The 125,774-nt window shown below is 32.7% G+C and overlaps 12 protein-coding genes and 1 pseudogene across 14 annotated transcripts; 7 read left to right on the top strand and 6 right to left on the bottom strand.

Moving 5' to 3' along the window:
- Positions 1–4,475: 4,475 nt before the first annotated feature.
- Positions 4,476–6,573, top strand: LOC106415901 (traB domain-containing protein). Its single transcript, XM_013856712.3, has 7 exons — positions 4,476–5,023; positions 5,091–5,206; positions 5,285–5,373; positions 5,448–5,522; positions 5,603–5,710; positions 5,782–5,883; positions 6,036–6,573. The coding sequence occupies exons 1-7, from the start codon at positions 4,551–4,553 to the stop codon at positions 6,336–6,338; spliced, it is 1,266 nt and encodes a 421-aa protein (XP_013712166.1). The 5' UTR covers positions 4,476–4,550; the 3' UTR covers positions 6,339–6,573.
- A 10,243-nt stretch (positions 6,574–16,816) lies between these two features.
- Positions 16,817–20,729, top strand: LOC106414652 (protein DETOXIFICATION 50-like). Its single transcript, XM_013855269.3, has one exon. It carries the CDS (start codon positions 19,034–19,036, stop codon positions 20,558–20,560), a length of 1,527 nt encoding a protein of 508 aa, XP_013710723.2. The 5' UTR covers positions 16,817–19,033; the 3' UTR covers positions 20,561–20,729.
- Positions 20,730–40,771: 20,042 nt separating this feature from the next.
- Positions 40,772–42,775, bottom strand: LOC106415704 (BAG family molecular chaperone regulator 1-like). 2 transcript variants are annotated; one of them, XM_048754244.1, is made up of 5 exons: positions 42,510–42,775; positions 42,178–42,453; positions 41,641–41,897; positions 41,416–41,562; positions 40,772–41,317 (listed from the first exon to the last, which is right to left on the bottom strand). In XM_048754244.1, the coding sequence occupies exons 2-5, from the start codon at positions 42,398–42,400 to the stop codon at positions 40,958–40,960; spliced, it is 987 nt and encodes a 328-aa protein (XP_048610201.1). In that variant the 5' UTR covers positions 42,401–42,453; positions 42,510–42,775; the 3' UTR covers positions 40,772–40,957. The 2 variants fall into 2 exon arrangements, with proteins under 2 accessions (XP_048610201.1, XP_048610208.1); XM_048754251.1 differs by having other exon boundaries at positions 42,178–42,443.
- Positions 42,776–45,692: 2,917 nt separating this feature from the next.
- Positions 45,693–48,235, top strand: LOC106414218. Its single transcript, XM_013854907.3, has 6 exons — positions 45,693–46,069; positions 46,709–46,816; positions 47,107–47,176; positions 47,292–47,512; positions 47,666–47,779; positions 48,024–48,235. Exons 2-6 carry the CDS (start codon positions 46,724–46,726, stop codon positions 48,054–48,056), a joined length of 531 nt encoding a protein of 176 aa, XP_013710361.2. The 5' UTR covers positions 45,693–46,069; positions 46,709–46,723; the 3' UTR covers positions 48,057–48,235.
- Positions 48,236–63,373: 15,138 nt separating this feature from the next.
- On the bottom strand, positions 63,374–64,946 carry LOC106414575 (transmembrane ascorbate ferrireductase 1-like). The gene is made up of 4 exons (XM_013855207.3): positions 64,358–64,946; positions 64,148–64,196; positions 63,860–64,059; positions 63,374–63,777 (listed from the first exon to the last, which is right to left on the bottom strand). Exons 1-4 carry the CDS (start codon positions 64,499–64,501, stop codon positions 63,469–63,471), a joined length of 702 nt encoding a protein of 233 aa, XP_013710661.2. The 5' UTR covers positions 64,502–64,946; the 3' UTR covers positions 63,374–63,468.
- A 258-nt stretch (positions 64,947–65,204) lies between these two features.
- Positions 65,205–67,172, bottom strand: LOC106411894 (putative FBD-associated F-box protein At5g56700). The gene is made up of 4 exons (XM_013852749.3): positions 66,906–67,172; positions 65,939–66,827; positions 65,712–65,849; positions 65,205–65,649 (listed from the first exon to the last, which is right to left on the bottom strand). The coding sequence occupies exons 2-4, from the start codon at positions 66,800–66,802 to the stop codon at positions 65,455–65,457; spliced, it is 1,197 nt and encodes a 398-aa protein (XP_013708203.2). The 5' UTR covers positions 66,803–66,827; positions 66,906–67,172; the 3' UTR covers positions 65,205–65,454.
- Positions 67,173–71,893: 4,721 nt separating this feature from the next.
- LOC106415769 (putative leucine-rich repeat-containing protein DDB_G0290503) lies at positions 71,894–75,460 on the top strand. Its single transcript, XM_048754230.1, has 8 exons — positions 71,894–72,164; positions 72,293–72,493; positions 72,608–72,730; positions 72,826–72,863; positions 72,937–73,030; positions 73,107–74,827; positions 74,901–75,156; positions 75,341–75,460. The coding sequence occupies exons 1-7, from the start codon at positions 72,093–72,095 to the stop codon at positions 75,121–75,123; spliced, it is 2,472 nt and encodes an 823-aa protein (XP_048610187.1). The 5' UTR covers positions 71,894–72,092; the 3' UTR covers positions 75,124–75,156; positions 75,341–75,460.
- Positions 75,461–79,547: 4,087 nt separating this feature from the next.
- Positions 79,548–82,083, top strand: LOC106412087 (low-temperature-induced 65 kDa protein). Its single transcript, XM_013852977.3, has 5 exons — positions 79,548–79,781; positions 79,988–80,164; positions 80,254–80,706; positions 80,836–81,789; positions 81,891–82,083. Exons 1-5 carry the CDS (start codon positions 79,706–79,708, stop codon positions 81,959–81,961), a joined length of 1,731 nt encoding a protein of 576 aa, XP_013708431.2. The 5' UTR covers positions 79,548–79,705; the 3' UTR covers positions 81,962–82,083.
- An 11,035-nt stretch (positions 82,084–93,118) lies between these two features.
- On the top strand, positions 93,119–95,601 carry LOC106415107 (low-temperature-induced 65 kDa protein). 2 transcript variants are annotated; one of them, XM_013855729.3, is made up of 5 exons: positions 93,119–93,416; positions 93,493–93,681; positions 93,787–94,182; positions 94,254–95,261; positions 95,363–95,601. In XM_013855729.3, the coding sequence occupies exons 1-5, from the start codon at positions 93,350–93,352 to the stop codon at positions 95,449–95,451; spliced, it is 1,749 nt and encodes a 582-aa protein (XP_013711183.2). In that variant the 5' UTR covers positions 93,119–93,349; the 3' UTR covers positions 95,452–95,601. The 2 variants fall into 2 exon arrangements, with proteins under 2 accessions (XP_013711183.2, XP_013711184.2); XM_013855730.3 differs by having other exon boundaries at positions 93,155–93,416; positions 94,263–95,261.
- Positions 95,602–99,519: 3,918 nt separating this feature from the next.
- Positions 99,520–103,023, top strand: LOC106413969 (exocyst complex component EXO70A1-like). Its single transcript, XM_048754222.1, has 11 exons — positions 99,520–99,834; positions 99,979–100,074; positions 100,313–100,521; positions 100,619–100,849; positions 101,011–101,149; positions 101,260–101,472; positions 101,551–101,756; positions 101,825–102,022; positions 102,118–102,217; positions 102,296–102,525; positions 102,684–103,023. The coding sequence occupies exons 1-11, from the start codon at positions 99,571–99,573 to the stop codon at positions 102,799–102,801; spliced, it is 2,004 nt and encodes a 667-aa protein (XP_048610179.1). The 5' UTR covers positions 99,520–99,570; the 3' UTR covers positions 102,802–103,023.
- Positions 103,024–104,151: 1,128 nt separating this feature from the next.
- LOC106414538 (actin-depolymerizing factor 12) lies at positions 104,152–105,466 on the bottom strand. Its single transcript, XM_013855178.3, has 3 exons — positions 105,321–105,466; positions 104,873–105,132; positions 104,152–104,560 (listed from the first exon to the last, which is right to left on the bottom strand). The coding sequence occupies exons 1-3, from the start codon at positions 105,321–105,323 to the stop codon at positions 104,410–104,412; spliced, it is 414 nt and encodes a 137-aa protein (XP_013710632.2). The 5' UTR covers positions 105,324–105,466; the 3' UTR covers positions 104,152–104,409.
- Positions 105,467–105,667: 201 nt separating this feature from the next.
- On the bottom strand, positions 105,668–108,378 carry LOC106413146 (annotated as a pseudogene).
- On the bottom strand, positions 108,291–109,654 carry LOC106412321. Its single transcript, XM_013853237.3, has 3 exons — positions 109,480–109,654; positions 108,836–109,165; positions 108,291–108,758 (listed from the first exon to the last, which is right to left on the bottom strand). The coding sequence occupies exons 1-3, from the start codon at positions 109,544–109,546 to the stop codon at positions 108,523–108,525; spliced, it is 633 nt and encodes a 210-aa protein (XP_013708691.2). The 5' UTR covers positions 109,547–109,654; the 3' UTR covers positions 108,291–108,522.
- Between the last annotated feature and the right edge of the window lie 16,120 nt (positions 109,655–125,774).

The raw sequence follows: 125,774 nt of genomic DNA, 5'->3' as shown, positions 1-125,774 counted from the left end.
AATATTTCCAAACTGTATTTAAATACAGTAAAGAATTTGGAACATTAAACAAATCAGAACATTTTGTAGTTGGAACACAGTGAATGATGCTCTTCCGTAGGCGTATCCATTCTTAATGAGTTGTACCAAAAGCTATTCATTTCCACTTTTGCCAACGATCTCAAAATAACTTTAGAGCGAGGCTGCCAATAGAACACGTACTCTGCGCGATTACATTTTAAACTAATCAACACCAATCATCCTCCTCCTTGGAATTATTAATTTAATCCAATACTATAAGGTGAACCAAAAGAGGGAAAGAAAAAAAGAGATTAAAAGTCAAAATATATTACTCCTTAATGGGGGCAATGGTGAGCACTTAAGGAAGCCAGCCAAGCTTGGTCAGACGAGGAGCCTATGAAATTAATATCCCACACGATGAGATTCACGGTAGGACGCTCTGATAGGCTTGATTTCATATTCTTTATTTTTTAATAACTACAGCCCACAAAATCACTCAAAATGAAATGAGCTACTGTATCTCCTATTTGTAAACAACATGTATTTTTTTCTTTTAAATTTAATTCTTTCCGAAAGGGCATTGTTACAGAGAAATTTGGGTTGGAAGTAGAACTGAGAATTAAAATCATTATCCGTGGACCCGGTCTGTTTGATCCGCCGCAGGGCGGATGCAGCGAGTGATTTAAAAAAAATTAATTCGCGGGTATAAGTCAACCAAATTTAAACCGCTGATACTCGCCAATCCACAATTTTTTTTAAAAAAAAAAGAAACAAAAACTATTTTAATAATTATTGAAATATAAATACATCATTATTATTAATTTAATTAAAAAAATTAAAAAAATAAATTTTATTATTATTAATATTGTCCGCGTGTTTAGCAGATCACCTGCGGGTTTAAGCGGGGCGTATGCGGATTTTTTATTTTCTTTTTGTGGGTCAAGTGTTTTTTTTTTAAAATTCACTCAATCCGCGGATTTGCAGGGCAAGCGGGGCGGGATTGACTCGCAACCCAACAATACCTGGAAGCAAGCAAAATTCGATACAACATTGAAATTGATAGCTTTAACTAATCGGATACACAACACCAGACACTTTCGTCTTCACCATCTCATCTAAATTAATCCGCTTGAAGCATCCAACTCTCCTCCTCGCCGAATCCTACGCTCCATGAAGCTCAAAGAGGAATGAGGATGAAGAACCCATACCTGACACCTACAGCGAGACACCGAGGGCTTCCTCCAAATACACACACATCCAACAGCCAGTAAAGATATCACACAGCCGCAACAAAGAGACACAGTAACCTCATCGCAATAAAAAAACAACAACCGAGAAAGCTGCAAAAAACGGGCACAAGAAGACCGATGTACTAGAACCAGCTTAAGCTCGAAGACCTGCAAAGAAATGTGCTAAACTCTGAATGGAGTCACCGAGGAGAGCAATATGACCTCATACCACGACATACCACAACAAGTATCGTCATACGCCGTCATCGAGAACCGAGAAACAGTAACCTTTTGCTTCCACACGTTATAACGATTCAACCACCAAATAAACATGAGCAAAACAACAATGAAGCCGTCAACAAGCTTCAAAATAAGAGACTGGATGTAACACCACGAAGAGGCAAGACAAAATGGATGGGAGATCGCCAGTGCTAGATCGAAGAAACCATAGACAACAACAAACAAACCGTAATGTGGCGAGACTCCACACACCAACACCGCTAGATACGATACACGCCAGACGACTAAACATGTCTTCAAGTAGCGGACTCTATGAGGCAACCATGGTATCTATTAGAACAGGGTATGACTCACCATGACACCGAGACTAAGCAACCACACACGTCTCCAGACATCGCGCTAGCAGAAGTAAAGGGAGCAGATCCAGGACCTACAAACCAGAACCGCTGACAGCTTGGAGCCACATCCATGCGCAATCAAAAGCAAAATTTATCTTATGAAAACCCAAAAACCGAGCCCCGCCGTAAGACACCACATTTCCTCCCGTTGAGGCTCCAAAAACCAACAAAGATCAAGCCGGAGTCGCGCTTCCTCGCGAGCAGAGGCTCAACCAAACAAACCTTCAGAGTCAGAGCAACGAGCAAGGCAGAGGAAAGAGATGACCACGAAGGAACCAAATTCAAACCGAGGATAGAGGAGAGAGGAGGACAGCATCGCATGCGCAACTCACGCGCGTGCCGGATGCTGGAGATAACTTAGATATGCTTATGAAGTGGAGAGAGTTAAGAGAGGAATACTCTTTTTGTATAATTTTTTTAACATGTATCTTGATTTTTTGATATATGTTATCCATTCCATTTTTTAGATGTTCAAATATGGTGGTACTTGGTTTTTTCCTACTGTTTTCTGTTGGTCGAATCCGCCTGTAGGTGTATCAGATTGGAAGGTTTTTGCAACTAGACTATATGTATCATATAAGTTGTGCATATCTAGAGATCTTATAAAACTATAGAGCAACTTCTTGTTATAAAAAGGCAGGCCCCTACTGCTGTTGTATTGGCAAGTGACGATATATCTATTGGACTTGGACATAAAGAAATAAACGCCTCCATAGAAACTGCTCACGATCGGTTGCTACTCTCCTTCAGCAGATTGACTGACAAGTAAAAGAAAGGATTCTAAGCTTGAGATACATCATATTTCAATGTAGGATCATCTTTCTAACACTCTCCCTCGAGATAATGGTGTATATAACAGTTAATATCGACAAACTTCATCGTACTCCCTCCCAGCTAATGTTCTTTTTATCTATTTCGGCGGAATTGAACCTTATTGGGCCATCAATTAATGGATTGGTCGTGCCACTTTTTGGGCCGGATAATGGGACCGGGTGTGAACCTTCTCTGATATCATATTTAGTTTCTTGAACTTTTAACTTAAAACCAATTGGCGGTAATTGGATTGACCTAAGTTCCTTATATATTACTTGTTTGCTTCCCCCCGGTCATTACCGGGTACCCTTCCACAGTCTTAAGTCAGTTTTGTATTCCATTATGGAATCTTCTCTCCAACAGAGAAACATTTGATACAAGAAATAAAGTAAAGACTAGATGATGTGGCATAGTTGTTGGTCAGTATCACTAAGAAGAAATCATAAGGGCATCTGCATCAGTGAACCCATGGAAGGGGTTCACAAAGTATTTTTTTATTATTTTTTTTCTGTTTGATTTTTGTTTTTAAAAAATAATAATAATTAATCGGATCAATCGTGGGCCGTCACGTGCCGTGGGACCTGCGCTACAGTGATGACCCGGGTTCAGTGCAGTGACCTCGCAGGAGACAGGTTCACTTCTTTTGTTTATTTTAATATTTTTTTTTCGAAAACTGTGTGAATTCCCCATGAAATTCAGTGCCGGCTTATTAGGGGGGACAAGCGGTGCGACTGCCCCGGGTCAAAGCCCGTATCCCCCCGTATAATACTAATTAAGGGGCCTAATTTTTTATAAATCTATATTTTGATATATAAAAAATTATAAATATAATAAATAAAATTGAAAAGGGTCCAAATTATTTGTTATGTAGATAGTTTTATTTTCATTACAAAATATTACTGATTAAATTTTAAAAATATTTTCAACATTATCTATATATAAATTTTAGAGAGTAAAAAAAAAATATTTCGCCCTAGAGCCCATAACACTATTGAGCCGGCTCTGATGAAGTTTACTGATGCAGATGCTCTAAGAAGCTACATGGTAGAAGATGAGTGAATCATGACGTTCAGCGGGAGAAACAATACAAGTGCATAACGTTACAGAGAAAGAGATTCAATCAGAAAATATCATAAAGTTCTTTAGTTTCTTCTTCTAAGAGTTTCTTGATACTCTCTAATGGAGTTTTTCTCATTCTTGCTCTAGATTTATTTTTGATCTATATTATACTCATTTGAGATTGGAACATGTATCCATTGGTTTGATTCGGTTGTTCTTTAATTTAATGAGCTACAAAAATATGGCAACAAAAGAGTACTGTTGGTCAGGCCCAGCCCGTCACTATTTGGCGTATAAGGAGGTCGAGGTGAATATTTCATCTCGCCATGTCCATGACCAACCGGTCCAACAACCCTAAGGAAAAAGACTCTTTTTATCCCAAATAATTGTATTGTCCTGATTCCTGAACCGATACAATAGTAACAATACTAAGACCGATGACGTGAAAGAATGTAAAGGCGAGAAGCATTGATGTGATAAGCAGAAAATGTGCGAGTGAATGTGGTTGTACTGATATGTAAAAATATATCATATAGTTTCTTTAAAATTTAAATCCTATTTATCAAGTGAGAAAAGGAAAGAGTTTAGAAAGACAGACAAAGCTAATGACAAAACTCTCATTCAAGAATCGACTTGAGTTTGATCTTTAGACAAACAACACATCAAAAACCAGAACATTAAAACATGATAAAATAGGAATATAATTAAATACTAGAGTTTTTGAATATTGACTAATGCTTCCTCCATGTTTGTGATTCATAGATGAGTGGCCATTAACGTGCATCCTCTGTATACCACAAAAACCACCCACATGAAATCAAAACCAATCATCAAAAGATTCAATAATTCTTCACACAAACACGATAAAAAAAAATCAAGAAATCTCAATCTTGATCATCCGATGAAACTCCTTTCGAATCCACTGACCTTCCCCTTCTTCACTTCAGAGCCCCTCGCTTCAAAGCCTTTCTTCAAACCCATCAAAGCCTCCGTCCAGGCTCCTCCCCCAGACTTCGACTTCCGCAACAGCCTCGCGTCGGACTCACGCGCCGCGATCGCCAGCACTTTCCCGGAGCTGCTCGACCTCGCAGATAACGGGACGTTGGTTCTTGTCCAGAAGCAGAGCTTCGGCCCAACTCCACCCTGGCGCAAGGAGTTCGTGGAGCCTGAGTCGATTTGGCTCGTCGGCACTTCCCATATCTCCCAGGAGTCTGCGACCCATGTCGAACGCGTGGTACGCACGGTGAAGCCAGATAATGTCGCTGTCGAGCTCTGCCGTAGCAGGAAAGTCTTTTTTTTATTATGTTCCAGGTTTGAGATTTTTGTCGTATCTGACAGTAACACGTTGCAGAGCTGGGATTATGTACACTTCTGGTGTCGGAGAGGAAGACCAGAACTTAAAGTCTGGAGCCTTGTCATTGTCCGGAACAGGCTTTCTTGGTGCTGTTGGTCGGAGTTTAGACTTAGGTAAACTAATAAAAGCTTCTTCAACTTCAACGTTGATGAAATGATTGGTTCTTTGGTGTTGGGATGATTTGATCATAGGAGGCCAAACTGCTTTGGCTTTGCGACTTCTCTTGGCGGTTTTCTCTTCCAAGTTATCTTCCGTCGCTGACCGGCCTTTCGGTGATGAGGTATTTGTCTTTGTCTTTGAGAACCCACCAAGGGAACTTTTTGAGACTGTTCTTTGATCAAACTTTGCTTGCAGTTTCGAGCTGCTCGGAAAGCGTCTGAGGAAGTTGGTGCGCAGCTGGTTCTTGGAGATCGACCTATCGAAATAACAGTAATTCTATGCGGATCTTTATAGTAAAAGGATCGTTTTCTTTTAGTTACACTTGGGGACATAACTCTGTAACGTTGTAGCTTCAAAGGGCCTGGGACTCTTTGAAATGGGGAGAGAAGATTAATCTGGTGATGGGTGTTACTCGGGCAATCACGTCGTCATCCAGTGTATCCGCAGCAGAGATTAAGGTTCTGTTCTCTTTCCATAAAATGTCGACAATATTAAGTTGTAATAAGCGGTTGTATATTCATTGCAACAGGAACAAGAGACCGATGAAAGCAATGGAAGTTTGCAGCTTTATGAACGGCTAAGTTTCTCATACCCATCTCTCCTACAGCCACTAATACACGAAAGAGACACTGTAAGTTTAAACACCAAAAAAAAACAAAAAAAAGTTTAAACACCAAACCGGAGGGAACCCAAATTTTCTAGCCGGACCAAACTGAGAAACGGAATGCTGATGCTAAGTATTGAGACTGCTTAAATGTTTTTGACAATTTTGGTATATGGCAGTATATTGCTTGGTCGTTGAAGAGGAGTAAGGCGGTGAATGGGTGTAAAACGGTGGTGGGTGTGATCGGAAAAGGACACATGAATGGTGTGATCTACGCGTTGGTATCGGACTCTGGTGATCTCCGGTTTAGGGATTTGGTGGGAAGAGGAGATTCTTCTGATGGTGGTGGTACTACTACATCTACCGGCTGGATTCAAATGGCTTTGAAGAGCCTCGCAAGAGATACAATTTTAGGGCTCTTGTTGTGGGAGTTATATGATCAGTATCTCAAGTTTATGATGATGACCCAAAACCCTTCATGATTGAGAGCCATCCCCAATCCAAAAACTGTATAATGAATCTTAAAAGTGATTGTAGATAATTGATTCTTTCCTATTAGACTTTATATGTCAACTACAAAGACCTTGCAAGTACAACTACAAAAAGTATCGTTTATTCTTAAATAATTTTTGTAAATGTTGTATTAGTTTAGTGTTCTCATCTAATATTTTTTGTACATGTCAAAGACAAAAAGTACAGTAAATGTTTTTTTTTTAATTCAGTTTTGTATTGAAATGTTGTATTAATTTAGTGTTTTGACGTCAATATTTGCTATACATCAAATTTATTTTAGTTATAAATAAACTTAATTAGCTCTAGGCATTTCAAGGACTTTAGTTCCTTGCCTTTCCCATTCCGAATTTCCAGTCTAGTTCCAAATCCAATTATTTTCATTTGAGATCATTTATTTTATTCAAACAGAAACCTAAGGAATACGATAAACGAACAATATAAGATAAAATATCTGAAGCATCCGTTTAAACATTACAAATCAAAATTATATGTAATTTTCAAAAAAAAATTGAACTTATTGGGAATTACTAATCCATGAAAAAATCTTTAGGTAAAAATTTGATCGTTCGGGTTAGAGAAGGATATCGATCGCTTACTTCTAGTTTCCGGCTTTCAGGGCAGATGATTCCTCTCGTCTTTAGGTACAAAATGAAAAAAATTCAGATAAATATATAAATATTCATATATCTCACAATATAGTTGAATCTTCCTAAATATAAGAGAAAGATGAAGCATTCTAATATATGTTAGAATCTTCTTCCCATTTTACTTGTGTCCATGCTCGGCATAATACATCCTCCATGGTTATGCACTAGTTCTTTGTCAGCTCTTTGTATAGGTCCACATCATGAAGCATGCCTCTTTTGTGGTGCAGATGGTTGTCAAGGTGTTTCATCCGGGGATGTATACTTTTTCCTTGCTGAAGTGTGTTGAGTAGTTACGCAAAGGTTCATCTTGATGTTGTAGGATCTTGTATAGATCGTCATCCGTTTTTTCTATGATTTTTCTGCTCAAAACTGATCGGTTAGGGTTGCGAAGGAGTGTATCGATCCATCAGGCAAGTTGATGTACCACCAGTGGCGGAGGTAGTTAAGGGTGAGGTGGGTCATATGACCCATGTGAAATCAAGGAATTTTTTTTTTGCTTGTGTTTTTACTGAAAAAACTGAGAAAATATAATAAAATAGGCTTATTGACCCATTTAAAATATATGTTCACTCTAAAACTGACCCTTATAAACATTTTGGCTGGCTCCGCCACTGTGTACCACTGTAGGTCGAGTCCGGTCAGTTTCGAGTCAAAAAACCTTTCACATGGTGGCTTCCTTGAGTTATTTATATATAGTTACAATAAGCATATGTTGCTTATGATGGGCCATTTGATTATCTGGATCACTAGTTCCGTCGTACATTCTGATATTTGGGAAGGAGAACTTCATCGGCATCTCGATCAGGATGATATCATCCACGGAAGGAGTATCCGCATAGGAATAAGGAGCACTTCTCCTGATCGGGGGAATGACACATGGAAGCCTTTCTATCAGTCATTAGACTGCTTTGAATGTCTTGGAGAAGGCTTCTTCCATGTAAGTCGTTTCTTGATTTCTTTGCAGAGTGTCTGCTTCCTGCATATCCGTGTATTTGTCCATGTTGGAATCATCATCATCTTCAGTCGGGTTTCCTCGGTTAATGTCAGCAGTATTGCCCCTTCAGTCGAATCGTGTTGTGTCCCTCAACTAGAGTATCCAAGGGCTGCATAAGCCAAATGTGGATTCGAAACTTGCATCATTTCTTTCTTACATTGTTAAGTGTTGAGGGCTGAGTTTTCCTCTCGGAGAACTAGGTTCTCGCCTTCGAGATATGATAGCTCATGGATGCTCTGCTCAAACAGTTTGGATTATTCTTCCATCTTTTATTTCAGGATTTGAATCTATGAGATGATTACTGAATTATCCGTAGGGGTGTTGCTATTTTTGGGCTGCATTCATCTCGTTTTTTTTTTGCATAGCTTTTTGCTGGGCTCGTAAGTCAATTTTGGCCGAGGTGGCTAAAGAGTGCTTTAAATTATATTATCCCGTGACATCGCGGGAAGTCATCTAGTACGAAAGTAGATACGAGAATATTAGAGTAGATACGGGAATATCAGAGATGATCTTCCAATGCCCACCCTTCAATTAGCCTCACCATATATTTAGGATATGAATGGTGACCAGGGAACGGCGAGGAATAATGTATTCCTTAACGTTCCTAAAAAAAATCACCATTCACAAGGAATAATAATTTCCTCTCATTCCCTTTCATTCTTTTTTTTGTAGAGAATTAAAGAACAAAATTGTTCATTGATAAAATTGATAAGGAACAACCATTCCTTTTCATTCATGCTATTTTATTCCCGAACATTCCTTTTTTATTCGTTCCTCTTGTTTCTCGAATGGTCACCAGTCAGACCCTTAAGGTATGAATGGTGACCAGGAAACGGCGAGGAATAATGCATTCTCTAACGTTCCTACAAAAAATCACCATTCACAAGGAATAATAATTCCCTCTTATTCCCTTTCATTCTTTTTTTTGGGTAGAAAACTAAAGAACAAAATTATTCCTCCTTAAATTTGATAAGAAACAACTATTCATTTTCATTCCTACTATTTTATTCCCGTACATTCATTTTTTATTTGTTCATCTTGTTTCCCAAATGATCACCAGTTAGACTCTTAATATAATTAGTACTAGAACAGTCAGTCACCTAGTTTATACGGGTTCTAGATGTCCGAGACCCTTGCATAATGTGCAATCTGTCAAAAGACTACCATACTAAAAAGACTAACTACAACTCATTCTTATGTAATAATGTATATGTTATTTGATCTTTCTATATAGATATTTCGATTGTGACAAAAAAAAAAAAATATATATATATATAGATATTTCGATCGACATAATACGAAATAGAGTTACGTATAAATGGTAAAATATTTTGTTGGAATATCCCGTTTTTAGGTATTCAAAGGGCACTGTCTCTTAAAACAAACAAGGTAAACTCACTTGGGACACTTCAAAAGATTCCATGTATTATTATTTTTTTGTACTTACTTCTTACGAAATCGCTGTCTTCAGTAAAGACTCACTTGTATGTTTTTGGGTTTTTTTTTTTGGAAAAGACGACTCACTTATATATTTCATTTCTTAGATAACTATTATTTTTCTTTTTTTTTTTGGTAAATTAAATAAAATTTATTTTTTTGGTTTTTTTCACTATTATTTTTATTCTTAGATAACTATTATTGTTTGCATTATGCTTGTGTCGCCAATTATGTATTATTTCGATAATCAATAGTTACGAATTTTCATTCGCTAGTTTTAGCCATTCTTATTCATTAAAGTTATACACGACATTGTGGTATATATTATTGTTATAAGAGAGATTGTAAATAATTGAAAATCATGTTCTTTTGTACAAAAATATATAGAATAATTTTAGGAAAATATGCAGTACTTAAGTATAACAAGTATAACATCAAGAAATGTAAAGTGAACGACAATTTGTAGGAAAATGGGAACATCTGGTTTTAGTATTAGAGACTTTAGATTTACAATAATCATAACATATAAAACGTATAGAAACTTCGAACAAAAAAATATAAATACTAGGGTTGTGCATTTTATCAGTCAAATTTGATTCGATCCGTTATTTATTTCGAGTCGAATAAAAAATCTGGATATCCATAAACTACTGAGTAAGACAAATACTAAAAACCAATATCGGTTAAAACAAAACAAATCATAAATACTAAAAAAAAATAAAAGTGGATATCCGCTCAGCTCAGGTAGATATAGAAATACATATCTATAGTCTAAATATAGAGTTTTAAATATATAAACGTGTATAATTATTAGCTTTTTTTTGATGAAATGTTTAATTTATTGATCAGAGCAAAAGAATGTATATGTACAAAATAATATTCAGGACTTCATACTACTTCAATCTAGTGTACTAAACTGTAGAAGAATTAAGGCATGTGAGCTTCAACCCAGCGGCACATCAGACCCTGCAGCTTTTGTAGTCAGACCTGTTCAGTCTGTTTTGAACCTTCGAAGTCATTTAATTCTTGGACTTGGATTTACATCTCAACAATTTTTAGTATGAATTTAATTTTCTCTCACTGTGCTTTCTTTCATGTGTCTTTTGATTTAGTAAAACAAAATATATTTCAGAATCAATCGTCCAATTTGGTTTGAGCCAAGTTTACAAAACAGTAGCATATGCAGTTAGTTCACTTTTTCATGTATCTTTTAATTTACTAAAACAAACGTACAATCTGATGTAAAGAGATTAAGAAGAGTGCTTAGTGTTTATTAAACAAAAAAAGAAGTTCGAATTGAACGTGGATAGATCCTTAGAAGTGAACAATAGGTTATTACTTATATATCTTTATATAATCCAAGAAGGAATTATGAAGCATCTTTTGTTTCCACGTGGCAGCTAACTAGGAGAGGGAAAGATTTGGTTAGGAAACACAATGCCAAGAATCACTCGATATTTGAGTAATTAAGTACAACTCAAAATTTGTAATTAGTTTGCTAATCAATTGATTAGCGTTAGGGGGTACACATTTCTCTTAATGAAGAGCCACTTTTATGGTTCGTCAAATTGCTATTCTATTATTGAAATTTCCTCGTGTTTACATAGTATTTGACATTAATGGAAGTTAACATTCCCTAAATAAAAATGAATATGTACGAGGGAGGATCAATTAACATATATTAGATTGATTAACATAAATTAATCTTATGTTTTATATAGTGGTCCATCGAACGGTCGAAATTTTAAATTTTCAAATTCAATATATATTTAGGTAATACATTTAAAAGAAATTAGTTATATTTTCAAAACATCTAGACCGTGTAATTGAAAAAGTGGAACGTTTTAGAGTATTCATACATAGTAGAAATCTAAAGTATTTGATAATGCCAGGCTGCCATCAATAATTTGAAGTTTATGAGATAAGAACAGATAACTATATTGATTATTGTACGACCATGAAACAAACAAATATAAGATCAATGTAATCACAACCAAAATAGCTTCGCTTGTTAGCTAATTATTTGGCTGTGTTTCATAATCGTAGGTCGAGGGGACAGAAGCTCCTAAATTTGGTCTCTATAAGCTAAAAATGCATGTAACTACATTACTTTTTCTTTTTGTAAAAATTATGATAATATATTGACTATAGAGCGGCTTCAAAAGGCCAGACCAAAATATTAAATTCAATATTAGCTACTCCCTCCGTTCTACAAAAATAAACGTTTTAGTATTTTCACACATATTAAGAAAACACATTAAACTACTATAATAAATGTATTATTTTTTGTAATTTTTAATCCTTTAACCGATACTAATTCAATAAAATCAATTAATTTTCTTGAAATTTATAATTTTTTTTATAAAAACACACAAACAATACATCGTAAAACAAACTTTTTTCTAAAAAAATATATCTTAATGAAACAGATGGAATATTTAATATTTGCGTTAAGGGAGGCGACAAAGTAAACTATAGCACGGTACATGAAAAGCTACGCGACCAATACTACATTAATATAATCTTGACTTATGTGTTCAAGACTCTTACGGCTAATGGATTTATATATTATTTCTAATTTATTATTATATATATTATTAATATTCATATAATATTTCTAAAAGGATTTATATAATATTTATTTTTAAATACAAATGTAAATTCAAACGCAAGATCATATTACAAAAAGTTGGATTTGTGAAATAAAAAAAAACATTGGATTGTGGGAATTGCTTGCCGGTGGTTAAATACCCACCTATGAACCAATATGGTGAGAACAGAATATTATATGGTGGTACGAGTTTCATACGTACGGTGGTAATAATTCCATATATATTATCTACTATTGTTTTATGTGATGGGTAACTAACTAAAGTGAGGATGAAAAAGAGGGAATATCAAGTTAGGCGTAAACATTAATACAAGTGCGAGGTACTGTAAAGAGTGAGTGAAATAGTGGTTACTTATTACTAGTCTAAAAATTACTAGAAAAAGAGAGTGTCTCATTTGTTGAAACATGATAGTCTAGAAAACGCAACTTCAACACATTACTATCGATCATTTGCAAATGCTAGCAGCAGGGGCGGATGCAGAGTTATTATTAGATGGGGGCACAACATTTTATTTCATTACGTCTAGTTGTAGGATTATGGAGCATTTCTTAAATTAAAAGTAATTACTGTAGGAAAATAAAATTTAGTTGGGGGCACGTGACCCCATTCCTCATCACTTGCGTCCGCCACTGGCTAGCAGTGAACGGAGGCTTACTTTTCCATCTTACAAGGATCTTGTGATAGGTACATCAACTCTTAACTTGTTATCACCGATCCATTTTCATGTTCATGAAACATATAATGTCATCGAATCGGCAAATATCTTTATTAAATTTTGAAGAAAGAAGAAAGTAATCAAATTTCGCAGGGTTTTATTTTAAATCAACTGGCTGATTAGATACATGAGTCGACATATTTATCTGATTTTAAGTTGGGAATATCTTAAAATTAAAGGCAAATTTTTTTTTTGAGAAGAAAAGAATTGAAAAGGGGAGACTGTACATTTACCTGCTTTAAACTTGAACAAAGTATTGTTTTTTTGTGTGTCAATAATACAGTATTGTTTAATTCCAATTTGCCGACTTATTTAGATTACACTGAGTTAACAAAAGAAATTGAATATTAAAATGAGAAATGTGATTAGGGGAATGTGGACCGTTGGATGTGAAAGTCTTCAAAGTGTGATGAATCCCCCCTTGGCTTCCACTCCTATCTTTGTTGCTTTTATTCCAACAAGAAGCGCTTCCTTCTTTTGACTTTCACAAACTTCCAAACTCTTTTCGGCTATAAGAAAATACTTTTGTTTAATCTCTTTTTAGATTCTATAATTAATATTCTCTCTGTTTTAAGAGGTTTTATTGTTTCAAAACATAAGATTTATTAAAGTGTTTTGAGATTTTAAAGTTAACTTTGATTTTATTAAAAAATGTTCATCCAATAAAATTATACGTTTTTTATAATTGGTTGAATGATTTTAAAATTATATCTTTAAAAATATTATTTAAAAAAATGTAAAGTTTTTAATATTTGTGCAATACACCAAAACATCAAGTATTATAAAACCGAAGATATATATTAGGATCCACGATAGTGATGATTATCTGATGGACAACTATATAACAGTGTATCACTTGTGATATGATTACCAAGGTTTACAATTAAAATTTCATTAAAATATTGTTCTAGTTGGAGTGGATAGATTGAAAAATGTGAAACGAGATGTTGATTTTGATTTTACCTCCAGGAATCCGATGAATTTAGTTGATACTCGTTGACACGTCATTGATTGTAATTCAAATGACACGTTATCCAACTGTGTATCAAACATGCTGATGATTCGTTTTTACTTCAAATGACTAAGTGTTCAGAGGAGATATAAAGGTATTAAATAAATTCTATATTATCTCCCTCACAGAGATTTTTTTCTTGGTGCTATACACAATTTACGCAAGGTCAAAATTTAAGATTTGTAGTCAACAGATTTTCTGTGACTAATCTTGATACTATTAGATTGTGCAATTGAGTGATTATCGTTAACAAAGCAATAGGCTCTCTTACAATTATATAGGAGAGAATTATGGAATCATAATATACAGAGTAAACGGAGATTAATGATGAAAATATACAATCATAGATGCTAATATACTATATATATATATATTCTTATATGCCCCTTCAAGACGGACCCCGTAGACGAGGCCGATCTTGATCCAAAATTTTTAGTTTTTTTTTTCTTCTGAGAAGCTTAATTAGTGTGTCTCAAGCTGATCCGCCGATGATACGTCAAAACTTGCACGCGTCCAGCTTATACGTGATTTCGAAAAAAGTGATTGTCAAGGGCTAGATGCTTCATCCTAGAGTAGAACATTGGATTTGCAGCTAGATATGTTGTGTCTATGTTTTTGCAGTATATTTTTGGTGTTGATGACAATGTGATACTCAGTGAGCAACGAAGTAAGCCAACACACTTATGTTGTTGTGGAAGCAATAGACAGGTACACAGCCTTTGTAGATGAGCGAGCAAAGGTTATATGTTTCTTCGAAAACCAAGCTATTGGTTGCTTTCCATAGTAGTAGATATATGCCCCCATCAAAGTGTAGTTGTCTCGATTCCCTGCCCAATCTGCGTATGTGAATCCATGAAGAGAATGCATATGTGAATGCATGAAGAGAATGTGTGTTGTTTACCAGAAGAAGTATCCATGTTGTCATTGTGCCTGATAAGTATTGCAGGATATGTTGAATGCCATGTCAGTGTTCATCGGCGGGTATGTGCATGAACCGAGACATTTTGTTGATAGTATAAAATGACCCGTTAAAAACAGATATTGTAAGCCACCTATAGTGGCTCTGTATTGAGTTGGCTCTTGTAGCTCCACCATGAGTTAAAGAATCATATCTCACTTCGAAATGCCTTAATTGATCATATATAAGATCATTAGGGGGGTAATTATAATAAATAATTATGTAATTTATTTAAATTTAGTGATTTTGTTTGTTTGTTTGTTTGTTTTACATACAATGTTTTACTATAATATTTTATTTATTAATTTTCTTTATAACACTTTTGTTGTATTTGTAAAGAAATTGTAAAAGATTTGTGTTCTTAGTTAAGTTTTGTTAAAGATAAGAACTTATTATGTAAAATATAAAAATATTAAGGTTTAATATAAGATTTTGCTTTCGAGAAAAACACCCTCAAACTTTATATTTATAGCTTGGTCAAATCTTAAAATAAGAGGTCTTTCGAGATGCTCTAAGTAACCAAGAAAAAAATTGGACCTTTGGTGTTGTTTTTTCAGTTTTAATTTCTATTTCTTTTTGATCAATCACTTTTCATTTGTATAAACATTTACTTTTCGCTTCTATGGATCACTTGGTAAGGGATTGTGGAGCTTTAACTTAATCGCGTTTGATCCCTGAATAGTTGATTGTCAACCGTCTATTTCGTTGACTGCTCGGGATGTTAGATCCATTTTCTTGTGGCTTCTTTTAGTTAAAGCTTGTTCTTGAATGGTGACGCTCGTGTTTCCTTGGCAGAACGTGTCTTAGAGCTCATATCTCATCTAAAATAATTGGATCATCAACGCTTTTTCGCTTATTCTTGTTTCAGTTATCGTCCGGCTACGCATCTTTAATGATTGCTTGTTTGCTCCAAAAGATTTTGTGATCAATTGATGGTTTGCTTAGGTTTAGTTATATATCTGTTCTTGGTTTAACTTTGTCTCTGAAGGGTATTGTTCACCTTGTCGGCATATGACTGTGGAAGGTTGTGTATTTCTATCGGCATAGCGTAACTTTCTTTTTATTTGATATTAATCCAACAGATGAAAAAAATACAGGTACTTTTGTTTTGATTTCTAATTTGATCCATTGGTGATACTTCCTCTGTTTCCGAAAGTAAGAGTTTCTAAATTGTTTACGTTTATTAAGAATTTAATAAATATTTATAATTTAATTTTTTTTGTACTTTATTATACATTTTCCAGTAACTTTTTACCAATGAAATTTAATCAATTCAAATATTTTTATTTAATATTTTTTAAAAAGTATAAAAAAGTACCTTAAACATATATTAGAAAATATATTTTTATGGAAGAAATAAAAAATCTAAAACAGTTTACTTTCGAGAACGGATAGAATACTTATCTTGATCAGAGCAACACGTGTGATTCAGTGATTCTTTGATACTGACTCGAGTACAAGAACTTTCGGAGGAAGATCTTTACCGAAAGGAGTATTTGACTTTAGTAACTACAGAAGATGACAAAATAAATTAGAAAATAAAAGAAGACAAAATAAATGACAAAAAGGTACTGCAGAAAAACTTGCACGACGAGTGGCCACCGTCAACAACTCGACATGATAACGATGAACGCTAACCTTTTCCATCCAAAAGTAAAAATACGATAGTATAATGCTGCATATAGTATTATTTATTTACTTTACAAATTGTCTTGCAAAATGTGTATACAGATTCTAATTAGAAAAAAAAACACGGACCACATAGTTTTATCATAGAAATACCTTATATGTTCATAATTTGAAAATATTTTGTATTTATTGATTTTTCAAAACTAATTACTTCAACGTACTTAAAAATTTATCCTTATTTGAATTCTAATTTTCATATTTAGTACACGTATTCATATTTAAATAAGTTAATATTAACATTGATATATATATATATATATATATATATAAGTGTTTGTTAGGTATTTGGAACTTATATATAGAAGTTTCTTAAAATGTATCATTAAATATTTTTTAAATTTTCAAGTTTGTTTACTATGTTTATAAAAAATTACGATATAGTATTTTCTTATTTCCAATTTGTCCTTCAAAATGCTTGTACATACTTTTAATTAAAAACGCAGACTAAATACTTTTATCATAGAAAATATGTTAGTTGTTAATAATTTTAGAATACCATATATTTATTTCTTTTCTAAAACTGATTATTTAATGTAATTATAAATTTAAATATTTCATTGAAATTTAAAATTTTTATATTATATTATAATATATATATATAGATATATTTATTTAAATAAATTATTATTGACATTGAGATAAATATAAGTGTTGATTAAATACATAAAAGTTTCTTAAACTTTCATTAAATAAGTTTCAAATTTGCTTGCTTATAAATTTTTATAAACTACTACATTTATAATCACACAAGCATGGTCAAGTGGTAAAACGGATTTGAAAATATGCTAAACAGTCCCAATTCAAAACCTACCATTTCAAATTTATCTGCTTGTGACCACCTAGTGCGAGTAACGATCTGCTTGATGTTGATAAACAAACTTCCAAAAATTAGTTAGTTGGACTTAGGTCCGCTGGATATTTCCGAGTTATAAAGAAAAAAAACTGATATTCTTTTAACGACTCTAAGCTTTCCATATTTATTTTATAATTTTGATCATTTTAGTTAATCTATCTTATTTATCTTCTATTTTAGAAGCCTATTATGTGATCCATTATATATAGGTTTATTTATAGTACAATTTTTCGTTTAACTCTATATAAAAATAAAATATATTAGAAAAGAAGACTAAACAATACCAAAAACTAGAAAGCATACGTAAATTATACATATTATCTTATAACATATATTCCCTAAAAGTATCCATTATTCAGTTCTCTTTGTCCGATATATTTTCATAGAAGATTTAAAATGATAAAAAAATACATTACCATAAATTCATGAACAGACCTAGACATAATTAATTACAAATAGACCGCATGAGTTATTATTATGTACAAAAGGTTTAAATAAAAAGTCAAAAAATAATTTATGTTCGACAGGTTAGTTTAAATAATTTCTTCATGAATCTTTATTGAAAAAAATAACTGAATAGTTCTATAATAAATTAAAATTAAAAAAAAATCTGAATTTTAATTTTTTTTGTCAATTAGTTGTTAGAAAAAGTTAAGTAAATACAAATCTTGAAGGTATTTTACGTTAAAAATATATCTTCTAATAATAGTTTTAGTCCAATAACTAATTTTTTTGTCTATTACGATTACTTTGGTAAAATTGGATAACATCAGTATTCAAGATTTGACATGTATAAAACTATAAATTTAGTTCTTATTTATTTACAGGAAATGTAGTAATATGTTTGTTTTTTTCAAAGTACAAGTTCTCTGCTTTTGGTCGCAAAAATAATTTCTATTTTTTGCCTCTAGTGTTGAAAACTATTTTGCTGGTCAATGTCCAACCAGCCTGATGTAGCGGAAGTTTCTAGAATAAAAGTAGATCCTAAAAATAACCAGAAACTAGAATTTATGAATACTATTCACAGTGCTTAATCAAAAACTCTTACGGTTGAGAATATTCTTTTCAGTGGTTTATAGAAACTTTTTTAGGAAAACTCCTTTTATTAATCAATCAAAATTTTAATACGAACTTTATCTTAAACGGCTATATATAAGAAAACAATAAAATACTAAAACAATAAAGATAATTATCTAAAATAATTAATAAAATAAATGATAAGATATTATCTACATCACAGCCAATTCCACTTTGGATATTAAACTAACTTGCATCTTTTATTGATCAGAATTTTCTTTGTACTGTATCCCTCTCCCTGTGTTTCCAGCAAAAACAAAATCTTTATCATGCTAAAACTTACTCACTAAATTACAACAAGTACGAAGAACTAAACAAAGAAAAACTACGGAACTAACAATTTATGTGAAAAAATGTTGTTAATTATTCGCAGACCCATCTGGCAACTTCTCCTTGACTCTAATTCAACGTGTGGGGCACACTGCGTGTAAACTTAAGACTTTGAAAAGTTAAAACAAACATAATAATATTATAAACATGAATTGATTGCAAAAACAGAGAAGGAGAAGTTTCTATCGAATAGGTTCTTTCACTGACCACCACCTCTCCCTATATAAACCCAATGCCCCTAACCAACCATCCTCACACCTGAATAAAATTTTCTCTCTTACTTTATCTCTCTATATTTTCTTCTCTCTCACAGACATTAATAAAATATAGACAAAACAGAATGTGTCAACTAAATCGTGTCAGAAATGAAGTTACAATACCTTTACTCCCAAAAATATCTCATCAGGAGAAACTGCATGTACTTCCAAATTACACTACTCCCCTTTCCCTCTTCGCAAATGAAGCAATCTTAATAGCAAGAATCTCTCTCCCACTGGTCTTCACAGGTCTCCTCCTTTACTTTCGCTCTTTCGTCTCTCTATTTTTCCTCGGCGGCCTCGGTGACCACACACTCGCCGGCGGCTCCCTAGCCCTCGCATTCGCCAACATAACCGGTTACTCTTTCTTCTCCGGTTTAACCATGGGAGTTGAATCAATCTGCTCCCAAGCCTTCGGCGCAAAACGTTATAACCTCGTCATGGCTACGATCAAGCGAGGAATCGCTCTCCTCCTCTTCACATCTCTCCCAGTTTTCCTTCTCTGGATCAACATCGACAAGGTCTTGAAAAAGTTGAAACAGGACGAGGAGCTTGTGTCCGAAGCTCACACCTTCCTGCTTTACTCTGTCCCTGATCTCATCGCTCAATCTTTCTTACACCCATTAAGAGTTTATCTCAGGACACAGTCAAAGACTCTTCCTCTATCAATCTGCACGGCGGTCGCGAGTGTTCTCCACTTGCCCATCACGTTCCTACTCGTGTCCTATCTCGGTTTGGGTATTAAAGGTATCGCCTTAAGTGGGGTTGTCTCAAACATCAACCTTGTCGTCTTTCTCTTCATCTATATCGCTTTCTTGGAAGACAAGCTAAGTAAAGATGAGGAAGGTGAGGTTTCAGAGGAGTCGTGTGGAGATAGTGTGAGAGAATGGAAGAAACTTCTCGGTCTGGCCATACCGAGTTGTGTATCGGTTTGTCTCGAGTGGTGGTGCTATGAGATCATGATCGTGCTTTGTGGGTTACTTGTAAACCCTAAAGCAACCATTGCTTCAATGGGAATTCTCATTCAAATAACTTCTCTTGTTTACATTTTCCCTAACTCGTTGAGCTTTGGAGTCTCCACTCGTGTGGGAAACGAGCTGGGTTCGAACCAGCCACAGAGAGCGAGAAGAGCAGCCATTGTTGGGCTCGGTCTCAGTATCGCTCTAGGGTTTACGGCTTTCGCGTTCACCGTGTCAGTCAGAAACATGTGGGCTAGGCTTTTCACTGATGATGAGGAAATCATTAAGTTAACTTTAATGGTTCTACCAATTGTTGGCCTTTGCGAGCTTGGAAACTGCCCTCAGACGACGGGGTGCGGCGTTCTAAGAGGGTCAGCGAGGCCGAGGATCGGAGCCAACATTAACATGGCGGCGTTTTATGTGGTTGGGATGCCAATGGGAATGGTTATGACGTTTTGGTTTGGGTTTGGATTCAAGGGACTTTGGCTTGGAATGCTCGCGGCGCAGATAGTGTGTGTGAGTGGTATGATGGTGGCGACGTGTAGGACTAATTGGGAGGTGGAGGCGGCAAGGGCTAGGGAGCTCACAGCGGTGGATGGTGGAAGAGGCGGCGACGACAAAGACGTGGAGGTTGGGAAGGTTGATTATTAGGGAGGAATGAGTCAAGTGAGGTCTTTGGAGTGATAGAAAGCCTGCTTTGTTTCATGACTTTTTTTAGGATTAGTTGATAATTTTTTTTTCTTTAACTGGAAAGATAAACATCTGTTATTTGCTCTGGCTACATTCGATTAACATAATACGAAATAGAGATTCGTATCCACTAATAACAGTAAAATAATTTGTAGGAATATCCCCTTTTTAAGCATTCAAAGGGCACTGTCTCTACAAAACAACCAAAGTAAACTCACTTAAGACACTTGAAAAGGTTTCATGTATTCGATAAACAATAATTTCGAAAGATTCATTTGGTATATATCATTTGATATAAGAAAAAATGGAGCTAAGCGAAGTAAAACGAGAATTTTTAAAAAGAAATGGGGCACGTGAATTTTAGTATAACGACTTTATAACTTCAAATTGTGTTTACTGTTTTCGTTTACTCTATGTGATCTGGTATTAACTACATCTATCTAAATTTATTTGATTTTTGTGATCAAAATGGTTGATTACTTTCTAAATAATTTTCCAGTCTAAAACAAAATCCAGTCTATTCAAAAATTTAATTCTAATTTGACTGCCTAAATTTGATTAAATCATTTATTACAAATGGATCTGAGTTCGATGCTCAACTTTGATCCGAACTATCAAAATTTTCATTCTGGTTTGAATCCTCGATTTGTGTTGTAAATTTGTAATGATCTTAATTCCTACACCCGAATTTACCCCGCACTAACTTTTATTGTGTATTCAATTCTCTCTGACATGGTAACGTTAATGCATTGTTTCATGCGTCTTTTGATTTAGTTAAACAAAAAATGTACATTTCAAAACTAATCCTCCAGTTTGGAGCCAATTTTACAAAATAATATATAGTCAATTCAGTTTTCATGTAAGTCTTAATTTATTAAATCAAACGTACACTGTGACGTCAACAAAAGTGCTCAAACTGAACGTGGATAAAGAACCTTCGAAGTGAACTATGTCAACAAATATGCTAAAAAAGTGAACATAGTTTATTAATAAAATGTTACAAAAAAAGAGTTTATTATTATTAATTTTTTTAATCTATGTATATATAATCCAGGAAGGAATGATGCACCATCTTGTCTCAACGTGGCAGCTTACGAGGAATGGGAAAGATTTGGTTAGGAAACACAATGCCAAGAATCACTCACTATTTGAGTAATTAAGTACGACTCCAATATTTGTAATTAGTTTCCTAATTAATTGATTAGCGATAAGGGGTGCGTACTTCTCCTAATGAAGAGCCATTTTTTTGCTCCGTTAGATTCAGTGTTTTTAAAACCGGACCCGAAGATAAACCAGAAATTTTTTTAGGTCACGGTTCAATATAGTTTAAACGGATCAAACATGGTTCAATAATCTAGTTTAATATACTTTTAGCATATAAATTAAAAAGTAATGTTAGTAAATATGATACATAATTAAAATATAAATAACTTTTAAACATAAAACATTATAAATATAAATTAGTTTTATGTTCATATAGATGATTTATAGATTTTTGATAGTTTTAATAATTTAATAACTTTAAAATTCAATCCGATTACATGATCGGTTCATGGTTGAACCAATTATTAGATCCAACTCGGTTATATACCTGGTTCATGGTTGAATCCAATCTAACCATTGGATCGGTCTAGTTTTAAAAACACTGGTCAGATTGCTATTTTATTACTCGCTCCCTTCGTTATTATACACAAATTTGCACATAAATTAAGAAAAATGATGCAATTTCTATTTTAACCTTCTCAATTACTGTTTAGTGTTAAAATTGAATTTGTATCATTATCAATTGTAAAGATAAAAAAGTCATATTTTATCATTATTTGCTTGGAATTCTGTAAATGTCAAATAAATTGATACCAAAAACTTTTAAACGTTAAATATTACCGAAAATATTACAAAATAGAAGAAGTATTGAAAGTTGGCTCGTGTTCACAGAATATTTAACATTAATGCACGTCAGCTAAATCATTATGGAAACTAATATTCCCTCTATTTCAATTTAATTGTCGTTGTAAAGTAAAATTTTTGTTTCAAAATTAATGTCATTTATAATTTTAATGCAAAATTTATGAGGAATATTTTACTGTTTATTTTTTAGTTAGTTGAAATATGGTTAGGTGTATAGGTAATAGTGTTTTTATTTTGTAATTATGAAAAATAAATATTTTCTTAATCTATGTGCATAAACTTAAAACGACAACTAAAATGAAACGAAGTAAGCATTCTCTAAATAAAAATGAATACAACATCCGCTTCAAAATAAATCAAGTTTTAGAATTTTTTACATATAATAATAAATTATATTATATCCGTTTTAAAATGTTATTGTTTTAAAACATTTACGCATATAAAAAAACATCTTAAATTTTGATTATAAATATATTATTTTGTGATTAATTATTTACCATAGTTTTAGCCAATCACAATACAACAATCGCAATTATTTGTTTGAAGTTTACAATTTATAATTATTACTTAATAAAGATGCAATGAAAATTTGAAATATATATATATTTTTCTAAAACAGATTTTTTTTTCGAAAAGAGGGAGTATTTAGTTTCAGTTATAAATACTTATTATTTTGTGATTATATATTTCTAATAATTCTAAACCAATAAGAATTTAATAAATATAGTGATTTTTTTTAAGTTTGCAATTAATCATATTATTATGACTAGCGACCGTCCACTGAAATTCTGGACATAATCCGTTGGGGAGACCACCAAAGACATCTATGGGAGCTGGTGATTACCGCATGTTATTCCATCAGTGATCACACTAGCTTGGACATGGACTTCTCTGCATTAGGTCCAAAGGTCCCTCAAGATAATCACCACAAAAGAGTTATTATTTTTTGAGAACTTATTTCTTAAATATTTATTTTTCAAATTTGTAAAAAATTAAAGCATCTAGCTTCTCTAAGAAAGTTTTTAAGAGTATTCATACATTATACATAGCATAGACACCTTCTAAACTATTTGATGGTGCCAGCAATAATTTAAAGTGTAAGAGATAATTAAAAACTGATGACTACATTAATTATTATACGACCATGAGTATAAACTAATAAAATAGCAATGTAATCACATGCATTTGTACCTTATAGTGACCAAATTCAGGAGATTCTGTCTCGTCCACCTGCGATTATGAAACACACCCAAAATAATTAGTTAACTAGCCGAAGCCAAAAAAAATAAAATTTAATTAATCAAGAATTCAAATAACATATTGACTATAGAGCGGCCTCAAAAGGTCAGGCCAAATTTTATAGTATTAGGTATTTAATATTTGCGTAGTCTTGGAGCAATGGAGGCGACAAGGTAAACTAGAGCATGGTGCATGGAAAACTACGCGACCCAGAGTACACGAATACTCTAAATTAGTAGTAAAACAATGAATTGTCTTCTGAAAATTATTTGTTGTGCAATTGGTAACATAGTATGTACGTAATATAACTCATGATGACAAGACTGAAAGTCTACGAGGAACGCCTAAGATTATAAAACAATTTTTCTTATTATTTTAGAAATTTCTTAAAACTAAAATTTTTAATGTTTCTCTTTTAGATTTTATGGAACACCAAACACTTTTCCATTAAATCTATATTTATAGTGAAAGAGAATTCGCTAACACAAACATAATCTAAATAATAAAAAAAAATTATTATTATTTTAAATTTTCTTTTCGTGTATTTGACTTATTAAACACTTATTAATAAGTTAACTTGATCTGCAAGTCTTGAAATTATCCAACAAAATTTCTCGAAAAAATTCTTAGTTTTACACAATGGTAAACAAATACCCGGATGAAAAACTAGTAATAAAGTGTAATTTTTGGATTTAGCAGTTTTTCATTCTAAAACGCGTTTTGAATATATTCATTCTAAAAAGTTAAAAGAAATGTCGTCAATGATTGCGTATGGTTCTTCATCCACATGGAATTATTTTAATATTTTTACTCATGTCCTTTTTCGGATACAAACACAACATCCAAAATAAAAATACTATAACAAGGTCAAGTCAGCTTAGTTGCTGTTGATGTAAAACATTTAAACTTTTCTAAGTAAAAAAGAACCTAGCCCGTAAAACATACGGATTCAAAAAGAGCTCAATAGCCGGATATATGATGTTAAGAAAAGCTACACGATTTGCCCCTTTACAGATATTAGGTCAATGGAGTATTAAGCTCACCAATATACGATTGCAAACGATCGCAACCATCGATATAATTTAACCAACTTTGGAGCAGTATTGAACAAACTTGAAAATCCTTGATGATGAAAGAGTAACGAGTGTGTTGAGAGCAAAACAAAATGTCTGAGTGACCCTAAATGCATGACTGAGTAATATATACATGGGGTTGTGATGATTATTTGCTAACTTGAGGATGAAATGAATTTTGTGACTAGTGGTACGAGGTCCATTTGATGCAAATTGTCTTAATTAGATCTACTTTTGAGGCTTTTGCTTTTGATGAAGGGGTGTTACTGAAAAGACGCGTGCTAGTTGTATAATATTGTAATCCCAATATAAAAGAAATCTTATTTTGATCTTCTAAATGATCATATCACCATTTGTATTCTAATCAAATACAGAACCATAAATGCATATAATATACACAATTCCTTGGACTACGCACGTTTCCTCGTATACCATCACTCCGTTTACTAATATTAAAGAGCCTATAAGCTTCATATCCCTCGTTAGATTTCTCGAATTATTGAAGTCAAAGCTTAAATAATCATAATGCCCAATAGCATTTAACTCAATGAAGAATAATTTATTAAACGCAGAGTTGAGAAGATAGAAAGTGGTGCGGTGGGCTTGAAGGAGACATGACAGCGGAACAAAGAAAAAGGCTTTTGCTGTTCTTGCCATCGCTTAGTCTTTTGGTTAGCTTCAACAGTCGCTATTAATTCTATTTTAGTTCACGTCCTACCGAAATGCCCAAGAGCCGTACCTACATACGCATACGATGATATTTGTACACGTGTAGAATCTTATATATTAATGTTCATTTTTTTAACAACTCTTATAAATTAATGTTAATGTGTCATGATTCTTGATTCATTTGGAGAGACATATTCCTTGTAATTAAGCCCAAATGATTAATGTATAGTCTTATATAGAAGTGTTATTAACCAATAGCTGAAGTCTACTATGCAAATTCTCGATATTTTATAGAATTGGGTTTCTAACAATTGATTGTCACAATCTGATAAAGACATTGCAAGTTACAGGGTCTATAAGATGCATCTTCATATTACTTCGATATTTTACAGTGACCCTTAATTGTGTTGCTATTGTGATGAAGACATTTCAAGTTAAAGGGCCATGTCACTAGTTTTACAATTTTTAATTTGTTTCCCAACTTATTTTTTTGTGCAAAATTTGTTTCCCAACTTAGAATTTAAAAGTATTAATATTTTTCAAAGGACGTATGAATCACGTACTGTGCATGCGGTGACCCAATGCCACATGCATTTGAATTTTTTGTTTGGACGTTAAAACATGTTTGACATCTTCAAATATAGGTAAATTATTGAAGTTATTAACTAGTCTTTGCATATATATAATGAAGGTAACATTGCAAGTGTTTGTTAAATTCATATATAGAGCCAATTCGTACCAAAAAAAATAATACTCCCTCCGTTTTTAATTATAAATAGTTTTACTTAAAAGCACAAATATTTAGAAAATTGTTATTTAAAAAAATATATCATTTAATCAATTAATTCAACCAATTATAAAAAGCTTAACATTATTTTATTGGTCACACAATATCTAATAAATAAAAAATGTGCATTGAAACATGTAAATTACTTATATTGTGAAAGAAACTCTTTTTCCTAAAACTACATACATTTAGAAACAGAGTGAGTATATATTTCTTGAGTGGATAACCAAGTGGTGGTAGTCTATTGGTAATTTCTTGAGGTTTGGTGTGTGTCCACATCACTCATGGATACGATTTCTCCAGGAAACTAAATTATCACTACATGGCTAGAATGGACTTGGTCTACGGTCCAAATGATTTACATGGTGGATCATAATAGACGATCGGTTCACCCCAAAGTAGTAATGTCAGTCAAAGTTTAAAGATTCTCTAGTTTTTTTCCCCGATAGTACATAATGATATGCAAGAAGACGAAGAGAGTAACAATGAAGATGAGAGCAAAGAGAAATATAAAAAAGGGAAAAAGAGAGTTTATGGCACTGGTAGGCCTCGAACCGGAATTAAAGATGTTGTTTTATAGAATATAGCGAAAGAAATTCTTTAGAGAGAGATAGACTGTTCATTTTCTCGGCTATCGCTTGTCCAGTAATTTACTACTCATTATTCAAAATTAACGATATATTTGAAAGAGTAGTTGTTATAAAATGTAGTGATGCTTGTTTTGTTTTGTTTTATCGACAGAAACTTATTGATTTTAGGGTGAATTTGTAGAATGAACATATTGAGAAAAATATTAAGCAAGTGACCATGTAATAAAATAAGGTGTTTGATGTGATAAGATAGAGATAAAGAGAAAATTATTCTATTGGGACAAATGGAATAGTATATTATAATTATTAACAAAACATTGTTTTGAATATACATTAAATCATGTGTACTATTCTATTTTAATATGATTAAGATATAATATAGTATAACTTTCCATCCAACAGTTTTTAAAAATTAGTTTTTAAAAAATTTCAAGTTATAACGTGTGTATAAAAATCAGTATGTTTTATAAAGATAATTATTTAGTTGAATTATATATTATACAAAACATATATATCAAATAAAATTGGGAAGGTAAAAAAAAAGAAAAGAAATAAAAAGATGGGAAATGCATGTATGATCAAACGGTTGTGGTTGATCAAGAATAGTTAATGTAATGTTATACACAATAGACAGAATACTCTAGCCTATAGATTGTTACGTGTACAAACTTAATTTATGTGTTTGTTATGTATATGTGCTTTTATTTCCCTTGATTTTAAACGAAAGATTTGCTGCCCTTTATAATAAAAAAAGAAACAAAAATTAAGTCTAAAGCAAAATTTAATTCCTTTTTTTACATATTTGAATATGATACTCTGTTAATTGGATCAAACTATACCGTAAAATATAATTAAATATCTAGACCTAGACTAGTTCGACGAGCACATCCAAGTTCCAACATATGACGAATGAAAAAGAGGAGTAATAAATATATATTTATCGATTTCTGTAATCCTTGACCAGATACTTAGAGACTTTTCTCGCGATCTCCCATATCGCCCCAAAATCAATATATGTATTCCTCCTCTTTGATATATATTGTTTTTCTTACATATTCCAACTTATATACATGTACACATATTTGATATAAAATTCCTCTTAACCAAGTAGAATTGATGTTATAATAATGTAAAAATACAGATAACTTTTTTTTCGGGACAGATAACTTTATATAGCTGCTAATAGTGTCACGCACCATGGTCCACCCCCTCCCCCTCCCCCCGCCCGGTCTACAGCCCATGGGGTTGGCTATGAAAGTCGTTGTACATATCTTTAGCGAAATCAAAAGTTTTTTTTTTTTTTTTTGGTAAAATAAAAGGTGTTTTTACCTCTTTACCAACGTTGAGTTGGTCTAGTGGTAAAGGAGTTGCGGCTGTAACTTCCGCCACTTGGGTTCAACTCACGGTGGGAGCGAAATCAAAGATATATAGTTTCAAAAGTTGTACATTTCTTTAGCGAAATCAAAAGTTTCAACTACATTTCTTTTGTTGCGAGCACACTTTCTTACGCAGTTACACAGTGTAACTTTAAACAAAGATATATAAATATATTTTAACTAAATTTGATTTTATTTATGTAAAACTAAATTTATTTTGCAAATTTCCATACAAAATAATAAAATCGATTAAATAGTTACATTTAATTTTAGTTTTACTTTTTTGAAAAAATTACCTTATATACAATATTTTTGTCCACAAACTCTAAATGTGTTCGAGTCGACCCTGGTTACACTTACATTTTTGGATATTGACCTGATCAAATCTTAAAGACAATATCTTATAACCAAATGCTTATTGAATGCTTATATGTCTCCCCGCACTATATATGGAGAAATGGCAAAACAATAAGTACGGCTGGGCAAATAAACCGAACCCGAAATCCCGAACCAAATCCGATCCGATAAAAATGAATCCGAACCGATCCGAACCCGACGTAAATACCGAATATGTCTTGTTTTGTGGTATTTTGGATTATGGGTATTATCCGAACCGAACCCGAATCTAAATGGATATCTGATAGAACCCGAAACATTCAAAACCTCGAAAAGATCTTGTACCAAACATGATCTCAATTCTTAATATGTATCCAAAATACACTAAGAAATATTGAATATCTAAAATATTTATCTATTACATGAAGGTTGGTGGTTCTATTACATGAAGGTTGATGGTTAAAGATGACCGTTGAATCTTGAAGTATTTAGATTTTGATTTTATTTTTGTTAAACAATGTTTCTCATTTCATGAGAACTTGGTTTTCTTTTTATGCTTTTATTTATTTGGTTTTCTTTTTATCAGTAAATATGTTTATTTTTCGTTTGATTTTGAATAATCACGGTTGATGTTCCTTATTTTTTAATCGATTTTACTTAAGTTTTTGTTACAAAATAGGTACACATCAGGTATTTTAAAACTGAAAAACTGATTTTACTCATGTTTTGGTTATAAAATAGGTAAAAATCAGGTACATTTAAACCAAAACCGATTGGGACCCGAACCCGAAAGTATATTGGGTTATATCGATTTTTTGAAGATTTACTAACCCCGACCCGAACCCGATAGAACCCGAACCGGTCCCGAACCGAACTTTCATATAATCCGAATGGGGCTGATTTTGATAAACCCGAAAAACCGAAACCCGATTGGATAAAACCGAAACCCGATTGGGACCCCGAATGCCCATGCCTAACAATAAGTACTACTATTTCCGTTCTCAGAAATAGGGTTTTCTAAACAAAATTGTTTAACAAAAAAAGTTTCAAGATTTTTAAGTTACTTTTATTAATTGATGTTAGTTAATTGTATACTTTTAGGAAACATTAATCAAAAATATTTAAACTGCTTAAATTTTATAGGTTGATGGTTATTGAAAATTGCGCAATAGAGATAATCAGTGCATTTCCAACTCTATTCTATTTTTTAGTTTAAAATTGAATAAAATATAATATGAAATTAAAAAAAATGCTCTAATTCTATTCTATTTTCACTTAATAATAAAGTAAAAGATGGATTTATTCTATAGATGGTGTATTTTTTCGTTTGTTTATTACTCCATTATGCACTAAAAATAATATAGGACTAAATCATTTTTATTTTATATTTTATTTTATTTCATATTGAAAAAAAATTGATTTTTACGTTGGAGATGCTCTATTAGTTAACCATAGAGATTAGTTATATATTTTTAATAAGCATGAAAATTCTATAAGAACCTACTTTTAATATTTTAGAGCGAGCAGTATTTTAGAAATAGCAAAACGTCAGTCAATCTTTTTGTATTGGAAAATAAAGCACATCTTCAGATCGGAACTTGAAATATATTTAGATCTTCCTAGAGTTTAAATGAGTGTACGAAACAAGAATATCTACTTCGGAACTTGAACTATGCTCTGCACGTACTGCAGGTTGATCAAGTGGAAGAGTTAACTTTTATGCTTGAAATATATTTAGACCTTCCTCTGAGTTCCCCTATATATTAATAGAAAAACATTTAAAAAGTTATAATATATAATTTGTATTAATTAAAAAGTTATAACATATAGTTTGTATTAATTAAAAACTTAAAAAAAAATTAAATATAAAAGTATTTTAGTTCCTATATTTAACAAAAACTAGAGTTTAACCTGCACGTTCATACGAGTATTTTTTCATTGTACAAATGTATAGTTTTAATATTATCAAAAACTTTTCAAATATATGACTTTGTGTAATCTTTAATCTTATTTTTAGTTTTTTTTAATTACATTAGTAATATATAGTGATCTGTTTATATATTTTAATTTTGTATTAGTTGTTATTATGTTTTCGAGTTCATAATATAGAATAACTAAATAGAGAATCTTCTTCAAATAACGTTTTGCGAAGATATCTAGTCGTGGATATAAAAGTTCAACATATATTAATAATGTTACATTTTGTATAAAATATTACATAGTTCACAATTTTGACCCGTTTTTATGGTGAATGATAATTTATTTAAATAAAAACATTTTTAAAAATAAAATAAGATAATATAATTTTATCATATATAATTCATATAATGCTTCTATTTTAATATAATATAAATTATTAAATTTATAAATAATCTTAGTATTTTGGTTTATAATATTTTTTAATTAAGATTAAATTATGATAATTTATTGATAATTCTGAAATTAATTAATGTATTATTGAAAGAAATATATTTAAAATTCTTAGTAAGATTTTGTTAGACTTTATCAACAAATTTTGTTATAATTTAAAATAAAATTAAAATTTATTTAAAAGTTACCTGGAAGGCATTAAGCTTTTAAAAAGAAGTTTTCTCACTCAGACATTGTTCATGTATCCCGGACGAAAAATATACGGGGCGTATATCTTAGCACACAGTGCTAGAAAACAACTGTCTTTCGTCGTTCAAATGGATGCGGAGTTACCAATTTAGTTTATAGAGTCAACATGAGTCTGTAAATGTTTGTTGCCGAAAAAAATTGAAATTTATAGTTAAATTGATTCATTATTAAGAATTTATAGAAATGTTACATATTTGATTGGTTATTATAAATAATTAAGTATGTGTAATTAATTAAATAGTTTTATTATGACTTGTCAAAAGGACAAAAATAGTGACTCTATTTTAATAGTATTTATCGATAATAATTTAAGAAAAAAATCAATCTGTGTCTGGAATAGGTGTCCACTGCCTAGTTTAACTAAAAGATGCCCCATTAATCAAGTAGACTTGTCGAAACTTCGAACCCTCTTCACTGATTTGTCGGAGTTATATAACACTTTTACAATTTGTTTTTTTTTTTAACATTTTTTAATTGTTCAATTCCGCAAACAACATATTTTCACCAATCAACACAATTCCGTACCGCTAATTTTACTAAAACCGCACTTGTCCCGCAAACCGCACGAATCGCAGTTGAACCGTCCCGCACTCTAATTCCACACCGCTTATATTACCAAATCCGCAGTCACCATTCGGACCCATAAACCTAAAAGTCAAAATACACAATATGTATAGGCCAAGTCCACTTTAAGAGCCCATTAAAATAATATCTTATCATTTTCGATTTTTTCTCCAGAAGAGAAAGAAACTTAAACAATTTTAGATACAGCTCTCATTTCTTTTATCCTCGAACTATTAGACTATGTGAGCCAAAGACTCTTTCTGGTGCAGAAGGTTCTAGACACACCATTGGGCCGAGCTCACAAATACACAAACAGAGTAGCAAGCCCACAACACCTTCTGCACTAGCCGTTAACAAACAGTGTCGTCATCAACGTACGAACAGGACAGCTCACGGTCGGAAGATTACAGCACAAGACTTCTCTACCTTTAACAGATTCCATTGCTTAGATGCTGATGCTCTAGTATGCTAACGTGAGCTTTAGGGTTTCTCTTACTTGTGTATATAAAGAGATAAACACATTGTATAGCCGCTTAAGTTGAAAGAAATAAAAAGTAAAGTATTATCTTCTTCTTCATTGATTCATAGAGATTCACATGGTATCAGAGCCATGACCGAATCCATGGATCCTTTGTCTGCTCCGTCACTGAGCATCTCACAGTGTGTCACCTTAAAACTCTCTTCTACAAACTACCTTTTGTGGAAGACACAGTTTGAATCTTTCCTTTCAAGTCAGTCACTACTTGGTTACATAAATGGGTCTTCTCCTCGTCCTAATCCTACAGTCACAGTCAGAAACGGGGATGTGGCTACAGAAGAAGCCAACCCGGAGTTCGTCAAGTGGATGCGTCGTGACCAGCTAGTTATGGCTTGGTTGTTTGGTTCTCTGACGGAAGAAGCTCTCAGATCTGTCTACGGTCTCAACTCAGCTCATGAGGTCTGGCTGAGCCTTGCGAAGAAGTATAACCGTGTCTCAGCAACAAGAAAGCTTGACCTTCAGCGTAAGCTGCAAGGTATGTCCAAGAATCAAAAACCGATGTCTGAGTATCTTAGTGGAGTCAAGAGTGTTTGCGACCAGTTAGATTCTATAGGCTTTCCAGTCTCAGATCAAGAGATGATCTATGGAGCCTTGAGTGGGTTGGGAAAGGAGTATGAGTCTATATGTACTGTCATTGAACATTCAATGGACTCAACTCCAGATATGAGATATGAAGATGCGGTGTTTAAGCTGGTTAACTTTGATGATAAGCTGCAAGTCCATAACCAGGCTCCTGAAACAACACCACATCTCGCGTTTCACTCTGACAGAGGTCACTACTCCAGAGGACGTGGCTACTATAATAACAGAGGAAACAGAGGAAGAAGCTCTTACTCTACTAGAGGAAGAGGATTTCACCAACAGTTCTCAGGATCTAACTCATCCTCCCGCCCCATGTGTCAAATATGTGGTCGTTATGGACACACTGCTCCCCGCTGCTACAACAGATTTGATCAAGAGTATCAGTCCCCAGCTACTCTTCATGATGCTCTCGCTACGGTTAGGCTCTCTGATAATCCACAACAGTCAGGTCACGAGTGGTTTCCAGACTCAGCTGCGTCAGCGCATATCACCAGTGACAGATCACAACTTCAATCTGCTGAGCCTTACCTTGGAAACGATCAAGTGATTGTTGGAAACGGTGACTATCTTCCAATAACTCATGTGGGATCAATTGCTTTGCAAACACCGAAAGGTACATTACCTTTACAAGATGTTTTAGTGTGTCCAGATATAACCAAGTCTTTACTATCTGTCTCTAAGTTAACATCTGATTATCCTTGTGAAATTACGTTTGATGATTCAACTGTGTTGGTTAAGGACAAGGTGACAAAGCAAGTGATAACACAAGGCCACATAAATAAGGATCTCTATGTGCTGAAGGATGTTCGGTTTCAGGCTTTCTATTCATCAAGACAGCAGGCCACCAGTGAGGAGATTTGGCATCAACGGCTTGGTCATCCTCACAAGGACGTTCTTCAGCTTCTATCTCAGTCTAAAGCTATCGTTTTAAATAAGTCAAGCTCCAAGTCTGTTTGTGATGCTTGCCAGTTTGGGAAGAGTTGTAAGCTTCCGTTTTTATCTTCTGAGTTTGTGTCTACTCAGCCTTTGGAAAGAATACATTGTGATTTGTGGGGTCCTAGTCCAGTTGTGTCTACTCAAGGTTTCAAATATTATGTTATCCTTATTGACAATTATACCAGATTCACATGGTTTTATCCTTTGAGGTTGAAGTCTGAGTTTTATTCTGTTTTCATTCGATTTCAACAACTAGTGGAAACTCAGTTTCAACACAAGATTATGCAGTTTCAGTGCGATGGAGGAGGTGAATTCATTGGCTCAGAGTTTCTTCAACATCTTGCTCGCAGTGGTATCAAACAACTGATATCTTGTCCTCACACACCCCAACAGAATGGGTTAGCTGAGCGCAAACACAGACATCTCACCGAGTTGGGCATCACTATGTTATACAATGGGCGTGTACCACAACAGCTATGGGTGGAAGCTTTCTTCTCTGCAGTATTCTTAATCAACCTGCTTCCTTCTTCCGTTCTTTCTGACAAGAAGAGTCCTTATGAGATGCTACATCAAACTCCACCTCTGTACACTGCTCTACGAGTCTTCGGTTGCAAGTGCTATCCGTCACTACGTCCATATATGACAAACAAGCTCGACCCCAAGTCCTTGGCATGTGTTTTCCTTGGCTACAATGAGAAATATAAAGGTTACCGATGCTACTATCCACCAACAGGAAAAGTTTTCATCAGTAGGCATGTCCTATTTGATGAAAATTCATTTCCTTATGCTGATATGTATCAACGGTTTCATAAAACTTCGCGTTCTTCCCTTCTCAATGCCTGGAGAGAAGCATATCTACTACCTCAGAGTCAAGCTCCTCCACCAAATCAAGACATCCCGGAAGAACTCCCACCACGCCGTGATGTTCATGAAGCTGAGCCAGTGGTAGTACAAGATGAGTCTGATTCTGAAGATGAAGATCAGAACCAACAAGTTGTGGTTGATGAAGTTGAGATAGAAGAACCGGTTCAGTTAGAAGAGGAAGATCCTCCAGTGCATTCTATGACTACAAGAGCTCGAGCAGGTATAGTGAAACCAAACCCGAGATACGCTCTGTTCACTATAAAAGATGAGTTTGCTGAGCCTAAATCAGTCAAAGCTGCGCTGAAACATAAAGGTTGGACAGCGTCAATGGGAGTAGAGATTCACAACATGGAGGAAACAGAAACCTTTGAGCTAGTACCACCTGCAGATGATCAAAACCCATTGGGCAGCAGATGGGTGTTTAAGACAAAGAGAAATGCAGATGGCAGTGTTCTCACACTAAGAAGTAGACTGGTGGCTAAAGGAAACGAACAAGAAGAAGGAATAGACTATATTGAAACCTTTAGTCCTGTGGTTCGCACTGCTACTATAAGAGCTGTTCTTCATGTTGCAGTAACAAAGAAATGGGCTCTAAAACAACTTGATGTTCAAAACGCCTTCTTGCATGGTGATTTGAAAGAAACAGTGTATCTGCTCCAACCTCCAGGCTTCGTTGATTCTGAGAAGCCAGACTATGTGTGGAAGTTAAAAAAGGCTATCTACGGCTTAAAGCAAGCGCCTAGAGCCTGGTTCGATAAGTTCAGCTCATTTCTTCTTGAGTATGGTTTCAAATGTAGCTTTCCCGATCCTTCCTTGTTCATTTACCATCAGGGCTCGGATGTTATCTACCTCCTCCTGTATGTAGATGACATGATTCTCACAGGCAACAACAATCAGCTTCTTGAAAATCTGCTTTCTCAGCTGAACAGCGTCTTCAGAATGAAAGATATGGGTCCGGTGCATTACTTTCTGGGTATCCAAGTCCATCATTATCTCGACGGTCTCTTCATGAACCAAGAAAAATATGCTACTGATCTTCTTGTTACTGCAGGCATGTCAGACTGTTCCCCTATGCCTACTCCTCTCCCACTGAAATTAGACAAAGTTCCTGGTCAAGACATTCAGTTCTCTGATCCGTCACACTTCAGGAGCTTAGCGGGCAAGTTACAGTACTTAACGCTCACCAGACCTGATCTTCAGTTCTCGGTGAACTACATATTTCAACGGATGCATGCTCCAAGTCAATCTGATTATACTCTTCTCAAGAGGATCTTGCGTTATGTTAAAGGAACCCTGCAGCTTGGTATCACAATTCGCGCTAACACGGATTCTACACTCCTATGTTACAGTGACAGCGATTGGGCCGGCTGCAGAGAGACAAGACGTTCTACTGGCGGCTTCTGTACAATGCTTGGGTCCAATGTCATCTCATGGTCGGCTAAACGTCATGAAACTATCTCCAAATCGTCAACTGAAGCTGAGTATAGGACAATGTCCATTGCAGCTTCCGAGATAGTATGGCTTCAGAATCTTCTTGCTGTAATGGGACTGAAGCAGCAGCGAACTCCCTTACTTCTCTGTGACAATCTCTCAGCTGTTTGCTTAACGGCTAATCCCATGTTCCATAAACGGACAAAACACTTTGACTTAGACTATCATTATGTTCGAGAACGTGTTGCTCTCAAAGCTCTCGAGGTCAAGCACATACCAGCATCCCTCCAGCTCGCTGATGTGTTCACCAAGTCTCTAGGCCAAGACGCGTTCTTCAAGCTACGCAGCAAACTTGGAGTCTCCCTTCCTCCGATTCCAAGTTTGAGGGGGGATATTAGACTATGTGAGCCAAAGACTCTTTCTGGTGCAGAAGGTTCTAGACACACCATTGGGCCGAGCTCACAAATACACAAACAGAGTAGCAAGCCCACAACACCTTCTGCACTAGCCGTTAACAAACAGTGTCGTCATCAACGTACGAACAGGACAGCTCACGGTCGGAAGATTACAGCACAAGACTTCTCTACCTTTAACAGATTCCATTGCTTAGATGCTGATGCTCTAGTATGCTAACGTGAGCTTTAGGGTTTCTCTTACTTGTGTATATAAAGAGATAAACACATTGTATAGCCGCTTAAGTTGAAAGAAATAAAAAGTAAAGTATTATCTTCTTCTTCATTGATTCATAGAGATTCACACGAACGACCTGTTAACATTTTCCCCCTTTTGTTTCAGAAACTAGGTATAAAACATCGTTAATCTAGACTCTAGTCCTGCTCATCATGTAAGGTCATGATCTCCATCTTTTATCTTTTTTTTTATTAGTAACAACATGAGTTTACCATTATAATCCTCAGATTAGAACTGCCTTTTCTTTTTGTTAAATGGTCTATGTCCTAATTCCAAACACATGCTTTAGAACGGGACTATTTACATGTTTTGGTCCCGAGCCTGGTGGATTATAGGCTTAGATCTAGATTATGAATTTGGTTCAGCTATTGTTCTCTTAACAACAAGTTAGGTGGTTAGTTTCAAAAAACAAGTTAGGTGACTCCGGCGGAAAATGACCAATTTCGACCCCAACAATTTCAGTCGTGTCAAATACGACCTCAACAAATGGTCAGTGCCAAATACGACCACAACTCTATCATAATTCAAAAATACTACCCGAGCTTCTTAAAACGTGCATAAATCAAACTTTGACTTTAACAAAAATTAGTCAACCGTTAACAAGATAAAACGGTTTATAAATTATACGAAATTAAAAGAACTTACACTTTGAAACTATTTATAAGTTTTTTATATAAACTATTTTAAATTTTTAAACCTTGAATGGTAATTTTTTTCTTCAACATTAATATAATATACTTTATATTTATGTTTTTATATATTTTAGTTATTGTTTAATATGTCTAATATTTTGAAAAACAAATCTTAGTGAAAGAAAGGTAAGAGGCCTCTTAACATTTTGAACAAAATATCACAAATATATAATATTAAATTTGAAAAATAAAAAAATTCCTACTTAAATTTAAAAATAAAAATAATTTATATTATAAAATTTTATAAATAGCTTCAAAGTTTTAAGTGTATATTTAATTTTTTATAATTATAAATATTTTATTATTTCTATTTTAGTAAGATATAAGTTTATTAAAGATATGATAAGTAAAATACATGTTAATATGTATTTATATAAATCAGAAACAATCATCACCAAAGTTTTAATTGGATAAGATGAAGATTTATAGTAATTAATATAATTTTGAATTTGTAATAATATTTCAAAAAGTTACTTTAGGGTAGAACTAGAGATCCGTTAATTCTGAGAAAATTTAAAGGGTATTATGGCACAGGTTTGATGTAGCGGAAGCTTTATAGGATAGAACTAGAGATCCGTTGATTCTGAGAATAGCCGAAAAACTAGGATAATCACAAAAAACTTATTTAGTCTAAGAATGCCTAAGATCAATATCTTCTTAAATTCGTTGAGATCACCAATGATCTACCGAAAACAAGAAACAAAGAGAACTCTCAATTTTTATTAATAAATCATCAATTCATAAATTGAATACAAACTTAAGCATAGACGACTATATATAATAAAACTATAAAACCCTAAAACAATAAGGATAATTATCTAAATAACAAATAAAATAAATAATAAATATTTGAGAAATATATCAAATATTTATCTGCATCATTATGAACATTTTTTTAAAAAAATCAAAACAATGTCATTTTATCTTGTTAACGGTTGACTAACTTCTGTTAGTGTTAATTTTGATTTAGGCACATTTCAAGAAGTTCAGATAGTATTTTTGAATAACAATTGAGTTGAGGTCGTATTTGGCACTGACTATTTGTTAGATATATTTGACACGACGGAAATTGTTGGGGTCAAAATTGATCATTTTATCGGCTCTGGCAGGCTTAATATACGTTGCTACTATCTTGCATTCACTTCTCTGTCTGAGAACTATCAGAAGGAGAGGTTAAAGAGAAAGCTGAGAAGCCATATAACTTCACTGACCTCGTCATTGACCCTCTGACTACAACTACTTTATATGGTCGAAGTTTAATATAAATGAGAACACAATTTTACCAAAAAAAAATAAATGAGAACACAACAGAAATAAATGAATAATCATCTAGTTCCAGATTTGGCCTTAAAATTTATCTGCATCTTTATATTAAGCTTTGCTTACAAAAAGATGGACATGAATCTCGTCTGAATTTTGGTAGGCCTGTTAAAGCGGAAACACACTGGCTTGTTCACCAACTCCATAATACATTGTAGGTGAGGGTGGTTTTGGAGTTTATTTAGGCGTGCATAACCATTGGTGTAGACTTAATAAAAAATTACATTATATGGAACGCTCTATGGCAATTTAGTGATAATTACATTTTCAATGTTGCACAAAAAAATTACATTTTCAACATTGTCATTTCTCTCTAAATCTAAAATATATTTGAAATTAAGGAAAATGATATTTTCTGACGATATTCATACTACATTTAAATATATAGTTTGTAATTTTTTCAATGACATTAAAGAAATGGTTTAGGACAGCCTTTTGAGACCCCAGTACATGTGGGGAAGACGCATGCTCATGTGTTTACTGTAATGTATAGATGTGATTACATGCAAACAAACAAATTGATAGAAAAATAAAAACTATTGATCAATGAAATGGGGTTTAGTCTATTTGTTTCGTTTTGTTTGTCAATTTCTATTGGACACACGCTTTAATATTGTGGTATTCAGGTGATTATTATATCAAGATTAATCAAAAATTTGGTAATTACTGTCAATTTCTATTACGATGCTTTCTCTGATACTTGCTTCTAAGAGCCAGGGCTGTGCACACCATGTTTTAGAAAAGATTTTTGCCTCGTGTCCCCAAATAAATATTTTTTTTTTTTGGGCTCCAAATTACAAAATGTTTATTATGGTGTAATGGTAGAATGGAGTGTATGTGTGAGGAAGGGTCCATGTTCAATTCTCCTCTCACTACAACTATTTTCTTCTCTCACTACAACTATTTTCTTTTAAGATTTTGCCTTATATGTAACTTAAGCACACTACTGCTAACTAGTCACTTGTTCTGTCTTCTTCTACCGACATCTGACAATTTGTTTTAGCTCCTATCAAGTTTTTTGATGTGTTTGAATTTTGTTTGATGATTACATGTTTGGTCCACACTGCACTGAACAATCCTCCAATTGGTCGAGTCACCAATTGAAGCTAAATCAATTTGGGGATAATATATATAATAACCATATCATGTTCCGTGCCATTTTTATATGATATGGAACTTGGTCATGATGTTCTGCTTAGAGGTCATGAAGTTTGAGACTTTGAGTTATTCTTGGTTAATGTAGAAATCTACATATGGTTTCTGAATAAATCACTAAGAGCAACATTATCAGCAATAACTGTGTGAATTTCTAAAAAAAAACAAAAAATAATATGATTTTAGTTAGATTAATGTGTTTCATTTTTCTTTAACTTATTGAGTGTTTAGCTAATTGAATATACCCTCCTTAGTTAAAAAAAAAACTTATCTGAAAAGTTTTTACTCTGTAAAGACATTAAAAGAGCACAAAAACATCACTAAATGGATCTCAAAGTCCACTTAGAAATTAGAGTACTGTATTTCTGTGATATGAATATGAAGTTATGTCTCTTTACAATATCAACTAATATTTGTGTTAACAAAAACATAGAAAAAAACTGTTACTTAGTTTTGATTCTATATGAAAATATCTGATTTGAAAATTTAACCTCATTTTCGTGATAAATCAAAATCGCATGGCCCACCTTGGATTATACAATTTTACCTCGCTCTAGAAAAAAAAGTTAAGATTGTCCTTATTGACAAAAGCTGATAAGACTTTTTTTGTCAGCCTGAAATGATAAACAAGAGACCACCACTCATTGTCTGCTTTTTGAATCCTTCCAAACTTCATAAAAAAACAACCGACAGAGAGAGAAAGTAACCCTCTCTCTCATCAAGTAGGTTTCAGTCCCTTGCTATAAAAGTAACTGTAAACTACAGTCTCTTGCAACAAAAGTAACTGTAAGGAAGAGGGAAAACACAGATGAATCAGGATTTTTCATAATCACTTCTCTATAGTAGCGTCTCTGTTTATTTCTCAGAACCAACAACAACAACGCCCACAAAAATCTAAGTACATCAAAAGAATCATGATAAGGAAGAAGATGAAGAAGAAACCTCCACACAAGCAAAGAAAAAAAAGAAGCTCTCACCATATGAGTTTCTCAATCAAAGAATTCCCAATTGAACCTTGGCGGGATGGCGTGATTATTTGCGGTGATCGAGCTCAATGGAGTGGCAGCATGATGATCAAATGTTTTCCATTTAGTAGAAGAATCCATCAGATTTGGTCCTGGTCCTGAATTTCTAGGCTCCTCCACAATCTCTTGCTTCTTGTGTTTGTAGTTTATAGGCATGCCCATAAGTGCTTGTATAGGTTTCTGCTCTTGCCTCTGTCCATTGCTATCTTCTTGAATCGTTGCAAGTCTCCGACCTTTTGGCTGTTTCTGCTGCCCATTAGCCATTATTGAGTTCTTCACTTTCAAAACATCGAGTGCTTCCACATAATTCTGCACTCTCGTCGCCTAAAACATAAAAATAAATAGAACTTGCAATGTTACAACTAAAAATAACCCAAGAAACATTGAGAAAGCTTCGATGATTTTTTATTTATTTTACATACCTGCATTTTTCTTTGCAACTTCACATCTCCTTCAGCTACAATCCCATCCAACTTTACCAACTCATTCATCAACAATTCGATCACCGTAACAAGATCTTTCTCGGCGACTTTTCCTCCTTTATTTATAACCATCTCAAACGCCGAAACCTATAAAACACGCAACACTTTCAAAACCAGCATATGTGAAACACAAACAATTTAAGAAAAGTACAAGGGGGGCATTACACGTCCTCCGAGTCTGTCAACTTCAAGGCTAATATCGGAGATCGCTTTAGACGCCTTTTCGGTTTTGGCGATCTTCTTCATCTCCAAAAAGCGTTTCTCTTGGCTAATGGGGTCTTCTATAAGCACCATCTTGGATTTGTCTTTCACTCCGGAAACGTCAAGAAAGGCCTTTGAATCTCTCTCTTTCTCTTTGTACATTAGTTTCTGGTCTTGATGGTGAATACCCGTTGGTCCACTTAACATTTTCTTTAGCCCCCCTGCATCAAAAAGCAAAATGATTCAAACTCACACCGGGCCGGGGCATAGACAAATGTAAGACCCCCAAAAATGTAAACTGTGGTGTACAAAATAATTTTTTGTTAATTTTTTCACTAAATTGTGATGGCTACCAATTGTGATGGCTACCAAATTTATTAATTTTTCAGAATTTATTAATTCTTTCACTAAATTGTGATGGCTACCAAAATTTAACTTACACACAAATAATCAAAGTTGCTTAGGAATATTGAAAAATGTGTTATATGTAAAGAGACTAACCAAATGAAGCTTGAGGACTAATGCTCATCTCATGGTAGAGCGAACCGTACTTGATTTTGACTCTGATCATCGGTGGTGGTGGAGCTCCGACAGGATCCGAATCCGGGTTACGCTTCTGAACCAACATTCCACCGGGTCTCATTTCCCAATCATGACCGCCTGACTCCCTGCCGCCAGAAGTCGCCGGAAGATTTGTCGGTTTGTTCCTCATCATCTTCATCATTTTTCTCTCAGTTTTTGTTAAACCGACAAAGGCAACAACGGATCTAAAGATCTCTATGAGCAGTATGAGAAACAAGACAAAGACAGTGGAGACAGAAGAAGAATGTTACATGAACTCTGGGACTTGGACATGGAGATCATCAACATTTCTCCAAACCCATTTCGCCACGTGTACTACAAAGATCAAAGTACAGACCTTTCTCTCTCTCTCTTGTTCAATAGAAGAACCTGAATTGACTTCACAGATCTCCTCTGTTTTCCCGAGAAAATCGGTATATTAGGAAAGCATCTGGATTCTCTGTCGAGTTTCTAGTTTCAGAGAAACCCGTTGGGACAATAATGAAAATACTAATTATTTATAGAAAGAAGGAATAATAACGAGTGGCCAGCTAATTTATCTCTCATTGTGTCAGTGACTTATGTCATACGTATATCTGTAGTTTCTGTCGGAATATATCTTTTTTGTCTTTGGACTTTTCGTTGGATGAGTATTTCCTGGTATTTTCCAAAGTGACAAAATTAATATCTTGGATATTAGAATACGTAATAATTATCTCATTCATGACTTTAGCTTAAACGAAGTAGGTATTTAATTTGGCCCAAAATCGTATTCGGATGGTAGGTACGAACGGATATACCCCCTAAGCACAAGAATATTGCAAGGGACTTTCATCCCAATGAATCCACAAACAGATAAAGCAACCTAGCTCTCTGCCAACCGAGTTATACCGCCGAGTAACCTAGAACTTGTTTCTTTCACTTTCCTAGCTGCAGATAGTTAAGTGCTTTGATCTGATTTGGAGTGCTATGTGCATTAACAATGTCTTCTTCAGGCCATCTGGAGAATATTTTGATGAAATTGATGTAAATGAAGATATTCAATAGATGATAAAAAGAACTAATGCTGGGTACAATGCCTAAATTAGGTTATACTATGGCTGGGAGGTTATTTTACAAAGGTCTTTTGGTGCTGCCAAGTACATCTCAACATATCTAACAAATACTTCTAGAGTATCATGACGATTTCGGGGGGAGGGCGGGGGTCACTCCGGGCTTCTCATGACTATTAAGTGAATTGAACAAGTATTATATTGGCCAACAATGAAAAAATATGTGAAGAGATATGTGGCTGAGTGCAATATGTGCAAAATACACAAATATTCCATGTTGGATTCTGGACTTATTCAACCAATTGTGTTGCCGTCTTTGATATGGCCATAATTTTATGGACTTCATTGAGACTAGAGTCTCACTAAGTCTGAGGGTGTCAATGTCATCTTGGTTGTATGGGATAGACTCATCAAATATGCTCACTTTATGAGCTCCATACACCCTTTCATGGAGACTGTGGTAGGAGAAAAGTTTGTACGTCTTCATAGATATCCCACTTTCCATTATTTCCGACAGTGATAGAATCTTCCTGAGCAAATTCTGGAGAGAATAATTTGGATTGACTGGCACTACTTTGAAGTTTAGTATTGTGTATCATTTTCAAAATGACAGACAATTGAGGTTCTCAACTGTTGTTTGGAATCTTACTTAAGTTTTTTCACCTAGGTTCACCCCAAACAACCAAACAATGGCACAAATACTTATCCTTGGCAGAATTTAATTTGGTATAATTATTCAATACCATACATAATTGCACACTACCATAAATAATTGCACATGTCTCCCTTACACATGACTCCATTTAAGATAGTGTATGGTAGAGATCTTCCAAGACTCTTGTTTTTTGAGGATGGATCCAGTAACAAAAGTGAGCTTGAAGCTATGTTTGAAATCTTGACATGCTATTTTGAAAGATTGCAAAGTCCATTTGTTAAAGGCGCATGAGATTGTCTTATTAAAACGGAAACATTGTGATTGGCTCGTTGGTCTTAAGAAACAAACGTCGGGATTTCGTATTTGAGATTGGCTCGTTGGTCTTTCTTGTGCTCATGCCATAATGTCAATCTTCTCTAAGCAAAGCTTTTTGCAAAATAATATGGTATTTTACAATTTTGGAACGCATGGACCAGGTAGCTTACCATAAAACTACAAGAGGACAATAAGATCCATCGTGTATTTCATGTTTCCTAACTAAAACATTTCCGATGATGTTTGAGGAGAATATAAATTGTATCCTAACAAAGCACACGCTATGATGCAGAAGGTTATCTTGAGGCTTTGTAAACAAGACTTTATAACGTGATTATTATGGTAAGATTTTATAAAGGTAATATTTATTGAACAACTTAAACCTCTAAAAGTTCTCCATTCATACTTATGATTACAGAAAATGTCACTGCATTTTTATCTTATCTAGCCATTCATTAAGATATATTTGGAATACATTATTGAATCTAATTAATTTCGCTTAACAACTAAATGCATCAGATTTTTTCTCGTATTTATTATATCGTAATATTTTGCCTATGCAAATATAGGCCACATTATTAAAATAAATATTTGAATGAATCTTTTGATTTGAAGAAATATTACCAGAAAATAACTAGCTCACAAAAAATGCTTATGTTAAACCATCAAATCATATATGAATTTGGTAAAGTTTAATAAAAATGAATATTATATGAAAATACCACAAATGAGAATATGTTTAAATCAATATTTTTAAGGTGACATGAACATTGAACCGGACTATTTTGGTCAATGGGTTAACCGCAGACAAACTGTAGGTCAATAGTTTAACTAATTTTAATATATAACTATATATATATATTAAAAATATATAATTTATCATGTTTAAAAATATAGCAAAGTTTTAAAAATTATTTTATATTTTTTGTCATTTCAAGTCAAAGTTATAAAATATAATTTACACAATTTTTTATAACAAGTTGAAGTTATGACATATAATTAAAAATACGATAAGAATTAAAATTAATAAATGCTTACATGTCTAATGAAAAAATTGAAATTAACTTTTAACTATTTAAATCAAATTGGATTACATATTGATTACCCATCGGTTCAACCGATTAGCCTTGGATTTTAGAAATGTTTACGGGTTTTATGAGGTATTTAAATAATAGGTATTTCTCAAAACTCAAATCCGATTACATATCAGATTATCGACTTTACTGGTTCGATCGCAGGTGGGTCGGATCATGTTTAAAAGTGCTGATTTAAATACAAATCATAGTATGAGTGTTAAATCCGGTAAAACATAGTCAAAATAGAAAAATTGGTTTGAATTTATTATTTCCGTATAAACCGAATAAATTTTATTTTTAAGAAGCCACATTAAATGGATATTGTTCGGTATACAAACCCTTCAAGTCGAAAAAAATTGAGTAAATTGATTAATTAAAATATAGTAACATACTTATATATATATTATAATATGATAATGTGAATGATAATATATACATAACATAAGAAAATAATAAGAAAAAGTATGCCAAAAGTTCGAAATCAAATTGATAAACGATACAAACCATTTCGATATAATGAAATTGATTAAAATAATAATGGTGCAAGCGGGCCAAGCCCTGCTGTTTATTTCTTGTTTAGAAGGCCTATCCAAGCCTACTGCGTTTTCCAAGTTAGCGTTAGACATATAAAATATGCATCTCTCTCTCTCAAATTAGGATTCCTGCCCTAATATATAATTTGCCACCGCCAAATCGTTTCGTTCCACATCTGAATTGTTTCCCAACCGAATCAGGTATGTCACCTTTTTCTCTGTTCTTGTGATGATTTGAGGTCGAGAATCTTGGTGTTTATAGTCTTCTGCTTACTTTTTCTTATTATTTTTCGGTTGAAGAGTACTTTAGTATGTCCCCATCGCCTCAGACTTTGTTTTTCGGTTTAAATACTCAGTTATTTTCAAAGTTGATTTTGATTGGTTTTGAAGCAGATTCCGCAAATATGGTTTTGAAACTTTGAGAGAAGCTCATCTCGTGATAGACGTTGTTCTAATATATTATTGTCTGGCTTTGTTATTCTTTTTAGTAAACTAGTATTGAGACAAAGTTTTCTATTGACAAACTGAATTTATAAAATTGACATGGTTTTGATTTGTTTTGTGTCAACATTAATTTTTGTTTTGTTTTGAATTTACGGTTGATATGAGCAATGAACACTACTACATTTGTATGGTATAATACCTTTACCGTTGTTTGTATGTTTATTCACAACGGTGTAGATAAAGAAGTTTATATATATATATATATATATATTATGGTTCATTTTTTCCACGTAATCACAGTTGATATGAACAATTATCATTTTTTACATAAACTCAGTTTATGATGGATCATTTTCCACGTAATTCAATTTGTTGTATAATTTTAACACTCTGCAGTTCTTCAAATACTACATGTCTCAAACCAACCTACCTTTCAAAGATGGTCAAACTGTTGAAGTAAGATCCTTTGAACATGGATATCGTGGAGCTTGGTTTCGTTGCAAGGTAATGTAAATTGAGTCTGTTTCTCTAGGGAATTACTCTTTTGAAATATTTCAAATAGGCATATTTAATGTCTCAGCATTTTAAAATACCAATTCTATCATCAACCCTCCGTTTCATGAAATTCACTTTGGAGGCTTGAGGTGGATGAGCCTATATGTGCTTCACCACATGTAGAATCTATAGGCTTCTAGTACAATACAATATATATATATATAATCAGATTTTAAACGGTTTCTATTGTTGTACAATAATACTAACAGCTTTGTGTTTTTTCTTTAATCCTTAATTAGATAGTAAGGATATACATAGTGGAGGAGAAATTGTACTACAGCTTGAAGTATCTTGATTACGAAAAAGAAAGTGACTTTTATCTTCCATTGCATATTTTATTTTTGTTTAACTAATGTCATGTTACCTTGACAATGTTTTGTAATGGCTATGCGTGAATTTATTCTTGAAATTTTATACGCTTCAGAGATACATGAGCAACAAGTCTTTCAGCGGTTTGAAGATGAGGAGAAAGAGTGGATAATGGTTCGACCCTCGTACCCATCAGTCCATAAAATCGAGGCTGACCAAAAACCTCTTGACGTCGCTCGTGGCTCTTGGAAAGTAGGAGACTTAGTTGATTGGCATAAAGATGATTGTTACTGGTCTGGAACGGTTGTGGCATTGAAGAAGAACGAACCATTACAGGTAGATAAAAAGAAGATTGATGTTGTGAAGTTGTTTGTTCTAGTTATTTAGTCTCATTCTCTACTACTTGTCCGTTGGTAGGGTGTGAAAGTGGAGTGAGTATGATATTAGAAGCTTGAATTCTTCAGTTAAATCGATTATCTATTTTTGAAGGTTGAGCTGTATCCTCCACCACGTGGTGAAGGAGCGACTTACAACGCTTTGAGAAAGGACTTACGTCCATCATTGGAATGGTCACTTGAAGATGGCTGGACATTGCCTTCTGCGGTTAGTTTGTATTCTGATATGTGATTTGCACATGATAGTTAAAGACTAATTTAAGATCTTATGAAGTCTTTTGGTCAGTTTAGAATAGGATATTTGCACATGATTCGTTAAGTTTATACTGATTTTGTTGCTTGTTCTTTTGTTATACAATATAACTGCTGATTCTTGAATACAAATACCACTAGTTGGACTTTAGTATCCTCATGTGACATATTTGCTTATTTTGGTGTTTATGCTCTTGTAGGACGGAAGACAAGGCAGTGTGCTCGGCTCGTGAAACGTAAGAAATGAAAGTTAGGCTTTCTACTTATATGAACGATGATTCTATTATGAGTATTCTCTTATGTTTTTTTTTTAGAACTCAATTGAATTTCTTTCACACTTTGTGGAAACTCCTACTGTATATAACTCATTTTAACATTAGATAATGTGTCAAGAGAACCATAATTTATAATATTTATCAATAGTAATTTTTGGTCGTCAGAACTCATAAAATCCTAAATGAAAAGTCGGGTACACAGTCCATTAATAAAAGGGAAATTGGATTGCATATACAATACCAAAAATTAAGTTTATAACCATAACAACTCTTTATATAATATGTATAAAGACAAAAAATACCTTTCAACTACTGTTTCATCTCACTCTCACTTCCACTATTAATCTCATTCTTCTAAAACTATTTTTTTCTTTTTTAATATTTATATTAATCATGTGATCATGAAATAAAATTTTATTTCACGATCATTTAAAAGTTTTACGAAATTCTTGGAAATGATATTTTTCATGTTGTGTAATCATCTGATCCAACAACTGTTTCTGATCACGTTTCTTCATATCTTTTGGGTTTACAATTTTACTACTTTTCAATATATGTACATTAAAAAGCAAAGGATGCGTGAACTATTGGAGAAGATGAACAGTACACATTGCATTGTACAATTCCATTTCATAAACATAGAATAGTACAATGCAACATATATTTTTACATCATCTCCACGCCTCCTCCTCCTCCTCCTCCTCCAACCAAAGAATCAAGGTATGTTCTGTTTGATTGTATAGCATAAGGATCCATCGACTCTGTTTCACCACCATGGGTTATTAGGAAATTAATCCAAAACAATGTTTCTTTTGTAGATCCGGTTGGAACAGTTTTCGATGAGTCGCAAAAATTGAGTTGCGAAAATGGTACATTCAGCCAGTTGTTGGTTATTCGAAATTAATGTTATGGGGTTCTATTTGGATCCTGAATAAGCAAAGTTCGCATATTTACCTATGTGTTTGCCGCGGTTTTGGCCACCGAAGTTTATGGGTTGGAAGAACAACTCTATGTTGTACCTGATAAGACTAGACTATAAGAGATACATATATAGTATAGAACCAAGTATATTTACTAGTTTTTTTTCTATTGAAATATAGGCAATGTATATTCATTTGTGCATATTTGCATGCTGCTGAAGTATTGTATCTATGCTTAGCCTGTATTAGATAGCACAATCCTTTGTAAGTTATAACCGCGCAATGGTATAGTCACGCAATAGATGAAATCCAACCTTGTATCTAGTTAACTCCTTTGACTATACTATAAGATATGTAGTATAATATGTCTCTTTCGCTTACATGTGTTACTTGTGAGCTATTTCAGGTTTAGTGTGTGTTGTGACGGTTGTTCTCCTGGAATTCAATGCGACAGTGCAACTTAATCGGTGAGACACCCTCACAGAAGCCTCCCCTGGCATCGCAACATAGACATGTACGGTTGCAGATTTTTCCATTGTCAATTCGGACCTACTCATGCAATGAACTATTTTATGCTATTTTCTTTCATCTTACATTAGTCTTTATGTATTAACCAATGATGTTTCTTTTATTTTTCCCGACTTAATGCTTCTCTCTATCCTATAAACTTTGTTTTGTGGCTGCACCTTTGGGACAAAACTAAACTTGATTGCTACTACGGTTGTTATGTACGTCAACATTTCTAAGCTTTCACACTAACTTTGACCCCTCCTCCAAATTGGTAAAGCATTGTCAGCATACACAAAAATAAAAAAACTTACGTGTTTGTGCAGAATATTATATACTATGTTGTAACCATGTATAGTATAGTTTAGTAAGGGATGAAATCCAACCTCATAACTGATTCAATCATTTGTGTGACTATATTATATGGTTTGTAGTATAGTATGACAATTTTCGCATTGTCAACATCAAGCATCTGGAAGGAGATTTCGGTCACGTTTGTGCGTAAATTGTCCCATCCATCCTGTATTAGCATGGCATATTCTTTTTTTCTTTTTCTTAGTATGTATATTCAACAAATTCACCTTATTAAATATTAGCGTCACACATATTAACACGACTACAAAAAGAGTAACGCGACAGCCTTAGGGCCTGACTGGTTTCCCACTACCACCCGCAAATGCAGCTTTTGCGGTTACTAGCGGTTGACAGCGTTTCAAAACAATCATACAAACAGCTATAAATCGTTTCAAACCGCTCCAAACCTCTTAAAATCAAAAGCTGGTTCCAGCTAGCGTTTGCGGTTGCGGGCGGTTGCGGGAGGATAATTTTTTTTTCTTTTTCTTTCAAAAACCATATAAATACAAAAGTAAAAATATTCAATAAAAATTTTAAATTGGAATTTTAAAAATACCAAAATATCTATCATATTTTAATTAATATTATAAATTTTTAAAATAAAAAAATTTCTATAATATTAAAAATTTTAAACTATAACTTTCTAAATATAATTTTCATATTTATTATAATATTATGATTTTTGATATTTTTTATAATTATATAAAATGTAAATATTTTTAATTTATTATTTAACCGCTGCTGTATTTGGTAATTAACCAGTCATAAGTATCCCGCAAACGCACCAATTTCTAACCGCATAACTAGTCGTACAAATCTTTTAAAACCGCAACCACCAGCATCTGCAAACTCCCGCAACTGCTGCGTTTTGAACCAGTCAAGCCCTTAGTTGATGTTGAAGCATCACCTCTACGACTGAAGAAAGACTTTTGTGGCCTAAGTTGATCAGAGTTTCCAGAGATAAATACTTTATTTTTACCTTTGTCAGACGTTTACAATTAGTCTCAGCTCATTCCCATGTACCACTACTATAAAATGATCTTACTATCAATCTTTTATTTTCATGGATCAAGGCTCCATCCGGTCTCATCTCCTTTCAGTAGATTAAGTTTTTTTTTATTAGTTAAAATCAGTCTGAAAACATGGAATATAAATGACAGGAGCTAGATAAATAGAAAACCAAAATACTTAAATATTATAGAAAACGTAACCCTGGAAAAAACCTATTCAAACCCGACCCAAAGACTCCAAAGCCCCTGCATAACTAAAACTAAAACTTAATAACACCTAAAATAATTTTGTGAGCAATTAAGTCAAGAACAATGCATTTCTCTATCAGAGTAAGCAATATTAATTTTTGATATTTCAGACGTTTTCACCTATTGAATTTCATAGGTAGGGAATTGGTATTCCCTTCATAGCGATTTAATTATGGACATCTAGTTTATGAGAAATTGCCACAAATACCATATTTATAGTATCATTTTTCATGTCTACAATAATCACTTTTACTCTCATTTTTAGTGAATGGTAGAAAACACTTATACCCCCAAAATTAACTAATCTAGACTTAGAGTTTAGAGTTGAGGGTATGGTTTTTGAAATATAAAATATAGGATTCTAGTAAATATATAAATGTATAAATAAATACTTAAAAACATAAAAAAATGGTTTCAAACATAATTTTCGATTTTCAAAAAGAAAATTTGAAAAAAAAAATTGAAAAAAATTCAAAATTTTTTTTATAGAAATGTTAGAATTTGAAAAAGTATAATTCGAAAACATAAAAAAAAAATATTTTTTATTTTTTAATTTTTTATTTAAATAATGATTTATCATATATATAGAGAATAAGTGTACTATATATATAGAGAATAAGGATATAAGAGTTTTCTACCACTTAATGAAGAATGTATTTTTGAAAATGTCCCTTTAGTAGTGGTAAAGATGAAAAGTGGTACCATGAAAGTGGTAAACATGAAATTTTCCCGTTTATGAGAAATTGCCACAAATACCATATTCATAGTATCACTTTTCATGTCTACAATAACTACTTTTACCTTCACTTTTAATGAATGGTAGAAAACACTTATACCCGAGAATTGACTAATCTAGACGTAGAGTTTAGAGTTGAGGAGTGGGGTAGGGTTTTTGGAATATGAAATTTAGGATTCTAATATATAAATAAATACTTAAAAAATATAAAAAATGTTTCAAACATAATTTTCTATTTTCAAAAAGAAAATTTGAAAAAAATAAAAAAAATGTTGAAATTTTTTTTATAGAAAAGTTCAAATTTGAAAAAGTATAATTCAAAAATATATAAAAAAATATTTTTTATTTAAATAATGATTTATCATATATAGAGAGAATAAATGTATTATATATATAGAGAATAAGGGTATAAGAGTTTTCTGTCACTTAATGAAGAATATATTTTTAAAAATATTCCTTTAGTAGTGGCAAAGATGAAAAGTGATACTATGAAAGTGGTAAACATGAAATTTTCCCCTAGTTTATCTAGTGATTTATACAGTTTACTTATCTGTTTTATATGCTAAAATTGAATTTCACATTTAATTATCATTTATTATTTTGAAGGTTAAATATAATTATCAAGCAAATTAAATACCTTTAACGACATACGGAAATACAAAACGAATACAATATTGAAATTTTCATTAAATAGCATTCTATTTTTTCAACCATATATTTGATTTATACTCTTTACTATTTTTATTAACAATCTAGCAATTGCTATTAACTTTTAAACTTTTTTTGTTTTCATTTACTCACTCAATTCTAAAATAACAGTACAACTGGTATTAGCATTATGGTCCAACTTCAGCTTTGCAAACGCAGCAAATCTGCATATACAAAACAATAACATTTAAAATGTAATTCTTGTTATTTTAAAAGTATCTTCCAGTACTTACTATAAAAATATAGATTTATGTAGACAAAATAGTCAAAATTAATTATGTTCATACCTTGTTTTCCTCCAACCAATGTGAAATGCATTCCTTATGATAGATATGAGCACATGGCAAAGTCGATATCGTATCTCCTTTCTTGAATTCAATAAGACATATTGAACACCTTCAATATTCCTCGAAGCCAATACAAACCAATAAGAATCCCAACATAAACACCAAATAAATGATGCAAAAAACAAATCTTTATTTCCTTTGTAAAAATACAAAAACGCTGAAAATATAATATTTATTCTGTAACTAAAATATAAAAGAATGACGGATAATATATATAGATAAACTATTCATAGTTTCATACACGAAACAATAAAACAATAAAATAGTTCTTACTCAGTTTCTCCGGAGCTAGAAGCTTTCTTTCTAAACCACGAACTCGCGCCAAACTTATGCGTTGGTATTTGATCGATTGTACTCTTGGACAATCCTTTGTTGACCGCTCCAATTGATTCTCCTAATTCATTCAGTTCCTAACCAGAAGTATGACATCTCCAAAATTATTAAGTTACTTATGAACTATTAAAAATATTCTAGTAACATCGTCATTTTTCTGAATACCTCATAAGTCATATTGTCAGGATCAACATCACCACTAGGAGGAGACTGAAAACTGTGAGATGAAGTATCTATGGAACCCCCAACATGACCTTGTTGATGTGATGAACTTCCACAGTGAAGGGAGGTCGAACCATTCACTAAAAATTAAAAACAAAATGAATATTTTTTACTATTTAAACATTACTTTACAACTTATATACATAATGTTGAGATGCGTTTGATACCTTCCATGTGTCGGAATTGATTGATAATTTGATTTATGTCGTCAGTTGGAAAAACATGATTTTCCAAATCTTGGGATAATACAGATCATATTAAACATACATCAACAACAAAAAAAAAAACAATTGTACAACACCTCCAACCTCTATTTTAGAACTTGTATTCGACAAATTAAATAATCTAAAATTGCGATAAGAAAACACATACATTCTTCTTCTTGCAACATTTTAGCATATTTTTCGTCATCACTTAGAGAGATTTGAGGATAGCCTACATTTAGCCAAAATTTTGTAATGAATCAAATAATTAAATAGAAATAACAATCAAATAATATAATGACATAAACAGATCTCAAATATTTTTAGCAGCACTAATTTTCAGTTTATAGCATAAACTTACAAACTGTAAATTTAATTTTCATAACAAAATTACCTTCCATATCTTGCCATTCTTTTGCCAGCTTTTCATCAGAAATTAAAGAGGCTTCTGTATAATTTTGTAACAACAAAAATAGATGGTCATAACTAATCGTCTAGAAATTTGACAATATGTGTAATAACTTAAACATTAATTAATAATTGATGATATCTTAATCAGCAATTAAAGAAATCATACAAGCCTCTATATAAATTTGGTACTACAAAATATATGATTATACTAAATCAAGGTTAGCTGAAAACAAAAAGCACCATATGTATGTGTGTTTATTATGACAAAACCTTACAAACGGTTTACCTTCTTCTCGTTGTTGAATCTGCCTTGCAGTAACTTCATCGTAAATTATCGATTCAGGATCATCGTACAGCAGAGACGCTGCCAAAGCTTCATCAATTTCCACCTGATTTGGCTGCATTCTTGTTTGTTATATAAAGGAAAAACTACAAACTGAAAGATTGTCAGAAACTCAAAAGGAATCATCAGGCCACAATCATTCCCATCACTTACCATTTTATGGAACCCTGGAATTTTTTAGTAAGAGTTATTTTTTGTGATTAATGAAATTAATTAGATCAATTAAAGAAGTAATTAGCACGCTGTAAGAATTTGTGTCATGTTCTCGTGACTAAATGAGCATTATGACCATGTAATGTTCATTAATTTCCACTAATGTTTTAGGTTTAAAATTCTTATAACGTCAACTTCACTTTTAATATGTTACCCAAGATTTAATTTTGTTTATTTTAAACTGATTAATTTCTATAGCGTTAAAGTGATTCCAATTCTTCTGTTGGTTATATTTCACATTTTCTGGATTTTAGTTTTTAGATTTTGCAGCAAATTTTAGTTTTTTGAAAAACATGAATGGTTGTTTTAGATTTTGGTTTTCAGTTTTTGATTTTCAATTAATAAAATAATTTTTTCATCAAAAGTAAATGTTTGTTCTTAAAAATAAAATGTTTATTCTGAAAAATAAAAAAAATCAAATACAAAAATCAAAACACACATAAAATTATTCAATAAAATTATTTTTTTAGAAAAAAATTCAAATACTAGATAAAATTATTGTGAATTCCATAAAGATGCAAAAATTTGATCTGGAATGCCTTCGATATAATGTGCATAAGTGTATGAAATAGTAAAGAAATAACGAAAACCAAATTTCCTAAATAAAACAAAAAGTTATCAATATATATATATATATATATATATTATTTGTAATGACTAGCTTTAAATAATTTATGTTTATTTTATTGATAAGTTAAATTTTTGTAAGAGTTATTTTGTTTACATCATTTTATTATTATATAAAAGTAACATTTAAAACTTTGTTATGATTAGCATAGATGTAATTTACTATATTAAATAAAAAGATTTTTTTTCAAGGAGTTGGTTTTGTCCAGAGAAACCACATTATCCATGGATATAATGGTTCATAAGCAACTGTTGGAGGGAGATTTACCATTCTTCTGCAAGCCCGTAGAAGTTTTTTGGTTATTTAAATTATGGGAACTCACCTGATCTATTAATAAACATGTAGAATCTTACTCTTTCTACATATGATAACACATACAATCTTGACACAGCTTGGAAACATTGGGTAAACTACCATCTTTAATTTCATGATTTATCAGAAACCAAGAAAGGTTTGCTGTTTATAGTTAATTTTAAAAATTTATTTTTGGGTCATAATGGATTCATTGTTCAGCAGACTGTATTGATTTTTCTTATAGTTATGATTTATAAACAATAGACTTATTGATAAGAAAAAGGCAATAGACTTGTTGATGTTAAAGATTTGGTAACTTGAGGCTCCAATATTGGGAGGTCAGCTAATGCCGTATTATTTTGTCTTCAACTGACACGGTAATGCGTGAGAGGATTCAAATCTTTGTAAGACACGATTGAAGAATTTCGGAAAGAGTCTTATATATCTTTTGGTCTCTCAGAGAAAATGTAGTAGATGTGATTAGTGTGTCAAGCAAATGCTTTTATTCGTTTAATATTATAATTCAACAAAAATAAAACTCGTTTAACTATCTACTAGATTTCGACCCGCACAACCGTACGTGTATTTATTTTCACTTTATAAACATATACATCTGTTTTTACATTATTATTGGTATATATTTTTTATTAATTCATCATATATTTAAAGTTTACATACCTTTTTAGATACAATAATTTTATAGTGTGCATGTTTGTCTATTCAATTAATTTTTTCGAACTATTACATGTAATTGTGACTTATATATTTATCTTATTAGATTTTCTCACTAATATATGCAAAGTTCAACAAATTTGAATATTATTTCTATTTATATTCTTTTATTGTAATAGAATATTACCTGTAATTTTTAATTAAAATTATAAGTAATATAAATACATATTTTATTATTTAGTAATTTTATCTGTATTTATGAACATATTAAAATATTCATCTACACTAATATTTGAATATTATTACTATTGAATATTAAACGAAAAAACACTGATAACATTCATGATAAAATATACATAGAAATTCATGGTGAGATGAAACTATTTTCTAGTAACTAGCGGTGGACTCCATCAATTTAAGTTTAGTGAAATTTTTAAATCTACGACCAATATAGTTGCGGGCAAAAGTAATTTGAATTTAGTAACTTTTTGAATTATATTATTTAATATTGGAATAGAATTTTCCTTGATATTATGCTTGATTGTTTTCCAATAATGTTACAGTACCAGAATTATAGGATTATACCATTTATATATGATTTTTGTAACAAACAATAAATATTGTTGCTGTTAAATGAATATACCCGTATTTGATGTTTTATTATTTTGAATACAGCTAACTTCATCTTCTTCAAATGATGTATGTGTTTCAGTATATAAAAATTAAAGATCATATAATACAAAGAGAACAATAACTCAAATAAGGCTAACACAAGTGCAACAATAAATTCAAAGAGCATCTTAACTCAAATATCATTGAAGCATGTTTACTAAAAATAAAACGTTGTTAGTAACAAAGTTAGTTTGGTCAAGCATTGTCATAGAAGTTATGGCCATGAGATATCTTTATCTTTATATGGTTAAATATAGTACACGATTAAATATTTAATGAAAACGACAGAGACACATGAAATAAGACTATCATAAATTTATGAACTAATGTATACCCCTAGTAACAGAAAATGTATGGTCATTCATAATAAATCTGGTCTATGAGAGACATGTCATTGATTTATTTATATAATAAAGAGAAATCATCACGATTAATAAAATATGAGTTGGTAATGTGAGATTTTAGGTAACATTAATTTGAAAATAAATGACAAAACAATTAATATGATAAATGTAATATGATTTTCTAGTAATAGGTCCATTAGATCTGTTTTTTAAAAAATCACACATAAATCAAGGTCGTGATTTATGTTTTAATATATAAGATGCTGTGATTATATTACTTTATTTTTCTTGCATTTTCATTTTATGTTTCAAAGTTTTGACTTATCTGATTTGACACGTTTGCTATATTTCTAACATGTTTACATCATATGCACAACAAATCTTTATATAGTTACTCAGTTAACACATTTAAAACATTAAAATACGATAAATAGAAAAGAAGAAAGGAATTTCCACCATGGATGACAATTCTTCGAGTTTCATTATTTTATCTGGTGATAAATTACTATTTAACACTTTAACAATATACCTTGCGTTTGCACACACAGCATACCTGCATAAACAATAATGTATAATTGCATTAGTTTTTAGATAATAATATCTTTTGGGTGTAACTTTCAATTTCATTAAAAAGAAAATATAAATGAATTTTCAGTTCTGCCAACGTAGCATGTTTATATGTATGAAATGAAAATCTAAACTGAATTTATGACCATACCGCGCTTTTTTTCAACCACTCTGAAATGCAATCTGTATGGTAGATATGATTACAAGGGGTCAAAGTGGTTATTCTATCTCCCTTCTCATAGTCGATTAGGCATATCGAACACCTATAACGTCACCCCAAAACTATATCAAACTAAAACTAAAAGCATGGTCTAAACTAAAACTTGTATATATATGTTTTAACCAAAAGTATCAGATTCTTATATGGATTAATCATGGTATAGTAAATCAATACACACAAAATTAAAAAAAATAGAAATGATGACCAATAAGCTGTATATGTAAAGAAGTGGTGGTAAAATTATATGTAAACCTTTTACCAAAAAAAAAAATTATATGTAAACAAGTTGAAGAATATACAGTGATATGAACATACTGTGAATCATCTGAGACAAACTTCTTTTTCTTTTCCCACCACCACCTGCATTTGGGTATTTCTCCGTACTTATGAGTTGGCAATCGGGAGACTTTTGATTGAGGTAATCCTCTATTGACGTCTCCCACTGATTCTATTAACTCATTCACTACCTGCTCAGCGAGAGAACAAAAGTCAGGGGTATATATACATATATATATTAGATTATATCATGAAATAGGAGTTAGTATGGATTAAATTTTCGGTTTGACATTGCGTTTACCTCCAGGGTCATATTTTCGGAATCACCGTGTCCACTACTTGACCCTATATCCGAGAAACTACGTCTATACATGTCTGTGGAGCTATTACCATAGAAATGGCCAGTAAATGCTTCTCTACTCTAACATATTATAAGAAAGGAAAGATTTTTCGCGTAAATTAATGTGTTTCTAAGCCTTCAGTCAACAAAAAAAATGAAAGTGTTTCTTCTTAGAGCTTAAAAACAAACAAACGTTTACGATATAGTCATTATTATACCGGAGGGCAATCATGGACGTGAAAATATGGAATGGGACAGTACATGCAAACAAATGGCAGAGTACTATCATGGCCGTGAGGATACGGAACAGGACAGTACGGACAGACAATACGCTGAGGACACTCAGGAGGACAAACCCTAAGCGGAGGGATCATCACTACAAGAGGAAAATATGTTTGAAAAGAATATCAAGTTAAGTGATACAACATTTGATATCAATTTCATTTACAAAATATGCTTAGAAGTAAGGAAGAAAACTAAAAATAAATTAATTAATTATATTACAAAATACCACAAACTCAGAGTTTAAAGTGAAATTTCAACCAATGTCAAGAACTCACAACAGCTGATGAGTGAAAATTGGTATATTGATATATATATACAAAAGGGATCCTACATCTAACAAAACACCCAATTCTTCTCATATCAAATATAAAATCCATATTTTAATTGGCAACAAAAAATAGATATTACCTAATTCTAATAGGTTAATTTTCTGAATGACTATATTGAGGAAAATATTAGTTTTGTAGTAAGAAGGTAGAGAGCGATAGGAAGAAAAAAAAGAGAGAGGGAGTGAAATGGTTAATTAATGAAATATAGTTTTTTTTTTGTTATATGCTCAAATTTCCCAATTCTAATAGTATCAGATTTTTTTTTTTTTGAATAGTATCAGAATTTTAGGTCCTGCAAGTTTGTTATGGTCACGTAACGAACAGTGCACACTAACATCTTTGAATTTTGCGACACAGTAAGACATGAACACCTTTTTACACATGAGCACCTTTTTTACAAATAATATAGTATAGTCTTTTAAAAGATACTTTTGGTAGTAGTGTAAGATATCAATAAGACATTATAAGAATTTATAAGTTTCATACACCTCTTGAATTTGTGAAAATACTTATCTAGATGTATACCAACTTATATCAGAATCTTGTATAATATAAAATAAAAATGGAGATATAATTGTGATTTAGCTACAATAAATGTAATAGTTTAGTACATATCTATTATTTTATTTTTTTACTTATAGATATCGAAATATGTATATTAATTCTTATATTAAAATTAATTCAAAATCTCGTTTATAATAACACATAAAAATCTTAATATATAAACTTTAACAGGCTTAATTATATTTACTTTTTACCCTCTAATTTATTTCTTATAACAATTATTTAAATTTTAAATAGGTTTGATTTTATGTCATTTAAACTAATTCTATATCAAAAGCAATACATCAAACAGTCATTAAAACAAATCTTAGGAATGATTTACCTTGTTTTTTTTTTTGAAAAAAAAAATGATTTACCTTGTTGCTGTTGAATCTGCCTTAATGTAACTGTATCACAAATTGTCGATTCAGGATCATCATACAGCAGAGACGCTGCCAAAGCTTCATCAATTTCCACCTGGTTCGGATGCATTTTCGTTTGTTATGATTAAGAGAAAAAGATACAACTGCAATTTTTTTTTTTTTAAACTCAAAACTCAGTTAAACAGATCATGAAATCCCGAAAGCTTATAACGAGAGTTATTTTTGGTGAGTAATGGTATGGATTAGATCAATTAAAGAGGTAAGTAGCATGCCATAAGAATATGCTTCATGTGTCCGTGACCAAAGGAGATATACAGCATGTAAGCTTCATTAATTTCACTGATATTACGTGTTCTAAACTTCTTATAACGTAAAATTCACATTTAGTATGCTATTCATTGATAATTTTTGTTAATTTTAACTGGTTATTTTTTTTATTAATTTTAAACTGATTCAGTCCCCTAAACATTGTTTACTAAGTGATTTACATATTTGTCATCATCACATTCAATTTCAACAAGAAAAAATGATATGTACAATTTTCCTTAAATATTATTTTTAGTAAAAAAATTTAGTATGGTAATAATTATTAACTCATATATCACCTTTTAATGTAAATATTCTATATAAACGTTCTATATAAATTTTTATTTTGGCAAGATTACTAAAATATATTAATAAACTAATTATTCATATATCGCCATTATATTAATCTGCATATATGTATTACATTAATAAAAAATAAGCGCATATTATCATCATCCCATTCAATTTCAACAAGAAAAAGATGGCATGGCATAACCTTATACATGTATAATTTTACTATAAAAAACTAGGTGTTTTGCCCGCAATGCGGGCTTAAACATTTTTATAATTTTTGAAAAGTTCTTTGTTCACTATATTCATTATACTAAAATAAATCTTAAAATAACTTAATATTATATTTTTTATTATATAATTAAATTTTTTTATTTGATTAATATTTAATTATATAATTTATGTTTTAACTTTTTCCTAAAATGCTTTTTCAGAAAACAATACAATATATATATATATATATGTAGAAATTATCTTTTTTATTATATTTTTAGATTTTGATAATTCAATATTCTATTTTAATTATATGATTAAGAATTTTATTTGATTAATATTTAGATATATAATTCATGTTTTTAACTTTTTTATATATAATTCATGTTTTTAACTTTTTACTAAAAGACTTTTTTAGAGAACTATACAATATATACAGAAATTATCTCTTTTTTAAATTATATTGTCAGATTTTGGATAACTCTTACTATTATTAGTTTTAATCAATTATCTTATCAAATAATTTAAAATTTCGTTTTTATTTTTTAATTTAGTTATATATTTTATAGATTAAGAGTATAAACGATATTAACCGCTCTAACTTTTAACGTGAGAGCTCGATTCCAAAAATTTACTTCGCAAATAATAGTATAGATTATATTTTTTGTAAAGTTTTTAAAATATGATAATGACTATGAACTCCTACATCACCGTTAATGTAAATGTTCTATATAAATATTTATTTTGGGAAAAGTACTAAAGTATATTAATAAACTAATAACTCATAAATATTTATAGATATTTATTAGTTTATAATTATTAAATCAAAAATCAACATAATAAATTATTAATTATGTTTTAAAAAAATAAATCAAACATTAAAATTTATATTTTATAATAAAAGAATATTATTTTCAGATAAAATACAATATATTTAAGAATTATCTTATGTTTTATAGAAATTCGTTCTTAATTATTTATATTTTAGATAATTCTGATTATTATTAATTTTAATCATTTATTTAATCAGATAGATTTAAAATTCATTTTTATTATTAATTTATATAATTGATTCATTAAGGATATTAACGATATTAACCGCTCAACATAATAAATTATTAATTATGTTTTAAAAATAAATCAAACATTAAAATTTATACTTTATAATAAAAGAATATTATTTTCAGATAAAAACAAAATATATTTAAGAATTATCTTATGTTTTATAGAAATTCGTTTTTAATTATTTATATTTTTGATAATTTTGATTATTATTAATTTTAATCATTTATTTAATCAGATAGATTTAAAATTCATTTTTATTATTGATTTATATAATTGATTCATTAAGGGTATAAACGATATTAACCGCTCTAACTTTTAACGTGAGAGCTCGATTCCAAAAATTTACTTCGCAAATAATAGTATAGATTATATTTTTTGTAAGGTTTTTAAAATATGATAATGACTATGAACTCCTACATCACCGTTAATGTAAATGTTCTATATAAATATTTATTTTGGGAAAAGTACTAAAGTATATTAATAAACTAATAACTCATAAATCACCATTAAATTAATATGTATATATATATTACATTAATAAACATAAGCTGAATATAACAACAAATATAATTTGCTCATCAACTTATATATCATATTTTGTATAAACACATATATTTTAACAAAATTAATTATAAGTGTGCATTAACAAATATAAAACTAAAGCAATGCTAATCAATAAATTTTTTTATTTTTAAATGATTGAAAATTATTTTAATTTATCGGTTCAGAAGGTTAATAAAATTTTGATGTTTTTCATTTTAGCGTATTTTAACTAAAACAAACAAAAGTTCAAACTTATAAGAATTTATATATTTAAATATAGATAGATATAAAATATATGATAAGAGATATATTTAAAATAAATTATCATTAAAAATACAATACAATATAAGTAAAAATTTAATTATAAAATGTAATTTAAACTTTATAGATATTTAAACTAAATTAAATTTTCGTAGTTAAACCAAAAAAGGAAATAAGACTATAATACATTTATAATTTTTCCAAAACGTTGAATTTAAAATATAAAAATAATAATAATGTTCAAATGTAAATGATGTTTAGTTTAAAATAAAAAATATTATATTTGAAACTACTATTTATGCGCATGGTGCAGTAAATTTAAAATAAGAGTTCAAGTTAATAGATTAGATGAAATTCATATCAGTTTTTTTTTTCATTTTAACCATTTTCAGATTTTAGTTTAATATTAAGATATTACGGTTTAATTTCAGACCTGATTGGTTCACCCAGACCGAACAAATAACGTCCGGTTTGAAGCCATTGAAACTACAAGAAAAAAATTATTTATTAAAGAAATTAAAGTTTGAAGACCATTACTAGGTCTAAAACAAACAAACTTCAAAGGAAAGTAAAATTGAATAGTCATATAGCTGAGTAGCTATAGTTATCTTCTTCAACCGAAGGAGGAGACTTGGAGTAAACAATGAGAAGCACAAAAGTACCAAACAGAATAGTGATAATAGCCATGAAGTTGACAAGGAACGCTTCTGATCCAAACTTGTCAAGCCCTGACTTTTCCAAGAAAGTAAGCTTTTCAAGAAACCCTAAAACCGAGTTTCCAACTGCAAGAACATAGACAAAGACACCGAGGAAAACGTGCCACGGAAGTAAGTCCCTTCTGAGAGCTGATGATCCTCCTGGGAAGAAGTAGACAATAAAGCTATACAGCCACTGCAAAGTTTTTTCAAAAAAAAACTTCAGTACTTGGATTCAAAAGATTGTTCTTTTCAAAAAGTTTCTTTCATTATTTTACCTGGAGAGCGTAAAGGACAATGACACCAATACCAACCCAAGAATGGATGGTATAGAGATTTGGGATGTGTTTCTCGTTATGGTGCTTGAAAGCAGCATAGATTCCCAAGATTCCAAGAATAATGGCGATTGCGTGGAGAACAAGGTGGATCAATTTGTTCACACGTTTCTCAAATGGAAGCGATTTGTAACTTATAGTTGCTGATATTTTTTGAAAATAAAAACAAAAGTAAGAATATATCATCTTTTTGTTCTTGTTTTTTCTTATAATTCCTTATTGTTTTGTTACCTTCTCCTCCCAGAATTACTAAGCCGGTGAGAGTCAAAACAGGATGAAGCTAGATAAAGATCATTAAAAACAAAAAATTATAAATAATGAAAATGATTTAATATTTGAGCATCACAATTAAAACATAAATGTTATTTTATTGTCAGATGGAAACAAAATCACGACTTTGAGAAATCAATCAACGAGAGAAAGAGATAGAGAAGAGTTTACATTGAAGATGAGGGTCTTGCTGGTAGATTCCCACGCAAATCCACCTCTGTAACATATTGACCAAACAAACACCATCACCGAGGCGACCACGGCGAGCGCGTGTACCGCAAACGCCACCATCCTGGCGTTTATTACGACAGACATGTTTGGTCTTGTTTACAATCTTCTTGGATGTCCGAGAAATGATAGAAGAACATGAAATCTTCTTGACAGTCTTTAAAGACTTTTTTGGTTTTTATCCACTTTGTTGTATTGGACTTGGGCTAACAGTAACACGCACATGCTACTCCCCGTTAATTAACTTATTTTTTATTCAATTGTGTGTATTTATGACCCTTAGATGAAAATATGATAGATTTTAGACCGTTGGATCTGTTATCTACTAACCCCCGCACGTTGTTGCGCAAACCAGTCAACGATTGAAGAATTTACGTAACATGCCATTGATTCGGTTTACACTTTTTTCTTTTTCTTTTTTAATTCTGTTTACACTTTACAGGCTCAAATTTAACCTATTCGAGATCAGCCCAGTAAATAACTTTTGGAACGCAATGCTGCTGGGATTGACTGCAGCAAGTTTCTCTGGTCATCAAGTTTATTCCCCCCCCCCCCCCCCCCCCACACACAAAACCCCCCCAAGAGCCATGAGCTTAACATCCACTGTAATGAACGGTCTAATCATTTGAGCATTACTGTGCCAATGAATGTAGCTTTCTTATGTAAAAGAAAGATTTTTGGTGAAGTTACAGTGGGACTGGGAACTGTCTGAAGGAGAAACTTTTACAATGTTTCCCAGTGAAGCCTAAAAAAGCTAAATGGGCCAAAGAAGATATGACCATTTCGTAAATTAGAAACAGAGGAAATAAATTCATTTGACAAGAGAGAAACACAACCTGAGTTGGGTATCTTCTTAAATAAGAGGTTCGACTCGCAAGTCACACTACACATTTATTAATTCCTGGACAACAAAACAAACAAAACAAAACCAAACATCCATAGTTAAAAGAACCCACCAGTTCCTGAACAACAAAACAGACCTAAGATCCACACTCCAAAACGACCGACTATTAGATCATTTTCAAGTTTCAACATCAGTCTTAGCGCAAGATTGATGTAGATTTCAGGCAACGAGCATTATTAAAGAAAAAGCTCAAGAAAGCTCTCTCTTCTGGTCTTCCCATGCACCCTGAATACTCGAAAGTTTCAAGAGTCTTCAACAAACAGTTTGGAGTCACGCTCCATTCATTGTCCCAGCTACTCCGTTCGTACTCGTCAAAGCGTTGATACCGAGACTAGAAGAGAAAGAGAGTTAAAGATTACACCATACAAAGAGTCTAAGGAAAAATAAACTTACAGCGCGGTGGAGATTGAGGACTCGGAGTTTAGGAGAATCTTTGAGCAAGCGGAAAAGTAACTTTGACCAGTCGTCATTGCATATACTTAGCTTCAGGCGTTTGAGCTGACTGAAGACAATACAAGAACAGTACATAGACTGCACACAAGACATGATAAAAAGTTATACTAATAACAAAGAATTCATTCATTCTCAAGAAAGCGAATATATTAGAAACAGATTATTACCTCTTCTTCATTGTTGAACAATACTTTAATCGAAAGACGTTTGACAGATGTGACTGATTCGAGAAACTCTTGGAGACCATACTTAACAGCGATATCTGCCTCTTCCAGTTTCGGCATATCCTTAATCAAATAGGAGAAACCGTCTCTGTCTCTGTAATCCTCAACTTTGAAATACATCAACGAAGGCGTATCTATCACATACCCATCATAAGAACAACATCCACCGTCTATCTGCAACGATAGCCTCTGCAAGGACGGGACAGCAACTACTAACCCTTTCGCGTTGTCATCTGCTGTATCCCTTTCAATAACCAGATCTTCCAGAACGGGGCAGTTGGATAGAAGCATCCGGAGAGAAGCTTCATCTAAGTATGTCACACATGACAGTTGCAAGGTTGTCAAGGAAGGGAGACAAACTGTTGGAGGAACATCTACGAGAATCTTGTTTCCTTCGAGTTTCAAAGTCACGAGGGTTTTGGAGGTGTACAAGCTACTCGGCAATGCACTATCAGGCTTGTCGTCGGAAAGGGAGGTGATACTCAGCACTCGCACGCAGTGAGAGACTGCAATGCTAACCCATTGTTTGATATCTTCGGGTTGAAGTGATCCGAGACAGAACTTGAGGCGCAGGCTTTCTATGATGGGAGCTCTGTGTGATATGAGATTCTTGTGAACAGACACACGATACATATCTTTAATGTCAGTATTAATGTCTTCGAAATCATCGTATTCGAGGGTAGGCACCCACATCCAAAGACATTCCCATCGCTTAGACAGAACAGTAGTGGATACAGCCACTTTTGTCGGAACAAAGGATAGTATCTTAACCAGCAAGTCATCAGACAGTCCACTGATTTTGTCCATACCTTACAAGGCACTTTTTTCGAACCTAGAAAACAACAACACATCTGTCTGAAACAACCTAACGAGAGATGAATAAAACACAGCCACAAAGACAAAACCTTACCTGTAATGTTGAAAGCTGGAGCAGCACAAAACCCGAGAAAGGCTCGATTTTCACTCAGGAGACGTTATCAGATGGATACAATCAGAGTTGGTCGAAGGATAAAGAAAGCACTTTACGACGATGTAAACCCATTTCGCTTCTTAATAGAGACAATGTCCGAGCAAAGAATTGAGAGGGGTTAGAATCAGAAGAAAGCTTTGTTCTCGCCGTTGATAAACAGACTACAGTCACCACCACCACCACCACTCTCACCTCATCGATCTGTTCCGATTCTAACTAATTGGGCTAGCGTGTACTTTATAATTTTTAGTGGGCTTGGGCCTGGGCATTTTAATAGATTTATAAGTGCCGTTTTAACTCGTAAGTAAGATTTACTGCGCCATAAATCAACTTACATAATAAATACTGACTGCAGTCAGACTAAGGGTAAACGTAACTTTTACGGTTGGTAGCGGTTGTTAGACCGCTTCAAATCATTCTAAACCTTATAAATTCAAAAGTTTGTTGCAGTTAGCGTTTGTAGTTGCAGACTGTTGCGGGCAGTTGCGAGAGGATAAATTTTGTTTTTTAAACAATATAAATATAAAAACAAAAATATTGGATAAATTTTTTAATATATGTATATTATTATTTTTTATTTAAAAATAATAAATTATATTAAATTCTATTTGAATGTGATATATTGTTATTTTATTTTTATTCTTTTTTAAATGTAAACATTCTACTAAAAATTTCATATGAAAACATTGGTGAAGAGCATTTGGATAATCTAAAGTTATTAAAAGATTTTCTAAAATTTGTTGATTGTATAATAAAGAGCTTATGCTTATGATTTCCCAATCAAACCCTAGACCTAGTAATGTTGATAAAAAAAACTAATTTAAGTTAGGCCTAATCATTTTAGGCCTTAATATAAATAATTTAAGTTCTGCTATTAAAGCTAGAATTCTAGATAAATTTTGATGTAGGCTATATTTAAGCAAATCTACCAGTTATATCAATATCAATTTACTTATATCATGTGATTGTATAACTATTTAGATAAAAGGGAATATAAGCAGATTAATTAGAATATTTTAGTAATTATTTTGGATTATATGAGCAATTTTCTCTAAAAGTTAAAATTGCTTTTGCATTATTTGACATTTTGTCACAAAAGCTTAACAACCAAAGGGCCCAATGAAGATATGTCTTATCTCCATAGATAAAGTTATAAGCTTTAATTCATTTTTGTATTATTTATTACTAATGGGCAATGGTACCGACTAAACTATGCTCTGGACCTAATTGAAGAAATTAAGGACCTGGTAGACAAAAAAAAAACTTGTTGACTATACCAAATATTAAGAAATAAGGTTGCCTAAAGACGAAATAAAAAATAAAAAATTTAGGAGACAGAGAAAATGAGTGCATTTAAGAAAGGGACAGTGTGTTGTTGCACATGTTCTCATGTGCTTCCAAAACTTGCGTCATTTTTATATACGTCTAATCCAGCCTCTAATTATTTTCTAATTACAAAAATCAAAATCATTAGTTCTCACCTCATGTGTTTTTTTTTTTTTTTTTTCGTAAAAGATTAGTTATCATGTGTTGGTTCTATTTATAATATCAGGTTTCCTTCTTTAACAGTATGTGGTTTAATCAAACTAATGATTTTCGATTTCAAGAATAATCGGATTTTATATGGTTTAATCAAACTTATTTGAATCATTACGAGAACAAGCCAAATATCTCTAAATTTTTTGTATAATTAGTAAAGATTGTATGAAAATCCTGATGCAAAGGAATGAATGGCTGCGTATGCAAAAATACAGTAAAAATTCTATATATTAATAATAATAGAACTATGATAGTTTATTAATGTATAAAATTATTAATTCATTTTTTTTAGATTTATAGTTTCAAATATTTTTACCTAAAATGACAAAAGTATTTTATTTCACAATATTGTATATATTATTTTAAATTCATAGATTTGAATTTATTTTATTTTAATCAAATTATTTGATATATTTGATATATGTTATGTATGATACAACACAAATACCTTTTTATATGTAATCATATAATCAACACACAAATATTGGAATTAAGTAAAATTATAGATGATATTTTATTTTCAATTAAAATAAAAATAAATGTTTTCTTTATGTTTATATAAAATTATATATAATAATTATTAATTTGTGGTTTTTTAATTTTTTTTATTTTTTTTTTAATTTGTGGTTTTAATAAAACTATATATTTAACTAAAAGTTTTTAAAATATTATGATATTATCAAATTATGTCATATTTTAAAATTATGTTATATTTTATATTGTCCGATTTTAAATCAGAAAAAATTATTAATCTATAATATTCATTAATTTATCAAATATTAATTTATAGAATTTTTAATGTATTTATTAAATAACTGTACTCCACTAAACGCAACATACATATATTCTATAGTGTGGACAGCTGTATGTATATAACATAATGCATGATGGATCATGACGAGGATGTGGCATGCAGATAAAGGTGTTGCTGTTCTTTCTCTGGTGCCACCTAGTATCAATAATGTCGCAATGTGCAATAAATACATTATTATCCGTTACTGTATAATAAAAACAAATTTTACACAATTTACTCAACTCACAATTTCACATTTCAGAAGCCATCACCCTTGTGTCTTATGATTAGAGTAAGACACAAACTTTCTCTTTTTGTATAAATGATTTATGTCCTGGGATTATGTTCTTTCTGGCTCTAAATAAAATGACAAAATTTTACTATACAGAAAATATATGAAATGATTTAGTATAGATGTCAACTATAAAAACTTATAAAATTTTTCTTAACTTCTTAAAAAGAAGAATCGACTATTATTAATTTTCAACTAAAATTCATAACAAAAATCATGTGGCCCCAATACAAACACAAATGCTTACTACATCTTATCCATAATAAACTCATGCAAACTACCATGTGCAAGGATTTGGTTCAACTTTAACAAGAACCGTCATGCAACGGTACATGAACTTGCCCAACGGATCAATACACTCCTTCATAACTCTAACTTACATGCTTGTAAAATAATTCACGAGAAACAATAACCTAGAAAAGATGGTCGATGATCTATACAAGATCTTTCAGCATCAAGTTGAACTTCTGCTTAGAGACAGAACAATTTAACTAGAAAAACGTATCCATCTCTTAATATAACACCACAACAACTATCTCTTCCTTCAAAAAAGCATGCTATCCAATGATGATATATAGAAGGAGCTAACCAAGTATCAATGTAGAGCCATGGAATAAGTACTGTCCCGAGCATGACACAAGTAAAATAAGAGGAGGATTCAACATACAAATCCAAACGTTCTTAAAAGCACGAATCCTGATCCACAAAACTTGAAAAAAAAACGATAAGGATGACAAACAATATCATAAACCAGTTAAAGAAGCAAGAGAAAATAATCATGGGAGATACCACAAATGATCCATAGACAAAGCCGAAGGAATGGCAGTATTGACATGGCTATACATCTCCAGTATCTCCATCCTAAAATCAAAATTGCTCAATGTTCCGAGAAAATGGGATCCAAATCAAGTGGCTTCAAAAGATGAAAGCTTAGAGTATTTTTTAAACAAACCGATGGTGCAAATTCTTTCTCATAATTTTATGCTCATAAGAAAGAAGACAATACGCTTATAAAGCATACGATAAATATATCATCTGTTTTGACCATGCTCCCTCAAAATGACTTAAGAGATCATAGTCTCTCCTAGAACTTTTAACGAGACATCTCCTACTATATTTATTTATGGTCTAGATCAGGGTAATCTAGAAAACCTCTAAGAAGCGACAGTCTACTCACTCTATCCATGCACCTGCTGTGAAGATATTATTATGGTCGGTCGTAAGACACAAGTTATCTTTAAACTTCATTCACGAAATCGAGAGATAAAAGACACACTATTGAAGATAGTTGATTCAGAAGCAATTTTTCATATTTAGAGCAAAATGCCAACCTTTCTCTCTTCTACTTAAACGACATTCGGTCATCGGGTTATATTATCTTCCTACCTCCCGATAAAATGGAAAACTTCTAATAAAAACGAGATCTTTCCATATTTCTGAATATGAAAAGATCTAACATAAATTCTGAATAAAATTACCTATAAAAGAGACTCATAGACTTAGAAGAGATGATAGAATATTATTTACTTTCGACTACAAAAACAAGTAACTATAACTTGGGTTTCATGACCAATACGTTGTATTCATGCTCTATTGATCAATAAACACTATTTGATCTATTTTTTTTGTTTTATTACATTATTTCATGTTTTTGAAGTACCACGAAAAACTATGTTTTATTTTATCATAGCCTATCTTTAAAATTATAATTAAGATAATTTAATTAATAATAAAATAATTGGTTTTAATAGTTAAAATTAATCTATAGTAATAAAGTATTTCATTTTAAAATATTAAATATTTTCCAAAATATTTTACATTTTAAAACAAAAATTATAGATTCTTTTTATATAAGATTTAAACTCTCCACCTAATAACATTTACTACAGACTAAAGATTTTCGAAGTCACGCAAGAAATTAAAGAGACGTTGGGGTGTCTACTAAAAAAAAGGTTGGGATGTCTATTAAAAATTAGAGAATTTGTACTCCCTACACACCACTTTTCCCCTATTTGCACTCCATACCCTATATCCCTCCAATTTTCTTCCCCCCAACATTACCATTTTCCCCCCATTCAATGATATCCCACCTTTGTTAGTATATTTAGCTAATTTACTCTAAAAATTAAGGACACATAGAAAAACACCTACATTACATATGCCTTACTGCATTAAAAAGAAAAGCACTTTTCACTCAACATTAAACTAATTAAAGTTAATCAACCCATAAAAAAAGCAGGTAAGAAAAAAAAAAGCTTTAGATGGAATCTACTTATATCTCACTTATTAAGTTTCACATTGAAAAGTGTAGCAATCAACCTTTATATTCTACAAGTAAAGTGGTCACAGACTGTAAAACCAGTTTTTGTGTTTTGTTTTCTTCCTCTCTACATTCTTCCAAAACTGATAACAGATCAGAAAACATCTTTCCTTGTTTATTTTTTTTTATATATGAATCTTGGGTGAAGGTTTTTGTAAAGTTTTGGTCTTTTCGAGAGAAACAATGTTTAAGTCATGGAGGAACGACAAGAACAAGATCAAAGCTGTGTTCAAGCTTCAGTTTCAGGCAACTCAGGTCTGTGTTTGTTTTGTCTCTCTTTAAATCCCCAAACCCAATAATCAGATAATGGGTGTTGAGTTGACTAGATCTATCAAAGTTTCAAGATTTGTGAAAAATAAAAAAATGTAACCTTAAATGTGAAGGTACCAAAGCTGAAGAAAGCAGCTTTGATGATCTCATTGGTACCTGATGATGTTGGGAAGCCAACCTTTAAGCTGGAGAAAGCTGAGGTTAAGGAAGGGATCTGTTCATGGGAGAATCCAATCTATGTCTCAGTGAAGCTTCTTAAAGAACCCAAATCTGGGATTGTTCGTGAGAAGATTTACCATTTCGTTGTTGCAACAGTGAGTGAATTCAACAACAAAAATGTCTTTTCGAGTTCTTGTTGAAAAAAAAAACAAGAGAAGACTTTTTTTGAGCTTTTGTTTTCTCTCTATTTTTCCAAAAATGGTTTTCAGGGTTCTTCCAAATCTGGATTTTTGGGAGAAGCTTCGATTGATTTTGCAGATTTTCTTACGGAAGCAGAGCCGTTGACTGTCTCCTTACCTCTTAAATTTGCCAACTCTGGTGCTGTCTTGAATGTAATCTCCTCTTCTCTTCTCTTTTTAAAAGTATTGAGAAGGTTCAAAGATTATATAGTAAAAATGTGTGTGTGTGTTGGTGTTGGTGGGTGCAGATAACAATTGAGAAGATCCAAGGTGCAAATGATCCCAGGTAAAATAATTTCTTTGTATATCAGTTTACCTGTTAAGAGATTCTTGACTGACTTGCAAACAACTTCTTGCAGACTTATTGAGGAAAACAAAGACCAAACACTCTCCAATGAGAATAGCTTCAGAAGTCTACCTAGCAATGATGACTTGGAGGGGTATAACCAAGATGTAAGGGTTCTTCTTGGATAGTTTATAAAACTTTCTCAAAGTCCTTTTGAATTGAATGTTTGAATTTCTTTTGCAGGAAAGGAGCTTGAATGTAAACACGGCTAAGAATGCAAGTTCCTTTGACTCCATTGGTGAATCAGGGTGGATGGATGGCTCTGACGGGAACGCACGCTTGCCTCAACGGCACAACTCAGTTCCCGCAACCAAGAACGGACACAGGAGGTCGAACACAGACTGGTCAGCTAGCTCAACATCAGACGAAAGCTACGTCGAGTCAAGAAACAGCCCCGAGAACAGTTTCCAAAGAGGATTGTCCCTTGGCACTGACTCAACCGACCCTGTGGAGAAGCTGAAGATGGAGCTGGAAGCTTTGAGGAGGCAGTCGGAGTTATCAGAGCTGGAGAAGCAGTCTTTGAGGAAACAGGCGGTTAAGGAGAGCAAACGGATTCAAGAACTGTCCAAGGAAGTTGGTCATCTCAAGGAAGAAAGAGACGAAGCTCTGGAGGAATGCGAGAAGCTCAGGGTGGAGAAGAGTAGAGACGAAGCTGACGCTGAAAGCAGAATGAGATGCGTCAGCGAGGACTCGAGTAATATGATCGAGGAGATTAGAGATGAGCTGAGCTGTGAGAGGGATTTGACTAGTAACCTTAAGTTGCAGCTGCAGAGGACGCAGGAGTCTAACTCTAATTTGATTCTCGCTGTGAGAGATCTCAATGAGTTGTTGGAAGAGAAAAAGAATGAGATATCTTCTCTAGAAGACAAGGACGGTGAAGAGATGGATAAGCTGAAGCAACGGATGGAAGAGTTAGATTGGGAGGTGGAGTCTTACAAGAGAAAGAACGAAGAGCAGGAGATTCTTTTGGATGATCTGACTCGAGAGTATGAGTCTTTAAAGGAGGAAAAGCACAAGCATGTAGAAGTCTCTGATTCCAAGGATGTTATAGAAGAATTGGAGTCTCAGATAGAGATATTGGAAGGGAAACTGAAGCAGCAATCGCTGGAGTACACTGAATGTTTGATTACAGTTAATGAGCTCGAGAGTCAAGTGAAGGAGTTGAAGAAGGAAGTTGAGGATCAAGCACGAGCGTTCGATGAAGATATGGAGACAATGATGAGGGAGAAAACGGAGCAAGAGCAAAGAGCCATCAAGGCAGAGGAGAATCTGAGGAAGACAAGGTGGAAAAACGCAATAGCTGCGGAGCGGCTTCAAGAGAAATGCAAGAGGCTTTCTCTAGAAATGGAGTCGAAGCTGAGCGAGCACGAGAGCCTGACAGCGAAGACTTTGGCTGAGGCCAACGAGCTTCGTGTCCAGAACAAGAATCTAGAGGAGATGCGAGAGAAAGAACAAAGAGAGATGACACAAGAGAGAGAGGTGAAGAAGAGCGTGGAAGAGAAGAACGAGGCTTTGTCGATGAAAGTCCAGATGCTTGAAGGCGAGGTCCTGAAGCTCACTAAGATGAGAGAAGAATCGAGTGCAGCGGCTAGTGAAACGGAGAAGATGATACAAGAGTGGAGGAGAGAAAGAGATGAGTTTGAGAGGAAGTTTGCTTTGGCTAAAGAGGAAGCCAAGACAGTTCAGAGAGAGTTGATTGTCAGTAAGACTTCAAACGATGAGAAAGAGACCAGGCTTGGGAATCTGAAGAGAGAAGTAGAAGGTCTTAGCCTGCAGTACAGTGAATTACAGAACAGCTTTGTTCAAGAAAAAATGGAGAATGAAGAACTGAGGAAGCAAGTATCAACCTTGAAAGTAGATATCCGGAGAAAAGAAGAGGAGATGACTAAGATCCTAGATGCAAGGTATGTAGATATAACAACACTTTAAGTAAATCTTTCTGTGTTGAGATTCTAATATGACAGACAATTTTAACAGGATGGAAGCAAGGGCACAGGAAAATGGGCAGAAAGAGGAGAATCTAGCGAAGCTATCAGACGAATTGGCTTATTGTAAGAACAAAAACAGTTCGATGGAGAGAGAGTTGAAAGAGATGGAAGAGAGGTATTCAGAGATAAGCTTGAGATTTGCAGAGGTTGAAGGAGAAAGACAACAACTTGTGATGGCTGTCAGAAACCTCAAGAACGGTAAGAAGTTTTAGTATTTTGTAATGCTAATACAATTTGTTTGTAACATCATAGACCAAGCGGAGGCGAACTACCCATTCTGTCATCAAATGCGGTACTGGGTGTTGGGCCTTGTCCCCAGCCCAGGTAAAGCCCTCCCGGGTGAAGTGGACCGCTGCCTAACCGGGCCCAGGGGAATGACCCACGTAAGTGGGGAACCCCTGGATTATCAAAAAAAAAAAAAAAAAAAACATCATAGACCAAGAAGAATAACTATATGAAGTTGTGTTGTTAATAGAATTCGTTTCTCTCATAAAACATTTACTTTCAACTTTGTCAAGAAAATCAGTGGGTTATTTTTTCTGAAATGCATTTTGTCTCTACTAAAAGATTAATATAACCCCAATTATCAAAAGTTATATGAGCTATGTCCTGCGTATAAGAATTACCTCAATGTCTCAAAGCTTATGGTTCCTTTTTTTTGGGGCAACATGCTTTTAGTTTTAAAAAAAAGAGACTCCACAATATGGTCCATTAATTATGATCTTCAAGAAAGTGAATGAAGAATGTGTATGGTTTGTGTTTGCTTCTCTACTTGTCCATACCAGTTTTGTTCGGCTTCCAGATCCATTAACTGCGTAAGATAGAAACTGCAAAAAGAAAAATGGTGTTAATGTAAAGCCTATTTTGCTCGCTAGGTGTCCATGGCCTAAGGAACTCTATTATGGAAGGGCTCTTCCTCTTGATATTAAACTCTAGTCACTACACCAATCCGTAGTGAGGATATCATCCTTTATATCATAATCCTTAGGCCTACAAGCTCCTCAGAGTTGATAACTATAGAAGTCCCTGCATTCATGTATGGGGTTCAATCATGAATACTTCCCTCAAGTTTACTTCATCCACTTCAATATGAGAAAATCTGGCATCTTTGAACAATGGTAGATTCTTGGGAAGTACTCATCTTCTGTCATCAAAGTACAGTTCTCTATGAAGCAATGATATGAAATGAAATCAACAGAAAAAATATTTTTGTTGGATGTTACTAGAGTAGAGTTCCTAGGATTACTAGATGTTTCGCGTAGAAATAATTTTCTTTTAAAAAATAATTAGATTTTGGACCCGAGCGCCCGCGCGGATGTATCTTCAAAATGATTATATGTTAAGCATTCATGTTACTTGTTCATAGTTTATAGAGTTTTGGGATTGGTGTATTTTGTTCAGTTTGTTCAGTATCCATTTTTAAACTATGGGGATGTATTTTTTTTGGTACAAATTTTCATTTTACTTGGTAACGTGAATATTAAAGTGTAAAATATTTGAGTATTAAGTTTATATTGTGTGGGTTTATTAAATTATACTAAAATTTTATGATTTAAAGTATATTTTAAAGTTATAATTATATATAGTTTTTAAACAGTCATAATAAAAACTAATGAAAAGATAAAAAAATATACTATTCGATTTTTTTCAAAATTTCTTAGTTTTTTTTTTTTAAATTTAAAGTAATTACGCGAATATAGGTCATTAATGGTTAGATATTATATGTGATTTGTAAGATTAGAAGCAAAATAAGAGTATGACTCGTTTTCCCGCTACCACCCGCAAACACAACTTTTGCGGTTGGTAGTGGTTGTTGACGTTTTACAACAATAATTCAAATCGCTCTAAACCGCTTCAAACCGCTCTAAACCTCATAAATTCAAAAGCTGGTTCCAGTTAGCTTTGCGGTTGCGGGAGGATAATTTTTTTTCAAACAATATAAATACAAAAAATAAAAATATTGAATAAAAATTTTAAATTGGAATTATAAAAAATACTAAAATATATCTATTATATTTTAATATTATAAATTTTAATTTTTTTAAATAATTTTTAATAATTTTTAAAAATTTAAAACTATAAATTTCTAAATATAATTTTTATATTTATTATAATATTATGATTTTTGATATTTTTATAATTATATAAAATGTAAATATTGTTAATTTATTATTTAACAGCTGCTCATTGGTTGTTAATCAGTCATAAGTATTTCACAAACGCACCAATTTCTAACCGCAGATACAGTTGTACAAATTTTTTAAAACCGTTAGAAACCGCAACCGTTGCGTTTGGACCAGTCAGGCCCTAAGAATATTGTGGTATTTGATTGATATCAAAATGGTTATGGTGATTGCTTAGATATAGGAAAAGATTTTGGAAGATAATTTCAGTTAGGAAAATAATAAATGATAATTTTCAATTTTGAATTACATAATTTATAATACATATACTGGTTTTGATTCGGCAGACGAAAATTAAACCGATGGAATTCTATTGTTAAGCAAAGTTATTAATATGTATATAGGAATGTATCTATTGACTCATTTGATTCATTAGACAAAGATGAACGATCGATCGTAGACAAACAATACAATTTGATTTTGTTTAGTAATGTTATAAAATGATACGAAGGAAATTACGTATTATATTTAGATGGTATACAAATGTTCTGGTTTAGTAATGGTATTTTATTTTAAGGGTTTATTAAATAAACCAAACGATTGAGGGTTTAGTAAATCAACCAAACATCTGTGTTTTACTAATGGTATACAACGATATTTTTACTTTAGTAGCAATTGTAATTAGATGGGCTTGTTATACTTTGGTTTAGTAACGGTTTTGTAATATCATGAATTAGTATTAGCAATAAATAAAATGGTTGTGTTTTAAGAACAGTGGCATAAGAATGTAATTTTTATGGAAAATTCAGGGTTAAATAAAATATGTACTTCTGTTTTAATAGATTAGATTTTATTTAAAGTACAATTTTGATTTTAATTCTTATTTCTTCAAAATAATGTTTTTAACTTTTAAATAACTACAAATTAATCATTTAGTTTAGTTAAATAAATCTAATTTTGATTTTTCTGATATATTTATGTACTACATTTTACTTTTATATTACAAATTCAATAATTCTTATCCTTTATATAGTGATATATAAATTATTTTATAACATTTCAAAAATCTTATCAAAATGTAAATATCTATAATCAAAATTGTTCATGTTACAATAATCTTGATATCATATGAAAAATTGTAAATAAATATTACATTCTTTAAACTAATGACATATTTATTTTAAAAGAAATATGATATATTAAAAGATATTGTAAAACTAATTAAATTTTGGAGATGTAAAACAACTATATTTTACAAAAGGTTTTATTTACAGACAGAAATATTATAAAATGTAAAGTACCTGTTTTTTTTACAAATACAGAATGTATTTTGTCTTAAACATGAATTATAATACCATGTATAGACTAAATTTTAAGAAATCAGAAATATAAACAATGAATTAATAATCCCCTAGTTTAATCATATTTTAAATATAATAAAGAAATATATCTATATTTTTACAATTTTTGGATGACTTCTCATTAGAAACTTTGAAAATATATAAAATACCAATAAAACAAATGAGTATTTTTAGTTATTTTTTATATTTTTTTTAAACTAATAATAATTCACATATAAGATTTAATTATTATTTTTTTTGAGAAGAGAGATTCAATGTTAGGCGACTAAGTTTCAGAATGTTAAGTTCCAATGGACAAGAAGAAGTGCAAACAAAATTGCAGATATGCTAGCAAAAGGAATTGAAGATGGCGTTGAATTTTTATTTCATTATTATGTATCGCAGTACATTACTCCATGACGATCACTTACATTCAAGTTAAAATCAATAAATTGACGTTATAAAAAGAAGATTTAAATTCTTTTGTTTATATTTTTATAATTATAGTAATGATTATATACTTATTATCTTATATTTAAATTTCTATAATTGTATTTTATCGTAATTTGTTTTAAGAAGTCATAATTTGGTACAGTCCATGCCATATTTAGAAGTAAGTGATCATGTTATCATTTTTTTCATTTAAAAAAATGATTGTAAAGATAACACCTAAAAGATCAATTGATAAATATTGTTGAGAGGATAATATCCGACTCCATGAAACTGTTTAGTTAAAATACCAGAAGAACATGCTAAACTAGTTTCTTTTACAAAAAAAACATGCTAAACTAGTTCTACCATTATACAGCAAAAGCAAAACTAATGGTGCATGAGAACTTTAAACGATGTGTCGTTTTTCTATCTTCGAGAAAGCACGCAGTGAGATATGAAATAGTGCTGTACCAAAATTCGACCAAAACAATGTGCCGTTAAATATATTTTAAATACCACACAGTGCAAATGTAATTATGTAAACAAACCACATGATGGGCGGCCAATAAACGTGGACAGACCTTTTAATACAAGTTACGTCGACAGGCTTCTTTAGGTTTAGGATAATGATTTATTTGGCAACATAGCCACGTATAAAACAAAGCACTGAGACGTGGCAGGACCACACATACACATCGAACGTGTCCGTATCCTACAGAAGTAGAGAGTTACAAGCCAAAGGGAGATGGTTCGGCCACATGTCATCGCTCTTTCTCTTGTCTCTCTATTAAACCCTCCTCATGCTTCTTAGAGAAATGCCAAGAAGAAGAAAAACAATACACAGAAACAGAGAGAGTTTTGTTGTTTGATTCCCTTGAAAGAAAACACAGCGTTGGAAAATGGATATGCAGTCACAGATGACACGTTCTTATGATCATGATCAAGCTGAGGATCCAATCAGAGTTCACCATCCAGGTATATACATATGCGCAAGTAGATTTTTAATTTCAAAATTTCAAAATTTCAAAATTTCGAATTCATAACAGAACGAGAGAGAAACTTGAGTGTACTAGTCTTCATTCACTTTAAACTGAGCGTATATTAAGATAAACCAGAAACTAATGTTTACTAAACCAAGCTGATCATATATGTTTATTTGTCTAATATATTGTGGGGAACAGAGGATGAAGAGCATCAAGAGAAAGGAGCAACTAAAGTGTTGAAGAAAGTGAAAGAAAAAGCTAAGAAGATCAAGAACAGTCTTACCAAACATGGTCACGGTCATGAGCACGATCATGATGTCGAAATAGAAGACGACGAATATGACGAGCAAGACCCACAATTGCACGGATCGCCAAGTTTGTCCTTTGCCTGAAAAAGTAATAATATAACGGTTTATATTATGATAACATTAATGGCTTCTCTGTTTCATATCTATATGGCACAGTGCATATTCACGGCGGTGTAACGCGTCAACCTGAGTCACTGAGTCATCCCGGAGAAGCTAGTGTTCCGGCATCTGAGGAGATTGTTCCACCAGGGACAAAATCTTTTCCGGTCGTGTCTTCGGATTACACTAAACCCGTTGAACCTGAGCCATTACGAGAAACCTTGTATAGACACGAGGCAGCGTCTTATCCGGCAGATATTTCGGATAGGGATGAGTGGAGAGATACTCATCAGACACCAATGAAGACGCCTGCGTCTCTGTTATCCTCAACAGAGGATGTGACCAGGACGATCACTCCTGGTGCAGATGAAAATCTCGGTGGTCAAGGGAAAGTCGACGTCGAGAGGCCTAAAAAGTTGGAGGAAGATCCAGCTGGTCCAGGAGGAGGGTCGAGTTACCTTAGTGGTGTGTCTAATTATCAGTCCAAGGTTACTGATCCCACTCATGCAGGTAAGAACATTCAATGAGGTTTTATTTATTTATTTATTTTATTTTTTACTAAAACAAAGAGGTTTTATTTAGGAGCTTAGGATCGTGTCCGAATGGTTTATTTTATGAAACTTTACTCTTGTTGTGTAGGAGGTGGAGAAGCTGGAGTACCTGAGATTGTTGAGTCTCTCGGTAGGATGAAAGTGACAGATGAGAAACCAGGACGAGGATTTGAAAGTGACTTTCCGACAAGAAGCCATGAGTTTGGTCTGAAGAACGAGTCTGAAACAGGGAAAGATATTCCGGCAAGAAGTGATGATGTGAAAGTCGAGAGTGAGTTGGGAAGCGATTTACCTACGGGGACTCATGAGCAGTTCTCACCGGAACTCTCTCCTCCGAAAGAGAGACATGAAGAGACACACGAGGCAAAACAAAGTACCTACACAGAGAAGATAGGTTCAGCGACTTCGTTTGTAACCGATAAAGCTATAGCTGCGAAGAACGCCGTCGCCTCAAAGCTAGGTTACGCCGGAGAAAGCGGGAAGCACCAGAGCTCCGTTGGAGATGAGGCAACTCCTAGATCCGCCACGGGATACGGGCAGAAAGTGGCGGGAACTGTTGCTGATAAGTTGACACCGGTCTACGAAAAGGTTAAAGAGACGGGATCAACCGTGATGACGAAGTTGCCCCTCTCTGGAGGTGGTAGTGGAGCGGAGGAGAAGCAACAAGTGGAAGGCAAAGGTGTGTTGACGAGAGACTACTTGGCGGAGAAGCTGAGACCTGGAGAAGAGGACAAGGCGTTAGCGGAGGTGATTGCTGAGAAACTTCATCTTGGAGGAGGAGAGAAGAAGAAGACTATGAGCACAAAGGAAGTTGAAGTGACTGTGGAGAAGATCCTTGCTGACCAGACATTGGTGGAAAAAGAACATGGTGAAGCAGAGGAAGGGAAAGTAGGAGGAGGAGGAGGAGGAGGAGGAGGAGAAGGAATGGTGGGGAAGCTTAAAGGAGCTGTCACTTCTTGGCTCGGTGGTACAACGGAGGAAGTGAAGCCCAAGTCTTCTAATTATGTTGACCAGTCTTCACAGTCGCTTGGTTCCACCGTTGGTAAAAGTTCTTTTGTCTTTATTGTGTAATTGATTAACATTTTGGTGTATTTTACAACTCTTCTAATTTGTGGTTTTGCTAATGTTTTGTTGTAATGGTAGGGACTACGGGCTTTCCGGATTCTGGTGGAGCTCTGACCGGGCAGAGGGGACTTCAAGATTCTGGGAACTGAGATTTTGTTTTGCTTTTGAAATGTTTGTGTGGTTTCGCTGATACCTTTGTTTAGCCACTGTGTGTTCTTGCTGTAATCCTTGTTTGTGTAAAAAATGGAATAATATATGTGCTTCCTGTTAAGTTCACTTACCAGCTAGTGGCCCTAGAGCCGAGTGTATTAGAGCACCATTAAAGCTAAAATTGTTTAAGTGGGGGTGTTTAAAAAGCTTTTAAATTTTTTTTGTTTGAAAAAAACAAATTAAATGAATGACTAATTGCATACTAATACGTGTCCGTGGGGTCTGTGAACAGCTGTTGCTTGTGATGTGTAATTAATCACTTTTTTTAATTAAAAAAATACTAAAACATCTTTAAAGGCTTAAACACTTACGGTTAATAGTGCTCTTATAGCTCAAGTGCAAAATAATTGAGAGAGGGTAATAAGAGGGACTAAAATCTGAAATGGAGCAAATGGCCAAAAACAAGTCTCAGGCATCCAAAAAAAATTTACATGGACCAAGTAGAGAAAAATTACCATTTTGCCTTTAATGATGGCTTAAAATGAACCATTAGATCAAATCATCTGTTTTATAATATGAGCCGTTAGATCTTCGGAAGAAAAGAAATGAGATAATTACAATAATACCATTAATGAAATTCATCTTAGCCGTCGGATCTTTTTTCTGTGTTATAATCTGAACCGTCCGATCTTTCATTAAATCTCTCATTCTCTCGCCTGGGTCCCACCATAAATTTAACCATTCTTCTTCTTCTTCTTTTTCATTTCAACTTCAACCACCACAAAAATTCATTACATTCACCAACCAAAGCTCTCTTTTTCAACTCTTCATCCACAAACATTTACATATGTTTCTTAAGGTCTTTCTACAGCTTATGACACCGTAAAACAGCACTTGTGCGTCGTCCTTGGTTCTGAAATCGCTTGGTAAGTGTATACTCTCACCCTCTATTTTTCTCTCACTCTTCTATGTCTCTCTTTATTTTTCTAATGTTTTATGTTTCAGTTTAGTCACATAATATGTATGTTAACATTATGAGTCAGATTCTAAGGTTTAATATAATGTTGTTAAAGTATGAAAGATGATATTGTAGAATAAATCATTTTTGTGTATAGTACAACTGGTACAACTTTTGCCTTTGTATCAAACAATACATGTGATACTGGTATAATTGGTTCAACTATGTCTTATTTACCAAGTTAGTGATACTGATATATCTAGTACAACTATTCAGGTTCTAAAATTGATATATTCCATTGGATATTCTATATGGAAAAAAACAATTATCTGGCCAAATTGGTAAGTATTTAGATAAGTTTCTTTTTATTTGTGATAATTTTTTTTTTTTTGAAGTTTTTGCACCATCTCATAAGATTTGCCTGATCTACCTTATACTTTTAAGGTTTGTTAATTTCTTTGTCCACATAATTTTTGGAAAACATACATGGAATGTATTTTAACAAAATTGATAATTTCATTTTGTTGGGGAAAAGACATGTACACATAAAGAAGTGGTACAACTAAGGTAAGTTTAAGTTTTATGTGGTACAACTAGTTTTTTCGATTTCAGTGCCAAAGTACAACTATGTACAAACCGATACAACTCAAAAACTAGTACAACTGTGTACAAACCGGTACAACTCAAATACTAGTACAACTATGTTATTTCGTCTTGTATTGTGCATGAAGTTTTAATGTGTATCATATTTTAAACATTATGGTTGAACTACATGTTAATATGTTGCTTTAGTTGTATCAGTTCTACTAAAATAATCGGCGATGCATATAAATTACATCAATTCATTTAATAATTGATGTAAAAATATAAATTATTTGCATCAATTCATTTTACACAAAGTTAGTATCAATTTTAAGAAGTTATTCAAAAATATGTAACATTTACAACTGCTGATTTATATCATTTACTAATTAAATGTAATTTAAAAAGTTATTTTATTAAACTGATTTATTTTGGTAAATAATTCTTAATCAATATTTTTACTGATTATTTGTTGCAAATTTTTTTTCTTTCTAATATCTATTATATTATCTTGATAAACAAACTAAAATATTACAATTGTTGATAAGAATTGTATTAATACATCAAGATTAAAATGATTATTTGCAAAAAAAAAACACAAAAATCATATATCAAACCCAATCTTTTTCTTCTTTCCGATGACTCGCGTTTTTAGAGCAATGGCTGAAGAATTTTTTGGCTCCGCATCTAGCTTTTTTGCCTAGAGACCAAAAAAATGAAGATGATTTTTTTTTCGAATATCGTACAACTAGTATAACTAGTACAACTTATAAACATATCAATTCCAAATCAAATATTATTAAAAATATACTATTCATATATTTGACACATGCAGGCAGGAGAGATTAGACCAGTTAATTGTAAAGTTATACTAGTTATACACATTCTAATTATATTAGTTATACTAGTTATATTTGTTGTATTAGTTATTCACGTTCTAGTTGTACGAGTTATACTAGTTTCAGTTATACCAGTTATACTAGTTTCAGTTGTACTAGTAATACTCTGTGTTTTTCACTGTCGGAAATTTTATACATTTGATTACGCGTTTAAGCACACACCAATTAACCTAATGTGCCAACAATACCACAATCGAATGGTATGTCATTGTAGCATTTTAGGATCGAATCCACAAGGAACTAGTGACCTATAACACCAAGAATACACAAGCTTTCTTAATCTAAGCAAACAAGAAGATGGATGATTTGTAACAAGCTAAGATCCTAGAAATATAAACAAGGTGATCTCAAATCCAATCAAGAAATAAGTGCAAGAACTTTCAAATGCTAAGGATGGATTCATGGGTAAGGATAATTGATATAAGGTGATCAAGTTTCAATCTAAAGGTGTCAACTTTCAACCAATCTATCTACCTTAGGCCTAGACACAATCCTAAACAAACTCTATCCCTAGATGAATGTTCATTTACCTAGATAACTCAAGCATCAAATCCCTTTGGTTGAATGTTATCTAAGTAATCATTAATCTCAAGTCTACTAGCCATCTTAACACCTTTAACAACAAATCCCTTTGGTAAAGGATGTTAAAAGTTTAGGAGAGTTGGTTCAGGCATTTCATCAAACACCTTCCGGGTATGAAATGCCTAGAGCTCAGCTTTAGAGAGGTCAACTCTAGAGTTGCATTAAAAGCACTCTACTAGCAAGGAACAAGATGGATCTATACTAAAACACTTTAGATCTAGCTTAATCACCCTAATCTACCTTAACCCATGAATCCAAAATGTGTCTACTCAATAATCTCCATGAGAAACCTTAAACCCATATAAGGATCAAGGCTAATCATGTTAATGAGCAAGAGAAACACAATTATAAGATGAAGTACTTCCTTAAATTATAGAAAGATTCAAGCTTTTACAAGTTTAGACAAAGTCTTGAGAGAAAATGAGATAAAAATAAAGTTTCTAGGTCTAAAACTATATATAGGAGATCCAAACTCGTGATGGTTTAATTGAATTAAACCGGGTCAAACCGGAATAAACCGGTCAACAGCTCAAAATCTTGTCCGCGAGCGGCTTCTTTCTCCCGCTGCAGCAAGCCGCTACGGAGCTAGCTTTGTTCCGAGCGGTGTCACCAAGTCGCTGCAGGAAGTCGATACGAAACAGGGACATGGGTCTTTTCCCAGCGGGTTCATCATGCCGCTGTGCTTGCTCGAGCTCGGACTTTGTCTTCTTCGTCTCAAGCTTCTCCATGGCCGCTTCAACACTACCTCGTCATCAATCTGAGCTTCTCATGTCTTCAGCTCGAGCAGTTGTTTGCTTCGTGATCCATCACCGAGGTTCTCATCAATCGCCGTGACTGGTTCTCTTCACCGCCGAAGCCATCTCCACCGTTTTGCTCCACTACAGAGCCTCACGTTCAGGCCGTCTCAGCTCCTCCACCGTAATCATCAGCCACGACGAAGCTCCTGAACCAGACTCGTCACTTTGTTCCGCTTCGTTGCAATCCACTACGGGATCTCTGGCTCAAGTCGTCTCCTCTCCCGTGATCAGCCGGCCTCAGCCAAGTCGTCGTCACCGTCGGGACTGAGCCTCACCGTCGAGACTCCTCATCGGAAAGCTCTCATGTATAAGTCGTCTCCTCCTCCCCGTGATCGGATCTCCAGGCCGTGGTATCCGCCTCCGCCGTCGTGATTCAGATCCGGAGAAAAGAAGTCGTGAGCTTCAATGGTGGATTTTGGAGTTATTGCAGATCTGGCCCCTCGTCTTTCGGCAGTTTATGAATTGACCCCAAAACTATCAAATGTGCAGAAAGGTCCCTCCGAGTCAACCCCAAAGCTTTTGATTGTGCAATCTAACCCAAGGGAATATTCTGAAACTGTAACCTTGGTCCCTGAACTTTGGATAACTTCATATTTGACCCCAGACTTCCATAATGTGCAGCTTAGCCCTTGAATTTTGCCCTAAACTTCCAAATGTGCATTCCAACCCCTATGATATGCAAATATTGATGCAAATGCAACATAAAGACCTAAATGCAACCTAGAATGAACATAATAAGCTAAAATATGGATCTAGAACTCATCAAAATCAAGATATATCAACTCCCCCAAACTAGACCTTTACTTGTCCACAAGTAAACTTTAAAAACAATCAAGAGGGAGATATTTAAAATTGGGAACTTATAACCAAAAGAAACACTTTCTAGCCTTCAATATGACATCCCAAAGAAAACATAGCAAATAGCATGAGCAACTCCCTTATTATACTCTAGCTTCTCTAGGCCTATCCATACTCTTATGCCTGTACTCAAGTTGCAATACTCATCAACTAACAAGTTCCTTAGCCAACTCTCACATTTATTAAAACACACACACACAAGGTGAATTCTTGCAAATGGGCACATGATCTCAATCATTTGGCTTGGTGAGTGAAAATGGTCTAATGTGAAGCGAGGGTTTTCAAATGCATCTTTTATGGTGACTAACACTCAAGAATAAGAGCAAGAACATTATGCAAAATTTATCTAAGAAAAGGAGCAATTCATGCATACAATGACTTGTTCTCATCATTCTACCCCTTTCCTAAATGATTTCAAGCTCTACCCTTCTTCTTTTCATCATCCCAAAACCCAAAGATACACTCACTTTCATCTTTCACCCAATGAACACATTCTCATTTTTTTATTTTAGCCAACTAGAGATTCTTTTTTTTTTATTCACTCAGCTCTTTTTTTTTCTTTTTCTTTTCATGTTTTTTTTTTCTTTTATTCTATTGGGGATTCTATTTATAAAAACAAGAGCTTTTTTTTTTTTATCTCTAGTGGCTTTCTTTCTTTTTGTCATTCTTTTTGGTTCATTTCTTTTCACTTTCACTCACATCCCAATCCAAAGATCAAAAGAATTTAAGCTCACAAACCCAACAACCATCCTAGAGGCTAGCCTAAATGAGGTCCTAATGCTAGCTAAAGATGAGAACAACTCATTGTCGCTCCTAATACTCTCAAAATTTTGCACATGACATGCTATCAATAAAAGGCCTCACTCAAGCAATTAATGTTGGTTTCAAAGAATGGTGAGGGTTAATGGGTATGGAAGTGCCATTTGGGTTAACAAAGATTGGTACAAAGAGAGAAAGATAACCCAAATGTGTATAATATCCATGATCAAGTATGCAAATGCCCATATGCAAGAGAGATTAAGTTCATTAAGCCCTAGTTCATTTGGAGTTGGTTTCAAGAACAATGCCAATCATCAAGCAAACAACATGTTTCAAGAAGAGTTTTCAAGGCTCGAAGCTTACAAGCTTTTTCAAGAGATGCTTAAGCTACTTGATATGTTTAGCTAGGATGTCAAATTGAGTTCTAGACATGTGTTCTTTACAAGGTTTCTCCCAATGCATGAATGCAATCTAAATGCTTCTAGACTCAATCCTAAAGATGCAAATGGATCAAGTGAAACTACATGAAGATTTTAAAAAAAAATCAAATTTTTATGAATTTTCTATGCAAATAAGTATTCACAATGCAATGCATGAGACTCATGGCAAGTAAACAAAACAGAAAATGATGTGAGATAGTAGACTCTCCCCCAAACTTACGTCACACAGTCCCTTGTGTGAGAGTGAGCTCAAAGAAGAGATCCAAGGGAAAGAAATAAACATGAAAAGTAAATATGTACAAGGTTGGAGTGACACTTACTTGGAGTTATTGGCTGAATTGGGTGGTAGAGGACCCTTGGCCTCGGGTTTGTTTCACCATGGACATGGACTGAAGGGGAGAAGGCAAGTGTCTAGAGTCACAATGCTTCACATCAGCCAAGGCAAGTAAGACTTGACCTGAAAAATCTCAACCATGCTTATTAAATAACCTAAAAAGAGAAGATAAAAAAAAAAAATATACAATGGATAAACATGGAATTTCCTCCCAAGTGAGCTTGTTTTAAGTCTCTAGCTTGACTTTGTGTGTTTGTTAATCATAGGTATCAAAAGGTTGAGCCAATGCACCTTTGGTCCTTCTCCTACAAGAACAAGGAACCAAGTATGCAAAGGAGCACACTACTATCCATAGAAAATAGACAGATTTTTCCTCAAAGAGCTTCACTAAAGATGTGACATGAATTATGAAATGCTCCTTGAGGTTCAGATGGTCATGAGAATCAAATGCATATGGTGGAAACACACAGTCAACTACAGGCTCAAACAAGGTTTTAACAAAGTAGTCAACTCTATCTCCATCAATCAAGTAATACACAATGCTCACATTCTCATGATAATTTTTGACAAGGGGGTTTTCTATCCTAAGCAAGAGCATATCCACATCAAGTTCATCCCCTAAATCAGCAAGTTCAAGAAGAGGTCTAGGTTCATTAAGCATCAAAAACTCATATTCAAGATCAATTGAAGCACAAAGATAGTTCTTGTCAAAACAAACTTCAATATGATCTCTAGCAAGCTTTTCTATTCTCAACTCATCTAGCTTCCTAGTTTCACATATTAGATCAAGACATTCATTTATGAGCACAAGAGAATCAAGATCATGGGCAATATTCTCACCACAAGGCAAGCAAAGTTCCTCAAGTTGAAGTTCTAGAGTGGAAATTCTTGTACCTTCCAGCTGGGATGGTGGAACCCAATACATTACCTCTTTAAGGTCATAAGCAACATTGAACTCATACTGTGTAACCTCCCTTCCTTCAAGCTCTGCTTGATCCGTAATAAGCTCCACCCGGATCCTTCGTGCTAGGGATGTCTTTGCTGACCCCGGGTACTTCTTCTGAAGCTCGTTTAACGTCACAAGCTGTGCTGGTGTGAGTATACTTGCATCAAAGGGTGGTGGCTCCACATACACATATGGCTCATCTTCGATGTGATCTTCCTCTTCTTGTGGCTTCTCAAAACAGCTTGAAGCCATCACTCAAGAACAAAAGCTAGAAGTAAAGGTTAGTAACTATACAAAAGAAAAACAAAGCAAGAAAATAAAGCTTAGTCTGAAGAAAGATTAAAATCCTAATGATAAATCTACTAGTTCCCCGACAACGGCGCCAAATTGATTACGCGTTTAAGCACACACCAATTAACCTAATGTGCCAACAATACCACAATCGAATGGTATGTCATTGTAGCATTTTAGGATCGAATCCACAAGGAACTAGTGACCTATAACACCAAGAATACACAAGCTTTCTTAATCTAAGCAAACAAGAAGATGGATGATTTGTAACAAGCTAAGATCCTAGAAATATAAACAAGGTGATCTCAAATCCAATCAAGAAATAAGTGCAAGAACTTTCAAATGCTAAGGATGGATTCATGGGTAAGGATAATTGATATAAGGTGATCAAGTTTCAATCTAAAGGTGTCAACTTTCAACCAATCTATCTACCTTAGGCCTAGACACAATCCTAAACAAACTCTATCCCTAGATGAATGTTCATTTACCTAGATAACTCAAGCATCAAATCCCTTTGGTTGAATGTTATCTAAGTAATCATTAATCTCAAGTCTACTAGCCATCTTAACACCTTTAACAACAAATCCCTTTGGTAAAGGATGTTAAAAGTTTAGGAGAGTTGGTTCAGGCATTTCATCAAACACCTTCCGGGTATGAAATGCCTAGAGCTCAGCTTTAGAGAGGTCAACTCTAGAGTTGCATTAAAAGCACTCTACTAGCAATGAACAAGATGGATCTATACTAAAACACTTTAGATCTAGCTTAATCACCCTAATCTACCTTAACCCATGAATCCAAAATGTGTCTACTCAATAATCTCCATGAGAAACCTTAAACCCATATAAGGATCAAGGCTAATCATGTTAATGAGCAAGAGAAACACAATTATAAGATGAAATACTTCCTTAAATTATAGAAAGATTCAAGCTTTTACAAGTTTAGACAAAGTCTTGAGAGAAAATGAGATAAAAATAAAGTTTCTAGGTCTAAAACTATATATAGGAGATCCAAACTCGTGATGGTTTAATTGAATTAAACCGGGTCAAACCGGAATAAACCGGTCAACAGCTCAAAATCTTGTCCGCGAGCGGCTTCTTTCTCCCGCTGCAGCAAGCCGCTACGGAGCTAGCTTTGTTCCGAGCGGTGTCACCAAGTCGCTGCAGGAAGTCGATACGAAACAGGGACATGGGTCTTTTCCCAGCGGGTTCATCATGCCGCTGTGCTTGCTCGAGCTCGGACTTTGTCTTCTTCGTCTCAAGCTTCTCCATGGCCGCTTCAACACTACCTCGTCATCAATCTGAGCTTCTCATGTCTTCAGCTCGAGCAGTTGTTTGCTTCGTGATCCATCACCGAGGTTCTCATCAATCGCCGTGACTGGTTCTCTTCACCGCCGAAGCCATCTCCACCGTTTTGCTCCACTACAGAGCCTCACGTTCAGGCCGTCTCAGCTCCTCCACCGTAATCATCAGCCACGACGAAGCTCCTGAACCAGACTCGTCACTTTGTTCCGCTTCGTTGCAATCCACTACGGGATCTCTGGCTCAAGTCGTCTCCTCTCCCGTGATCAGCCGGCCTCAGCCAAGTCGTCGTCACCGTCGGGACTGAGCCTCACCGTCGAGACTCCTCATCGGAAAGCTCTCATGTATAAGTCGTCTCCTCCTCCCCGTGATCGGATCTCCAGGCCGTGGTATCCGCCTCCGCCGTCGTGATTCAGATCCGGAGAAAAGAAGTCGTGAGCTTCAATGGTGGATTTTGGAGTTATTGCAGATCTGGCCCCTCGTCTTTCGGCAGTTTATGAATTGACCCCAAAACTATCAAATGTGCAGAAAGGTCCCTCCGAGTCAACCCCAAAGCTTTTGATTGTGCAATCTAACCCAAGGGAATATTCTGAAACTGTAACCTTGGTCCCTGAACTTTGGATAACTTCATATTTGACCCCAGACTTCCATAATGTGCAGCTTAGCCCTTGAATTTTGCCCTAAACTTCCAAATGTGCATTCCAACCCCTATGATATGCAAATATTGATGCAAATGCAACATAAAGACCTAAATGCAACCTAGAATGAACATAATAAGCTAAAATATGGATCTAGAACTCATCAAAATCAAGATATATCAACATTGAACACGAGATTCAATTTTATATAAGAGAAAATGGATTGAGAAAGATGGAGAATTGATCGATTCGGGATAATAATGAAATTTCATAAAGTTTGAAGAAATTTTTGATTTTGATTTGGATAATGAGATGAAGAAATTTTGATTAAAAAAAATTAAAATCTGGGTTCTTAACATTATGAGTCAGGATTGATTATGGAATAGATGAAATTGAGTAACAAAGGAGGAATCAAGTGGATGTTACATGATTTTAGTTTGATTTTGAAGAAATAGTAATGGAAGATGAAGATGAAAATCGTGAGAGGGATGATGTTTGAGAAAGAGAGTTTTTGGGGATTTAGGGATCCGAATTGAGTAGGATCGGGTTAGTGGGTTAGGATAATGAGTGGTTGGGTTAGTAAATAAGTAGAACTTTCTAGTCTTCATGGTCTTTTCTTCTTATTTTTGATTTAATTTTAATTCATTTTTAAAATAAAAAGACAAGAGGTCCATATGAGATTATTTTAACCCCTTGTGATTCATTACAGCATTTGTTCCATAAGAGTCGGTTACTTCGGTGTTCCAATCTTATGGTGATGTATGAATTTGGAAGATCGTAGCCAACAAAAAGAAAAAAAGTTAAGTAGGTTTATCAGAAGCAGTGACACTAGTTGATGATAGTTCTTACAGTATCAAACTACACAAATTGGCTTTTACATTCTTTTCTATGATTTTTTTTATCTATAGGGTTCTGTTGGAGTGGTTCAAGTAGTTCCTCATGTACCTCTGTTCATGTTGTCATGGATCGTGGGATAAAAAAGTTTGAATTTTTTTATCTATATATTTTACATAATTTTGCATTAGTGATATACATTTAATAGAAAATTTAAATGATGGTCCAAATAAAAATATCACTCATCAAAAAATCATGATTTTTATTTTATTAGAAAACAAATTTGAAAAAATTAAAATAGAAATAAATATTTATTTCTAACAAAATCTTTAAAAGTTATTAGTAAATTTATTTTTGAAATTAATTAATTTCATTTTATTTAAATTTTTGTTTATAAACCAAAACTATATTCAATTTTAATTTCTAATTATATTTTATGGTAATTTAAATTAAACTAACTAATTTTTGAAAGTAAATTTAAAAAGATTTTGTTACAACATTTTAAATATATTTATTTGTATTTCAAATAAAAAATAAAAATATTAAAAGATATAATAATGAACTTATGTAAAATATAATATTTTTTAGGAATGGTCCAAACTAAAAAAATCACACATGAAAAAATCATAACTTTTGTTTTAATATATTAGATACGACATCCTCCTAAATGTATTTTGTAAATTTACGAGACGTGGACCGACTTTATTGTCAGAACGAAGGAAAAGAGGACAATAGGCCATTGATAATGGGCCTTAACGTCGACATACTATTAATAGAAGTTTCGTTGACAAGCTCCTCTCACAGAGAAAAGATCCAGCCGACATAAAATATCATTATTTTCAATTTTGAGTGAGAGGACAATCTACCATTTTCCAAATTAATATCATGCCGACATCGAGAAAAAGGAAAAGAAAAAAGATCAAAAATATCGACATATACAATACAAGCATTCAAGTTAAGAGAGCAAAAGTCACAAACGTGGCAACACGGAAATGGACGCATCACGCGTCAGAGGTTAGTTCGTTCAGTCATAAGTTAACTCATCCTACTCTTCTCGGCGTCTCTATAAAATCCTCTTCTAGTTTTCTCATAGGAAAAACACAACACAATACACAGAAACAGAGTTTTGATTGGTTAGCTAGGAAAAGAGAGAAAACAAAAGCTTTGGAAAATGGATTTGCCACGTCCTTCTTCTGGTCAGGATCAAACAGAGGATCCGACCCAGATTCACCATCCAGGTATACAAACACTAGATTTCTAGTTTCAGAAACATTGGAGTTTTCATCTCCCTGATTGATTGTGATTCGAATACAGAGGAAGAAGAGCATCACGAGAGTCGAGCATCTAGAATGTTGGGGAAAGTAAAGGCAAAAGCTAAGAAGCTCAAGAACAGGCTTACTAATCATGGCACTGATGGCAACGAGCAAGACCACGATGTGGTGGATGAAGAAGAAGAAGATGATGAATCTGACGAGGCAGAGTCAGAGAAGCATGTCGCACCAGGTTTAAAATCTTTGTAACCTATCCCTTAAATATTACTACATGATCAACCGGTTATGTTGTTGTTACATCAACGTTTTTTTTAATTATCTCTGTAATAACGCACAGTAAATGAAGTTCCCAATGTGAGAGACTATAAAACGAGCCAACCTGAATCTTTGACTCATCCCGGAGAAACTAATGTTCCGGCGCCGGAGGAGATCATTCTTTCAGAGACGAAGGATTCAACTGATTACACCGGAATCATCCCCGAACCATCACGAGATGCTGCTTACGAACATGAGGCCCCGTCTTATCCTGTAAGAACATCAGATGTGACTCATCACGAGCCACTGAACACTCCCGTCTCGCTACTCTCTGAAACAGAGGACGTGACAACTCCCGGTGAAGATGGGTTGCTCGGTGGTCAACGAGAAGTCAACACCGATATGCCCAAAAGATTCGAGGACGATCTGAGTGGTGAATCTGATTATCAGTCTAAGATTCCGTATCACACCCAACAAGGTAACAAGTTTGACCTTGTTGAATGTGTAGAGGGTTTTATGAATCTGTAACCATTTGTTTGTTGTGGTTAGTTAATGTAGGGAGTGGGGAAGCTGGAGAAGTTGATCATAAGAAGTCAGGACTAGGAACTGAGCTGGCGTCCGAATCTGTAACCGTTTTTGGCGGGAAACCAGAAACTGGGCCGAGGGATGATTTTCCGGCGAAGGGACGTGAATTTGAACAGACGATCGGATCTGGAATCGGAGAAGATAACGGCGCTGGAAAAGAAGGAACTGAGCGGAGGGAAGATTTTTTGGGGAAAAGCTATGAGTTTGATCAGGAGATTGAATCTACATTCGGCAAAGATTCACCCACCAGGCTTCCCGGAGACGAAATTTTTCCGACAAGAAGTGATGATATGGAAGTCGAGATTGGGTCGGGAAGAGGCTTGCCGACAGAAACTGATGATGATCACTTCTCACCAGAATTTTCTGGTCCGAAAGAGAGAGATGATTTCGATTCGCAGGCTGAGCAGACAAGGTACGAGGCGGCAGAGGTAAAACCCACCACCTACTCAGAGATGATTGGTTCAAGTACAGGTTACTCCAGCGGGCAACACGAGAGTCCCGTGAGTGTCGAGACAGTTGCTGATAAGTTGACTACTGAGGACGAAAATGTCAAAGAAACTGCATCGCCTGTGACGGCGAAACTGCCTTTCTCTGGCGATGGGAGTGAGGTGGATGAGACAGAACAAGGGGAAGACAAATTTGTGGCGAGTAGAGATCATCTGGAGGAGAAGCTGACACCTGAAGAAGAAGAAGACAAAGCGTTTTCTGATATGGTCGCCGAGAAACTTAATCTTGGAGAAGAGAAGCAGGCAAAGATAAAGGAGGAAGTAGCCGAGGAGAAGATCCCTTCCGACAAGTTACCGGAGGAGATAGAAGGAGGTGAGGCGGTTCAAGAGGAAGGGAAAGAAGGAGGAGGAATAGTGGGGACGATTAAAGGGGTGTACAACTATTGGCTCGGTGGTACGGAGGAGGTGAAGCCGAAATCTCCAAATTCAGTTGAAGAGTCATCACAACCACTTAGCCCCTCCGTTGGTAAAACTTACTCGTCCTTGACTACTTGTTGATGCTTTTGAATAAGGTTTTGGTGTGTTGATGTTCCTTGTGGCTTACTCAATGTTTTGGTGCACATGTAGGGACTAAAGGATTTTCGGATTCCGGTGAAAGCGGGTTGGGAGAGGCAGGCAGTACTGCCGGAGCTGTGGCAGCGCAGAAACAACTTTGAGAATCTGGGAACTGAGATTTGGGGTTTGCTAGTACTAAATGATGTTTGTGTTGGTGTCTTTGTGTTGTCACTTGATGTATTTTGATATGATGTAATCCTTATTTGTGTGTTAAGAGAATTAAATATAAGCTTGGAATAAGTTCTTCCTTACATGAGTATAGCATATGAATCTTTTATATGAACGTGAAAATGCGTAGTAAAATGGAAAAGCCAAATATTTTGCACAGCTTTGTACTGAGCATTTGCGAGAAACGACACAGTTCGAAACAATAATTAAAACGGCAAGTATATTGCGTCGTCTCACACCTCAGGAGAAGCTGCACTCTCTCTTGGTTTCTCCATATCCCAAGTATAACATAACCATCAAAATAAGCCTTTTAATAAGTTTTACCAAATGAATTACAAGGAAATCATGCATCCAAACCCCAATAAACTATTGGCAAAGCACTAAGCAAAGGGTACTGAACAGTACGTTAATCTGAGAGACATTCAAAATCCCACAGCCTAGTAAGTTATTGATAAAGTACTCAACAGAAATGAACAGTAAGTAGCCTAAGAGACCTTTAAGATCTGTGGAAGTTAAATATATACTTCAGTTTCATTATTGGCTGAAAAAAAAAATTTATACTGTTTCATCAAACTTTTTTTTATTTTGAAACACTCAAAATAAACCTGTAAAATTTATTAAAATCAGTTGAACCACTAGTGAATTGGCAAGAAATTTTATCAGACTAAGATTTTTAGAGAATATAGTTTTCCTCTGTGAGAGTAACTCCGACAGAGTTTGTGACATTAAAAGGCGGAGGAATATATAGCTCCATGTATCTCTTTCCATTGTCTCCGATTCTATTAAAATAGAACAAACAATTAAAGAGAAGGACGTGAAGACGATGAAACTTACAAGAAGGGTAAAACCACAGTATTGTGAAAACTTGTCAATATGATAAGAATTCATGCCCCCTCGTATATTGAAACCACTTGGAGCTAGTGCAGAACCTTGGGTGCTTAAAATCAAAGAAGAAGCTAGCTCTCCAAGCTTGGCAATGCTCCATCTACAACATTTTATCGCGAAAAAATTGACCGTCAACTCTTCTACAACAAAATTTGAGGTTAATTCTATCATCGGCTCCTGGATGACATATATAATCGAACTAATTGTTTTTAGCATTTTTACCTACGCTACCATATACCAGAAAGGGAGATAGATGTTACATCTTGAGAAGTTGAATTCACTTCCTCTTCACACCCATGCACAACAGCCACTAACTTTTGCATCATAAATAGCTTCTTCGTTCCTTGGTTAATTGAAGAATCATTTTAAAGTTTTGTCTCGACAGTCAGCTTATCATCACCAGCCACATTCTTCATTTCTCAAATTAGTTTGTGGTGTTAAAACATATAGGATCCACGAAACTGAGTTTAGGACTGCACAATGAGTCTTCTATGTCTTTAAAGACTCCACTTACAACTCTACATATCACACTGGATATCAATTTGACGGCCATAGCAATTAAAATTCAGGTTTGCCCCTTTGGATCATGTAAATGTCTCTAGTTTCTCCTCCTGTAAATCCAAAACCGAAACATCTTCAGTTATAATCTTCGACTAGGATAAGATCCGCGCCTTGCGCGGGATTAAGTTATTATTTTTATTATATTTTGAAAAATGAAACAATAGTTTAGCTTCATTTGGATTACGGGTGTTCAATCCGGATATCAGGTTGGTTTCGGTTCGGTTCGGTTTTTTTCGGTATTTGGTTAGTAAAATATAACTACTATTCTAAATCCATATTTACTTTGACTTTAGTCTTTCACATACTTTTGAAAGATTTCAACTGGACGACTAAATTGATCAGCCAATCTTGTTGCTTTAAATCATTAGTGTTTATATATATATATATATTTATATATATATTATTTAGTTTGAATATTTATTAAATAAAAATTCATATGCGTTATATTTTATGATCATTTGTAATTTATTATAACAAAAAAAATAATCTATTGATCACAAAATTTTCAGAGTGGGAATATTCAAATTTCTAATAATATATAGACGTTTTGAAAAATTCAAATATAACATATAAAAAAAATATAAATGTTTTTATTATATATATAATGTGATTTTTTAATATCTTTCAATAATATAAAATTAAAAAAAAAGAACTAACATACCAAAATTGTTATCAAATATTTATTATTCATAATAATTAATTTTCATATATACGTTAATCATATTAGGTAATTTCGTAGCTTCTAATTAAGGAAAGTGCAAAAAAAAATTTGGTAGATTATTTATCAATTCGATAGTTAGTTTAATAAAAAATATAATGTAAGTCAAGATGTACCAACCTATTTTACTAAGAATAGTATATTTTATATAGTCATTTATTAAATGAGAATTTATAATCATACAGTTCTATGATCATTCATATCATTTTATAACTGAATATTTAAATCATCGATAACAAAATTTTCAATGTGAAATCTTTAATAAGTTTATAATTTATAAATGTTTTTGAAAATTCATTGAAAGTTTTAATATTAAAATATTTATGTAATCTTATGGTATATAGTATAATCTATATATATATATAAATATATATGTTTTATTATTAAATGATATTTTTTACTCATATGGTTTTAAAATAATGTGTATCTTCTTATAATATTAAATAAAAGTTCATATTAATACAATTTTATGATCATTTGTAACTTATTATGACAAAAAAAATAATCTATTGATCACAAAATTTTCAGAGTGGGGATCTTCAAGTTTCTAATAATTTATAGACGTTTTGAAAAATTCAAAATATAACATATAAGAAAAATTAAAATGTTTTTATTATATATTTAATGTGATTTTTAAATATATTTTAATAATATAAAATTAAAAAAAGAACTAAGATAAAAAAATTGTTATCAAATATTTATTATTCATTATAATTAATTTTCACATATACGTTAATCATATTAGGTAATTTCGTAGCTTTTATTTAAGGAAAGTGCAAAACATTTTTTGGTACGTTATTTATCAATTCGATAGTTAGTTTAATAAAAAGTGTAATATAAGTTAAGATGGACCAACCTATTTTTCTAGAAATAGTATATTTTGTATAGTTATTTATTAAATAAGAATTTATAATCATACGGTTCTATGATCGTTCATATTGTTTTATAACAAAATATTTAAATCATCGATAACAAAATTTTCAATCTGAAATCTTTAATAAGTTTATAATTTATAAATGTTCTTGAAAATTCATTGAAAGTTTTAATATTAAAATATTTATGTAATCTTATGGTATATAGTGTTTAATATATATATATATATATATTTATTTATTTTATTATTAAATGATATTTTTTACTCATATGGTTTTAAAATCATGTGTATCTTCTTATAATAAAAATGTTAAACCATTGATCATTAATTTTTAACATAATAATTTTAATAGTTTTAGTCATTTATTGTCGTTTTTAAAAATTCAAAATATAACCTATACGAAAAAATTTAAATTTTATTTTTATAGCTAATTTGATTGTTTAATTTATTTTAATAATATAAAATTAAACAAAAAATGATGGAGGAGATATACATTGTTATCAAATCTTTATTATTAAACTCATTAATTGTCATATATATATTAGTCATTTATGGTAATTCCGTAGGTTTTATTTAAGGAAAGAAAATATCATATCATATCATTATATCATATAGTTTGACCAACTTATGTATCTAACAACATATAAAAATCGAATGTGGACCTACTTATTTTTAAATTGAATGTAATTGACTACCTAATTGAGTGCCACCTATGCATTGAGGCCTCTTTTAATTAATACAAAATTGAGGTTACATCTTTTCAAATGTTCCTCAATTAATATATAAGGGATTTAGTCTCATACCACTCAAAACCAACACCCACCAAAAACTTTGAATATTTGGTATTTTACGGTTAAATCGAATTTTAATATGGAAAACCAGAAGACCGTTACCAAACCGTAGCTCAATTAACAATAAGAAAAAGAAGAAGAAGTAAGGGACCCACAAAATCACCTAAAAAGGTGAAACTCGCGAATCTATCGCTAGGTGGGGCTTCTCTTAAACAAAGATCGCATGAACCTCTTTAATATCATTCTTCGGCTTCACATCGCAGAACAAATTTTCAGTTTCCCTAAAAACATTTCTGCAACGCAATTCAATTCCCTTCTTCGATCCAAAATGGGGGTGGCTCAGGCGATGGAAGCCCTAACGGAGCGAGCAGGTCTGATGAAGGAGTCTCTACAGAAAAGCCAAACCATCACCGACAACATGGTCGGTATCCTCGGCTCTTTCGACCACCGTCTCTCCGCTCTTGAGACCGCCATGCGTCCCACTCAGGTCTCTTGACATTATCCTAGGTTGTCGGATTTGAGATCTGATGTTGGAAATTGATATTAGGTTTTGGATTATGCGAGATTAATGACACCATAATTTGGCTAATTTTATTTTGTGTTTATGGACTTTGCGTGTGTTGTTGTGTAGATAAGAACGCATTCAATAAGGAGAGCTCATGAGAATATAGACAAGGCATTGAAACAAGCTGAGCTTATATTGGATCAGTTTGATCTCAGTAAAAAGGTTTTTTTACTCTTTCTCTTAAGCTTCTCATTTTGTTTGCTTGTCTTTCACGTAATTGTTTTTTTTTTTTCTCCTAAAAGATGTTTCCTCGATTTCTTTTTTTTTTATGCTCGGTTAAGAGGCACCTCAAGGCGTTTTTATGTTTTAACATTTTCATCTTGTTGATGTTAAATTCTCGTTTCTCTGTCGATCACTGAAGCTTTAATAGATAAAAATATTGGTCATTTTTGTTTGTCAGGCTGAAGCTAAAATATTGAGAGGGCCACACGAGGATCTTGAAAGCTACCTGGAAGCAATTGATCAACTGAGAGGCACTATCAAGTTTTTCAGCAACAACAAGATGTTTAAGAGTACTGCAACTGGAGTTATTGGTCATGCTCACAATTTGCTCTCTAAAGCTCTATCAAAGCTAGAGGATGAGTTCAGACAGATACTGCAGAACTACAGGTTTCGTCTTTGAATACACAGATTTGTTTGTGCCTAACTGAAACTAAGGATTGTTTCTAACACTTCTGACTTTGTTTTTTTTTTCGAAATATTTTAGCAAGCCAATGGAACCTGATCGCCTGTTCGAATGTCTTCCAAGCAATCTTCGACCATCGACAGACGGTGAAGGTGGTGGCGGTAAGAGCCATGATCCGCATCAAAAAAGCTTAGAAAACGCTATTTTCACAGTCCCAACAGTCATTCCCCCGAGGGTTCTTCCTCTGCTTCATGATTTGGCCCAACAAATGGTTCAAGCTGGTCATCAGCAACAACTTTTCAAAACTTACAGGTCCATCTTACATTTTTTTCTATTTAATTATTCCAAATCAGAATTTTATAAACAAAGATCATTTTAAAGGAGTTTGTTATGAAAAAAACTAAGCTATTTGCTGCTTTTTTTTGTACATAATTTATGTACCAATATCCATACTACTTTTTGTAATCTATTAGAGATACGCGTGCGGCAGTTTTGGAGCAGAGCCTAAAGAAGTTAGGTGTGGAGAGGCTTAGCAAAGATGATGTTCAGAGAATGCAATGGGAGGTCTTAGAGGCCAAGATTGGGAATTGGATTCATTACATGCGAATATCTGTAAAAAAATAAAATATATATACATCTTTTCTAGAAATGCCTTAATTAGATCCATTGCTTGTTCCTTGTCTAACACGCATTTGCTTATGCTGCTGCCTGCCTTGATACAGGTGAAACTGTTATTTGCTGCGGAAAAGAAAATCTGCGACCAAATACTAGACGGTGTTGAGTCACTGAGGGACCAATGTTTTGGTGAAGTTACTGCTAATAGTGTAGCTATCCTTCTTAGCTTCGGGGAGGCTATCGCTAAAAGCAAGAGATCACCCGAGAAACTGTTTGTTTTGTTAGATATGTATGAAATAATGAGAGAGCTTAAACCCGAGGTAACGTTTTAACTCTCTCTCACTCCATCACTATTATGTGTATTAATTAACGCACCTAATCTCTTTTCATTTTTGTAGATTGAGTTGGTCTTTGGAAGCCAACCTTGTACCGAGATGAAAGACTCTGCGCTGAATCTGACAAAACGATTAGCTCAGACAGCGCAAGAAACATTTGCTGATTTCGAAGAAGCGGTCGAGAAGGATGCTACTAAAACCGCGGTTATGGATGGAACAGTGCATCCGCTTACTAGCTACGTTATAAACTATGTCAAGTTCTTGTTCGAGTAAGTAGCTTTTACTTATTTATACCAATTGAAATCATCAATCTTGAAATTTTGAAATTTTGGAACAGTTACCAATCGACGTTGAGGCTGCTTTTTCAAGAGTTTGACAGCAAAGATCCTGATTCAGAGCTTGGAGCTGTGACAACAAGGATCATGCATGCTTTACAGAACAATTTGGATGGTAAATCAAAGCAGTACAAAGATGCAGCATTAACTCAACTCTTCTTGATGAACAATGTTCACTACATAGTGAGATCTGTCAGGAGGTTCTGTTTCTGCCTCTCCGGGTCAATAAAAAAATTATACAGAACCAAAAAGCCTTAAGCACATAATCCTGAAGTAGGTTTTTACATTTTCACAGGTCGGAAGCAAAGGATTTGTTGGGTGATGATTGGGTTCAAATACATAGAAGAATCGTACAGCAACACGCAAATCAGTATAAGAGAGTTTCATGGGCAAAGGTTTTTATGATGTTTGTTTCAGGTTTATGCTCTAAAATGCTTGAAGAGTGTTTTTCTGATTAGCCATTTCATTTCCAGATTTTGCAATGTCTAACGGTTCAGTCTAGTGGGAGCGGTCCGGTAGAGAACTCAAATATATCGAGAGCATCAGTGAAAGACAGATTCAAGACTTTCAATTCTCAGTTTGAAGAACTTCACCAACGACAATGCCAATGGACTGTTCCGGACAGTGAACTGCGTGAATCTCTCAGGCTTGCTGTTGCGGAAGTTCTTTTGCCTGCGTTCAGATCATTTCTCAAACGTTTTGGGTACGTACCATTCAGAAAAACCTTTAAACAGATTGGTTAAGATTAGGTTTGTGTGGTTTCTTGTTCTTGAAGAAAATGAAATAGATTTGGTATATAGTTTGTGGTTTCGTGTTCAGCAAGAATAAAAATGTTGTTGCTTTGTTGGTGTTGTCTCACAGGCCCATGATAGAAAGTGGTAAGAATCCACAGAAGTACATAAGGTTCACTCCTGAAGATCTTGAGCGAATGCTTAACGAGTTCTTTGAAGGCAAGACTTGGAGTGAGCCCAAGAGATAAAAACATGTATTGATTGCTTGTTTCTTTTCTTTTGTACATTCTTTTTTTTTTGTTCTTTTCTTCCAACATTATTTATTTATAATATTATGTATCTATTTTTAAGATATTTTTGTTTTATTTATTTATTATTGTAAAATTGATGAGGTCATCAAACAACATGCTTTTCCAAATCTGTATATGTGGACTGAAATTACAACTATAAAATTGATTTTTTTTTTGCAAGGAGTAAATTTGTTTCAAGAACTTGAAACAGCTATCAGTCGACGTTGATCCTAGTTTTTCAAGAGTTTAACAAATTGGATGATGATTTCTGAGCTGCAATTAGTGACGACGAGGATCCTGCAGGCGTAAACAGAACAATTTGAATGGTAAATCCAGACAATGCAAAGATGCAGACTTAGCTTCAACTGTTCTTAATGAACATTACATAGTGAGATCTGTCGGAAGGTTCGGGATCTTCTTCACTCGGTCAAACATTTTATCAAAACCAAAGTGTTAACATGTTACCATGAAGAGACTAACTTTAGCACGTTTAACTAACTGGTTCATTATACGAGACTACGGTTAGCGAATTTTGTGGGTTTTGGTGTCGTTTTACTTAAAAAATTAGATTTAGATATATATTTTTTCTATCAGTATTTTAATTAGGTTTATGATACGAAAACTATATAAATGTCTTTATTAGGTAATAAGAATAAATTTTCGAAACTTAACCTGAGAGATTACGGTTAAGCGGTAATTTTTCTACCACATTTCTCAAGTGAAAAGTCCATTTTGTAGGTTCAAAGAAAATAATAAGTTCATTTCGTAGGTCTAAAGAATATAATATTTTGAGTAATGATAGTTCAAACGCATCGAAGAATCGCGCAGCGCAAATCGGTACAAGAGAATTTCCTGGACAAATGGTTCGTCAATTTATTTGTTAAGAATGCATCACCATGTATATAGGTATTCAGAATACCGTATTCTGATCTATATTTGGCTAAGAGTATATATTTTCATGATTAGCATTTCTTTCTGCAGATTTTGCTATGTTTCCACGATATATCTAGTGTGAGCGGTTTGATAGAGAATTCATATATATTGAGAATAATACAAGGAAAAATTCAAGAATTTTAATTTTTATTATGAAGAGCTTTACCAAAGATAATGCCAATGATAGTTCTGGAGAGTAAAGTCTCCAGGCTTGATGTTTCCGACGTCCTCTTACCTTCAAAACGTTTTGGTGCACTTAAAATTAAAGAAAAACTCTTAAAAGGCTAAAACTAGCTTGTCTAGTTTCTTGTACGAAACTACTCAAATGCTTTTGTGTTGTTTCTGTTGCACATATTGTCGTAATTAACGTTGCAATGGAAAAGTAATATATTTTATTTTCCCACGAAAGTATGCAGCTATTACACGAGAAAACTACATGGTTTTAGGCTTCTCTCAAGCCAAAGTATAAAACCCATGTCAGTTTAAAATGTAAACAAATAAAAAAAAGTCAAGAAGAAGGAGAATGAATGAAACCAAGAAAGTTACATAACATGCAGAAGTTCTTTAATTAACTTTGAATGATGATGATGGATCATTTATGGATATATAATAAGAAATAAGGCACATATCAATCTAGAGAGCTCGACTTTTGATGATGTCGAAACTCATCTCGCTCGGGTCCGTGGCTTGTAACTCCACCTGAATCCCATCCAATTCTCTCTTGAACCTGTCCTTTGAGCTCGCATACACCATCTTCATCCTTACCCTCGAAGAATCCGGTGACCTATCATATACATGCATTACTGTGAATAAAATATCACATTGGAATTGTTGGAAAGGATTTTAAATTAAATATGCAATAGAAATAAAATAATCTATTTATCACCAACTGATTTTATGATGTCAATTCATCTAATTTAATATGCATCATCCATTATCCTTAATCTATATAAGTTCACAACACCTAATCTAGTTATTTGTGCTATCGTCTTTGTTGTGTAACCAAACATTCAAATCCACGTAGTGCATGTTGTTTAGAGAGAAAAATGTTTTGTAACATGAAAAGTGCATGTGTTGCATGAGGGTTGTGAAGTACCATGCTATGAAGAAGATCTTGCTTTTCTGGCAATTCTCAGCAGTGGTGAAGTCGAAGTCATAGACAGCGTAGCGGCACTCATTGGCAGGCAGGGAATTGGAGAAATCGTCATAGTTCTCCTCAGGACTTCCAAGCTTCTCAACCACCACTTGTTGTCCGTCTATCCTGAATATTATGAACCTATAGTTTCTTTTCGCTTTTAGCTCCAAAAACTTCAGCTTACATTCGTCTTCCACCGCCATTCCTGACGCTGCGTTCGCCTTTCCAATTCATACAAAACATGAGTATACGGATAAACCGTAATCCAAGATTGTAAATGGGACAATAAACCAATATGATCTTATGTGAACGCAAATAAATAAAGGCATAACAAGAAACAATATTCAAACATCTATAACACAACTTCATTACAAAGAGAAAGGATACAAAAGAGAATGAGAGAACAGACCATTGCGTTTGGTTGATGGAGGTAAACCTAAGACAACAATGATGTTAGAGATATGTTACTTCTTGTTTTGTTCTTGTCCTCTTTTGTGGGAAAGAAGAGATTCTTAATTTGATTTGAAGTGGCTAATCTGAGACTAACTCGGACAACCATTAATGCCTCTCCTCTTTTAACATCAAACCACACCTTTTCTTCAACTCTATCCTTCAAATTCGCCTAACCATGCTTTATTTTAGGACAACTGCTCTACTCTAATTTTAGCATATTTACATCCTTATCCATCCAACTTGAGGACTATGTCTACCGTTTGGTTGACAAAACGATATGCGGTTTAAACTATTTGGTTCTTTGTTGGTTTGATCGGTTTAGAGATGATCTGAAACAGAACTGGATGTGGTTTCATTACATAACATTGTTATGAATCTTTAAATAGGAACTTTTCCTTAAATGACTCTAAGAGTAAGAGGCAGATAGAGAACAAAAAAAATTCTTTCCTACAAAATTGACAGATCCTCTCGTATTAGCCTAAGAAATTAACAACCTTTGGACTTTGTTTCTTTTTGGGATGATCTTCTGCTCTGGATCATCAGGTGTAGTGTAGTATCATCATCATAGCTCTTTATCTACTTGCTGCTTTTAGGCTCTTCATAGAAATCGTCCTCAAGATCGTCTCCACTGAACTTAGTGAGTGTCCCTCTTGGTGTAGCATCAAATCATGTGCTTCCATGCGGGAGATAACGTTAGGTTTTTTATAAGAATAAAAGCCATTGCATTTACTGCTGTCTCTCTAATCACTTGATAGGCAGTTCAAGTGAAAGCGAAAATACATTGACTAGGAGTGAATTAGAAGCTCAAGAAGTGAAAGAAAATGTTACTTGAACGCTTTGTTGGGGCTGAATCTCTGTTTAGTTTATCAGGGCAGTCTTTGACGAGATGGAACTCGTTGAAACTCATTCTATACGAAGGGACAAGAAAAATTTCAAAACAAGATTTGAGCATTGTACCATTGGGTAAACTCCATTCTTGTTTTGAGGGTAGTTCTTGCTTATGTCCCCATGTTCTTTACATACGAAACAACTTGCGAATTTAGTCTCTCCTACAAAAACAACCAAATATAATCTTTAATGATTTTAACTTACAAAAAAGTGAAGTATGTAGGTCTAAGGTCTCTTGGTGAACTCTCTCTCCAGGGATTGTGAAAGATGTTCCACACAATAAATGAATCTATTAGTCACAGACACGATTACACGGGAACAGAGCCGGTCCTTGGGCCAAGCCAAGGAAGCAGTGGCTTCCGGCCTTATTATTGTAAATAAAATTTTGGCATAATTTTTCAAAAATTACCTTTAGTCTAGTGGCAACATCTGAATGTTGCATACTCTCTTGGCCCAACCTGGATTTGAAATTCAGAATAGCGGCCTATTTTTTTAAACTTGCTTCTGGTCTGATATTTTCTAGGACCGGTTCTGCACAGGAAAGTAACATACTATAATTTAACAAACATACCATTTTCCAAAGGAAGAGGACAATGAGAAAGTAAATGGTTAGTATCTCCACAGTTGTAACCCAGTTTCTTCTCAAAGCTGCTCTCTTCGGATTTGGGGGCAGTTTTAAAGACTATGCCCTCGCCTTCTAAATTGCAAGCATATCTACAGCAAACATTAAAAACATTTACTATTCACCTTCCAGTAACCACCAGGTAAAGCGACATTCAAGTATTTTATAAAGCTCCGACCGCCCATGGCTAATGGACCATCCACGTCCGCTCACTTGGCCCGTGGATCCCATTCCATCTAATGGACGGTGCGTTAATTTTTCAAGGTCAAAGTCTTGTTTACTGACCCTGTAATCACCACAATACCACATGACCTTTCCACATGCTTTGACCTCACTCGCATGGTATCGTGAATCACTTCCCGATAGGTCACCCATCCTTTCACTACTCCAGTCCAAGTACGCTTAACTCTGGAGCTCTAAACGGATGTGTGACGGAAAATGTAAGTCAATTTTGGTGACATAGGTAGCCAAATCAATCCTCTTAAGCCTTTCCATATATCACAATTCAGGATGTTACAATTCATCCCTTCTCAAAGAACGCAACGTCCTTGTTGCGTCCATGATAGGTCTCAAGACGCCTTTCGGGTCAGAACCGAGATGGCTAACCAGCTCTGATACCACTTATAAAGCTCCGACCGCCCACGGCTAATGAGCCACCCACACCCGCTCACTCGGTCCGTGGACCCCACGGTGCGTTAATTTTCCAAGGTCAGAATCTTGTTTACTGGCTATGCAATTACCACATGACCTTTTCCCCGTGCTTTGATCTCACTCGCACGGTATCGCGAATCACTTTCCGATAGGTCACCCATCATCTCATTACTCCAGCCTAAGTACGCTTAACTCTGGAGTTCTAAACGGATGTGTGACGGAAAAAGTAAATCAACTTTAGTGACATAAGTAACCAAATCAATCCTATTAAGTCTTTCTATATATCACAATTCGGAATGTCATTCAGTTTTTTTTTTTGGCCCCAAAGCCAAACCATCAAGAGAAGTAGAAATGACAGAACAAACTTTCACATGAAATTAGCCTTTGATAGACAGAACCTTTGACTAATTCAGACAAAATCTACTCTCTCATACATTTCTTCTAACTAAACTATCGGAGCTGAAGTTAAAAACCAAAGTGAACTCAGCAAACCTTGTTTCTTTCCCACTCAGACGTTTCAGGGCACGCAGAGCTTACCCATATGGGTCTTTATCTTTGACTCACCATTGTCGACTACTGTTTCCAATTGATTACACCGGCAGCAATAGAGGCAGTGAAGAGGAAGAAAGACGCAGCGAGGAAGAGGCTTTGTTCTATACTTTTAATCGAGCCCACAAAACAATTCTCATACTTGGGGCTAGGGGAGGTTCTGCTAGAGTATAGTACATAAATGAATGATCTGTTTTGAGTATATCTTGGTATCAATAAGCTCAAACTGATTACTAGTATATAATACGATATTACAAGTATAATTCACCAGATCGTGCACAACTCTGACTGTCTCCTTATGCATCGTGGTGTGTTTTATGAAATACATAATAAGCAAACATTAAACGATGTAATAAAACCATAAAAACTAAACACAAACTTCTTTATTATTCTCTTCAGATCTCTCATGAGACATGGTACGTCTTCTCTCTATGCTTGCTTGCATTAATTAATACGACGCAGGTGCGGGCGCGTACGACATGTGGTCCATTGAAGTAGCTGGCTCTGGTGCCGGTGCGTACGGCATGTAGTCCATTGAAGTAGCTGGCTCTGGTGCCATCTCGCCTAACTTGACCGGTCCAACCGGTCCAAGAGTGTCCCTCACAATTCCCGAGCTCCTAAGTTCCGACATTGCTCTTCTTGATTGTCCTTCTTGTGATTCACATAGCTTCGGCAAATATACACCTAGTATAAAAAAATAAACCGAAATGTATTTAGAGAAAATGTGTAATTTTAACCGAACAGGTCTAACAACACCGTACCTTCGCCAGCAGCAAGGTTGAAGAAGAGATCGACGACGTTAGGGCATTGGGTTAAGCATTTAACCGAGCAGAGTTTCTGAGTAAACCGGGATTCCAATAGTGCGTCCGAGGATATACCCAAAGATTTCCGGTCTAGACCACACGCTTTGATGCACTCGTCTGATTCAATAATGTTTGTGACCTTGTCTGCTTCTATCTCCGAGGACCGACACGTGTACCCCTCGATTCCACTCCTCTTAATGCTCTGCTCCAAGACGCAGCGTTTACCGGTCGACGAGACCGCAAACGCACACGTGTCTTTGTCCAGCTTCTCGCACTTGACTTCGTTCCCTAAGAAATTAATTGCAATGGTACTTATTTATTACATGCATATAACCTCCATTAAGTGATCTATATATGATTGTCGGAAAAATGGTGATCTATATTTTTTTTTAATTACCGATCTAAATATGATTTTTTCGATTCAAAATAAACAAAAATACCTTACTTTTTCTAGGAATAACAAGATATTGTTTTTTTTTTTGATAAAAGATTTAACAAGATATTGTATGATAAGATTATATCTAGTTTGTATGATTGTAGATATCTTCAATATGTACATTAAAAAAAAGCTATTAGTAATTTGCAGGCCATGAATCTTTTACCAAGTGTGGTTTGCAAATAGACGGCAAGGAGAAGCATAGAAACAACGAAGAAAGTTTTCATAGCCATGTTGTGAGGTAGAGATCACAAAAAGAGAGATATTAAAGAAAAAAATGCTGATAGAAAATTTTGCCTAAAATAAGAGGAGTGTTTCTTCGGGTGAAGTTATATGTGTTGGAGCAACAGCCTATTTATAGAGCAGGATAACTCGATACATTAATTTTTTTTCCTTAATTTGTAATATAAGTGATAATAGTGTTGACAATGTAAACACCAATGAGTCTTAACGTGGCAGACACTGAAGAGTCGTAGTTACATTAATTGGGTCGTCTATTTGATTCATTACGAAAACGTATCAACCTTTTTGATTATATACGTTTGAACGAGTGTTGAACTTAGGCATGGGCATCCAAGTATCAGACTAGGATCTGGATCGGGTATTTCGAATATCGGTGTAATTCGAAATAGGAAAATTTGTACATATCGGGTAACTCTAAATAATTGGTTCACTACTTGGCAAATCTGAATATTATCGAGTATATCCGAATGAACCGTAAAATATCAAACCCGGTTCGGATTGACTTATTATGATCCAAATGTATAGAAAAATAATCCATTTTATCCAAAATATCCGATTAGGGTCTATTTTTGTATATCCAAACATGTCCAAAAATATCCAAAAATAACCAAAACTAACAAAAAATATCTAAAATATCCGATTTATCCAAAAAAATAATATATTTAAAATTATAATTATAATTTTTAATATTTGAATTATTATAAGTATTAATATAACTAATATTTTATATATAATATTTATACTTCATATATTTTTGGATGCCTGTAATTTTCGGATTCGGTTCAGGTTCATATTAATTTTTTGGATATAGGAAATCATGTACCATTCAGATATCTATGTTGAATTAGATTCTATTTGTTACATGAACTTCGAATCCGGATAATTTGTCCATGCCTAATCGAACTGTTGATGTATAACTTTTACTCTAAAGTCTTACAGATACTCGGTTATGCACCATGTTAAAAGTTTACGTTAATATTAAATTTTCCTAAATAAGGTGTTATAGGGTAGATCAATAAACTTCCATAATTGACTGGTTTTGTGAAATATTATACATCAAGTGAAACTTAAAATAAATTAGGTTTTTGTCATGAATAAACGCGAATTTACCTCGAAAAAACAAAAAAAAACTTAAGAAAACGAGGAAATATTTTTTTTTGAGGTTCGTTGATTATTTTAATTAATAATTTACTATTATTTACGGATGTATTTATACTATTTTAAAACTCCGATATTTTTTATTTTATGAAAACATCACTATCTAATAAGTGCACTTTTCTAAAAAAATTTATACTATTTTAAAACTCCGATATTTTTTATTTTGTGAAAACATCACACTATCTAATAAGTGCACTTTTGTAAAATTTTAAAATAGTGTACCTTAAGGAACTTTGGTTTTCACTTTTCACACTCCCATATGTCGATCTTGATCATGAGTAAATTTTCTTTACGTCTTACCGGAGCACATAAATTTAAATCATTCTAGAATTAACACGTTTCATGTACAAAAACAATGGTTATGACTTATCGTTGCGACCCATATTACCCATGTAGTTAGAACTGCTAAACTGAAGATTAAACTAGTTTCTAAGACTTAATTTATATATAACTATAAACCTGGGGATCTCTACCTACAAAGATTTATAGTAAATATTTTGATGTATATAATTATTAACTTTAACTAACGGAAACGAATATTATGCAAACAAGAAATATTGCAGTAATTTGTGTTAATGCCGTGATTGTGTTATTATTGGAGTACAAATCCAGATAATGCAAACTATTGATTGATAAAACAAAAAATAGTCATTATGCAAAGTTGGAGTATGCTTTAAATATATTTATGAAAAAAAAAAGTTGATAGAAATTTCTATGTTCATCTCAATAGAAAAGTATTAACGTGGAAAATAGGCTTGACAAATAAACATTCCGTTGTTAATGGCGAAAATTATGCAGTCAAAGTCGAGATGTGAAACCTTGACTCACTTTTCCTAAAATCTGGTATGGAACCATCTTCTCCTTACGGTCATAATTAATTTGGACTATTTCGTTTTTTTTATCTAACTTAAAACATTTAGACTAAGGAAATAATACATCTACATAATGTCTATATATTAAGTCGTTCATAAGCTTTATATCTATGATTAACTGATTTCTAATTAAGCATTAAATTTCTAACCAATTTGAATAATTTCTTTGTTCTATTACGTTTATAAGTTTTTAATCAAATAATATAAGATGATCATAGTTTCGTATTAAACAGTCTTAATAACAATCTGTCGCTCGTTTCACAAAAAAAGAAAACAATCTGTCACTAAACTTGTGATGCTAACTTTAGTTTATTCAAGTATTTAAATTGTTCTTTTTAGTTTCCATTTCACCTCTATATATCTTAATTACGTATAAACATAAGATTTTGACAAAACAGATACGCTAAATAATTTATCTAATTTGTCGTTTAAATCGTATTTTCTAAAAACAAACGTTAAACAAAAAGTCTTCTTGGAAGTGAGATGGGAACCCGTAAATGACGGTAGAGACTTCGAAAGACAGAAACTTTCTTAACACAAGGACAGTCACGAGTCGTCTTTATTACTCAAGATATTTTTATATACGAATATATCCAAAATTCTGTTGTTCAGTAATATTTACTAGACGTCAAATTCACCTGAAATGTGGTTCCACAGACCTAACTAGTTCCAAAGCGACTTTGTCTGTTTTGTGGTTCTATGTTTGGTCCAAAATCAGTTTACAAAAAAAAAAATGGTCCAAAATTAATTCGTTTAAAAGAGAAAAAAAAAACAAAACAAAAGCGAGAAAATATCTAGCCGACTTCAAAATATATAATCTAGGGAAAATTGTTTTTTTTAGACACAAAACCCTAAATTCAGCTACAAATACTCTAGGTTTAAGGTTGTTTTAATCAATTCTAATATTGTTTTGTTCGTTTAATGTAATAAGAGATCCCATGTAATAATTAAATCCATTCTTTGACAACCTATCCTGTAATCGATGAGATAGGTTCTTGAATCAGTAATTTCTTACACAACTTATTTTTACTTAGGAATCCAAATTTGACATTGGTGGTTTTTTTTCATCAAAAAATGTGAACATTTTTATCGTTCTGTAAACAGCCAAATTCATTGTTACGAATTCCATTCATGAGATTTAAAATTTAATGCGTACTGGTTCTTTCGAAGTTCGAACAGTTGAAAACTTCCATGTTCCATGCTCCCAACCTATTCTTTATTGTAACAGTCCTGCATGTTTTAATATGGTTAATTAGTAGTTTACTAAAGTCTCACAATAATTAATTCAGCGATCTTAACGTGTCATTTCACCTAGAGCTTGAACGCAAGCCGGATATCTGTAAGATATTCGTGATCTGTTTCGTACAGATTAACAATTTTATGATTCGATTTGTTCTGATGCCGTTTGAATACTCAGTGTCTTGGTATCCCATAAAATAACTATTTTTAATTGGTCATCTGATTCAATTCCTAAAAATAAAGTTAATTTTTTAAAAAAATCTAAAATATAGTGAAAAACAGTATTTTGTTATAAATAAAAAATTGTCATTTTTAAAACTAAATAACTAAATAATAAATTTAGTAAATGAAAGTATTGTGAAACTTGTATAAATAAAGAATAATTATATAATATATGTACCCAGGAATTGTAAATAACAGTTATAAAATATCTTGGTAAATAAATAATCAAAATCTGACATTATTTTACACTCACAATATATATATATATATATATATATATATATATATATATATATATGTATATATATAATGGATCAGATACTAAACTTTAGTATATGATATTTGATTCATTTTAATGAATTACATATTATTATTTGTTTTACTTTATAGAGTTACGTAGATCGAATTAAAAGTTATAGATATTTTGTCCACTCCTAATTTCACCCATGAGAAACAATTTTTCTTTATATATGGAACTGACCAATGGTAAAATTTAGAGATGGGAAAACATGTACATACTTATGACATCTATAGACACATATAGGTTTACCTGTTATGTTTCGTTCCTATCACTTATATACTAAAGCACAAGTTACATAACCAATAAAACTTTAACACATGGCATAATTTTACAAAGAAAAAATAAAAATAAAAACTAAACACAACACTACAAGAAAACAGCATAATTCAGACGGACATTCTGACGGAAAATGAGATCCTCGGAATATTCCGACGAATTTCCGAGAAAATTCCAAGGAACCCCAAAATTTGGGGTTCCTCGGAATTTCTCCGGAATATACCGATGAAATACCGAGGAAATCATATTTCCTCGGAATATTCCGAGGAAATACCGAGGAAATCATATTTCCTCGGAATATACCGATGAAATACCGAGGAAATCATATTTTTTCGGAATTTCTATTAATTTATATTGTTCCTCGGAATTTCCCCGGAATATTCCGAGGAAATTCCGAGGAACACATGTTTGGGGTTTCAAAACATCAAATTTTTTTGCCCTATATCATTTCTTATACAAATGCAATGCATACCATTGAGGAATCTTTGTATAGATGATCATAAACCATGAAATAACAAAATTTCAAAACGAATTGTAAGTATTCCCTTTACCGTTCATTAAAGTGTATAAGTGTATGTTGTGGGGATTTCGTTCATACAATCGGAAAAGTGTTATATAAGTGTTTCACTTAAACAAATTTTTGACTTCATAATCAGTCTAAGACACTTAATAAGGGTTATATAAGTGTTATTCAAACCGCAAAACGTTGTTTTCGGTTTAAAAACCCTACTTCCTCGGAAAAGTCTTGGAATATTCCGAGGAAATTCCGAGGAAAAACAAGTGTTCCTCGGAATTTCCTCGGAATATTCCGAGGCTTTTCCGACGATTCAGAGCTTTGCTTTTAGGGTTTCTGTTTCTTCGGAAAAGCCTCGGAATATTCCGAGGAAATTCCGAGGAACACTTGTTTTTCCTCGGAATTTCCTCGGAATATTCCGAGGCTTTTCCGAGGAAGTAGGGTTTTTAAACCGAAAACAACGTTTTGCGGTTTGAATAACACTTATATAACCCCTATTAAGTGTCTTAGACTGATTATGAAGTCAAAATTTGTTTAAGTGAAACACTTATATAACACTTTTCCGATTGTATGAACGAAATCCCCACAACATAAGAGAAACACTTATACACTTTAATGAACGGTAAAGGGAATACTTACAATTCGTTTTGAAATTTTGTTATTTCATGGTTTATGATCATCTATACAAAGATTCCTCAATGGTATGCATTGCATTTGTATAAGAAATGATATAGGGCAAAAAAATTTGATGTTTTGAAACCCCAAACATGTGTTCCTCGGAATTTCCTCGGAATATTCCGAGGAAATTCCGAGGAACAATATAAATTAATAGAAATACATGCACAGGATATTCTTTTTCCTCGAATTAATGAAATTATTCCGAGGAAATTCCGACGGATATTTAAGTGGCCGTCGGAATTTCCTCGGAATATTTTCATTTAACCGGGCAAACAAGCCGCCAAATATTTCGCGAAAATTGAAATTGAAAATACTGAGGAAATTCCGACGGAAAATATCCGTCGGACCCTAGGTTTTATAAACTCGAAACACATCTTCTTCCCCATTTCTCTCTTCTTCCTCTCCGGCGATCTCTCTCTCCTTCCGGCGTTCTCCACCTTCTCTCGCGACGATATCTCCGGCGAATCCTCTCCATTTCCTTACAAATCATGTAAGGACCTTATCCCACTCTCTTATGTCCTATTTGTTAGGTTCTTAAGTAGATTTGATGATTTTAGAAGTTTTTTGATAGATTTTTGTTAGGGTGATTGGGTAGGATTGTGATTTGTTGTGTAATAGGTTTAGAATTGTGATTTGGTTGTGTTGAATTGATTTAGAATTTTTTTATAATTTTTTTATTATTTTTGTATTTATAGAAACTATTTTTAAATATAAAAAACGTTTTTTGTATATAAATTCGATTTTTGGATTTATAAAAGATGATTTCATATTTTAAAACTAATTTTGTATTTATAAAATATTTTTTTGATTTATAAACACTATTTTATTATTTTTTGTATTTATAAAAGCTATTTTGTATTTATAAAAAGATGATTTCATATCTATAAAAATATTTATATTTATAAAACTAATTTTGTATTTATAAAACATTTTTTGATTTATAAACACTATTTTATTATTTTTTTGTATTTATAAAAACTATTTTATTTTTATAAAAAGATGATTTCATATCTATAAAAATATTTATATTTATTAAAACTAATTTTGTATTTATAAAACATTTTTTTATTTATAAACACTATTTTATTATTTTTTGTATTTTTAAAAAAATATTTTGTATTTATGAAAAGATGATTTCATATTTATAAAAATATTTATATTTATTAAAACTAATTTTATATTTATAAAACATTTGTTTGATTTATAAACACTATTTTATTATTTTTTGTATTTATAAAAACTATTTTGTATTTATAAAAAGATGATTTCATATTTATAATAATATTTATATTTATTATAGCTAATTTTGTATTTATAAAACATTTTTTTTATTTATAAAAACTATTTTATTATTTTTTGTATTTTAAATATGTTTTCTATTTCAATTTTAATTTTATATTTTCGAATTTCAATTTTAAAAAATAAATTTATATTTTTTTTTTAATTTTGGAAATATTCTGAGGAAGTGTATCCCTCGGGATATTCCGACGACATCTTCCTCGGAATATTCCGAGGACTTTCCAACGAACTTGTGGTCGAAATTCTGTCGAAAATTTCCGAGGGATTTCCGAGGAAAAATGAATTTTCGAGGAGTTATTTCCGATGACTTTTTTCGTCGGTATGTCGTCGGAATAGCGTTATTCTGACGACATACCGACGATTTTTTCCCTTAGTATGTCGCTGTTTTCTTGTAGTGTAAGAAAGGCAAAAGAGACCGAGAAAAAAAAAATCCCAATCCCCTATTTTTCTGCAATTTAACAATCTAAAGTCCTAAATTTTCTCAAAAGTTTTTCATTCCACGTTTCATTATCCTGAAACTGTTTTCTTCTCAATATATATTTCCACACGCAGTTTGAAATATGGTGACTCCAGAACTTCTTAAAATAATCGAAATATTAAAGAATTTCTTAAACTTATATTACTCTTCCTTTTTGTCTATTTCTAACTGTTTTTTCAAAGATTCAAATTTCACCGTATTTGCAAGATATAGTATGAACCCAAACAGTAAAATAATTCAGATTGGAAATGGCATTTGAGTATACTTATGTTTCAGAGCTTCTAGAAGGAAACAAAGATGGGAAATAAAAATCTATCTGCAACAAGGTAAAGTATTTATCTTCTTCTTTTACTTATAAATTGATTTTAATATCTGTTGTGTGACTTCTCTTTAGCTAAATTATGTTATCTATTTAGTATTTACTACAGATGGAAAAAATGTGAAGACTTTGAAATTAGGAGTTCACCCGTGAGTTTGTAGAAATTTCAAAATAACAAAAATCAGAATTTTTTAAGTATTACCCCAATTCATCTAAAATACGTTAAATAGAGTTTGCATTCCAAGATACATTTTTCTCTTCAAAGCTCCAAGTAAATGTTTGCTACTTTAATAATAAAAAAATAGAACAATGAAAGAAGAAAAAAATGTAGCCATTAAAAATATATCATGGATTTTTTAAGGTTGGAGAATGATGAACCTGTTATTGTAGCATTTAAATATGGATATTCATTTTCATAATTGATTTTTCTATTGGGCCTCACATTTTATGTTAGGTCTCAAAATATCAAAAACAGTAAGTATTATATTTTCGATTATATTTTGTCATAATCTGTCATAACTTTATCTGTTGTACTTAAAATAAAAATGCATAACTTAATGGAAGATTTATTTACAAGAAAAATACAAAGAAAAATTAGTGAATCAAATATAATAAACTATAGTTGTGTTGTATATATCTCAAATTTTAAACATAAAATACTTTATACATATATCTATTTCAAACTAATTTTTGGTTTACAACCTCTTTATTTGAATGCAACTATTTTATGCAATTGTTATCTATTTATAGAATATTTAGTTAATATAATCATTTTTATTTTGATTGCTGATTCTGAAATGATAGTTTTGGTTATTAAATAATTTTAACTACAGTTATTTAGATTCGTGCGTAGCACGAGGGTACCCACTAGTATACTTTATTCTGATAACCATGAATTTTGGGAGAACCTAATTTTCTGAAATACTTTTTTTATTTGTAAATTTATTTTGTATTTTAACGAAGAGATGTCTACCTCTTGTTTTACCTTTTTAGATAATGTAGCCTCCAATCGGCATACGAATTCCAACAAAGCTTTAGGGCAGATTTAAATTTCATGATCAAAAGTGTAGCGTCGAGGTTTTAAAACGGCGAAAAGACGTATTCCATTCAATATAATCCGGCTTAATTATTTTTTGGTCAAACACAATCCAACCTAATTAAGAACCTGGTATGCAAGCATATTGGCCGAACTAGCACATATTTTGATTCGATTTCACATTTCTAAATTATACAATGGACGCATCAACAGCTAATATGTATTAGGAGAAAACACAATTTTGTACACAAATTAAATTACTATAACAAGTTTTAGTTTGATATGATAGTTCATTTATAATTAGTTGATGATTCTCAGTGATTCTTACAAAGACATACAAACTTCTTTGTCTATGCAGAATTTTCATTGAACTGAAGTCAAGACAATCCCTGGCTATTAATATAGATGGTTACAATGAAGGTTTGCGTTCATCTCAAATTCATAGTACACAAGTTCTTCTTCTTGCATCACAATCCCGATATACAAACTTTTTTCATCCAAGGAAATTGTTTGGCTCATTGTTTTTTGGGTTTCAAAAATATCGTATTTTGCCACAACTTTCCGAAGTCTCCTATCTCAATGATTCACCATTAAACTACGAGTAATTGGATCTCAAATACATTTATTTGAATCGATTAGGCTCTCTTATTCTTTTGGGGTCCATTTGAAATCTCTTAGATTTTGAAAACTAATCAAAATTGTTCCATTTGGTAAATATAGTTCAAAACGAGTATCTTCTCCTTATCAACAATTCCCATTTTCTAACCAAGTAGTGTTAATCTAGTGATAAAAGATTTGGAGTATGGTGTAAATCCATATGTCTATGATTCGATTCTTGTTGAGAACAAAGTTTCTACTATTTGGCTAGTTTGGGTTTAGGTTTCGGCCTATGCAGTTTACATGCTACTCCAGTAATAGACGATCTGGCTACCTCTCGTATTTGTTGTAAGGCATTTCAAATTTTGATCAGTCAGTGTTGTATCCAGTCCACTTTGTAATACTAAATGTGTTCCTTCTGAAGCTGACCGGATAGGGCGATAAGGTTTATAAAAAAAGCTCCAACTTTTTTAAATAAGTTTCTAGACTAAAACAATCTAATTTAATCATGTTTTAGTCTTCTACAGAAGTAAAAGGCTTCTACAGAAGTTTCCTAAGAGAATAATTCGGTAAAAGTCTTCCATTTAAGTCATTTTTGCAATTGCAAATTTACGAAGGAAGAGTTCTTAAGAAATCTAATCTAGAGAAGACTTCTAGAGAAGTCCTCCTTTGTGAATATTGGCTTGCTTTTGTTTTAAAAACAAATCTCGATAAGCAGCTTAGTTTTGCGATTGACCGATACATTTCAAAGTGTCATAAGAAATCTGCATAGGTTAGTTGACGATATTTGAATATAATTTCAGAATAAAACCAAAGAAGACTTTTTGAGAAGTCGTTAAGCAGAAGACTGTCTTCTAATTAATATTAAATGCTTACTTTTTTTATTGTCAGTTGAAAAATGAACCTACACATACTTCTTGCGACACTTCGAAGACTTCATGTGATGGTAAGAATGATTCTCCGGAAGTCTTCTTTGAAAAGTCAATATTTGCAAAACTTCGGTCAATTGCAAAATTAACTTGCTTATAAAAGAAAAAATCTTCTATTTTTTTTTGGTTATAAAGAAAAGTTTGTAGAAGTCCTTTACGAAAAACATACCAACTAATAAATTGCAAAACTATTCTAGCATTGACAAGGGACTTCTAGATCTTCGCGAACAGATCTGAAAAAACGAAAATCATACCTAGAAACCGTGAGATGTCTTGCTTAACTTGTTCAAAGACACAAAACTTCACCCCGGAAGATAACCACTCGTTATTGACCAAGAATCAAGAACTTGAGTGACTTCAATAAGCTCACCAATTTTGTAAGAGAAATATTGTGCTTTGGGATGAAATTAATAAGAAAGTGAAAGAGAAATTGTTTGTGTGGATAAGAATTGATGATAGGAAGAGTATATCTAGTTTTTAGGTGCATCTAGAGCTTGAAATTGGTTTCATGATTGTTGGTGTATTGATGATAATGTCAATATTGTAAATACTTGATGAAGATGATGATGATTGAGTAAAATACTCATTTTTGGAAAAATAATAATTGCATTTTTGTGAATAACTTGAACTTCTAGGGTGAATACGGAAAATGAAATTCCAAAACATGTCATATTTGCATTTGACTTCAAGTTTTGAATCATATTTAAAAACAAAACTCAATTATTCGTGAGCTACATAATATTAATTTTTATTTTATTTTCCAATAAATATTGTTTGAAATTTTAACATTTTTAAATACTAAAATAAAATTGTCATTTGGTATAATTTATTGATATTTTGAATTTATATGAATTTTTTAAATATTATGTAGCTTCAACTTGTTTAATCATGTTTGATTTAAATTCTTATAGCTTCGAAAAAAAAACCGTTTTGTATTCTTCTTAATTTTTTTTATCATTTTCTAAACATAGTGTATATCAATTTTATTAATTTTAAATATTTTTAGTGTATTTTATTTTATATCGAATCTAAATTTATATATGATTTAAAACAAAAAAATAATATTCTCTCTTAAAATATATTCCGTAATTTTATGTAATTTTTCTAAAAATAGTATATAATGTTCTTTAATTGTAAATGATATTTATTTTGTTAGTTAGTTTATTTTATATGTACTTAGAAATATGTATATGATTTTATTTAAGAATTGCATTTTATATATGTTAATTTTCAAAATAGTATCTATATTATTAAGATGATTTATTATTAATCATTTATTTTTTTATCTACCATATTTTATATAAATTTCTATTTTAGTTTGGAAAAATATTTCTTTTGGAATGTTTGACTTTTTAAAAATAAATACTTAACATATTGTTATTAGTGGCTTAATATTCTATTTAAGAATAGTTAATGGTTTATAGCCTGAAATTTTATATTACATCAAAAATACATATTAAAATTCATACTAATTTTTTTAAATTGTAAAGTTAGAAATTTTTATATTAGTAACATATTGGTTTAAAAATAATATATCTATTTTTAACATACTTTAGGACATGCATTTTTAATTAACCTCTTAAATGTTAAATTATCAAAAACTTATTAATGACCTATATAATATAAATTATATTTTATTTTGTTGGAAATGTTTTTGGAAATCTTATAATTTTAAAATATTAAATTAAAAAATTGTGATTTGGTATCTTTTATTGATATTTAAATTTTATATGAAAATTTACAATATTATGTAGCTTAACCTTTTTAATTATAAGTGATTTAAATTCTTACGGTTTTCAAATAGAAATAATATTATTTTTAATTTTATGTCATTTTTCAAATATAGTAATAACAATGTTGTTAATTTTAAGAGAAATTGCCACAAATACCACATTCATGATACCACTTTTCATGAAGGGTAAAAGACACTTATACCCCTAGGGTTAACTAATCTAGACTTAGGGTTTAGAGTTGAGGGGTAGGGTAAGGTTTTTGGAATGTGAAATTTAGGATTCTAATAAATATATAAATAAATACTTAAAAATATAAAACAAAAAATAAAAAATAGTTTCAAACATAATTTCGGTTTTCAAAAAGAAATTTTGAAAAAAAAAATCGAAAAAAACAATTCAATTTTTTTAAAAAAAAAAGTTTGAATTTAAAAGTATAATTCGAAAACATAAGTTTTTTTTTGTTTTTTTATTTAAATAATGTTTTATTATATATATAGATAATAAGGGTATAAGAGACTTTTGCCACTTAATGAAGAATATATTTTTGAAAATATCCCTTTAGTGGTGGTAAAGATGAAAAGTGGTACCATGAAAGTGATAAACATTAAATTTCCCATAATTTTAAATGATGTTAGTTTTGTTAATCTAGTTTATAATTTACAAACTTTTTAAAAATTATATTTTTCAAGTCTTAGGGGGGTGTATTCAAATGAGGTTATAGGTGATTTGTATTAAAATGACAAATCACTGTTATTCAAACATGAATTTTAAAAACTCATTTAAAATCTACTGTTATTGAACTTAACATTTTGTAGAGTACTCTAAAATCCACTGTTACTAAAAATATTTTAAGTTGTGGAGCTTTAAATTTTTCAGGTGATTTTAGGGTGTTTGGGTGGAGTTTCTTAGCTAAAAAATTAAAACTCAGATCACATGGTTTTAAGTTATATTCTAAAGTAGTTTAACATAAATCACCTAAAACTCTACAACTTATTGATATCATCTAAAACTCTATTAAATGTCAAATCACCTCAAATGTTATATTAAATACACCCTCTTATTCTTTCTTAATTATTTTTTATTTATTTTATGACGATCTAAAAATAGTATATATCATGGTTTTTAAATGATTTTTGTTTTGATTTGATTTATATGCAATTTTAAAATTGCATTTCATTAAAAAAAAATGAATTCTCTCAAATAGTATTTTTTAGTTTTTTTTGTCACAAAATAGCATTCAATGAAGAAAATGATCAAATAGCCCTTTTTATTTTAATTTTTTAATATTTATTATTTATTTTGTAAAATTTTAAACTCTATCTTCAAAACCCGGCCCATTAACTCTAAACCCTAAGAGTATATTAATTAATCCTAGGGTATAAATGTATTTATATCCTTTAGTAAAAAAAATTTGGTCATTTTTCTCCTTGAATGCTATTTTTGTGAAAATAAACTAAAAAAAATTCCTATAAAATTATCCTTTTTAAAAATAATTATTTGTTAATTTTATGTGAATTTCAAAAATAGTATCTATATTAAGTTCATTTGTTTTTGATAAATTTTTTTGTTAACTTTACCTTGACAAGTAGGTCCATCTGTCTTTTTTTTTTTCCATCATGATTTTATTAATTGGACCAAATCCAAAGGCAAAGCCCAACAACACCATACAAAAAGGACATAGAGCCCAATACAGAGGGCAAACTTAGCAAACTAAAGTGGACCGCAGCCCAAAACCCCAAACCCATAAGCGCCATAACGAGCCACACGTGATTCGTGGTCGGGATACGTATTATGATCCTCACCAGAGAGGAACACGTGTCACAAGGCCGCTCCATCTTATCGAAACCTTCACTCGAGGGCACGTGTCGTAAGATCAGATCGCCTCCGCTCTTCCCCGACATGCAAGACGCCGTCGACACAGAAAACGGCATCCACCGGAAAACACACCGGAAACAAGATGCCGAGATCGTCGGAAAGAGACGCGATCCAAACACCGTCCTCAAACCCGTCAAACCCACCACAGATCCACGCTTTAAAAAAATATATCAACCATCTACGATCGACCCAAGAACAACCAACATGGAGTCTCAGATCGAGAGTCGATTGAGTAAAGAGAGAGCAAAACCGAAGATCACAAACCGATAAGCCGGAGAACACGGTGCTTTCAGAGCCACCGATTCCCAAAAACTAAAGCTGACGAAACCGATGCTGTCGGAGCCACTGGTTCTCGGAAACTAAGCTGGCGACGTCGGTGTATAGGACTCACCGCCTCCCAGAATCGAATCTGATAGACTGGAACCAGAACCATATGAAGCTCAAGCCGAGGTTTCATCTCCTCCTTCTTCTGTGTCAGATCGTAGAGATGGAACAGAGTTGAAGGAGAGAGAAACTTTTTCTTTCCCTGTTTGAAAAGACCTTAATCATAAGTAGGTCCATCTGTCTATATTTGTTTTTTTGAAGCAGATGAATTCACATTTCAAGTGGCATCGGATAATGAAAGGACTAGAAACATTACGGAACCCGAAGCGGTGGTGTGAATGTCACAATGACCACAATCACATAACAAATGATTGCATTTCACCATAGAAAAAATCAACAAACTATTAAAAAGGATACTTCCAGAAAACTTTTTCCTACAAAGCTAAAAATCTCCTTAACAACATGGAGGAGAACAATCAACTAGCCACAACTACACCTATCTCACAACCTCGACACGATAGAGTCATCAATATTATTATGTGACTCCGAGACAAGAGGCATCACGCATGCAGCTACCAAGAAAAGCAATAGAAATGCCAAGACCGGTCAAGAAGCCAGGAACCTAAATTTAGTCTTTGACAACATTTGTTTTTAGTACATACGTAAGAAGGGATGCCAGCAAATAAGTTGTTGCGTCAGCACTGATGATTTAAGTTTGCCAATACAAACGAGTATAACATGTTGGTTAAGTCATGATAGTGACCGATGATAGACACAAGGATTATAGGATACTGGGAATTGGTGGTGAAAAATGATTTTTTGTCTATTATGTGGAGATAAATGATTTCCTATTTGATAAGTATGTATTAAATTGTGAAGTCAAGATTTTTTTTTTTGTGATTCTGTAAGAATCGTACGTTGGGTTCACATTAAATGAACAATTAATTACCAATACATATGAAATTACATCATTAAATATTTTTTAACTTTCTTTTGGCTAAATATTAATTTCTTACTTAAATAGTTATTTTAGGTATTTAACGCCGAAAGGGTTTGTTTGTCGAGAAAAAAAAACATACAAGATTTGACATATTAAAGTAAAGGTATAGATTATCCACGAACTATTGATTCCGGACACTATTAGTTTTTTTTTTTTTTGAAAAAGGGCTAGGACACTATTAGTTTCTACGTTTTTATCTTCTTTTAAATTATAAATACAAAACATATCATCATTATTTTTAATCATTCTAATATATTTTTGAGAAAAAAATCCTATATATTTTGTATATTTGGAGATTTTGTTTTAACAAAAGTTCAAAAATTAATAACTAATAGACCAAAAATAATTTATATGTTTTGGGATTCTAAATGTTCAAGACTAGCTATGCATAGTTTTCAAATAGAAAATCATGTGGCTGTTCTATTTAAAGTGAAAATATATCCATTTTATGCATTTTAGTATAATATTAATTTAAAAACTATATCAAAGAAGTCGTGAAAATTTTGAAAAGCATAACAAATGAACCAACCAGATATACATGTGGTGTACCTAGCAACAATAAGATGTGGTCGTTAAACGCTACAACGCATGTATAAAAAATAACAAAATAAATGCATATAAATCAAAATGATAAAGTTTTGGACTTGCATTGCGCGTTACATGTAACCCCAAATTTCAGTGTTGACAATATAGTACGGATCATCCGCAAGAAAGTTATTTTTCTCGTGTGATTAAGTATGTTATAAAGGGCTGTGTAAATACAGACGTCGGTGCATGCTTACTACTCAGAGAATCATGAGTAGTTGGCGAATTTATTAGGGTATTGAAATGTATCGTTATCTAATTCTCTTCAAATCCGCATACAAGTCTTTCAGGCTTTCAGGAAAAGAAAAAAAAAATCCGAATACAAGTCAAACTCTACAAGCTACAATAAAAGCACATATTTAGCCATATTTAGTTATATTATATGCTCCCAAAGATTTCAGAAATCATAGTTCTTAAACATTTATCTGCATTTATATGTTGTCATCTAGATATGAGTATTCGGGGTCCCAATCAGGTTTCGGTTTTATTCATTCGGGTTTTGGTTTTTTGGGTTTATCAAAATCAGTCTCATTCGGATTATATAAAATTTCAGTTCGGTACCGGTTCGGGTTCTATCAGGTTCGGGTCGAGGTTAGTAAATCTTCAAAGAACCGGTATAACCCATTGTACTTTCGGATTCGGGTTCCAATCGGTTCTTCGGTTTTAAAACACCTGATTTGTACATATTTTGTAACTAAAATATACATGAATCGGTTTTTCTGATTTAAAATACATGATTTGTACATATTTCAATAGCCAAAACATAAGAAAAATTGATTCAAA

This window comes from Brassica napus, chromosome A2, assembly GCF_020379485.1.
Source record: "Brassica napus cultivar Da-Ae chromosome A2, Da-Ae, whole genome shotgun sequence".
In the NCBI taxonomy this organism is placed as follows: domain Eukaryota; kingdom Viridiplantae; phylum Streptophyta; class Magnoliopsida; order Brassicales; family Brassicaceae; genus Brassica; species Brassica napus.
The sequence above is the reverse complement of the archived record's forward strand: the minus strand, read 5'-3'. Positions and strand labels throughout refer to the sequence as shown.

Excerpts from the sequence above, each read along its gene's own strand:
- LOC106415901 (XM_013856712.3), top strand. The coding sequence starts at position 4,551 with ATGAAATCAAAACCAATCATCAAAAGATTCAATAATTCTTCACACAAA. Across the intron at positions 5,024-5,090 it reads GTCGAGCTCTGCCGTAGCAG|AGCTGGGATTATGTACACTT; the intron begins GAAAGTCTTTTT and ends AACACGTTGCAG. Across the intron at positions 5,711-5,781 it reads TATCCGCAGCAGAGATTAAG|GAACAAGAGACCGATGAAAG; the intron begins GTTCTGTTCTCT and ends TCATTGCAACAG.
- LOC106414652 (XM_013855269.3), top strand. The coding sequence starts at position 19,034 with ATGTGTCAACTAAATCGTGTCAGAAATGAAGTTACAATACCTTTACTC.
- LOC106415704 (XM_048754244.1), bottom strand. The coding sequence starts at position 42,400 with ATGATGAAGATGATGAGGAACAAACCGACAAATCTTCCGGCGACTTCT. Across the intron at positions 41,898-42,177 it reads TAGTCCTCAAGCTTCATTTG|GGGGGCTAAAGAAAATGTTA; the intron begins GTTAGTCTCTTT and ends TTTTTGATGCAG. Across the intron at positions 41,563-41,640 it reads TTGACAGACTCGGAGGACGT|GTTTCGGCGTTTGAGATGGT; the intron begins GTAATGCCCCCC and ends CGTGTTTTATAG.
- LOC106414218 (XM_013854907.3), top strand. The coding sequence starts at position 46,724 with ATGTCTCAAACCAACCTACCTTTCAAAGATGGTCAAACTGTTGAAGTA. Across the intron at positions 47,177-47,291 it reads TCTTGATTACGAAAAAGAAA|AGATACATGAGCAACAAGTC; the intron begins GTGACTTTTATC and ends TATACGCTTCAG. Across the intron at positions 47,513-47,665 it reads AGAAGAACGAACCATTACAG|GTTGAGCTGTATCCTCCACC; the intron begins GTAGATAAAAAG and ends CTATTTTTGAAG.
- LOC106414575 (XM_013855207.3), bottom strand. The coding sequence starts at position 64,501 with ATGTCTGTCGTAATAAACGCCAGGATGGTGGCGTTTGCGGTACACGCG. Across the intron at positions 64,197-64,357 it reads GCAAGACCCTCATCTTCAAT|CTTCATCCTGTTTTGACTCT; the intron begins GTAAACTCTTCT and ends ATCTTTATCTAG. Across the intron at positions 64,060-64,147 it reads AGTAATTCTGGGAGGAGAAG|CAACTATAAGTTACAAATCG; the intron begins GTAACAAAACAA and ends AAAAAATATCAG.
- LOC106411894 (XM_013852749.3), bottom strand. The coding sequence starts at position 66,802 with ATGGACAAAATCAGTGGACTGTCTGATGACTTGCTGGTTAAGATACTA. Across the intron at positions 65,850-65,938 it reads TGTTCAACAATGAAGAAGAG|TCTATGTACTGTTCTTGTAT; the intron begins GTAATAATCTGT and ends TCTTGTGTGCAG. Across the intron at positions 65,650-65,711 it reads TCCTCAATCTCCACCGCGCT|TCTCGGTATCAACGCTTTGA; the intron begins GTAAGTTTATTT and ends TTTCTCTTCTAG.
- LOC106415769 (XM_048754230.1), top strand. The coding sequence starts at position 72,093 with ATGTTTAAGTCATGGAGGAACGACAAGAACAAGATCAAAGCTGTGTTC. Across the intron at positions 72,165-72,292 it reads TTCAGTTTCAGGCAACTCAG|GTACCAAAGCTGAAGAAAGC; the intron begins GTCTGTGTTTGT and ends TTAAATGTGAAG. Across the intron at positions 74,828-74,900 it reads ACTAAGATCCTAGATGCAAG|GATGGAAGCAAGGGCACAGG; the intron begins GTATGTAGATAT and ends CAATTTTAACAG.
- LOC106412087 (XM_013852977.3), top strand. The coding sequence starts at position 79,706 with ATGGATATGCAGTCACAGATGACACGTTCTTATGATCATGATCAAGCT. Across the intron at positions 79,782-79,987 it reads AATCAGAGTTCACCATCCAG|AGGATGAAGAGCATCAAGAG; the intron begins GTATATACATAT and ends TGTGGGGAACAG. Across the intron at positions 80,165-80,253 it reads ACAATTGCACGGATCGCCAA|TGCATATTCACGGCGGTGTA; the intron begins GTTTGTCCTTTG and ends TATATGGCACAG.
- LOC106415107 (XM_013855729.3), top strand. The coding sequence starts at position 93,350 with ATGGATTTGCCACGTCCTTCTTCTGGTCAGGATCAAACAGAGGATCCG. Across the intron at positions 93,682-93,786 it reads AGAGAAGCATGTCGCACCAG|TAAATGAAGTTCCCAATGTG; the intron begins GTTTAAAATCTT and ends AATAACGCACAG. Across the intron at positions 95,262-95,362 it reads ACCACTTAGCCCCTCCGTTG|GGACTAAAGGATTTTCGGAT; the intron begins GTAAAACTTACT and ends GTGCACATGTAG.
- LOC106413969 (XM_048754222.1), top strand. The coding sequence starts at position 99,571 with ATGAACCTCTTTAATATCATTCTTCGGCTTCACATCGCAGAACAAATT. Across the intron at positions 100,075-100,312 it reads AGTTTGATCTCAGTAAAAAG|GCTGAAGCTAAAATATTGAG; the intron begins GTTTTTTTACTC and ends TTTGTTTGTCAG. Across the intron at positions 101,150-101,259 it reads TTCATTACATGCGAATATCT|GTGAAACTGTTATTTGCTGC; the intron begins GTAAAAAAATAA and ends GCCTTGATACAG.
- LOC106414538 (XM_013855178.3), bottom strand. Across the intron at positions 104,561-104,872 it reads AAGATCTTCTTCATAGCATG|GTCACCGGATTCTTCGAGGG; the intron begins GTACTTCACAAC and ends TGTATATGATAG.
- LOC106412321 (XM_013853237.3), bottom strand. The coding sequence starts at position 109,546 with ATGGCTATGAAAACTTTCTTCGTTGTTTCTATGCTTCTCCTTGCCGTC. Across the intron at positions 109,166-109,479 it reads CTATTTGCAAACCACACTTG|GGAACGAAGTCAAGTGCGAG; the intron begins GTAAAAGATTCA and ends TTAATTTCTTAG. Across the intron at positions 108,759-108,835 it reads CAACCTTGCTGCTGGCGAAG|GTGTATATTTGCCGAAGCTA; the intron begins GTACGGTGTTGT and ends TTTTTATACTAG.